At 37.1% G+C, this 121,896-nt stretch overlaps 2 protein-coding genes across 3 annotated transcripts; one reads left to right on the top strand and one right to left on the bottom strand.

Annotated features, from left to right (window-relative positions):
* Positions 1-8,127: 8,127 nt before the first annotated feature.
* ENY2 (ENY2 transcription and export complex 2 subunit) lies at positions 8,128-17,575 on the bottom strand. 2 transcript variants are annotated; one of them, XM_014840004.3, is made up of 5 exons: positions 17,349-17,575; positions 15,847-15,923; positions 12,341-12,411; positions 10,901-10,975; positions 8,128-8,395 (listed from the first exon to the last, which is right to left on the bottom strand). In XM_014840004.3, the coding sequence occupies exons 1-5, from the start codon at positions 17,352-17,354 to the stop codon at positions 8,319-8,321; spliced, it is 306 nt and encodes a 101-aa protein (XP_014695490.1). In that variant the 5' UTR covers positions 17,355-17,575; the 3' UTR covers positions 8,128-8,318. The 2 variants fall into 2 exon arrangements, with proteins under 2 accessions (XP_014695490.1, XP_014695491.1); XM_014840005.3 differs by having other exon boundaries at positions 17,421-17,501.
* A 47-nt stretch (positions 17,576-17,622) lies between these two features.
* Positions 17,623-94,582, top strand: NUDCD1 (NudC domain containing 1). Its single transcript, XM_014840003.3, has 10 exons — positions 17,623-17,931; positions 30,155-30,309; positions 41,091-41,276; positions 44,846-45,026; positions 48,508-48,690; positions 52,381-52,585; positions 57,469-57,613; positions 62,829-62,954; positions 85,864-86,023; positions 93,947-94,582. Exons 1-10 carry the CDS (start codon positions 17,814-17,816, stop codon positions 94,237-94,239), a joined length of 1,752 nt encoding a protein of 583 aa, XP_014695489.3. The 5' UTR covers positions 17,623-17,813; the 3' UTR covers positions 94,240-94,582.
* Positions 94,583-121,896: the final 27,314 nt, after the last annotated feature.

Here is a 121,896-nt window from a genome sequence, read left to right as displayed (position 1 = left end):
TTCTTCTAAGTGAAAATTTTCATTCCTTTCAATTATTAATATATTCAACAAGCCACAGTACTGTTATCAGTATTTGTGATTTGTCACCAATGAAAATCACAGATATTTTCATACGATGTTACAACTGTTGAAGATACCCTGAAACATCATTTATGCTCATCACTACTGAAAGGAATTATTAGATCCACAACAAGACCACACATGAGTATACTCTTCCTGTCTCAGATGCTAGTGCATTAATTAATGTATCGGGACACAAAGGCTACAGCGTTGTTTTTCAATAGACTATTTTTCAGAGCAATTTTAGCTTTGCAAAATAGAGCAGAAGGCATAGAGATTTCCCATATACCCCCTGCCTCCATTTATGCATAGCCTCCCCCATTATCAGCATCCCCCACCAGAGTGGTACATTTGTTACAGTTGATGAACCTACATTGATACATTGTCACCCAAAGTCCATAGTTTTGGGTTCATTCTTGGTGTTGTACATTCTATGATTTTGGACAAATTTATAATGTCATGTATACACATGAACGTTTCATACAGAGTATTTTCAATGCCCTAAAAATCCTTTCTACTCCTCCTATCATCCCTCCCTCTCCTCGACCCCCAGCAACCACTGGTCTGTTTACTGTCCCTGTATTTTGCCTTTTCCAGAATATCATATAGCTGGAATCATACAATATGCAGCCTTTTCAGATTGGTTTCTTTCACTTAGTAATATACATGTAAGTTTCCCATGTCTTATCATGGCTTGATAGATCATTTCTTTTGAGTGCTGAGTAATATTCTATTATGTGGATGTACCACAGTTCATTTATCTGTCCACCTACTGAAGGACACCTTGGTTGCTTCTAAGTTTTGACAATTATGAATAAAGTTGTTATAAACATCTGTGTGCAGGTTTTTATGTGGGTAGAAGTTTTCAGCTCCTTTGGGTAAATACCAAGAATTGTGATTGCTGGATTGTATGGTAAGAGTATGTTTAATTTTGCAAAAAACAAAGTGTCTACCAAAGTGACCATACCATTTTGCCATCCTACCAGGAATGAATGACAGTTGCCCCACATCTTCCCCAGCATTTGGTGTTTTTAGTGTTCTAGATTTTGCCCTTTTTAATAGATGTGTAATAGTATCTCACTATTGTTTTAATGTGCATTTCCCTGATGAGATATGATGTGGAGCATCTTTTCATATGCTTATTTGCCATACATATACCTTCTTTGGTGGGGTGTCTATTAAGGTCTTTGGCACATTTTTTAATTGGGTTGTTTGTTTTCTTATTACTGAATTTTAGGAGTTTTTGTATATTTTATATAATAGTCTTTAATATATATATCTTTTGCAAATATTTTCTCACAGTTTGTGACTTGTCTTTTCATTCTTTTGACAATGTCTTTTGCAGAGCAGAAACTTAAAACTTGAATGAAGACCAGTTTATCAATTAGTTCTTTCATTAATCATGCCACTACAGTGTTTGTACTTGTAAAAGTTCTTGCAAATAGCAAGGATTTTTCCTGCAAGAAAGTCTGAAGATGAAAAGCTAGGGTACTTTTAAACTTGGATTTTCCATTTAACAAATTTCTTTTCTCTAACAGCCTATAATGTGCGAGAGACTTTAGTTCAGCCACGTGCACCGAAACTGTTCAAGTTGGTTTTTTTGGACTGGAAGAGAGGAAAAATTATTGGAGTTGGTTATTGAAAAGACATGACTGTCAATTGACCCACTAGCTAGACCTGGGCAATCAGAGGCTCTTCACCCCCTTTGCTGTCCTTGGAATGTACGTCTGCCCACTGTTCCCACAGAGAGAATTGTGTTCAAGAATGCAGTCTTGAGAGAGTAAAATGTTTTTGAGAACATCTTGACTGACTGGGGACTTAACCCACTAAAGGCCTTTATATAAATTCTTAAGATTCTGGTGGGTGGGTGTGGAGATCTATTCATCTCACAGCCACCCAAGACAAGTCTTGTATATAAGTTCCCTTGCTTATTAAACCTGCCACCTACCAATCTGGAGTGGTCTGCCTCTTTCTTCCGTCTCCCCTTGCCCTCTGTCTACTGGGGGCCAGTTTCAGATTTCATCTAGGGAGCATCTAAGGTTGGTAACTAACAAAAATGTAGGAGGAGTTCTTATGTCAGATGTTTTGATACATTTTAAAATTCTAAAAATCACTGACAAAGAGAGAGGCACGGGGACCCAGAGCACAAGCGGAGGAAAGCCTGGACATACGGGTCCAGATTCAGGAAGGCTGGCAGGTTTGGTGACGGGATGATGCTGGGTCCTTGCCTGATTGCAGCTGTTCCTGGATAAAGCATGTGGCGGTGTTGTTAGTGCTGGAGAGGAGTGTAAGAAAATGTCTGCACTAGGAAAGTGTCGGACAGTTCTTGTGCAGTGGAAAGTGTTCATTCGAGGTTTGTGATCATTACTTCTTTTCAAAATTTTATTTTGGAAAATTTCAAGCCTATCTTCAATAAGTATCTATAGACTCTTCCCTTATAGTCACATTTTCTATCTTTCTCTCTCTCCATATTTAATATATATACATTTTTGTTGTTGAACCATTTGAGAGTAAGTTATAATGTGACACTTCACCCCTAAATTCTTCAACATAGAACAAGGTCATTCTTCTTGAATACAAATGGAACACTCAGGACACTTAACATTGATCTTACAGTCTATGTTCAAAATTTTCCAATTGTCCTAATAACGTTCTTAATATTATCAAGATGACACATTGTTTTAAATACTAATGTCTCTTTATTCTCTTTTAACAGTTCCCGACCTTTGTTTCCTTCCTTTTATCCCTTTCTTTTCTTTTTCTTTTATTCTTTCATAACATTAATGTTTTTGAAAAGTCCATATCAATTGCTTTTCAGAATGTCGTAGCTGTTATTTTAGAATGGGACTTATCAAAATGTTGTGTAATTTTCTTCAGCAAAGTTCGGGGGATCAGGTGCATGCAGAGAGTAAGCTCTCAGGGTAGTCAGGTTTAAGGAGGACTGAGTGTGATTGGAAAAAAAGAGCAGTTAAGGGTTATTGTAAGGGAGTTCTAATGGAAAACCATCAAATCTAGGCAGGTAGGGAGGGAAGTGAAAACATGAGGAGAGTGACAGGTAATAATGATAAAGGGGTTGTTAGTTGACTAGAGGTTTCTACAAAGTCTTTACAAAGTGAAACAGTTGTATCAGGAACATAGGAAATGCATCTGTGCTTTTTAACTAAATAGGTCTGCTGAAAGCCCAATGTTTTTGGATCGGGTAAAATATGGGAAATTGATCCCATACACCCAACTGTTTTATGAACATTGTTTCTAGGAGAAAAGTACAGCATATATGTAAGGACTTGTAAAGTTCTTTACCATAACTTTGACTTTATGTTGCACCTTCTAAGAGGAGCACCCATAATTCTCATACTTATACTCCCAGCATCTCTAGCAGAGAGAAGATGTGTCGTTGATAGGCAACTGTCCTGGAGAACTTTTAAATGATTAACAAAGGCATTAAGCACATCAATGGTAGACTGAAAAAAACCCCAGAGCACTCACATACCAAACTGAATGCTTCTCAAATCACATAATGTACATCACTACCTAAATCATCTGCATGCCAGACAGGCTGTGGTTTAACCGACATCTCTATTTTAATTACTCTACTTTGTGCCTCTTAATCTTGTCAAAGCCCAACTTTGATATAAGTAGCTGTCTAGGAAAAATAAGTTCTCAAAGGTGTGCCCTCAACAAATAATTTTAGAATGAGAAGGTATGCAGTAACTGAAAGATATTTATTATCACTTAATTCTGGTGATCCTAGGCACAAAGCCAAAGCATTTATGGATGTAGTACGTACTAGCACCAGCTCCTGTGCTCAAACCTGTTTTATGAGCAACATTGCATCATGAGTGCAGATTGCATTTGCCTTCATTCATTGACTTTCTTCATCACTGTCATCATAAGCCAACATTCATTGAATGTCCACAGGGTTTTGGCACTATTTAATGCTCTATTTATACTTTTTTTTTTTTTTTAACAAAGTGACATAGAATGAAAAAGGAAAACATGAATATTATTCTCTTTTAAAAGGGCTCTTGGGGCCAGCCCTGTGGCCAAGTCATTAAGTTTGCATGCTCTGCTTCGGCAGCCCAGGGTTCACGGGTTTGGATCCTGGGCGCAGACCTACACACCACTCGTCAAGTCATACTGTGGTGGCATCCCACATAGAAGAACTAGAATGACCTACAACTAGGATATACAACTATGTACTGGGGCTTTGGGGAGAGAAAAAAGGGCTCTCTATGACAGAGAAGCATAATGACAGGGAAATAGACACTAGAAATTATTTTCTTCCATTTTTTTAATTAAGAATTTACTGTGCTTCTTTTTTTGATTGAATAGCTGAAATAGAACTATTTCAGTAGTGGTGTATGCTGATTAAATCAACTTGCTGCCTGAATTACTGAATTGGCTTTGGAAAATGATCCCAGCACAATAATATCTACATCTCACTGTAGCTTCATCTTAATTTATACCAAAAGCACATTCTGAGTCGCTTACCTTAGGCTTTAATTCAATAACACTTTCATCTTGAAAAAGCTGTTTGGCTTGAATTTGATTTGGGCCTGTTGAACACATTTCAGTCAGAGCGTTCCAGAGAGGACCAAAATATGGGCTTCAAGTACCCCCTGGTGGCTAAAGACAGAATAACCAAATATAATCTGAAGTCTGGAATAAACAGGCACATGCTAAATTTCTTTCTCTGATTGATTTATTCATTCATTCATTTAAAAGAATTTATCAAAATTTACTGTTAGGCACTAAGAATCAAAAGGCAAGTGGGATACAGTCTGTGTCATAGAGGAGGTCATAGTATAATGAGGGAAAACAGGACTACAGATAATTTCAACACTGCCTAAGTGCTATTATAATGATGTTTATTCTACTCCACTCAAGTTATGTTGGTCATCTTTATTTTTGTAGGTATCCTCATGGTAATTAATTTTATCTAGAAACTACTGAAAAATAAAAGCAGCTATTTTCCACACAAGTGTAATTCATGTATCTATATAAATCTAGAAAGCACACAGTATATACATCTTTCTAGAGTTTTTCCAAGGAGTTACATAAATTTATGTTGTTTTTTCTGGTTATCCATTTTGCTTTTTCTGATTATCCTATTAATAATATTTACAGTTTTTTCATTATTTTAATTTCTGCCAGGTCAGCATTATTAGATCATTAAGCAAATGAAGAAATTGAGGCAGAACAGTCTTACCTGATAATTCAGTATCATAGATGACACTAGAACTCACATAGTCTGATTGAACCTGTTAGTTCTCTTGGTAGATTCATCCAATGACTTTTGTGTGATTTCTAACGGTAAATATGAGGGGTTTTATGCAGTCACTTAGTAACATGAGATAGCCATTTACCAGAAGGGTTAAAACACATATGCACACATTGAATTATTTCCAACATCAGCTACTGAGCAGCTGTTACAATTCTCTTGAGTTGGAATGGAGCCTTTTATCAAGTTATGAAAAGTCTCATATCCAATTACCAATTGCCAGCAACCCCCAGGCCCTGGCTTGGCACAGCTCAACCAAATGATACACTTGTAATGCCAAAGCAAAGTGATTACATAAATAATTTAGTTGTCTTCTTTAATCCTATACAAGAGAAGCTTATAGTAATTCTAATTAGTATTTTACTCACCCAGTGCAGTCATGTAACAGTAATCTCCTATTGTATTTCCAACGTCGAGCATGAAAGGGTGCAAGGTTTTTAAAGGTGTTCCTAGTTTACATAAATTAATGATGAGTCAAAATGTTCACAAAACTGGTTTATCCAAAAGATATCAATGGTTGTAGATGCAATACATTTCTAAGAAGTCAAAAAACTGTAGAGAGAGTGGGGAAGTTCTTGGCAATATCATTTTAAAACTATGCTCTTTAGTGTTTTGAATTGCTATGAATTATCAATTCAGCTATTTTCGTTCTATTTCAAAACATTTTCACAATTTTTCATTTTCTCATACTTTTTGAACTATTAAAATAGTATATCTATGGGCAATTTTTGGTTTGCTTGCATATACAGTACTATGAAACTTGACTTACCCGTTGTTTTTAATATTTTCTGTGTACTATTTAAGATTGTTTCCTTTTTGATGATGGGTAGCAGAATGATGAACGTAACTATCATTACTTTAGAAGAGATGACGTGAAACGAAAAACTCTTTTGGGTAGGTTTTGAAATTGTGTGTGTGTGTGTGTGTGAGGCTCAAAATTTACATAATTAAATCTAGTCGGTCCACAGACTACACTTAAAATACAAATTCAACATAAAAATAAAATTGTATGTCAGGAACATGGACCAAAAATTAACGCAAAGCCTTTCCTCAACTACACCCAATTGAATTGTTTACCTTCTTCTGTGCTCCTGTAACATTCATTCACTGTCCCATCTGTATGTTCGTATGTTCATTCCCTTGTCCATTTATTTAACCACAAATAAGTATGATAAAAGCCCAAAAAAAGTCATGTTTCCTCCCCTCCAGGAGGCACGTTCAAAAGTTTAAAAACCACTATGAAGAGAAATTAGGCACAGGTGCTCCTTATACAAAAACTGGTGGGGAATCTAAATCGAACAGAGGAATGTCAGAATGTTTTAAAAATGCAAGCTGAACTTTAGGACAAGAAAGAATGAGATTAAGCAGAAGGGCTTCCTACCTAGCTTGATGGATTTTCAAAGGTATTAAGAGATGAAAAAACTTGATACTTTTGGGGACTTTTTAACTAGAGAAATAATGTCAGATCAAGCAGGGCCTAGATGCTATGGCTGAGCTTGAATTTTACCCTGAAAACTATGAAGAGCCATTGAGAAATTCCGAGTAGGGGAATAAAGTGACCAGGCTTGAATTTTAGTAAGGTCACTTAGGCAATAGTGTGGAAGAGATATTGGAGGTGGCCTGGAACAAGAGAGCAAGTAAATATTAGGAGCCTACTGAACTAATCTGGCTTGAACTAAGGCAGTTAAGAGGGCAAGGAGTGGACAATTCACAGCCTCGCTACGCTTAATAGGGGTCCTCCATTAGCAGTGTGCGCATTGACTGGCAGCTTGTCAGAAATCTTGTGCCATATCCCTTACGCTCAGAATCAGTATTTTAACAAGCTCCCTGGGCAATCTGTATGGCTGGGAGGTACCACTCACAGAGATAAGGAACACAGTAGGGGTAGTTACTAGAAGAAAATCACTATTCTAGGTATGGTCAGTTTGAAGTGTTTATGTAACATCCAAGGAAGCTGATCCATAGCAGTTGGGCACATGGTCTGGAGGCTGGGTTGAAGTCTGGTTTGGAGGTGTAATTTACCATTTATAAACCTGTTAGTATTTGAAGTCATGGTCTGACCCAAGTTTCCTGGGATTTGCCCAGGAAAGTGTTATCATTTGTCAGACAGAGGGTCCAGAAGGGAGCCCTACAAACACCGTTATTTAAAGTCCCATACAGCAAAAGGTACTTCACAAGAAACAGAAGGAACTTCCAGTGGTAAGAAGACACAGTGTGAGGAATGGCAAGAAAGTTCCAAGTGGCAGGATGGTCAACAATCTCATTTTCCAGCGGAGGTCACATAAGAACAGACAAGAGTCCAATGGATTTGGCAATCTTGATGTCAGAGTAAAGCTATGGGTTGAGATTATTTCCCATTAAGTTCTTTCTTGACCTTAGTATGTGAGGATGCAATTTAGTTTCTGCTTTCAAAGTTCAGATGAGTAGAATATGTGAGAGGAGCTTGGTATGGAGCCAGTTTGCAAATGTTCTCTCTTCCAATAGGATGGTAAATTCTTTGAGGAATAAGGAAGGCACATAAAGATGAGTAAGACCCAGTCCTAACCCTCAGTTTATAACAAATAAGAAATAAGACAACTGTAGTACAAGGTGCGACATGTATTATAAAATATTATACTGATTCAAAAGAGGAAAACACCACATCCAGACAATCAGAAGAGGATGCTTACTTCTCCTCAGTTATAGCACAGACATTTGCACACGTAAAACTACATTAATTCTGACTTTCTCTCTCAACAAACGTGAATTATTTAAAAAGTCCCATTTATTCCAAAATCCAAGGAAACTTCAAACTCATTCATGAGATATTTATTAAAATAACACATTTAGGGAAAAAATCAATACAATGTATACATCATTACTGAAAACTGTATACCATCATACAAAAAAGGATTTTATTTTGGGAAGTTGATTCCTAATTTATGGCAAGTGTTACTTTCAGAAATAAAACCACAAAACAACACAATCTAATTCAATCTTAAAGGCTGGCATGCTGAGCAAGGAATGTTCTTATTCTTTGTAGGAGCTCCTTCTTTACACTGTCAGGGACCAGGGCTGAAATATAAAAACAAAAATATAAGAGTAAGAAGATTCCAATTAATATAAGTTAATGTGAGATTTGATATCTTATTCAGGATTACTAGTAACAAAATTTTATAAATAATCCTCATGCTTCAATAAAAAATAGGTAAAGATATCTGAAATAATAAAGTATATTTGTAGTTTATTATTTTAACGAACTAGCCAATACCTAAATACATTGCACATTGATGAGAAAACATGGGAAACTCTTTAAACTAGGAGTAGAAAAGGCCTTTTTAAAAACAGGCTGTAAGAGATTGATAAATTGGATTTAAAAACAACCACTTAAGCTTGGCCAAAATCACCATAAACAAAGTCAGAAGATAAAATTGGGGAGAAACAGGCTAATCTCTCTCCTACACAATTTTTTCAAATTGAAAAGAAAAAGATCAGCAGGCTAACAGAAAAATGTGCAAAGGAGGTGGAGAAAAGGAGAACCACATAGTTTTTTAACATAAGAGGGGCTTAACCCAGGAGAAACAAAAATTAAAACCACACTCAGCATGTTTTATCAATCAGACTGGCTAACAGCAGGTCAATAACACAATGTTGGCAAGACTGAGGGAGAACTGGCACTCTCCTATTAGCTGGTGGGAGCATAAACTGGCACATTTTTGAGAGGGTAATTTGGCAGTATTTTATTGAAATAAATGCACTCAATAAATAAACTCTCAGCAAAGATGCAAACACTGCAACAGTAGTTATGCTATATTTTTACTTTTTGAATTCTTAACCGTATGACTGCGTTATCTAGAGTATTAAACGAAAAACGAAAAAAAAAGGAAACCGACCTCCTGAAATTTTAATTAATATTAAATGCCAATAAACAAATCTACACTATTGTTTTTCCTCTCCTGGCTACTAATAAATAAGGATAATGGAGAATTCACTAAAACTTCTAATGTTATTTGCTTGTATCCAGAGGAAATGAAAAACTTCAGATACGTTCAATATTTCTATAAAGAATTCCACATATAAGCACACAAATCAAATAAAATAGATACTTCTATTTATAAATTGTTTCGTTTAAGCCTGCCTAGAAATAAAGACATTATTAATTCAAGTCAACTGGAAATGTGATCCATATGTGTAATAAACATACTTTCAATCAAAATTATGGTGATCAAGAACAGATCAGCTGCCTGGGTGTGAGGGATAGGGTGTGACTGTCAAGAGGCAGCGTGTGGGAGTTTTTTGGGGGTGGTGATTACATGAATCTATACCATGCACATAAAATTCACAGAACTACACACTAAAAAAGGTCAATTTTACTGTATGTTATTTGAAAAAAATAAAATACTTCCCTTGACAATAAAAAGAAGACTGAAAACATAAAAGAAAATATTTATTTTTACTTCTCTTTACTTGCTCATTCTCTAGCAGGGGGGCTATAAGGGAGTGAAATGTCTGAGGACAAGCAAAGACAACTTCCACCCAACATAACCAGTCCTGAATGTTAGCAGATTAAGTGCAAATTGCAGAAGAAAAATAGAAAAAGAAATTAGAGAAAATTATTTTAAAATATAAATTGATGGGGGAACAATCAATACTCTTGGTTTTTTTCTTTCCCTGAGACATGCTTGATGAAAAAGTCGTGTTTTTTAGCTGCAGCCAGGCCTAAAGAGATGTATGGAAAGAACCATGGGATTCTGCAGCTCCTGCCCAGCAGTAGTAGTCTGGGGAATTAGTATTCTCTAGTAATAATTTTCAAACTTACTTTTCATGTTTAATTCATTTTACTATTTCTCTGTGAGAAAACACCTAATAGGTCACCTAATTTACCTGCTTCCACTTTACCAAAAAAAACTTTCTCAAAACAAATGAAAATAACGTAGCTACATCTAACAATATGATGTAGTTCCTGATTTAATATTTATGACACATCACCAGTGTTAACATAATATTTCCTCTCTTTCCTTTGCCTTCTGTAAACAACGCATTAAAGGGAGAAATTAAGAAGGTGGTTGTAGTGTGGGTCTTAAATAGGGACTACCTTGAACATGAAGATATGGAGCTATCAAATTCTTAATTAGACATTCAAGAAGACAGAGCTGTGTTTATTTTTAATAAGAGAAGAGACAGCAGAGCAATGGCACAGGGGCTGGAGTACACTCTGAATTATTAAAAATTTAAGTGGAGTCATGTCGTACCTGATAAAGTTTATAAATCCTAGCTTCAGATGATATTTGCCTCCACAAAATACCGTATCTTAAAAATTATCTGTCTTAACCATATCAATGTACATTTGTCTACTGTTTTAGAGTGCAAAAACATTTTATACCTTTTAATCTCATTTGTTACTCAAGACCATTCTAGAAATGCAGGTAGGCAATTATCACTCTTTCCACATGAGGAAATGCAAATACTCAATTCTGGAAAAGTGCTCTTCCTTGTAAAAAGAAAGAAAAGCTGAACTAGCGAGAAAAAAAAATCATGTCTTTAGCACACGTTTCCTTTCACACAATTTGTATCCCTTACCTCTGCCTTTTGGTGTGATTTCAGCCACCAAGTCATCAACAGTAACGTGTTCTAGTCCTTTTTCTTTAATTACCTCTTATGCAAAAGCAAAAAACAAATCATATCATTTAAAATCATTATCTGTAAGAAAGATTTTCATAGAGGAAGGGTTAAGATCATGTTTTTAGAGTGCAGACTGGTCTTTAAAACAAAAAAAAGAGGACACTTCTTTTTTTCTTTTCTATGAAGATTTAGTTCATCCTTACACATTAAGTATTCACCAGATCAAAAACATAAAAGCCTGTTCATCTCTCAGCTAAATAACCTGTAACTTAACAAATAATTATAACACTAAGAATAAATTTGAACTGTAATTTCAAATCTAACATTTGTAAAAGCTTGAAACTTGTAACCACACAGATCTTATCTGACTATCATCATACCAGCTCTTAAATGTATGGAGGGGGGGAAAAAAGCTATTATTTGAGTCTAACTTGTAATCTCATAGCCCAAAATTAAAATATAGAACAACTCTTTTGCTCCTTTCTCTTCTCTAGGCCAGGCCAAAAGACAGAGAAGAGGGGAAAGCAGTTAACATGCACTGGAGCCCCATCATGTGCTCAACGATTGACATCATTTAATAGTCACAATAATCTAATGGGTGGGCATTTCTCCCACTTCACAGGTGAGGCAACTGAAGCTTAAAGATTAACTAATCCATCCAAACATGAGTTAAAATCTAGCTCTAGTCTTTTATCAGTGAAGGTCTGTATGACCTCAAAGTCTATGCTTTTACTAATTTGCTACTTTGCCTTCTTAGGGGTAATGTTATAAATAGTTTCTATTATCATTATTATTTATAGAAACCATTACAACACAATGGGAATTCATTAAAAATAATCACAATGCCATCATACTAAAAGGTGAGCCAGAAAGTGAGGAGGCTTGTCTTAGTGACATGTATAATCTATCTGTGGAATCAGTACCCAGCATTTAATAAGCTTCCATTCTACATTTTTAAAAATAACTGCAATTCTCTAAGAGCTTTTATAGATGAATTTTTCAAAATAACACTGTTAGGAGATACAATTCCTTTAAGTCTGCCAATCATAAAGTGCTCAATTTGTTTTAAATGAAAACATATTAGGAATAACTCATGTTTCACTTTGAGGAAGATCACTGGAAAAGGTGGGATTCCATACTTTGAAGGCAGAGAAAATCTCACCTCACTTGTTTTAAGAGAAACACAAAGAAAATTTCTAAAAATTTAGGAATTAGGTCTACATATTATTACCAAGAGGAGGAAATCGTTACTAAAAGATTCAATTTTCTATTTGTTTTTAAGTTACGCCTGAGCACTCAATATACCTTAAAATACTAACCATAATTTTTCTAATGAACCCCAAGCCAACACAGTCGGGAAAAATGGAATTAGCTTATCTTCCAAATGAAACTGATTACCTTTACAGTGGGCCTTCAATTGATCCTTCCAGCCACATTCAATTAATTTAGCTCGCAGCAACTCTTTGAGGCTGTTGAAAAAGAAGTGTTTTCAAATTAAACTACAACAACGTACAATATCTTACTTAGATAGAAATGTTTGAAGCAAAGGTTCAGCTGTTCAATTAAATATCCCCCACCTCCTAGTTACAAAGCTTTAATCTAACCGTGGCCTAATCTTGGGTCTATCACTAAATAGTTCTTTGATCTTATGCAAGTCATTTAAACTCTGGGCCTCATTTTCGTTATCAGGAAAATTAAATGAAGTGGATGGGGCACAATACTTCTCAAGAAAGTATTCCCTACTCTCTGGCCTTCTCACCCACGTTCTGCTTCCCTCCACCAACAGGAATATTCTGGGTCTTGTACAACCTCTCGAGGGTATTAGTTGAGCTTGGGTCAGCTGCACCTCTGAAATCTCCAAACTCCATTCTTTGACTACAAATTCTTATCCTTTAGTTCTCTTACTCCCCCACTCTAACTCTCTAACCTCATAGACTTCCTTCTCCCTTTTTCCTACTAACCTTCTAAATTATACATTAACTATGTTATTTCATTGAATCTGACACCATTTTTTCCCACACTTTAACAATTCAGTAATTGGCATGCCTATTATAAATTAATTGGCAGTATTTTCTTGTTTCTTACTGGTAAAAAATAAAAAGCTGTATATCGCAACTGATGACATCAGAGATGCAATCAAGTTTTTTTTTTTTTTGAGGAAGATCAGCCCTCAGCTGACATCTGCCACCAACCTTCCTCTTTTTGCTGGGGAAGACTGGCCCTGAGCTAACATCTGTGCCCATCGTCCTCTACTTTATATATGGGATACCTGCCACAACCATGGCTTGACAAGCCGTGCGTAGGTCGGCACCTGGGATCCGAACCGGCAAACCCAGGGCCACTGAAGCAGAATGTGCAAACTTAACCCTCTATGCCACTGGGCTGGCCCCTAGAGTATTTTCTTATCAGTACTTTCTTATCCTTTTGCCACACTCACTCTTTACAAATTTTCAATCTTCAACCTAAATCATTTAATTTCTCAGCATAAACAGTCATGTCCCAAAGCACACTGCTTCTCTTTCCATATTCCTATATATCCACTCTGTGACATTTCCATCTTGATATTTAATTAGGTCTTTTCATCTTACCAGGGCCAAAATCCAACTCTCGCTTCTCTTCCACCTCAACCTGTTCTCCTTGTCAGAACAGCGACTCCATTCTTTTGGTTCCTCAGGGGAGAAACCTTGGCAGCATCCTTCACTCAGCAACTTTGTTAACACCACACATCCAATCCATGAACAAATCCTATTGGTTCCAGTTTTAAAATATATGTCTACAATCCAAATGTTTTTCATCACCGCTGCCATTACTACCCTGGTTCAAGCCCCATCGTGTCTTGACTGGATTGTTAGGAAAGCCTCCTACCTCGTCCTCCTGCTTCTTTCGTATGCTTCACTCTCCCCCTACTGCTCAGAATCCTCCAGTGGCTTCCCAATTTACTCAGAATAAAATGCCAAGTCTTTACTACAGCCTGAATGACCCTTCAAGATCTGCCCCCTACCCTGCTCTGCCTCTGACTTCATCTCTTCTCTCCCTCTCTCAATTTACACAGTCTCATTAGCTTCCATGTGCTCCCAAAATGCCAGGCAAGCTCTTGTCTCAGGACCTTGGCTCTTGGAGTCTCCCCACTTCCCTCATATCCATCTATCACGGAAGCATTTTTTGTTTTTCTCTATACAAAATAACACACCCCACTATTCTCTGCTTTATTTTTCCTCTAGAACTCATCACCATCTGACATATTACAGATTTAGTGTCTGTCTCCTCCCATTAGAATGTAAGCTCCATGAAAGAACAGACTTTACTTTGTTTACTGTATCTTCAGCACCTTAACAGGACATGGCATGTGGTAGAAATTCAGGAACTTTAAGCTGTGTGAATGAAAACACAAACAACACATAATCCCCTATACTCATTACTGGCAATATTATCCTCTCAGTTTCCCAAGGCACCAATATAGATGCTGCCTTCTTCCTCATTCCTCATATTGAGGGCTGCTGCTTTCACTTTTAAAAAAAATTAAGTTCTCCTTTCCATTTTTGCTGTTTTTCATTTTTAACCCAATATAATCTTCTAACACATTCTCCTTCCCTTTATCTCTAGCCCTTCAAGTCGATCCTCCACACTGCCAGCATAACATTCCTAAAGTGCAAATGCCATCTATTTATTCCCTTTCTTAAAATCTTTTAATGCTCCCACCACCCAAGGATAAAATCAACAACAGATGTTTCTGCAAACCCACCACCCGTTTTCCTGCCCTTTTTCTAACAGAAAAAAAAACTCACTCCACCACTCTCAGTGTAAGAAATTTGGAAAGGGGTGGAGCAATGGAAATGGGACATAGGCAAGGCTGATCATAAATGGCCTATTACCTAAGGAAGAAGGTAATCAAGCTAGGCCCCGTGGTGAAACTACCAGGAGGAAGGTAGTCTGGGCTGGAGGGGTGTAAATTTGGAACTGCTAATCTCTGCTCTGCCGCCGTGTGAGAAAAACCTGCTCCACACTCCAGTCTGCTGTTGCAGCCACACAGCTTTCACAATTTCCCCCCTAGTTTTAATTTCAGCAGTTCCCGAGAACATTATCATGTTGTAACAAATCTCTGTGATTTTGCACATTCTGTTCCATCTGCCTAGACTGTCTTCTCTCTCCTTCCTTTATTGACTTGGAGAACTGCTAATCCTTCTCCCCTAGCTGAAGTACCTCTTTTACTAGAGGTACTGAGTAAATGGTTCTGGAAGCCTTTCTTGATTCCTTAGCTTCTCCTCTGTAAGTCCAAACCTGTTCATTCTTCAAGTATTTACTTGGCCAATTACATGCTAGCCAGGATGCTCAGTATACAAGGGTGTTTCCGCTGTCAGGGAACTTCAATTATATTGGAGGATATAAACTAGCAAAGCAGGTGGTTACAATGCAATGTGATTAAATGCTATGAGAGAACATGATACCTAGAAGAGATGATATTTACATTAACACCTGAAAAATGAGCTAGAATTAGCTAAAGATGAGAGGAAGGAAGAGGAATTTTCAGAGAGAGGGAACAGTACATGCTGCTCTGAGGTTAAGAGAGCTCGGTAACCGAAACTAGTTCTATCACATCGTCTCCCCGTTAAAACCTGGGTAACATGTCTTCAATTGTAGTTATTTGGGTGTTTTTCTTCTCTATTATATATCCTTTGAGAGAGTCATTTCCTGTTCATCCTTCTGCATTACCCACTGCCCTTCAAGTCTTACAATATTGAACAGACCTAACTATCTTTTATAGATATTAGGAATTGAAGCGTTTGATAACCTCAATCTTCTGTAATTCTTTCCCTTGACATCAGTTTTGTTCCTTGCTATTTAGATACTTATATATAATGTAACTATAACTTAAAGATGTTAAATTAACACAATCTATTACTTACCGTTCTCTTTCTCCAGTTTCTATCAACTTTTGGTTAATCGCTGCTCTCATCTGCGCATCTTTGTTCATCTTGCTAACCTGAACATCAACATGTATTTTCAGATATAGAACACTTACAAAGCATCTTCTTCTAAATCCTCTAGGCAAGCCTCTCAACACACTTAACATACATTCTATCAACTGAAGGGGTGATAAATTTCAACGCTGTGTTAACAATGTCACTACTCTTAATATTATTTACTGTACCCAAGAAGTTATACTGATGAACTCACTTTACAATTTCTTCCCCCATATACCCTTTACTAATGAGTCTTTGGGTAATAATAATAATTATTGTAACATTTCTTAAACACATATGTGCCTGGTACTGGGCTAACACATTGGTTTTTCACCTCATTTAATTCCCAGATCTTATTCTTTTATGTAAGTATTACTAACATACTTTGTATTTTACAGATGAGGAAACTGAGGCACCGAGATAAAAAGCAGTGAAGGCAGAATTTGAACTCAGGTACTTTGAACCCAGAAGCCCCAAAACACTTTAACAGCACATTATAACTGTCTGTTAATCATTTCTGCACCTTGAGGGCCTTCAAAATTTTGAGGGAGCCATATAACCTAAACATCAATAAAAGATTAAGCGCTGTTGGTGAAAAATGACATTTCCAGATAAGGCCTGAAGGCTTTACTTGACTACTTTTCACTGGCACGTAGCCAGAATTACAACTGCCAAACTAGCTGTAAGAGTGTGTGTGCAGGCTCTTTACCAAAGCTTGCTGGTGCGATAAGGGGAAAACAACTTAAAAACGAATTCCGAACTTAGAAAATTCTCAATTTTCAGTAAAAACAGATAGCCCAAACCCAAATAGTGTAGAAAGGAGAAGAAGGTTAGGTTGCAAAACTCGGAATAACCTAACGTTACTCCACCTAAGCTGTCACTAACTTGAGACTACTTTTGTCCTCTCCCATCTCCCCTACAGGAAAACTCAAGACTGACAATGAGTTTTCAGAGTTGAAAAACATTTTTTTTTCTTTTTGTAAGTGGAACAAGAAGAAGGAAGGGTTGAGATAACACTAGGAAATGTTTGGTTTTGTAGTTGGAGGCTAACATTTTCAAAATAATTCTAAGGTCTAGCCAGTACAATTCCTAGAACATTGAACTTGATCTCGCCTTGGCCCCTAAAATAGGGATAGTGACCTTGGACCAGTCAATTCTTAAAGGCCTCAGTTTTCTCACTGGTAAAACAAGGGCGCTAGGGGATCCCTCCCAGTTCAGACATTCTTTTGGCAAATAGAATAGGGCGGAGACAGCGGGAGAGGCGGGAGGGGAGGAGCCAGAAAACAAAGCGAGGACTGGCTTCAGGCCAACTCCGGTAGCACGCCCTGTCGGAGAGCCCTACAGGCCCGCGAGCGCGGGTCGGGGAAGCTAACGAAAGACAGCACATCGAAAGGAGCCTGGGCTGGGCCCGGGTCCCGGCCCTGAGGACCACGGGCATAGCTCACCACCATCACCGCGGGCGAGGGCCGTCCCTTCCCAGCGACGAAATGACCCTTGCGCTGACGACCGTTACCTACCACACTCTTCGGCTGCCCGGACCTAGACCCTCAGTAGCTCGGGCACCTAAGCACACAGAAAGCTAGAACACGCATTTCCGGGGCGGGGTCTTGCCACCCTGCCTATAATGTGAGAATTTAACCAGCGCGGGCCGCCTCCTGGCCGCTTAGCCCTCTGGGTAAGAGAGTCCAGACCCTGCTGTCGCTGGGGCGTTAACGTCCCCGGAAAACTACATAGCCCAGCGTGCAACAGAGTCAACTTTCTTATGGGCACTACATTTCCCAGACGGCATTCTGCACCGCAGTGTTTTCTGGGATGGGAACCACGCCGCCTCCTTGCTTCAATACTACGAGTGAAGCGCGGACCTTTCAACAAGAGCTTTATTAATTCTCACGCTAGGACCCTGGAAGACGATGGACGTGGCCGCTAATTGCTCCCTGCGAGTCAAGAGACCTCTGTTGGATCCTCGTTTCGAGGGTTACAAGCTCTCCCTCGAGCCTCTGCCCTGTTACCAGCTGGAGCTTGACGCAGGTGGGAAGCGGCGGCGCCCCCTCGCACTCGGTTCCTTTCCCCTTTCGGCTGCCCTCGGCCCGACCCTTCCCTCATTTTCTTCCGTTCTGACTCGGGCAAGCAAGGCGACCGGGGCCCTCCTCACAGCCCGTCGGGCTGGGGTGGACCCAGGGTGGCCGTCTCTGTGAAAGGATGTCCATTCCGGAACCCCGTGGGGGCCGCCTTCGCGCGGCTCTTCCCTGGCGGGACCCTGGGTGGCTTTCGGCCCGGCCGCCCGGCTCCGAGGTCCGTCCGGCACGCGGGTCCTGCTTGGGCTCCAGCCGCCTGTGCGTCCCCGGCCTGGCCCCTGCTGCGGAGAAAGCTCAGGACGTGCTTTCCTCCTGGCGCATCCTCTGTAAACTTGTGCGTTGAGAAGCCACGCCTCTTTGAAGGGCCCCTAGCTCCTGTTTCCTCTGGCCGAGACCCTTGTCTTAGAACCTCCGGTGTAGTTTAGAGCATTTTCGATTACCTGAGTGCTATCAGACTAAGGACTTTGTTGTGGATTACAGCTCTAGAAAATTTTGAAGAAAGGTCGACTTAGTACCCACACTTCTACTATTTGTTTTGTTTATCTGTAACTGCCCAGAATATTCATCCTTGCTTTTACAACGTAAAGAATGACATTTTCGTTAGTGATAAAGAGCCCAGAGATTTACATTTTTAATACACACTCCTGCTGATTCTGATGCATGTTGTCAGTGGATCACACTTTGAAAAATACTGATCTAGGGTTAATAGGTTTTATAGTATCAAACAAATATTTATTAATTCATTTATTAAATTCAGAAACGTCTATTGAGAGCTTATTTTATGTTACATGTTGATAATATCAAGATGAATATGACACAGTCGGTGGCATAAAAATGCCATTATCTATTTAGGAAGAAAAGTGTGAACAGATAGTTGTAAAACAATGTAGTAAAGCAGTGATAGGGATATGTACAAAACATAATGATAGTACTTCTATATCTTTTCCGAACCAGCTTGGGGGAACTGGGAAAGCTTCCTGGAGGAGTTGCTACCTAAGTTGAGCTTTAAAGGATAGGTAGGAGTTGACCAGGGTAAGAGAAAATGAACTTGATGTTTCTTTTCATTCCCTCTCTTACCCTCTCCCACCCTGTATGAGTAAATGGTACCACCGGGTTAGCTAATGCAGTAAAAAACCACCCCAGGGGCCGGCCTTGTGGCACAGCAGTTAAGCTCGCACCTTCAGCTTCTCAGTGGCCTGGGGTTCACGGGTTCAGATCCCGGCTGTGGACATGGCACTGCTTGGCAAAAGCCATGCTGTGGTAGGCGTCCCACATATAAAGTAGTGGAAGATGGGCGTGGATGTTAGCTCAGGGCCAGTCTTCCTCAGCAAAAAGAGGAGGATTGGCAGTAGTTAGCTCAGGGCTAATAGTCCTCAAAAAAAAAAAAAAACCAAAAACCACCCCAGAGCAAGCCCTGATGGCCTAGTGGTTAAACTTGGGTGCTCACTGCTTCTGTAGCCTGCGTTTGCTTCATGGTGGTGAAACCACACCTGTCTGTCACTTGCCATGCTGTGGCAGCAGCTCACATAGAAGAACTAGAACACCTTGCAACTAGGATATACAATCATATACTGGAGCTCTGGGGAGGGGACAGAAAAGAGGAAGATTGGCTACACATATTAGCTCAGGGGGAATTTTTCCCTGCAAAAAAAACTTGAATAAAAAATAAAAAGCCACCCCAAAACTCAGTGGCTCAAAGCAATAAGCAGTTATTATTGCTCACAAGTCTCCAGGTTGGCCAGATGATTCTAGTCATGACTAGACTTCTTTCTGTGTTTGGAGGTTCTCTGGCTATCGGCTGCTTTAAGGTTATTTCAGATGGTCTCCACTTGGCTTTCCTGCATTCGGTCTCTCATCCTTCAGCAGGCTAGCCCAAGCTTATTCCAAGAGACAAGAAGAAGTACACAAGTGCTTTTTCAATCTACTGCTTGCAATAAGTTTGCTGTTGTCCCATTGGCCAAACCATGTCCTAATTAAGCCTAGAGTCAGTATGGGAAGCTCAAACCAAAGGGCATAGATCCAGGGAGGCATAAAAAATTGGGCCTGTTAGTGCAAGTCAGTATAGTTACTCCTGCTGGAGTCATCTTTGTTATATTTCTTCTCTTTTAGCCCCTATTTAATTTGTCAGCAAAACCAGTCAACTCAAAGATTTTGACTTTTCCATGCCTCTGCCCTTGTCCAAACCATGGTTATCTCTTAACTGAATTATGGTAGGTTCCTGACTAGCATTCCTGTCTTCACTTTGGGGCTCCTGCATTCTGTTCTCCATTAGGCAGTACTTATCAGAGGTTTTAATTCTCTATTTATTTGATATCTGTTTCCTCCACTAGGCTGTGAGCTCCATTAAGACAGTGATGTTTCTCTCTTGCTGCTGCTCTATCTCTAATGCTTGGCATAGTGGGTACTCAATAAATTGAGTGAATGAAGAAGAGAAGGAATGGTTGAGGTCATTCCATTTATGGGAAAGCATGACCAAAGGGAAAAAATTAGGTTGTGTGTAGAACACTATTGCAGTCCTGTATTGCCAGAGCAAAGAATCTGGGAAAGTGAAAGAGGACTTAGGTGAGGGCACTGTTTGTCTTTTATCCTATAAGTCAGTGTTTCCCAGACTTTTTCGTGGGCCAGTCCAATAAAAAAATAAAGCTCAGCTGTTATAGATTTGCCAACTTTTTAATTTGTTAAGTGGAGATGTTTCTTAAAAACTATCGTGTACTCAGGCATTTGTTCGTAAACAAAAGGATATATTAACACCAAAAAACAGGAAGCAAAAATCTCACAATAAATTGTCCTCTAAATTGAATACATTAACTTTATGAAAAACTCACTAAGTTGTCCTTTTTCTCCCCTCATTCCAGCAGTGTTGATCTTAGAGTCTGTGTTTGGGATGCACAGCTGGAGGTGATGAGGTGCCATTTAAGGTTTTAAGTATAGAAGGGAAATGAGAGATTTGGGGACTCTTAGACTCTGTGGAGATTGAGTTTAGAAGATGAGAGGAATGGAGACGTGGAGACCAGTTTGGAGACTTTTGCAATAGTTCATGTGAGGGACTTTCATTAAACATTATTTGGAGAACCAGCCCTGATGGCCTAGTGGTTAAAGTTTGGCGCAGTCTGCTTTGGTGGCCTGGATTTGGTTCCTGGGCACGGAACCGCAGCACTCATCTGTCAGTAGCTATGCTGTGGCAGTGGCTCACATAGAAGAACTAGAAGGAGGAAAAAAAAAGAGAGAGAGGAAGATTGGCAACAGATGTTAGCTCAGGGTGAATCTTGCCCAGCAAAAAAGAAAGAAAATCGCTTGGGAATGACGATGAAGAAGAAGTTAGTTCTTTTAAAAACAGTGATTTCTAGAGATAATGAGGTATGATTGAGGAGCTCTTCCTGACAATTTGATTTCTTTTATACTAACCCAGGGATTCACATTAATTCAACAAACCGTTGTGGGCACCTCTGGCGTGTGAAGCTCTGCATTTGGGATGTGAGGATGAAGATGTGGTCTCTCATCTCAGTGAGCTTGGAGCACTGACTTTTATTCTCTTGTCTTAGATAATGTTATTAAATTGTTCTGAAATTCCATCTGCTACATAAACAGTAAATGTCACTTTGTCTTTTTCTAGTCCAAAGAACTAAGCAAAAAAGCCCTTTTTTAATAAAATTGTAATGGTCTTTTGACCCAGCAATTCCATTTCTGGGCGTTTATCTTATAGATATATTTTCCCTAGAATCTTCATTCAGTAAATGTCTTTGTGTATGTTTTCCCCCTATATTTCACCTAGCTAATTTATACTCCATTCTGTCATCTTGGTTTACATGTTAGTTACTCAGAGATTCCTTTCTGTACTACTTAGGATGTATATGATAGAATCTGTGCAAATTAGAATCTGCACTGTACTTTTCCATAGTACCATCACTTCATAGACTTTGTCACACCTTGTAGCATTTGGTGTCTGTTTTCTTTGCTAAGACAGTTTTGTCTTAAGACAGAAGTTCAGTGTTTGCTAAGACTAGTCTGTATTGATGGGTCCTGTGTCCATCTTTTTCAATGCTTTATTTCTAGGCCTAGAGCAGGCCTGGTGAATAATAGATGATTTTATATCACACACATTAAACAGCTTTATTGAAATATAATTGATAGTAAACTGCACATATTTAATTGTACAGTTTGAAAGGTTTTGATTTATGTATGCACTCATGAAGTCATCACCACAATCAAGATTTTAAACTTAGCTATCATCCCCCAAAATTCCCTGTGCCCTTCTGTAAGCAGTCCTCTGTTCCCTCCCCTTCCCGCTTCCTCCATCCCTAGGCAATTGCAGATCTGCTCTTTGTCACTATAGATTAGTTTGCATTTTCTGGAGTTATATATACATGGATTGTATAGTATGTACTCTTTTGGTCCGACTTCCTTTACTCAGCATTGTTACTTTGAGTTCCTCATTGTTGTGTGACAGAGGAATGTTGAAACCTCTGACTATACTTGTGGATTTTCTATTTCTCCTTTCAGTTCTATCAGTTTTTGCATTATATATTTTGAAGCTCTGATATATTGCATAAACATTTATTGATTATTATGTCCTTTTGATAAATTGACCCCTTTATCATTATGGAATAACCTTCTTTATTCTTGGTTATAGTCTTTGCTCTGAAACCTACTGATATTAAAATAGTCACTCTAGCTTTCTTTTGATTAATGTTATCATAGTATATATCTATTTTTTTATCCTTTTACTTTTAACCTGTTTGTGTCTTAGTATTTAACGTGTATTTTTTTTTTTTTCCTGAGGAAGATTTTCCCTGAGCTAACATCTGTTGCCAATCTTCCTCTTTTTGCTTGGGGAAGATTCACCCTGAGCTAACATCTGTGCCAGTCTTCCTCTATTTTATACATGGGTCGCAGCCATGGTGTAGGTCTGCATCCGGGAACCGAACCCAGGCTGCCAAAGAGGAGCATGCCAAACTTAACCACTAGGCTATGGGGCTGGCCCCTAACATGCATTTTTTATTGGCAGAAATAATTGGGTCTTGCTTTTCTATTCAGTCTGACAATCTCCATCTGTTAATTAGACTGTTTACATTTAATGTGGTTGTTGATTTTGCTAGTTTGGGTCTTTCTTCTCGCTATTGGTATTCCATTTGTCCCATCTAGTCTTTGGAAAAATGTCATTTTCTCGCTTTTCTGCCTTGTTTTGGATTATTTTTTATGAGTCCATTTTTATCACATTTGTTGGCTTATTAGCTATATAGCTCTTTGTTATTTTAGTGGTTGCTTTAGGGTTTATAGTATACAATTTTAACTTATTACATGATACAGTCAAATGATATTATACTCCTTCATCTGTAGTTTAAGAACCTTACAATGGTATACTTCCATTTCTCTACTCCTGGCCTTTATGCTATTGTTGTCATGCGTTTTACTTTTACATATTAGTATAGTCTCACAATACGTTGTTATTATTATTATTTTTAAAGATTTTATTTTTCCTTTTTCTCCTCAAAGCCCCCTGGTACATAGTTGTATATTTTTAGTTGTGGGTCCTTCTAGTTGTGGCATGTGGGACACAGCCTCGGCATGGCCTGATGAGCGGTGCCACTTCCACGCTCAGAATCTGAAATGGCAAAACCCTGGGCTGCTGAAGTGGAGTGCGCGAACTTAACCACTTGGCCATGGGGCTGGCCCCCCATTGTTATTATTTTTATTTTATTTTTATTTTATTATTTTATTTAAATAATTCTCTCCTGAAGAGATTTAAATGAGAAAAAAATCTTAAGTATTTACTTATATACAGTTGCCACTTCTGGTACTCTTCCTTCCTTTGTGCAGATCCATATTTTTATCTGTATGGTTTTCCTTCTACCTGAAGGACTTTTAGTATTTCTTGGAGTGTGGGTCTTCTGGTGATGAAATCTTTCATCTTTTGTGTACAGTCATGTGCCGCAGAACAACGTTTCAGTGAGTGACACATCACACATACAACACTGGTCCCATAAGATTAGCACCTAGGTAGGTTTATAGCCATCTAGGTTTGTGTAAGTACACTTCGTGATGTTCAACAAATGGCAAAATCGCCTGACACATTTCTCAGAATATGTTCCTGTCATTAAGCGGTGCATAACTGTATCTGAAAACATTTTTATTTTGCCTTGGTTTTCAAAAGATATTTTTGCCATGTATAGAATTCTAGGTTGACAGTTTTTTTCTTCCCGTACTTTAAAGGTGTTGCCCCACTGTCTTGCTTGTATCGCTTCTGATGACCAATCTGATGTTATCCTATTTTTGTTCTTTTATATATAACATGTCTTTTTTTCTCTGGCTGCTTTTAAAATTTTTCTCTTTTACATTGGTTTTGAGTAGTTTGATTATGTTGTGCCTTGGTGTGGTTTTTCTTGTGATTCTTGTACTTGGGGTTTGTTGAGCTTCCTAAATCTGTGAGTTTATAGTTTTCATCAAGTTCAGAAGGTTTTCAGTCATTATTTCTTCCAGTTATTTTTCCTCTCACTTATCTCCGTCGAGGACTCTAGTTACTGAATTTTAGATTGCTGGAAGTTGATCCCAGCTCATCAGTGCTCTTTTCATATATTTTTTTATTCTATTTTTTCCTGTTTTGTTTTGGCTGGTTTCTCTTTTCATGCCTTAAATTTCACTAATCTTTTCTTTTGCAACATCTGTCTTTCGATAATCCCATACAGTGTATTTTTCATTGTAGATATTGTAGTTTTCATCTCTAGAAGTTTGATTTACATCATTTTTACATCTTTCATGTCTCTATCGTTTCGAACATAATGTACTTTAATAACTTTTAATGTTCTGTTCTGCTAATTATAACTTCTGTGTCAGTTATTTATTGATATATTGTTCTCCTCATTTTGAGTTTTGTTTTCTTTCCTTTTTGGATGCCTGATAATCTATGATTGGATGCCAGAAATTGTGACTTTTACCTTGTTGGGTGCAGGATACTTCTGTATTCTTATAAATCTTCTTGAACTTTGTTCTGGGATGCAGTTGAGTTACTTGGGAACAGGTTAATTCCATTGAGTCTTGCTTTTATGTTTTGTTAGGCTGGTCTGGAGCAATGCTCAGTCAAGGGCTAATTATTCCCCACTACTGAGACAAGAATTTTCTGTATACTCTACCCATCATCCCATGAATTAGGAGTTTTCACCATGCTGCCTGGCAGGAACAGTTACAGCTCCCAGCCTTGTGTGAGCACCCGCCACTGCCCCACTAATCCTTTCAGATGTTTTTTTCCCTGGCCTGGGCTTGTTCCCTTAAACATATGCCATAAGTACTCTGCTGAATATTTGAGAGAGACCCTCTGAGTTCTCTCTCTGTGTGACTCTCTCTTTTCTGGTACTCTGGCTAATGACCTATAGCTCCCTTGGTCTCTCAAGACTTTCAACTCAGTTTCCTCAACTCACAGAGCCTGCCAGATTTGACCTCACTTTCCCCTCTTTGTGCCATGGTCTGGAAACTCACTCAAGGCAGTACGCTGGGGCAGTGGTAGGGCTCACCTCACTTATCTCTCATTTCTTAAGGGTTGCTTTTCTTTGTTGCCTGATCTCTAGCGTCTAGAGGACTACTGTTTCATGTAGTTTTGTCTGGCTTATTTTATTTTATCATATTGGTTATTTCTGAAGGAAAGATAAATCTGGTCACTATTCCATCTTGGCTATAAGCAGAGTTATTCAACATGTATTTTTAAATGAAAAAATACTTTCTATAAAATAGTAGAGCTAGAAACAAAACTGGGATGGCTTAATGAAGATAATGAGAAAATGGGAGTGTAGACTGCTTTTGAAAGAAGTTTGAGAAGTACAGGGTAGGAGAGAGCTCTGCTTTGAGTGCAGGGCAGAGAAGAAGAAACCTTTTTCACTTGTTTGTTTTGTGAGTGGGGAAATTTTCAGCATATTTTAAGTGGAGGAGAAGGGACCAGTAGAGAGGTGATAACCCCTGGAGGAAGGGCCTAGAAGAGGCAGGAGAGAATGGAATCATAAACACCTGGAAGGGAGAAGAGGAACAGGGAGATCAACACTTAAAATTCTTCTTATGTGCCTTACAGCAAATACTTTATATGTTTTTAATTTAAACTTGTCAGTACTTTTATAGGATGAGTAGTAGTAACCTTTATTAAGGATGAGGAGATGCAGTAGAAAGGTTAGGGAACTTAACCAAAGTACTTGTCAGTGGCAAAGCTGACCCTAAAGATATTCTTTTTCTACTGCTTTTTTTTTTTTTTTAAAGATTGGCACCTGAGCTAACAACTGTTACCAATCTTTTTTTTTTTGCTTTTTCTCCCCAAATCCCCCTAGTACATAGTTGTATATTTTAGTTGTGGGTCCTTCTAGTTGTGGCACGCCACCTCAACGTGGCCTCATGAATAGTGCCGTGTCTGCACCCAGGATCCAAACCAGCGAAACCCTGGGCTGCCAAAGCTGAGCGCGCGAACTTAACCACTCGGCCACAGAGCCGGCCCCTCTACTGCTTTATGTAGTCTCTCTGAGCTCTTTCTTCAGGACGGGGAGAACACAAGCTGGTGAAGATTTAGGCTGTAACTGGAATAAAGGAAGAAAAGAGCCATATTACCATTGTGTTTGCATAGAGTTTACTATGAAATTTACACCTCCTCTTACAGAGGAAAATAGGAGAAGAGAGGAGATGAATGTGTTAATGTGTGCAGAAGCATGGTATAAAATAGCTTAGTGGGAGCAATGCACCTGATTCTATCCCTGCCCTGTTCCATAAAGCTTGCTTCAGAACTTGTTATATAAACTGTACTCTTACTTTTTACATCTTTATATGTAGAGAGAAAACTCAATAACTAGGTGAAAAGAAGACAACTCATTGGGTATGATTAAAAGATAAGTGGTCTAAGAGGTGACCTTTGTAAGTTAATATTCTTTGCCTCTACTACTCTCTCCTTTATTTTAAACTATTGTACTTTGCTTATATAAATATTAGATAGAATCATATTTATTTGGTGCCAAAAGAGTTGAATATTGGCAGTTTCCTGTAGTTCAGCATAATAGTATATTTTGAAAGGAAAAGATGCAGTAATTGTCACTATTGCTAGCTCTGTTAGTGTAAGCATGATGTCTGTTTTATTGACCAGTGTATGCTCAAATGCGGAGCTCAGTTTCAGGCACATAGTAGACATTCAATAAACTGTTTGTGAATGAAACACTGTAGATTTTTGAGGTTCCATGCATATTTTGTAAGGAATTTAGGTCAAGATTAGAGGAGATTCTCTTCTTGTCAGGTCCTACATTCTTTTTAAAAGACTAACAAGGATTTTTCAACAAAGCTCTTTTATTTCCAGTGCAAGTAATATTAAATAATAAAATATTTATTACACTGGCTTCTTAGCCCTCTGTTAAGGAGATTCCTCTTCTTCAACCATTTTAAAGATCTAAGAGATTGGAGACTCCCTGCTCTCCACCCTCTCTATTAGGAGGCTCTACAAAGAGCTGTGTCAGTGGTTAAGCTCTGTCATCTTCTCTCAGGTGCTCTGCCTGCCTGTTTATTTTCAAGATGATTGACATGGTAAATGCAATGGTAAGTTTTCCTTTCTCATTTGAGGCCAGATAGGCAGTCTTTTCCATGCACTAACAACTTTTACAAATAGTAAGTACGTAATATATCCTTGGCTCATTTCTGTGTCCTAATAATTTACATAAATTATTTCGTCTGAGTGCAACAATTAGACTATATCATGGTCTTCTAATAGTGGTTTCCCAGATTCATATGTTCACAGATGAGGTGTTGTAAAGGCAAAGGGCTAAGAACCCTCTGGCTTGTTCAGGATTGCCCTGGGATCTTTGGCACAAATACGAAGAAAATGTATTTATTGTATCATTGCCTAGTGTTACTGCTTTGGGCCATTATGTTACCGTGCACATTTCCTGCAATATCTAGTTTCATCCACACAGTGGTGCTACAAAACCAAGAATTGATGTTTGTTTCCCTTTAATCAGTGGAATATGTATTTCTAACTGTTCCTTATAAAATAAATACTTCCTCGAGTTATAGAATAACAATTTCCTCAGCCTCTATCAAAGCCGTCATAAAGTTGTAATGATTTTACGTCTGAAAAGCCTTTCATGTACCAAATTCTGCCCAGTTCTCTAGCTTCCTTCATCTGTAGCCTTCCCTTCAACAGTTCTGCTTATTGCTCTGTATTTCAGCCAGTCTGGCCTTCTTTTGATTCTTTGAACACAAGTTTTTCCTCCTACTTTTGTCTACTTTTCTTTCTGCCTTTAATAAATAGGCAGAGGGTGTGTGTGTGTCTGTCTCTGTGTGTGTGTAGGTATATTTCTTCTTAAGTTAATTCTACCTTATCCTTTGTAGCTTGACTCAAATTTTTGAAAGCTTTCGTTAATTTCCCCAAGTAGATTGGGTCCTCATGTTATTTGTTCTCATGGTACCAGTAATTTTTCTTTGTAACATTTATTACATTTTAATTATATATTTATTTGTGTGATTATTTGACTAATATTTGTTTCTCTACTGGCTCATAAATGCTAAGAAGGTAGATTTTGTGCTCTTTGCTCATCTTTGTATAATTTGTGCCTATTAAAATATTTGCTGAATGGGGCTGGCCCCGTGGCCGAGTGGTTAGGTTCGCGCACTCCGCAGCAGGCGGCCCAGTGTTTCGTTAGTTCGAATCCTGGGCGCGGACGTGGCACTGCTCATCGGACCACGCTGAGGCGGCGTCCCACATGCCACAACTAGAAGAACCTACAACGAAGAATACACAACTATGTACCGGGGGGCTTTGGGGAGAAAAAGGAAAAAATAAAATCTTTAAAAAAAAAAAAAAATATTTGCTGAATAAATAAATGAATGAATATAAGTCAGCCAGAACTCAAGGCAGGTAGTAGAAATAGGACAGGTGATCATTCTGGAAAAAGAAGAAATTACTTGCAATCAGAATACAGTAGGGTGAGTTTCATATTAAGGTAAAGTAGCGGCCAGGCATAGTCCACTTATATATTTCCTGTTGGAGCAGAAATTAATTCTAGGTCACGGGCAGTCCTGAGCTGTCAGGGTTCCTGTCTGCATGGAAGGAGAGGAGGAATGGGAGGCAGAGGTCACATTTGGCAGATTTAAAGTTATGGAAGCAGCTAAGAGAGTAGATCTTAAAAGTTCTCATCACAGGGGCTGGCTCCGTGGCCGAGTGGTTAAGTTCGCGCGCTCCGCTGCAGGCGGCCCAGTGTTTCGTTGGTTCGAATCCTGGGCGCGGACATGACACTGCTCATCAAACCACGCTGAGGCGGCGTCCCACATGCCACAACTAGAAGGACCCACAACCAAGAATATACAACTATGTACCAGGGGGGCTTTGGGGAGAAAAAGGAAAAAATAAAATCTTAAAAAAAAAAAAGTTCTCATCACAAGGGAAAAAATTATAACTATGTGAGGTGATAAGTAAATTTGTTGTGGTAATCATTTCACAATATGTACGTATGTCAAATCATCATGTTGTACATCTTGAACTTATACAATGTCATATGCTGATTATATCTCAGTAAAGCTGGAAAAAAGTAAAATAAAATTATAGAAGCTGCAAATGCCCTGATAGGAGAAGCTCTATTCCTTAAGTAGGACACCTTGTTTCTGTTCCAGGTAGAATATTGTTTTGTTCTGTACCCTTGGGAACCATGTGGTATAACATTGGAGAAGTCACCATTTGTGCTTATGTTTATTTCCCTAATTATATAATGAGATAATAAAAACATTTTCTTTATTTCTTAATATGTGGTAAAAAGGAATGAGATAATAGAAATAAAGGATTTTAAAAAGTACAAAACCACCTGATAAAGTAGTCTTAATATTTGCCCAGAAGACAGGAAATCCTTCAATTTTGGAATTTCTCTGTCTTTTTATTAATAATTACAAGGAAGCAGTGCCTAAAAGAAAAGAGGATTGTGGCATGAAAAGCCCAATCTCCTATGGCTGGTATATTCTAAGTTCTCTCAGGGCAGGGAGCATGTTAGTTTTATTCACTGTGTATACTGTGCACACAGTGCCTGGTAGGTACCCAGAAATTGTTTTTGAATGAATAGTATAGTGAACTGTCCTTGTGATTAGCATTCTGTGATTTCTTTGCCTTGTAAGCAGTCTGCAGAAAGGAACACTGGAAGGCAGAACTCTTGATGTTTATGTTTATTTTTCTTATATTTCAGCTGTGGCAGAAGTAAAACTTCGAGATGATCAGTATACACTGGAACACATGCATGCCTTTGGAATGTATAATTACCTACACTGTGATTCATGGTATCAAGACAGTGTCTACTACATTGATAACCTTGGAAGGATTATGAATTTAACAGTGATGCTGGTAAGACATAAATCTATAGTACTAGGATTTTCCAATAAATTTGATCCTTAATTTTCATTTTTAATCTGATGTCCAGAGAATTGAGGTACACATACCTTTAATATGTGCTTCCAGAAGTGGTTTTTTTGTGTGTTTGTTTTTGAATTTTTTTGGCAAGTGTAAGCACAGAGTGATATATATTCTTAAAATACAAATTCATCTTGGCCTATGCAGTTTATAATGCCCTTCTCTCCAACCCTGCCTTTCGCCACTTTGTATACTACACCCGAGCTATACTAGACTCTTGCAGTTCCTGAGACATGCCCTGTATCCTGTTGTCTCCAGCCCTTTCCCATTTGATTAACTCTACCTAGAACATTCTCTCTTCATTGTCAGGCAGCTTCCCAATCTTCACTTAAGTCCCAGCTCACCATTTCATCTAGGAAACTTGCCCTGACATCCTCCCTTTACTCCCCCAGCAATATTCAAACCACTGGTTCTCAGATCTGCATGGACCGTGACCTCCCTCTAGGCCAGGAGTTGGCAAACTTTTTCTACACGGGGCCAGAGAATGACTATTTTAGGGTTTGAGGGCCAGACAGTCTTAATGTCAAAACTGCTCAATTTTGCTATAGTAGTGTGAAAACATTCTTATATGTCTATAATCCTAGCACCTAGCAGAAGGCTTGGCTTGGTCAATATGTTTGTTGAATGGATAACAGCTCTTTAAAACTTGTTCTTACTCTTTGGAGTTGGCTTTGCATTCTTGATGGGATCTTCCTTTTATTATTTCTTCTTCAGGTACAGGTTTGTTGAGATAAATTATTTTGCTGAATAAGAAATATTTATTTTTCTTCCACAAACATTAATTGAATGTTGCTGCATGCTTAGTAGCCACATACACAAATAAATTGGTAACGTGTAACTGTGGAAGGAGGGATAAGATGCAGAAGGAGTATGGAGGAGGAAATAGTTTAGTACTATGCTTGGCAGGGAGCGGGGTGCAGATAAGAGTCACAGTTGAGGGCCAAAAGCCTGGTTTTATCATTTTACTCATTAGTAATCACAATTTGAAATACTTATTCCAACTTAAATCACAAGATTGATTGGAAATCTGGAATGAAAACTTAATGGTTGTGTTTGAAATATTATAGATAAGCAATAGGGACTGGGTCAGTATATTTTTCTTCTCCTATGGGAAAGTTTCCATAGGCAATCAAATGCTATAATTTTATGGAGATAGCTTATTTGACATGGAATCAGAGCAGAGACTAATTTGGCTTTGATTTCTTTTTCTGACTTATTCTAGCTTCTATGGATACCATAGAATAACTTGTTACAGTTCTTTAGTTTAGTTTCTTTTGCCTATCTGTGGACTCATTAAAGACATATATACACATACACTCCATATGCACATATATTTAGATAGTGTGTACACACAAGCCAAATGGCCTATGCCATACATGTGCGCTGTACTGTCCATACACGATCATACATGTCCATGCTCTGCATATACAGAGTTTGCATTTTATTATGTGTTTTGAATTTAAGTGCTTTTATGTTTTTTAGATCCTGTTATGTTTTGTTTTTTTTAGGAAGACAAATCTAAATTCTGGTAAGTTCTCTAAGAATATTGACTTAGCCTAACTCGGTCACATAGTCTAATTTGTAGTATTCACCCAATATTTAAAACATTTATTGAGTAGCTACTATATGTTACGGATTGTTGTATGCACTAGGAATGCTGCAGCATACAAAATGAAGTCTTTCAGTGTATTAATTTACAGTAGAATATGAACCGCTTCTTTCCCTCTTTTCCCCAGTTTGAACTTGATGTTGAAATAACCTCTTTTGGTACATTTTTGTATATGTTCAAAACAATGTATGCCTTTCCATATATATATAGTGCGTTTAAATTTGTTTAGCTTCCTGATAAAATTAGAAGGGTTTTTTTTTTTTAAAAAAAATTTCATTGATAAGCAATATGGAAACCATAATTTAGAATGCATGACTTCTGGGAAAGTTTCTACAAGTTGCCTTCTTTCCTAGTTCTTAGTTATCATTTTCATCCCTAAACTCTTTTAGCACTTCATAAGTATTCTCTATTTAGCAATTAGATTATAAAGTCCTTGAATTATTTAGTTGAAAAGACATAATATGCACTCTAAAAACAGTTTATTAGATCCTCTGTGGAAAAGACCTACCATGTACCTTTTTTTGCTAAGTGGTAAGTGACACTGTTTGAGTGAGGATTGCTTGCCCCAAATGTTAGTTTTTGTAGGTCGTACCTCTTATGGGCTGGCAGGTATCCCCAGAGAGGAGTCCTCTGGTTTCTTGTCTGAGAGCTATAAGGCCTGATCCTGGCTGTCTGGGATCCAAGCAAAAGAAAAGAGTTTGTGGTCTCATCTTTTAATATGTGGACATTCACTGATTCCCCTATTTTTTTTTCAGTAGTGTCTTTTACCCCTGTGATTAGCTGGGCCTGATAGCCAGAGGCAGTCTAGTTTAAACTTTCAATGGAGAAATCTCTAGGTCTTGCGAGGGTGGGGGATTTATATTGATTTTGGGAGAATTGGCATTTTTATGATCTTTTTTCACCTCAGAACATGGTATGTCCTTCTATTTATTTAGATCTTCTTTTATGTTCTTTAGTAATTTTATAGTTTCCCCTTGATTTTATGCTAATTTTGTTAAATTTATTCTTAAGTATTTTATAGTTTCTGCCTCTGTTGTCAACAGAATATAATTTTTTCTATTTTCTTTTCTAGGTGTTTATTGATAAAGACTGTTGTATAAACAGCAGCCTTATTGATAATTCAGTGATTTTTACCTACTCTGACTTAGGTTTTCAAAGTATACAATCAGCAAAAGGAAATGATTTTCTTTCTCCTTTTCCAGTGCTTATGAAAATGGAAATAACATTCCTGTGTCATTTCATTTTTATCTTATTGCTCTTCCTAGATAGAACCTCCTGAGACAATGTTGGATAATAATGGGAATTGCAGGTATCCCAGTTTAGCTCTTGATTTTATTTGTAATGGCTTTTAAATTTACTTAAGAAAATACTTACTCTTGGGGAGATTTTTGCCTGAGGAAGATTAGTCCTGAGCTAGCATCTGTTGTCAATCTTCCTCTTTTTTTGCTTGAGGAAGATTAGCCCTGAGCTAACATTGTGCCAGTCTTCCTCTATTTTATATGTGGGATGCCTCCACAGCATGGCTGATGAGTGGTGTAGGGCCATGCCCTGGATCCAAACCTGTGAACCCAGGCCACTGAAGTGGAGTGCACTGAACTTAACCACCAGGCCTCGGGGCTGGCTGCTTACTCTTGCTTTTTGATAAATAGCTTTTATTATTTTAAAGGTGCTTCCTTCAGTTGCTGTTTCTATTTAATGTTTTTTGTTACGCCTACTGAATTTTATTACATGCCTTTTTAGCATCCACCTGTTGTTAATGATTGTGTGCTTTTCATTAATTTATCAATGTAGTAAGTTAAATTAATATAGTTATTAAATTCTTAATTTCCTAATTCTCTAAGTTCCTAGAATAAACCCTTTTTGGTAAGAGTATATTATTCTTATTGATACATTGTTGGATTCTTTTTGCTGACATTTTATTTAGAATATTTGTATTTTCTTCACAAGTTATAGTGGTTTTATTTTGTTTTTGGTGATTATCAGATTTTGATTAAATTTTGCTGGCTTCCTTAAATGAATCAGAGAGTTTTCTTGAACTAGAATTGTTTAAGATTGGAATGATCTATTCTTTATATGTTAAATAAAGATCGTCTTTGGACCTATTGCATATCCTGTTGTCCTTTTCAGTGGTAGTTCTCTAGTCACCTCTCCAGTTTATTTTATGGTAATTGGTTTATCCAAACTCTTCTTCTTGGGTAACTTTGTAGTATTATACTTTTTTATATTATTATACTAGGGGAAAAAATCATCCATTTCCTCGTAATTTTTCAAGTTTGTTGCTGTAAAGTGGCATGTTTTATGCTAAGATTGTTGTCGTTTCTCTTTTTCTCTTCTCTATTTTTCCCTGTTTTCCTTAATCAAACTTTAGAAAGGTATTATTATTATTTTATTTTTAAAGAACCATGTTTGGGGTGATTTTAGCTTGTTTCTGCTTAATTAATTCAACTTTTGTCTTTGGTTTTCAAATTGTATTGCACAACAGAATCACTTGGAGTAATTGATCAAAACAAAGCTAATTTCAGATTTCGGTTCACAAAGATTCTATATTCATTATGTCAGGATTAGTCGTGGGCTGGGAATCTGCATTTTATGCAGCCCCTCAGATGACATTTTGCTTGTGGTGCAGTGACCAAGTTTTGAGAAACTCTGCATCTGTGGTACAGAAGAAAACTACGCTTACCTATTGTTATTTTTCTGATCAGCCATAAAGGAAATCGACTTGCTCTTTGAACTTTTGTGTTGGAAGCAAGTGGAGAATGTTGGCCACTGGCTACACATTGGCTTTTTTTTTTTTTTTTGCAGTAAATAGTTGCTTTAATATGATTTTATTGTCTGAATCTTTTTTTTTGTTTTTGAGTCAAAGCACACATACACAAATCCAAGAGAGATTCTTTTCCTGTGGCTGGTTCACAAATGACCACCCTTGTTAAATCTGGGCTAAATACTATTGTGGTCAAAGTGGGCGTAAGAAAGGAAATCCACACGTTGCTTGACATTTTGATTTTGTCAGGAGCCAGCAGGTGGCAGTAGTTCAACACACAGGTTTATAGAGGCCTGCTACTTCCATGTCAGTTTAACTTGTGGGTTTATGATCCTTAATTTTAGAGAACTGTCAATCAGGAGGAAGTATACTTAGGAAGTAGAACATGCCTTAGGAAAGTAAAAGAAAAAAGTGTCTAAAATTTGTTTTTTATTATATTGTCATTTTATTCGATATTAGGGCTTATTTTAAAGTAATATGTTCTGTTTCTTAATATTTAGGGAATTCTGTCTGTAAAATAAAAAATAATTTATTTTTCCATTTACCTGAAAACCTAGCTTGTTTCTGTTACTAAAGAAGAGTTTCATTTCGTGATGCCTCTTTAAATTGCACTTAAAGATCTGGAGGAGAGTTACTAGGTTCCAACTGAAGCAAGTATTTGTGAGGCTGTGTCTTGGAGTGACGGCTCAGGTGTATGCCAGTATGTTCGTCTCTAGACCTGAATCTCAGCTTATTTTCTACACTTGAGTTTATTAGGAGGGAACCAGTTATTTACCTGGTTAAAGAAATAAATAATAGGAAGGATTAAGTTCTTTGAACTGTGTGTGCTTAATGCATTGTCGAATGCTTTGTGTTACATAGAGACATTACTCAGTCAAATTGCAATTAATTTAAAACACCTTTTCTTAAAGCTTTAGAAAAAAGAATTTTTTTCTTTCAAATAAAGTTAACAGTTAGTAGTGATGAAAGGTTTTCTCCAGAAAAAGACTGCTTCCTTTTAAAAGGGCAAAATTTTAAATGTCAGTGTCTAATAATGCTGGTAAATGGCATCCTTATTTAATTTTACTTGGCCATTTTTTTTTAAATTTGACTAGTGCTTTCTCTAAATGTATATGTGTTAGAACAATGCTTTGTTAGTTCAAAACTTGTCTCCTTGTAACTATAACTGAGGCCCCCAAACTCTTATTTAGAGATGCTTTTCATTAATATACACAGTATATATTAATATTTATTATTTATTTACAGTACCGTTATATACAATATGTGGACATTATAATTTTTGTATTACATTTTATTGACTCAGGAATTTAATGAAAAATACTATATAATGTATTAGCCTGAAGAAAAGCTGAACATGGTAGTTGCATTCATAGTGGGTTTTTTTTTTTTGTAGGGAGGGAGGGTATTCTAGAAATTGCAACGAGATATAAGGTATCAGTTGTTTAGAAGGAAATGGTTTCTTCTTCGGGAAGTGTGGAATACAAGAAAGACCATCAACTTTTGGAGTGGGGTCAACCAGGATTTGAATCCTAGCCCTGCCATTTTCTAGCAGTGGAGTTCCAGGCAAATTATTCAGTGTTTTCTAACAGGGCCCTTTATCTTCTCAAAGTGGGAATAATAATTTTAACTTGATTGGGTTTGGTAATAATTAAATGATATGGCAAAAATCCAAGCACTTATTTAATACGATGCTTGTACATTGTAGTCATTCAGTAACTGTTCCATTCGTCAATGAAATTTTAATTCTTCTGCAATTTAGCTGTTGAAATGTTACCTCAGAATAATTTTTTTTATTAAAGATTTTTATTTTTTTTCCTTTTTCTCCCCAAAGCCCCCCAGTACATAGTTGTATATTCTTCGTTGTGGGTCCTTCTGGTTGTGGCATGTGGGACGCTGCCTCAGCATGGTTTGATGAGCAGTGCCATGTCCGCGCCCAGGATTCTAACCAACGAAACACTGGGCTGCCGGCAGCGGAGCACGTGAACTTAACCACTCGGCCACAGGGCCAGCCCTTCTCAGAATAATTTTCAACAGCTTTGAATATACAGTGGTTTCTTGATATCCTTGGGGGCTTGGTTCCAGGACGCCCCTTGAATACCAAAATCTGTGGATGCTCAAATCCTTTATATAAAATGGTGTTGTGTTTGCTATAATCTATTTGTATCCTCCTGTATACTTTAGATCATCTCTAGATTACTTATAATATTTAAGACAATGTAAATGCTATATAAGTACTTGTTATACTGTATTGTTTAGGGAATAATGGCAAGGAAAAAAAGTTTGTACGTACATGTTCAGTACAGATGCAACCATTGTAGGCCTTTTAGTCTGCAGTGAGTTGAATCCTAGGATAGGGAGGGCCAACTGTAGTTATGTTAACCGTGTTTTGTCTGGAAGAAGAAAATGATTGGGTAGGACAAGGACATTATAGATGCCAATATCATAAAGCATTATTAAGCTATCATTTAACTGGTTTCTTTTATATTTTATTTAATTAATTTTGGCTTTACATTTATATACTTGAATATCTTAATCATTCTATTGGATATTGTACTCATCTGATTAGACTTCTAGCAATCTCAGTCATGTGTAACCTTGTATTTAAAAGAAAATGGCTTAAAACAACCTTAATCATTATGTATGAAGTGGAGGATAGTGGTTTAACAAGTTTAGCCCTGCATTCTTCCTAATAATGGTTTACTAGATGAGATTCAGCAAAGGGCTTGTAGTGGATGAGACCCCTGGAAACCTTTGCTATGAAACAACAGTTTTGAGGAACAGGTTCTATTTTATTTTATCCTATTAATATTTTTTAAGTTATGTATATCACACATAAATTGCTCAATGTAAAAAAAAAAAGTCAAGCAACGTATTTGAAGCAGAAATGGAAAGTTTCCCCTTACCCTCGATCTCCCCTACCACCTGTCGCACTCCAGTCTTATTTGCCTTTCTGTCGGTAAACACCATGAACAGACCAGCATGTGTCTGTCTACAGCTTACGCTGTGCTTTCATATCACAGCGTTTGGTTGTTTCAATATATATGGATTCATATTGTACATATTCTGCATCTTTCTTTTTTTCAGTTATTTTTCTTGGAGATCTTTTTATGTCAGTATTATAAATCCACTTCAGTATTTTTAACAGTTATTAGGTTATTCCAAAGGATGGAAATTCCACAGTTAACCATTCTCTCCGGTGGTGCCAGGTACACATCTATAATTGAACAAGTTGGATTTATTACATTTTGCAGCAGAGGAGAATGCACACCATGGGGAACCACAGAGTGTTTCAGTAAGAGGATGTTAGAAAGGACTTATAGGATTGAGCTTGTATAAGGTGATTTGGGGGAGTATTTAAGAAAGTGGGGCTTTGCTCTGGATTGGAAACTGGATAATTCTCTGATGGGTGTCTTAATAAGTCTTATCCACAAGGAGGGAAGATTAGACCGCGGCTCAAGCTGTAATTAGTAAAGAAGCTACAGTCACTCATATTGGCCTGAGTTAAGGTCCTGCTTGTGGCTTTGAGAGTGTTCATGTTTCATCTGTGTTCAGATATCATTATGGAATGATGCTCTTTTTGTCATGTTTCATCATGGTCATACAGGTCACACAGTGGCCTTATTGATATTTATATTCTGTGAAATTGTTCATCAGGAGAACATAGCTGTTAGTGCCAGCCCTGCTCCTAGCAAAACCAAGGCCTCACTAATGCTACCAGGCCAGCTCCAGGATGTCAGGGGCTGCTTTTTTCTTACTATTGATAAACAACTAGATTGTTGCCTAGTTTTTTATTGGCACAATTTTTCATTTTCATTATTAAAATGAGCATTTGTATTTCATGGATCTTTATATGTGCAAGTATTCTTTTAAATTCCTAGAGCTGGAGTTGTATCAAAGGGTATATAAAACATCATAAAATTTGATTTATAATCCTTTCCAAATAGCCTATACTTATTTTTACTCCCACCAACAAGGCACTTTTGTCAAGAATAGGCGTTTCTAAACTAAGATTTTTTTTTCTGGCTTATTTTATTTTTTGCTGAGAAAGATTTGCTCTGAGCTAACATCTGTTTTCAGTCTTCCTCCTTTTTTGCTTGAGGAAGATTAGCCCTGGGCCAACATCTGTGCTAGTCTTCCTCTATTTTTCATGTGGGACGCCACTGCAGCATGGCTGATGAGTGGTGTAGGTCCATGCCTAGGATCCGAACTCATGAACCCAGACTAGCAAAGTGGAGTACTTAACCACTACACCAAGGGGCCACCCCTCTGGCTTATTTTTTTTAAACACAGTTTTCTTGTTCATATTCTTTTCCATTTAAATATTTTGGATAATCATGTATTTCTTGTTGAGTTTTTAAGGGCTCTTTATGTGTTATAGATAGTAGTTCTGTGTTACATTTTTGGCAAGTATTTTTCTCCCTGTCTCATACATGTTTTTATTTTGCATAGGAAGGCTTTCTCCACTCTGAAATTGTTAAAACATTATTAATCTTTTAACAGTCATTTTGCTTTTTCTTTAACACATTTAGATTATTAATCTATCTAGAATATGGAATATTTTTGTTTGTAGTGTGAGGAAAATCCAAAAGATCTCTAGTGTCCCAGTGCTATTTATTAACTACTTCATTTGTTTCTCACTGATTGGAAATACCACATCATGTTCTAAATGCCTACATAGATGTCAGCTTGCAGTAAAATTTCTCTTAATTGACCTCCATTTAACTGACTGACGGGATTAACTGACGTTCTCTTTTCCCTCTGATAACATGCTGACTGAAGATGCAGTAAGCTTAATGTTTATTGCCAGTAGGCTGCATGATACTATGCTGATACAATTCTGTTTCTGCTAATTGAGTTTTGCATCACTAAAACTCAGATTTGGTCATTCTAAAAACTTTATGCCAGCTGTGCTTGTCATTGTATTTTCATTATTTAATTCAATATTATGTAAATCAGTAAAATATGAGTACAAAAAGAAGAAAAAGTGCCCTTTCAAAGAAAAGTAAATTGGATGCTTTAGAAAGAGACATTGAGTCACTAAAATCTGTGGCTATTAAGGACATTATATATAGTTTACTTAAATTTTATCAATGTATGCATAGATCTAAACAATTCTAGGAATGGAGAATGAAATACCTGAATGAAGGATTATTTTTGGCCTGTCGGAAAATCTTTTAACTTTAACAACAACAACAACAACAACAACAAATTACTGGATTGAATACATTTTGGTGTATGAGAAGTTTATTCCCTGAATTGTAGGCCTTTCAGTATATTTTCTTGTAAAGCATTTTAATGATGCAGTCCATCTTACGGCTTTTATAAGGATATAGATACAATAAAAATATGCTCACAAAAACCTAAGTTTTTAATAGTCTAAATGTAGTTTTTTCATACCACAGGGTGATGTCTGTGTAAGTGTTTAGAACATGATGTGGTATTTCCAATTAGTTAGAAACACTGATCATTAAGTCTGAGCTTAAGAGACGAATGAAGACTAAATTACTTCATTGGATTAGTTATCTATTGCTGTCTAGCAGTTTACTTCAAAACTTTGTGTCTTGAGGGACCAGGCCAGTGTATAGTGATTAAGTTCACAGGCTCCACTTCAGTGGCCCATGGTTCACCACTTCAGATCCTGGGCACAGACCTAGCACTGCTCATCAAGCCACGCTGAGATAGAAGATTGATGTCCCACATAGAAGAACTAGAAGGACATACAACTAGGATATACAACTGTGTACTGGGGCTTTGGGGAGAAAAAACAAAAAGAAAAAAAGAGAAAGATTGGCAATGAATGTTAGCTCAGGGCCAATCTTCCTTACCAAAAAGCATACTGAAAAAAACCCTAACAATTTAGTGTCTTGAAACAATAAACATTTGTTATCTCACACAGTTTCTGTGGATTAGAAATCAGAGCGGCTTAGCTGGGAGTTCTGTCTCAGGATTTCTTGTAAGGTTGTAGTCAAGATGTCACCAGGACTACCGTGATCTGAAGGCTTGGCTAGGGCCAAAGGATACACTCCCGAAATGATTCACTCGCAGGGTGCTGGTTATTGTCAGGAGACCTCAGTTCCTCCCTCAATGGGGCTGCCATGTTCAGTCTGAGGGAGAGCAAGATGGAAGATGTAAACTCTTTTATGATCTAGTTTGAGAAGTCACATATCGTCACTTCTGCCTATATTATTAGTTAGAAGTGAGTCAGTGGTACAGCTCTTACTCAAAGGGAAGGAATTTAGGTACTTTGTTTTGAAGAAGAGAGTAACCACTACGCTGCAGATACTTATACATGTGTGTATGGATCAGTGAGAGGGAGGGTTTCATTTATGTTTGGCTTCTTTTTAGGACACTGCCTTAGGAAAACCACGAGAGGTGTTTCGACTTCCTACAGATTTGACAGCATACGACAATCGCCTTTGTGCATCTATCCATTTCACATCTTCTACCTGGGTTACCTTGTCAGATGGAACTGGAAGATTATACCTCATTGGTACAGGTGAACGTGGAAATAGTGCTTCTGAAAAATGGGAGGTGAGCTTTTTTTTTAGACTTATGCAAAGTCTGGAAAATATATATAAATTAGACCTGAATGATTTTGAAATAGCACTTTTTAGGTATAGTTTACTTGTGACCTCTTGGTTTTTAGAATATATAATGTTTTGGATATCTTTTTAATTAAACTATAAAATCTATACGTTTTACAAAACAGGTATGTTAACCATTCCTGTTTTGATTTAAGGTCAGGGTAGTTGTCAAGAATTGAATTCATTTTTCAGCAAATGTTTATTGAGTGCTTTATATGTGAAAAAGCAGTACACCAAGCATTGACATTGCCTTCTTCTTGAAGAAGAGTTGGCCGGAAAATCACATTGGGATGTCTTTTCTCCTCTACTCATGTTGTATTTGTTGGTATGTTTATGGGCCTAGCACACTTCTCCTGCACTGCTCTGCTAGCTGTCTGCTGTGTTTAGCTTGGTCAAATAGCGAGTTTATCAGAGTATTCCCTACTTAGAAAAATAGCCTCGAACATAAATATAGTAATGTGCCAATCTCTTAAGATGCCATTTTTACTTCAGTTTTCTTAAAACCATGTAATCCCTTAAATCTGAGGGGCAGGTTAGGATTTTAAGTAGTAATAAATAGGAAATTAATTTCTCTAGAGTTACAGTTTTTGAAAGTGGAAAAAGATGACACTGAGTTACACTAATAAGTATATTGTGATATTGCTACTGTCTAAATCTCAGCAAGTAGGTGGCCTTTAATTCTGGATAGATAAAGAGTTATGAACTTAATATATTTATATCTTATAAAATATTTTTATTGGACTAATAGATACCTACACAGACCAGGCTTTAGTTATTTGAGAAAAATCAAGAAGGCCTTAGAACCAAATGGTTTTACCTTTCTTACTGACTTATATTAAATGGAATACTACCAAATTGTAGTGTGTTCAAAGAACTAAAAAAAAACCTCAACAAATGACCAGTAGCCTGTCTACAGGGGGCCTTTGCAGTCACAGTTTCAAATACTCATTGGACATTGTGACATTTTCTGCTGTGGCCTCCAGTAATAACTTTTTATTCTTTTTTTTTACTGAGGCAAGGTGGTGTATAGCACAGCTACCTGAACCAGCTGGAAGGAGTTTAGAGAATGATGGGCAGGAGAGAGACGAATGAGAATTTATCTATTATCAAGCTGTGGGAATTCTGTTGGTTTTAAGCAGGAAGAGACACACTGATCCAGCTCACTTCAGCTTAAAAATATTACCACATATTCTGCGAGGAGGAAATTCATATGGATTTATAATTTATTTTGTTTCTGCTGTGTATATCCCCTTAGCACATATTAGGACTTCAATAAGATTTTTTAAATCAGAAATGTAGATCTATTTCATGTCCTCTTCAGTGTACACTGCCGTACTGAAATAAGCACCCCCTGAGATGTTTTCAGTTAATAATAGTTTTGACTGGGGATTGGGGAGGTGGGGAGTGGGAAAGAGATGGGACTTGAGCATTAACTGAGCCGGGAGGGATACTGTGGAATACTGGTCACTTTAAGAGAAACAACTTAGGAGAATTTTAGGACTTTAGAGGAATTGATATAATAGAGAGGAATCTAAAGGTGGGAGTAGTGGTGGCGTGCTAGGGCATAAGGGGGCCAAGCAAGAATGGTGATGAGTGACATGTAGAAGAGAAATAAAAGGAGACAGGAAAACTGACTACTTTCCAGATGTTTTGCTTCTAATTTGATGGGGATGCTATATATCAATAATATCACAGTTGAGTTGTTGGGCTTGTTCAGAAGATGGAAAATTCAGGCTAACCATTTATAAAAGTCCAGACATCCACTCCTCTGGTCTCATTCCAGTCCCTTTGAGTCACATGAGAGAGAGAGAAGAGGAGGAAACAATAAACTAGCTACTTGCAACCTGGCAAAACTTACCATTTTTCCTTCCTCCCTTTTGTCTCCCCCATCCCCCAGACAAAAGCAAAACTCAACCAACCAACTAAAAATCTGACTTTTTATCATCCCTGTTTTGAATATTTGAAAGTTTTTTTAATCTGCTTATGGAAAACTTCACACGGGTTTCCAAGGGTCTGCTGTTTGAATAATTTTGGTGGAGGTGCTCAAACACGTAGGGACATTGATGATGTTAAAGCACACTGTTCTTTCCAGCAGGAGCAGATTGTGATGGGATTCCAGATACAGGTTTAAAAAAACAAAGGACCTTACTTTTATTTTTCAGTTGGGGGTTTTTCAACCATTTATTTTTCCTTTTGTTCAAAACTCTTGTTGAGAAATCAGTCTTAAAATGTCGCTACGGTATTTACTGTTATATAATAGTATTTTAGATTATGTGTTTGTGGTATAAAAAAGAATTTGATAAGATTTTGTGTCTTTGGATGCTGCTTAGATTTGCTTTTAAAAAGCAGCTTCAGTGTTATGTGTGTGTGTGTGTGTATGTTTTGTGTGTGTGTGTGAGAGGAAGATTGGCCCTGAGCTAACGTCTGTTGCCTATCTTCCTCTTTTTGCTTGAGGAAGATTGTCACTGAGCTAGCATCTGTGCCAGTCTTCCTCTATTTTGTCTGTGAGATGCTGCCACAGTGTGGCTTGATGAGCAGTGCCAGGTCCATGCCCAAGATCTGAACCCACGAACCGCAGGCCGCCAAAACGGAGTACGCGAACTTAACCAATACACCAACAGGCCAGCCCCAACTTCAGTGTTATATTTCAAATAGAGTTTGTTGAGTTATATCTTTTGAATGTAAATGGCCTCTTGTGTTTTTGAGAAATAAGAAAGTTTTAGTGATGTGTTCTCCAATTCCTTTGACTCTCACCTTTGTAAACTCCCAGAAAAACCAAACAAAAACAATAGGAAAAACATACACACATACGCACACATGCACACACCCAAGGTATCCAGCAACTGAGAGGAAGAAAGCAGAAATCAATCATATATGAGACAGAGGAAGAGATGAAGGAATGAACATTGGCCTGCTCATGTCCTCTGTGTAGAGCACTGTTTTCACTTGATTCTTTTCTAGGAGATTAATTTTAGTTCTCTTTCTCCTTTAGATACTATTTGGATACCTTTTTGTTTTCTTTGTTTTTAAGCCGAATATTGACCACTTTTCTCTGTTAAATAGATACTTTTTAAAAAGTTCTCTCTGGGTCCCGCCTGGTGGCTCAGCGGTTAAGTTCACGTGTTCCGCTTCAGCAGCCTGGGGTTCGCCGGTTCAGATCCCAGGTGTGGACCTACACACCACTTGTCATGCCATGCTGAGGCAGGCGTCCTACATATAAAGTAGAGGAAGATGGGCACAGATGTTAGCTCAGGGCCAGTCTTCCTCAGCAAAAAGAGGGAGAGTGGTGGAGGATGTTAGCTCAGGACTAATCTTCCTCAAAAAAAACCCAGTTCTTTCTTCAAGGAATGTTATTTGAACTTGCAACCTTTATTTAAAGGCTTTTTTCATTTTTGTATACCTTGTAATAAATAGTATCCAAATTAATTGTTGAATTATCAGAATTCTGTGTATTCCCTTTGTGCTGTGTTCATGTAATATATACATTTTTGTGTATGTGTAATTTTTTTTTTGTAGATTATGTTTAATGAAGAAGTTGGGAATCCTTTTATCATAATTCACAGTATCTCATTGCTGAAAGCTGAAGAACATTCAATAGCTACCCTGCTTCTTCGAATAGAGAAAGAGGAATTGGATATGAAAGGAAGTGGTTTCTATGTTTCTGTGGAGTGGGTCACTCTCAGTAAGAAAAATAAAGGTAAAATATAACAAAATTATGAATCTGTGGTGATTGCCATCGTTTAGTAGATTTTGAATTGCAAAGCTGTTCCCGTAAATGCTGTTTGCTTTGTCTTGGGATTGTGTTATGATTCTACTGCCTGCCACCCAGTGAAATGAATATCTATAGATAGTTTCTCTTCAGGTATGGGTTACAGAAAAAATAATAATATGTTTCCATAATCAATTATGGGTTTTTGTATAAAGGGAGACGTTATTGCATAATTTTTGAAGAATTTGTATGTTTTCAATATATACAAGAATATATCCATATATTCGTGTGTGTGTGTGTGTGTATATACACACACATATGAGAACTTATATATATAATACTAAATGTAAATTAATTATAAATTACAGTGTAATTGAAGTATAGATACCTAGATGGAAGTGAATACCCTTATTTCCTTGAGTTATAACTGTGATTTCTTTTAAATCTACTTGAACTTTATCATTTGTTTCTACTCTCAGGAAAACTTAGTTTTTCTCACCCAGAGTGCTTCCATGTGTAGGAAAGTCCTGACACTTGGTTTGTTTGAAACTGTCTGTCAGACTTCTAACTTGGACATTAAAAATTACTTTTTCATTTATTAATTAGGATTCCTTAATGGTGTGGACTTGCGCTTTCCCAGTGCTTAATTCTTACTGACTCAGCAAGTGGTTTTTTTCTGTAGTTGAGAACTAAGGGAACTTGTTCCCATGATGCCTCTGTTCTTTTTCTCATTTTTTATTGAAGTACTCATTTAACTTATCAGTCTGAAATTACACTGCTACAAAAAGATTTCTTTACCACAGCTGCTAGTTTACAATCTGATAAGACCTATTAGCATTTGTTTCCTAAGAGGGCTTCCCCTTTATTTTAAAATGAACATATATATATGTATATGTGTGTGTTTATGTACCTGTATATATATGCATGTGTGTATATATATTGTGTGTATGTGTGTGTGTATATATATGTATATATATCAAGGTAGTTTATAAATAAGGTGAATATGTTTCCTAGAGTTGTTCTTTGACGTATTTAATGTAATTTGTTTGTTCTTCTTCCCAGTGTTGTGGTTTCATTTCTGGAGGAATACAGCAACTTAAAACTTTAGATTAAGTGTTGGAAAACATTTTCTGTAAAGGTCTAGATGGTAATCATATGATCTATGTCACAGCTGCCCATCTATACCATTGTGTTGCAAAACAGCCATAGACAATACATAAATTAATAAGTATAGCTTTATTCCAGTAATTAGTTATGGACATTGACATTTGAATTTTATTTGATATTTACATGTATTTAAATATTATTATGTTGATTTTTTTAACCATTTAAAAATATAAAATTTGTTCTTAGCTTACAGGCCATGCAAAAATATTCATAAATACAGCCTCGCCTCACAGGCTGTAGTTTGTCAATCCCTGCTTTAAATACTAGAAACTTCAATTTTTTTATTAAGGTACATAATGCAACAACTTACAGGAGAAATCATCATGCACGTTTCTTCTTCTCTTCTCCAAGACACTTGGTTCTGTGACAGATTTAGCTCGGTCCACAATAACTCTCATCAGATTGCCTCAGAACACAGGGACGCTCTGCTCTAGCTCCATCACCTCCATTCCCTTCATCTTTGTTTCCTTACCTCTGCTGGACAGATATATTTAGGCTCGCCTTTCCTTTTCTCTCCCAAAGTTGTAATGATAGGAACATTAATTCCCTCTATGGTTCATTGTATCTTTCATTTTTTCTTCTTAACGTCTCATTTCTTTTTTTCTATTACTAATATAATTGTTACCTTTTTTCTCTCTCTCTTTTTTTTTGTGAGGAAGATTGGCTGTGAGCTAACATCTGTTGCCAATCTCCCTTTTTTTGCTTGAGGAAGATTGTCGCTGAGCTAATATCTGTGCCAGTCTTCCTCTATTTTTCATGTGGGATGCCACCATAGCATGGCTTGACGAACAGTGCTAGGTCTGCGCCTGGTATCCGAACCAGTGAACCCTGGGCCACCAAAGCAGAGTGCACAAACTTAACCACTGTGCCACTGGGCCAACCCCTTTTCCTTCTCTTTTTTAATGAACATAGCAAAGCACTGTTTTTCTAAACTATGTTGAGTGGAACATTTGATAAATTATGTTTTGTGGTCAAGTAAGTTTGAAAAGGTGGGCATATATCATCTCCATTACATATTAAGCATGTTAAAACTTCTGAAATTTTTGAGTAAAAAAGAAAATTTAATCCAGCATTTCCTAATTTATTTACCCATGAAATTCACTTAAAACCCACCTGTTATGTTCTGTCACATATATGCTGGGAAAAGCCACCCTATAAAATGTATAGTGTCTAAGTTTTGGTCTCTAGAGGCAGGTCAGACTCTTTGCCTTGCATGTACCTGTGGAGGAAGTATGGGAGTTTTTAGTTCATTCATGAAATTATAAGTCTATTCTTAAATATGTATGAATTGTGTCAATGTAGGTGAAGATTTAGAGAAAAAACAATGACATGTTTTAAAAGAAACTGTATTATCTATAACTTATATGACACTGAGTTATGATTTTGACTACTCAGTGTGAAGCTTACAAGTACAATCCACTTTAATAGAGTAACAGCATGAGTAAAGGTATGTACTCAACTGAAATGTTTGAGTACTATTTAAAGCAAAAAATAACCTATTTTCGTGGAATAAATTCAGTTAATTTACCAGAAACTTTCAGGATACGGTTGTTTCTTGACAGCAATTTTATATCTTAAATATAAGTATCATTATTTGTTTGCTTACAGTAAGTTTGTAGATCGATCTCTGAATGTGTAAAAATCATTTCTACCATAAACATATTTAATTTTAAGAAAACCCCCTTATGAGTAGCTAGAATGGGCAGAAAAATAGTCCATACCACACTTTTCCCTTGTCCTTGATTTGTGGCTCTTTTCAGAAGATGCCTGTCATATATCTGCTGGGAAAATAGACAGGCTATAGTCAAGGAAAAGGTAGATCCCTCAGAAGTTGGTATTTCAGGTAACTCAGTCACTTTCAAAGTCTGGAACACTGCTGTCCAGTGGAAATTTCTGCAAGGTGGACATGTTTTATATGTGTGCTATTCAAATAGTACAATAGCAGCTAGCCATCGTGGCTATTCAGCATTTGAAATGTGGCTAGTTGGACTGAGGAATTGAATTTGAAATTTTATTTACTTTTAATTGAATAGCCACTGTGACCTGTAGCTACCACAGCGGAAAGCACCATCTAGAGCAAATTTCATGAGACCTAGTGTTTTAAAATACTAGGGATTTATTTGCAGAAAATTAGATTGTAAATTTTTTTATCCTTACAAAAACTCTTGATATTGTGCCTTTTAATAGTACATTTAAAATATTTAACTTTAATTAAAATCAATATACAAGTATTTTCAGAGTATTTTTATAATATAGTGGTGTTTTGATGATATTTGTTCTAAAATACTCTATTTTCTTACAGATAGTAAAAAATATGAAATTATTAAGCGTGATATTCTCCGTGGAAAGTCAGCTCCACATTATGCCGCTATTGAGCCCGATGGGAATGGTCTAATGATTGTCTCCTACAAGTCCTTTGCATTTGTTCAGGCTGGGCAAGATCTTGAAGAAAATAAGGATGAAAACATGTCGGAGAAAATCAAAGGTAATTTTATTTTTAATCCTCATATAGCTCGTGTGTGTTTATGTACATACATTTTTATGTCTGGTTTCTCTTCCCGGTTAGGTTATGGGTTCTACCAGAGCAAGATAGGGGCTTAATTTTTCTTTATTCTCCTTTATATTTCCTAGAATAGTCTTTTGTAAAATGTGTTACCTAAATAGTGTGAACTTGTTTAATTAAATAATTTTGTAATTATCAGAAATGTTTTTAAAAAATCTGTATATTAGCTTACCTGATTAGATGTTTAATAAATACTTATTGAATGAATAAGTAATATCTATTTGTTGTTGGCATTTGAGAAGCTAGCATATTACTATTAAGATATTAATCTTTTAAAATAAACTAAATTCTGTTCATTATAGGTATATACTAATGTACATGTTCTTATCTTTCATACTAAACTAAAAGAAAGTTCCTTGAAGGCAGAATCACTGACTAGTTTTCCCAGTGTCGAATGAGTGAAGGAAGATAATGTTTTAGAATGAAAAGAGTAACGAGGTCTTGCAGAAGAAATTTATATTTATATACAAAGAATACATACTCTTTTAAAGTTGTTCAAGAGAACATCCCTCTGTAATCATTACTGTTCATATTTCTGATGTTTATAGCCAAAGAATAGTGTATTTTACTTAAGAGAGATTTTCACAATATTTAACAATTATACATACTACTGTTTGAATATATCTTTTCGTTACTTAAATGACATAATTATATAAAATAAAAATGTTTCACTACTTTTATGTATTAATAGCTTCCTAAACAATGAATTATTTGAAAAGTATTTGAAAATACTGATGTAATAAATACTTGAAAAATATTTTCCCAGGTTTATCAATATATATCTCTCTCTATGTATATATGTATATATAAGAGTTGTGCTTGGCGACCTTTTGTTTAGCCTTTTAACAACTTGGTTCCCTCATACGTGATGTATTTTTTGTTAGATTATCTCTAAGATTCTTTTCCAAATAAATTCTACTATTCTGTCTTAATTATAATGTCAAACTATCCTAGAGCTTAGCCAGAACAGCTATTCATATCTCTAGACCACCTGTCTTTTAGAACTCTTTTGGTGAGCAGTTGTGAAGGAATGAAAGAACGCCTTAATCTTTGGAACTGTTCCTCCTAGTAGCTAGAATCATGTAGTTCCAAGACAGATTGCAGCCTAGGTGGGACACAGCATGCATTTAAATCACTAACTACCAAGACCAGGTATTGTTTTTCTTGTTGACATCATAAGATTTTGAATTCCTCCTGAATTCATTATTATGTCTGTTCTTCCCTTTTAATGTAAACCTTAAATCCTCTTCATTTTTCTGTGTTCCTTCTAATAAACAGCCCTTCCTTAATTTCTTGTACCCACTTTCTATTGGGAAATTTATTCTATATTTATTTTGTCATAGGATTTTCATAATGATAAAGGAAAAATGTAATTTTTAAAAATTATGGATAGTTAATTATAGCTTGCTTTCTTTTAAACATTCTTCTGAGTATATATACTGGTTTCTTTTTTGGTAAACCTCAAGAAGACTGATATTTTCTGTTGCACATTTGGTATTATCATAATTATATAAATAGAAGTACTTTCTTTGAAAGACCTAAAACATGATCTCTAAAGACATAGAAAGGCACTCAGAGAAACTGACAATTGAAAAAATTATTTAGGTGTTTGTTAGCTTTTAGTGGAGAGAGGATTAAAAAATTCTGGCTTTCCCTTTAGTCTACTCCCATTGCCTTTAATTTATATGAAAAGCACGTGTGATTTTTGCACACTCCTCCCATTCCCATATCTGGCAGAAGTTATCCATTGAGTGATTATTATGTATAAACCTCCTTGATCACTTTTGTGGTAGACAGAAAGATGAATAAAATAAATTACTTGCCTTAAGGAGCTTATAGTTGTCCATCTTTTAAGCTGTAATTCAAACTTTTTCAGTGAGTTTGTATTAAAAGTACTTCTAAAGGCAAAAAAGAGGATCTGAGAGGCTACTTAGAGGAATATGATACAAGTTAGAAATTACCCCAAAGTAACAATTCTATCCTGAAAATTCATCCATATTTTATATTTATTTCTATAATATCATGTTTGTTAAAGTAAATTTTTTTAACATCAAGTAAAAGTGAGCCCTTCAAGAAGATGCACTATATTTATGCTGTATCTTTGGGCATATCTAGTACCCTTCCCCCAGCCCTGGTAGTCTAGTGGTTAAGATTCCATGCTCTCATCACCGTGGCCCAGGTTTGTTTCCCAGTCAGAGAACCACACCACCTGTCTATCTGTTGTCATACCGTGGCAGCTGTGATGCTGAAATCTATGTCACCAGCATTTCAAATACCAGCAGGGTCACCCATGGTGAGGAGGTTTCAGCAGAGCTTCCAGGCTAAGACAGACTGGGAAGTAGGACCTAGACACCTACTTCTGAAAAAAAAGTTGGCCATGAAAACCCTATGAATAGCAGTGGAGCATTGTCTGATATAGTGCTAGAAGGTGAGAGGATGGTGCAAAAAGACCAGACAGGGTTCCGCTCCGCTGTACACAGGGTGACTAGGAGTCGAAATTGACTCGATGGCACTAAAAACAAAGTATCCCCAAAGTTCTTACAGAAAACGGCACAAAAATAAAAGAAAATAACCCACATTTAGTGAGAGTTTATAATATATTTAAGAGCAGGATTGATAATAAATGCTTTATATGTATTAACTTATTTAAATGTCAACAGTCCTGTGAGGTATGTAATACTGTGTTATCTTATTTTATAGATTGGGAAAATGAGGTTCGGAGATAAAGTTACATACTAAAATTAGTAAATGGTTGAGCCAGGATTCAGACCCCAGGACTAGTTAACTCTGGCACACTAGTTCCTAACCACTGTTACATTCCTTAGTGAGTGGATAGATTAAGGGTTATGGATGTCGTTAAGCAAATATTTATTCTTTTTGCATTATAAACCCTATTTTCTTATTTTCACGATTATAGTATGATGGGTCTAAAGGTATTTCTTTAATAGCTGGCTTTTTAGGAGACAGGCCGAGGAGATACAGGAAGAGGTGAAGGGAGGATTCTTTTATTAGTAATTTAGATAAAATATGCTGATCTCTTGAATTTCCTGTGATATTACTTTCATGCAATAAAGATGTGGGTAGAATAATCAATACCTTGTAAGGAAAATATCTCTTTTATTTTTGTGTGGATGTATATCCCACCAAATGATAGTGGTCTCCTGTATCATGAGAGTTATGTTGTTAGGGCAAGTCAAGGCAATGGTGAAAGCTTCAGACAGTGGTTTGGTATTCTTTTGAACTAGGAATCCACTGTGTGTGTGTGTGTGTGTGTAAGGGGAACAAGGAGGAGGAGGAAGAGAGGGGACCTGGAGGCAAGGAGAAAAGGAATGGGGATAAAGGATTGCTATCATTAGTATTTTATGAGTGCTTTTCTCCTGGAGTATTAGGTAAGCCTGGAAGAGGAAAAGGTCGAGTGCGATTGCTGTAGCTCTTTGAGTGAAAATCCCCAAAGAGATCTCTCTGTGTTTGTTTATAATTACTTTTTTGTGAGATCACTAGAAAATATGCTAAGATTCTTTTAGATATGTGTCCTTTTGTATGTTCTAGTCTCTAATTTTGTGTGTTCTCTTCTCTAACTTTTTATTATATGTTGCATTCTTTTCCTAATAGAACCTCTCTATTACTGGCAGCAGACTGAAGAGGATTTGACAGTAACAATACAGCTTCCAGAAGACAGTACTAAGGAGGACATTCAAGTACAGTTTTTGCCTCATCACATCAGCATTGTGCTGAAGGGTCAGAGGTTTCTGGAAGGAAATCTTTATTCATCTGTTGATCAAGAAAGCAGTACATGGATAATTAAAGAGAATAATAGGTATTTTTATAGTTTTATTTATATTTAAAATTCTATTTTTTATTATTTTACTTTTTTCTTTTCTTTTTATCCTTTCCATAGGGGTTACATCAAAGGTGAATACTATAATAGGTCTGTCTGTATTGCTGATTATTTTTCTTAAGATAGATTAAAAATGGAATTACTGTGTCAAAGAGCATAATTGTAGTTAAGATTAAAGATACTAGTATAGTTATTGCTTGCATTATATGGTAGTGTTTTCATTACCAACTCCAGATACATTAATAATAACAATACCGATAATAATAATTAATAGGTGAAATAGTTATTTAATTTGTACTTTTTAAGTTTTTTAATAGAAATAATTTACTTTCTATTAACTTTAACTTGTCGACTAGGTAATTCATTCCCATTATTTAAATGTTGAGATATATAAAAGGGTATACAGTGAGAAGTCCCCCTCCAACCCAGACCCTCCAGTCACCCATCCCTTCACTCCCCACAACCTGTTACTGGTTTCCTTTCAGAGGTATTTTGTGCATATTCAAGCAGCGTATTTTTTTTTAACAAAAAAGTTTTCAACACATACTATACACACTTATACAGCTTGCTTTTGTTGACTTTCAACAATAAATCTTAGAGAGTTTACCATAAAGAATACATCATGTTTTTTTTATCCTTCTTTATGACTTCACAGTATTTTACTCTATCAACTACACAATCCCTTAAAAAATTGGTCCTCTATTGTTGGATGTTTAGATTGTTTCCAATCTTTTGCTATAGTGATAACTTTGTGTGTGTGTGTATATATATATATGTATGTATATTATTTCACATGTGCAAGAATATATATGGAGGATAAATACCTACAAGTGGAATCATTACTATTTCTTTGAAAATTGTAGAGAATAAATATTTTTCTTATATAAATTATTTACATTTCCTTTGTGAATTGTGTGTTCAGGACACAAAAAAACATAAAAGAAATACTTGATAAATTTGACTTCATCAAAACAAAATTCTGTACATCAAAATTGAAAATTTGTCCTCTTTTAAAGACATCATTAAGAAAACAAAGAGGCAAGCCACAGACTGGCAAAAAATATTCCCAGTACTTATATCAAACAAAGGACTTGCGTTCTCAATGTATAAGGAAACCCTACTACAAATTCATAATTAAAAGGCAACCTAATTTTAAAAGTCGTCAAATGGTTTGAGTAGACACGTTACAATAGAAGATCTATGAATGGCTGGTAAGCATATGAAAAAATAATCATCGTTAGTCATTAGGGAAATGTAAATTAAAGACAGTTGCGACACCCATACATGGCTAAAACTAGAAAGATTGACAGTATCAAATGTTGGTGGGGATGTGGAGCACCAGCAACTTGTTCATTGCTGGTAGGAGTGAAAAATGATACGGTCACTTTGGCAAACTGTTCAGCAGTTTATCACGTTAAACATATACCTACTTTGTAACCCAGAAATTCTGTTCTAGATATTTACCCAAGAGAAATGAAAACACGTGTTAATAAATAAAACAAAGCCCCCTCCCCAAATTTGTAAAAGTGTATTCATAGCAACTTTATTCATAAAAGCTAAAAACTAGAAACAATTCAAATGTTCATGGAAAGGTGAATGGATAAACACGTGTGTGTTCATAGAATGGGTTACTGCTCTACAATAAAAAACAATGAACTACTGATAAGCACAACAATATGAACACAAATGTTCATGGAAAGGTGAATGGATAAACACGTGTGTGTTCATAGAATGGGTTACTGCTCTACAATAAAAAACAATGAACTACTGATAAGCACAACAATATGAATGAGTATAGGGGGATTGACTGGAAAAGGGCAAAGGGAACTTTCTGGATTGTTCATGTCTTCATTGGGTTGCATAGCTGTATGCATTTGTCAAACTCTGAATTCTTCACTTAAAATCTGTGAATTTTGTGTGTAAATTACGCCTCAGTAAAAGGAATATGTAAAAAAAAAAAAGGTAAACAAAGGTTGAGTGTCTTTTAAAACTATAATCCTCTGCCCCCACTGCCATGCCTCCTGCAAATCTCTTATCCCAGATACTTCACTCCCCAATCCTTTGGGTTAATAAAACTACTCTTTCCTTATAGATCAAGTCTCAGTAATTGTTGAATTCCATGGTGGGTTAATGAATGAAATTAGGCACTTAATTTTAAAAATGGCCAAATGGGGTCAGAATTGGGTTGAGATTAGATATTTTTGCTCTAAATATGATTCTCAACTGGTAGTGTATGACCCAGGTGAGTCTTTGATATGAGTCTAAATCCTGGACGTCTAAGAAATAGATATCTAGTTCAAAAAATTTTTTAAGCTTTCAAAGCAGATATCGTGAATTCATTTTATTAATGGAGAAATTTGGTGACTTGGTTACATTTTTTAATGTATTATTTTAAAAACTTAATTATTTAAAAAGTTCTTTAAAAAATATGTTCTGTCTCCACACGCTCTGTTTAAACATATCTTATATGTGTGTGAGGGATTTGATGGCATTTATAAATTGGCAAACCAACTGAAATATATTGTTAATATAAGTCATCAAGCAGTAACCCAGCAAAGATCTAGGACGATATCTGGACCTCATGCAAGTAGTTTCAGTATTTAATACATGAGCATAGGCCAGCATTGTTTTTCCATTAAATTTGAGGTGCTTGATTACTATTTTATATTACAAAAGATAATTACAGTGATGTGTAGGTGGTGTCATTGGTTTAAAAGCACATAATTTTCTGTACTTGATTAAATTATTCTTATCTCTCATTTTCAAATAGTTAATGTTCCATCTCACTTTGGAAGGATTTATTAACTAGTCTGTGGTTCATTTTGTATGGGGTTATATGTTCCTTTTTGCTTAGATGGTAGGATATGATACTAGTTTTAAAATGTAGAAATGCAGTTGTGTTAAAAGGGTCGCATTGACTAGGTGTGCAAATTTAATGATGGTTCAGAAGTTGTTTATTACTGCAGTTATATGAACTCTTTTTTTTTTCTTTTGAGGATATTAGCCCTGGGCTAACATCCATTGCCAGTCCTCCTCTTTTTGCTGAGGAATATTGGCTCTGAGCTAACATCCGTGCCCATCTTCCTGTACTTTATATATGGGACACTGGCCACAGCATGGCTTGATAAGTGGTGCATAGGTCTGCACCCGGGAGATGAGCTGGTGAACCCCAGGCAGCCAGTGTGGAGCATGCAAACTTAACTGCTAGGCCACTGAGCCGGCCCTATATGAACTCTTTTTAACTTCTTTAGGAGCAGCTAAGAACAGTATATCTATGTTCTGGTCACTTGGTGAAAGTTCTTTAAGAGTTATTTATATATATTTTTTCAGAGAGGCAGAATAGTGTAGTAGTGAAGAACATGGACTTGGAGCCACACTGTTTTACTAGCTTGTGACGTTGGCAAGTTACTTAACCTATTAGTGCTTTATTTTTCCTTACTTATAAAATGGAAATGAAAATAATACTTAGTTTATTTGGTTGCGGTGAACAAAAAAATGAGTGAAAACATGTAAAGTGCTTAAGTAGCACCTGGCATATGGTAAGCATTAGTAAGTGTAAGTTGCTGTCATGATTATTATCATTATCTTCATCATCATCATCCTTCTCAAGATTAGCTTTCTCCTTAGAAAATGTAACTAAATCTGGACATTATTGATTGTGGTGGTAGTTTTTAATGCTAATGATAGGAACTCATTACAGAGAAAAGATATTATTTTCATAGTCTCTTAAATAAGTAGTTTCTGAAAATTTTTAAGTGCTATAGTTAATTCATGAGGTGGTGATAATAATGGCCTTGAAAAAGAAGAGCTGATAAGTTTGTTTGATTTGATAATTATGATAATAGTTATTATTGTGTTCTTGTCATTGTTCGCTTGCAGTTGTGTTCCTGGGCATGGGTTTGTATGGCACACGTGTACCAAAATGGCACATGGAAAAGGTTGCTTTGCTGTGGAACAGCTACCACCACCCCACTTTTCTCTGTATTATGGCAATGGCTGCTCCCAAAGCAGCTTACTTAAATTTCTCTTCCTGTTCAAAAGGCATATGGACAACTCTCTGTCCTCCTTTGTCCACAGTCTGCCCTCACTCAGCTCTCTCTCCCTTTCCTGCTGCATCAGACCTGAATCTCAAGACTCCTTGATAAGCCCTTTTTGCTGTATTTAGGATTTGAGTTTAATGGGTTAAATGTACAGAATTACTAGATTTTAAGTTGATAGAGACCTCATTAACAGCTTTTTTCCTGTATTACCAAAGTTAATTTTTTTCTAATTCCTACTTTCCTTTTCACTTCTTTAAAATCTGTATTTTAAATTTTGACATTTGTATTGATTTAACCTGCCTAATCTTTTGATTAATAATCATATGTTATGGCTACTAGTTTGTGAAAATAAAGTTAATTGTTGGCTCCACACACAGAGAGGCTCTTTCCAGTTAACTTTATTTGCCCACCCCCATGCCAACCACTACCCTCACCACCACCACTCTCCCCCAGTGGAATATCTCAGAGGTCCATGCTGGTTGTATTTCCATGAAACTAAAGTTGGGTAAGACACACACACCTGGACTACAACAGTACTTTCTGGGTGGTCTTACTCTTTCCAGTCACCCCTCTCATCAAGCTATTTGATATACCATTTCTAGTGGTGCTTTCTTGTTTTTTATGAAATCTAAATTATTTACCCTTGGATTATAGATTTTCCATCATATGCAAAACTAAAATGAACATAATTTTTGGTAAAACATCTTCTGAACACCAGAGGGGTAATTTCTATGGAAGACTCCTCTTTGGTATTTGTTACATAATTTGGTATTTGTTCATTGTTATATATAACAACATTACTTTTCTCATTTAAACTTCTAGCTTGGAGATTTCCTTGATTAAGAAGAATGAAGGACTGACATGGCCAGAACTAGTAGTCGGTGATAAACAAGGGGAATTTCTAAGAGACTCAGCGCAATGTGCTGCAATAGCTGAACGTTTAATGCATTTGACCTCTGAAGAGCTGGTAAGCAATCGCTATAGTAGGGAAACTTCCCAAGGGTCTGGAATTATGTTATGTGAGGATTATGCCGTGTTTTTCAAACATTATTTTGCTTTTCCTAATGTAAAAGACACAGATTAAGTACCACTTACTGGTGTTTGAATACGGCTTAAACTTCTAATATTCATTCCTTACACTATGTGAATACATATATATGTGTGGGCATGTTGTATAGGGTTTTGGGTGTGTGTGTATCTCTCTCTCTCTCTCTCTGTATATGTATATATTCTTCTTTAGAAGAATCCAGTGACCAATGCTGGCAGAGACATTAATTATGATTTTACTGTTTACTTTGCTAATAATCTTATCATCATTAAAATTTTTTTAGGTGATCCTTAGAATATCACAAGGGGTATATATATCTCTCTCTCTCTCTCACATAGTACGGTTATTTTAGATTGACAAAATAATTCATTGTAATGATTACAATAATAATATACTACTCACTCAACTATGAGATTTTTTTGAATATATTCCCACTCTGATAACTTTCAAGATAATATTAAGAATTTGAACAAATATAGCAGTATACCAGAATTTCAATTATATGTTCAGTGACCAAGAATTATACCAGCACATGTGAAATGTCTGACTTATTGCCATCTGGAAATATAGGGATAAGGAAGACTGTAAGAAAAAGTATGTAAACTATAGGGTTAGTTGCATCTGGAGTAGAAAGGAAAGATTAGAATGTCGAAAGTAAATGTCTCTATCAAAAGAAAACATGACTAAAATGGAGAAACCAAGTTTCATGTTTGTCAGCAATAATTGAAAATTTCAGGAATCACTGGAATTCATATGAAGAGTACCAAACTTTCATTTCTTAGTCCTTTTGTTACAATAAACCATGCAGACTGCGTTGCCCTATGTTCATTCATTCAGCAAGTATTTATTGTGATAGGGCTCTGGGAATATAATAGTGATGGTAGTGGGGGCTTGCTTTGAGATTGTAGATAATTGCTGCCAATTGCCTCTTAATCTTGATGATTTCAAGTGAATATTGGTATATATGAGTGAGTTAGTTATGCCTTAACACCAGTATCTTTGTTACATTTTGAAAAAAAAAACTTACAATCTTGTTATCTGCAACTGAGGCATTTTGTGTTTCTCAAATCTTTATACTTTTTCTTGCCTTGCTTCATTGGTTAGAACCTCCAATCTACTGTAAAATAGAAATGGTGAATAGTGAAAGCAGACATCCTTGCCTTATTCATCATCTTTGGAAAAATAATTGAATATTTCACTGTTAAGTATCATAGATTCTTTTTATCTCATTGAGGCAATTTCCTTCTGTTCTCCTGGGATACTGAGAGTTTTTGTCATGAAAGGCTGCAGAATTTTGTCAAATGCATTTTCTTCTTTTGTGGGATAAACCCCACTTGGTCATGATATATTATCCTTTTTACATATTACTGGTTTTGGTTTACTAATGTTGAGGAGTTTTGCATCTGTGTTGGTGAGGAATATTCGTCTGTAGTTTGTTTTGTATTGTTTTGTCTTTTTATTGTCTTTATCCTGCTTTGGTACCTGGATAATGCTGACTTCATAAAATGAGTAGGGACGTATTTCCTTCTTGTTCTATTTCTGGAAGAGATTGTATAGAATTGGCGTTGCTGCTGCTTTCAATTGATAGCATTTGCCAGTGAAATTATCTGGACTGGAGTTTCCTTTTTTGGAAGGTTTTTAACCATGAATGTAATTTCTTAATAGATATAGGATTATTTGGGGCATCTATTTCCATTGATCTTCCTCTCTTTTTTTTTTTTTTTGTCTTGGTTTCCAGTTTCTTTCATTTCTCTTGCTACATTTATTATTTTCTCCCTTTTGCTTACTTTGGATTTATTTTGCTGTTTTTTGAAGGCAAAAGCTCAGATGATTAATTTAATCTTGTACACTACCTTCTAAACACAACTTTAGCTACATCCCCCAAATTTTCAGCCTATCTTAATCCAGTTAGGGATTGATTTGATTTGACGCTGGATTTCAGTTTTTTACATGGCTAATATTTATTCCTTTTTTGTTCTTACTCTTAGGGCAGAACTTTTCATGAATCCAAGCTGAAAGTCTGGGATGTTTACCAGGGCTTCTCCTCCTGTGTGGGCCCTGATCTCTAATGTTTGTCTCCCGGTGCTTTCATAATATGAAAACTCAGCTTTTTAGCCCCTTATCTGCTGCTTTCCACTTAGCTTTTTCAACTCTGCTTGGAAATCAGTAAATGGCTTTAGGAAAGCAGCATAGAGTCTTGGGTTCTCTTCCTCTGCTATTCCCTTTTCTCTGTAATCTTGTCCTGTTGAGTACTGGCTGCTTTGCTAGTCCTCACCTTTTAGTTTTTGCCCTCCTATCTCTAACATACGGGTAATTGAAAGGGGAAGGGAGGTAGGAATGAGGAAGGTGCCTCCGGTTCTACTGGACATATACGATCATGTGCCACATAATGACATATTGATCAGTGAAGATCCACATGTTATAACAGTGGTCCTGAAAGATTAGTACTGTCTAGCCTAGGTGTGTAGTAGGCTATACCATCTAGGTTTGTGTAAGTACACTCTGTGATGTTGACACAACAACGGAATCACGTAACGATGCGTTTCTTAGTACATATCCCTATCATTAAGCGATATATGACTGTATCTTCTTGAGTCACTAACAAAATGGCCCCAGCTGATTGCTGGAATTGCCTTCTTAGCCAGCCAAAGCAACCAGAATTGTTTCCATTGATATTTAGACTGGAGCAGACAACCACAGCTAGGTGGCTCCATATTCTAGCTAGGACATGAACAGATTTGTCGATACAGATCCTCTACAACTGCTAGCCGTTTACTTTCACAAACCGTCTCAGGTCATTTCATTAAGTTCTCAATAACGTGACTGCGTTTTGGCAAACTAGGTGGATGGACATTTTGTCACTTGTTGTGGAATTGTATTTCTGTTGTTTATGTTTGTATGTATATTTTATTGCTAAAGTATTGTGATCCCTTTACTCTATGAGGGATATAAGACCAGACAGTGATTCTTGCATTTAAGTGATGGAACATATTAAAATTATTTTAATGATCCCATTTATCTCCACTTTTAGCTTATTATTAGCTATACCTCTCTGTTATTGTTTGAGTGGGTATTTGCATTTGTGTGTGCTTAGTGGTTGTTTTAGAGTTTACAGTATACATCTTTAACTTATCACCATTTATCTTCAAACAATACTCTATCACTTCACTTATAATGTAAGAATTTTACAATATATTTTTATTCCTCCATCCTGTATATTACTCTTTTCATATATTTATTTCTATGTGTTATAAACTTAATAATACATTATTTTAGCTTAAGTCAGTCAGTTGTCTTTTAAAGGGATTAAAAATATGAGAAAAAAGGAGCCGGCTTGGTGGTGCAGAGGTTAAGTTCTCATGTTTTGCTTTGGCGGCCTGGGCTTCACCGGTTCGGATCCCTGGTGCGGACATGGCACCACTTGGCAAGCCATGTGGTGGTAGGCGTCCCACATAGAAAGTGGAGGAAGATGGGCACAGATGTTAGCTCAGGGCCAGTCTTCCTCGGAAAAAAGAGGAGGATTGGTAGCAGATGTTAGCTCAGGGCTAATCTTCCTCAAAAAAGAAAAAAAAATCTTACATTGACCCACATATTTGTCATTTCCTCTGTTCGACATTTGTTAGTGTCACTTCAGATTTCCATCTGGTGTCATTTTTCTACTGGCTGAAGAACTTCCTTTAGCATTTCTTGTAGTGTAGCTCTGCTGGATAAATTCTCTCAGCTTTTTTTTTTTTTTGAGGAAGACTAGCCCTGAGCTAACTACTGCCAGTCCTCGTCTTTTTGCCAAGGAAGCCTGGCCCTGAGCTAACATCCGTGCCCATCTTCCTCTAATTTATATGTGGGATGCCTATTACAGCATGGTGTGCCAAGCAGTGCCATGTCCGCACCTGGGATCCGAACCGGCAAACCCCGGGCCGCCGAGAAGCGGAACATGCGAACTTAACCGCTGCGCCACCGGGCCGGCCCCTCTCTCAGCTTTTGTTTGCCCGCAAAAATATCTTGTCTTCCTTTTTGGGAACTCTTTTTGTTAATTATATAAGTCAGTGTTGATAGAGTTCTCTTTTTTTTTCCCTCCTTCAGAACTTCAGATATACTCCAGTGTTTTCTGGCTTGCACAGTAGTTTTTGATGAGAAGTTGGCTGTCACTTGTATCTTTGTTCGTCTGTTTATAATGTGTTTTTTCCCTCCTCTGACTGCTTTTTTATTACTGTTTTTCAGCTATTTCATTATTATGTGGCTTGCTGTGATTTTTTTTTAATGTATTTGTTGATGCTTGGGATTCTTGACCTTCTTGGATCTATAGGATTATAGTTTTCATTAAATTTGAAAAACTTTGGCCATTATTTCTTCAAAATTTTCTTCCATTCTTCCTGCTGCCTTCCAATTACTCATATAATAGACCATTTGTTCCACAGGTCACTGCAGTTCTGTTTTTATTTTTTGTCTTCTCTGTGTTTCATTTTAAATAGACTCTATTATTATGTTTCAAGCTCACTGGTCTTTTCTTCTGCAATGTGTAATCAGCTGTCTATCCTATTTTTTTTTTTTTTTTTTTTTTGAGGGAGGGCAGTCCTGAGCTAACATCTGCTGCCAATCCTCCTCTTTTTGCCAAGGAAGACTTGCCTTGAGCTAACATCCACGCCCATCTTCCTCTACTTTATATGTGGAACGCCTGTCACAGCATGGCTTGATGAGCAATGCATAGGTCCGCACCCAGGATCCGAACTGGCGAGCCCCAGGCTGCCGAAGCAGAACGTGCGAACTTAACTGCTGTGCCACTGGGCTTACCCCCTCTCCTTTCTGTTTTGTTTTCCATTTCAGATATTGTATTTTCATATCTAGCAGTGCAGTTTGGTTCTTTTTTTTTTTAATCTTCCGTACCTCTCTCAACATGTTCTTGTTTTGCTTTACATCTCTGAGTATATAGACACGTTTATAAGTGCTGTTTTAATATCTTTCTCTGCTGATTCCATCATTCAGTGATTTCCATGTCTGTTTTTTGTTGATTAGGTTTTTATTGTTCATGGGTCTGAAATTTAGTTTTTAATTATTGTTGTAGTCTTAACCTTTTTGAATATGAAGAAATCTATTCTTTTATTATTGTTTATTTATTTATTTTATTTTCTGGTCTAAGAATCCAAATCCAGATAAAGAAAAACCTCCTTGTAATGCTCAAGAGTTAGAAGAATGTGATATTTTCTTTGAAGAGAGCTCCAGTTTATGCAGATTTGATGGCAACACGTTGAAAACTACTCATGTGGTAAGTTCTTGATAATGATATTTCTAAAAGTTTGTGAATAAATAGAAGTTACTTAGATGAGATGATAATTGATTCACCAGATATATATTTTGCAAAGATGGCTTGATTGGCAGTTACTGGCTGTGATATAAATCTCATCACTCTATAAAGTAGTATTTTTCATACCACCCCCCCCCCAATAAAACATTGTTTTGTTTTGGTGCTATTGCATATTTGATATCTTTCAGTTGGCTTTCTTCTGTGCAGGTTCTTATATACAGTTGTGCCTGTAACATATAACAATATCGTTTTTCATTAAAAATTATGACATAAGTGTTTTCTTATGTTCTCACGTTGTTTCAATCTCTGGTTTGATGATTGGATTATACTGTAATGTTATTGCTGGTGTTCGTGTATGTGTGTGTAGTGGTTGTCCTACAGATTATAATAACGCATCTTTAATAAGTTTTTTTAATTGTATTCTTCATGATGATGCTATTTTTTTAAATGTCTCTTTTACATGAGGCCTTTTCTATATTCAGAGGTATTTATCTAATAAAAATTTACAGAAGTCAAATTAATGACTAAGGCTCTGACAAATTGATTTCCACTTTATATTCTCATTAGTAATGTTTGCAGTTTTTGCCTGTTTCACTGCATCTTTACCTGCCCCTTCACTTTTTTGTTTCATCCTAACTAGTTGGTGTACAAAATGAAGGATCTTGAGTTAATCTGTGCTTTGTGCTTTTTTTCTTTTACTGTTGACTATTTCGTGTATTACTTATGGCTGTTTCTTCTTTTGTAGTTTTTTCATTTGTTTTACTGTTTCTTTTTGATTTGTGTGACCTGTTATAAACTTGAAAAACCCTTCTATATCAATTGTTTCCACTTTTTTCCCCCATTTTGGAATATTTTTATTCGACTCCTTAATTCGTCTGGAATTTTTTTTTCCTCTCTCTCTGGTCTCCCATAAATACGTAAATTAGTTAATTTTTTCTTTCAAAATTGCTTTCTGTTCAAAAGCTTTGAGATGTATGCATCAGGATACTGAAGAATATTTTGCTTAGGCTGCCTTGGTATAGTCACTGTATTCCAGGGTGTGGTCCTCAGCTTTGTAGATATAGATTGTTTTTAAATTTATAACTTTATTAGATATTCTTGCTTAGGGGCATCATTAATCATTACTTAATACTATATAACCAAGTGAGTGTTTCCTAGAGGTGTTGATTTGAAAAGGGTCTCCATAGCAAATCAATGGCTAGTTTGGAGCTGTGCATGTAGAAATTAATTTAGTCTTATTACTAAAACCAGAAGTGTTTAGAAGTCTCAGTCCAAGCAAAAGCAACAGACAAGAGAGAACAATTTGGTCTATCATTAGCCCTCTCAGTCTTTGATTTTGGGTTTAAAGGCTCTCTTTTCAAGAAAATTCTTGCAAGTTTCTACCAAGTTTGGCCTAGTGTGTTTCTTTGTCTTACAGAGGTTGAGGGCAAAGTATATTCTGGCAAAGTTCATTGAAACAAAGTCAGAAGTGTCATGGGAACTTGATTTACCAAATCTAAGTCCCAGCCCAACATCTTACTGGTTACGAGGAAATGCCTAACTGTTCTTCTCACTCACTATCCTTTCTTAGTCTGTTTTGGATATTTAACTTTCTTTAACTAATGGCTGGATATTACAGGCTTAAAGGAGTTATGAAAATGAGCATTTTTAGATTCTATACCTATGTAGACTGTAGTCAAATGAGGTGCAATGGCAGAAGACCAGTGGCTAGGCAAAAGTGCCATGAAGCTGTACCAAAATTAAATACTTACTCTTATAATTAATTTCTTACCTGCACTGCTCTCCTCCCCAACACCAATAACTTCTAAAAAGCACAGAAGTGACATTTTCCTCACCACTATGTACCTAACACCTACCAAAGGTTCTGATTCATTATAGATGCTTAATAAATATTTTTCGACTGATCTCTTGGTGATAGTCATAAAAATAAAAATTGTTCTAGGTCCATCTTGAATCTCAAGAAATTTGCCTACACCTTTGTCTCCCTTTCCTACTCAATTACTCTTCTAATTGAAGAGTAAACAGTGTTCTTGGTCAGGTTGTTTTATGCAGTCTGGGCACTGATCTAAAGCTCAGGTAATCAAAGTTGTAGTTAGAGTTTCTAGGAGTTTTGGTTCCCACATCTTTAGTTCTGGTGTAATCCCATTGGTGACTCCCCTCATTGTGAGTAAATAAGGGCCATTACACGTCTACTCTTACTGCCCTGGGTAGAGGATCACTCTTTAGTGTGACTGATGGAAGACTCTTGAATCTTAGTAACTGTAGATTATTATTTGTTCTTGTAATGAAGACTCTGGCCTCTCTTCCTAAAGTTATAGTCTTAGGTGCTGTGACTCCTGAAGTTTCTGTACTGTTCCTGCCTAACTTACATAGAGAAGACACTTGATCTTAGATGTCATAAAATACTGTTTAAACTTAGCTTCTCTGAGAATTCCATTTCGTCTTAGTACTGCTACATAGTGCTGATCAGTAGTTTAATGTTCACTGAGAGGCCTCTTGTTAATGATACCTCTTCTTCATTTCCGATGTTTGAGCATTTTAAGAATTAACACCAAGGAGTGACGGAAGGGGAGCAGAATAAGACCTTTCTTACTGGCAAATTACAGTATGAAAGCCTCATCTGCTCACTAAACTTAGAATTTAACAATAGTCTCAGGCAGTGTTAAACCAGATCTGGCTGCCTCTGGAGGGGCAGTGGAAACCTCTTATCCTCTGAGACCTCTAGCTCCCTAAGGCAAAACATTGATAGAACTGAGCAGAACATTGAAACAAAGTCAGAAGTGTCATGGGAACTTGATTTACCAAATCTAAGTCCCAGCCCAACATCTTACTGGTTACGAGGAAATGCCTAACTGTTCTTCTCACTCACTATCCTTTCTTAGTCTGGATTTTTCTTCTTATATATACACCAACCAAATGCCATTTCCCTTCAGAGGGATTTATAGAAACGGGAGTGACATAGCCATGGAACTTCTCAGTGTTGTAGATAGAAACATCAGGAATGGAGAAGTATGATATGTAATAAACAGGGACAATCCTTCCAACCTTGAAGAAACTTTAGATCTGTAGAACTAACCATTTTGGTGGAATCTTTAGGGTTTGTTTTCTATATATAATATGTCATCTGCAAATAATGACAGTTTTACTTCTTCCTTTCTGATTTGGATGCCTTTTATTTCTTTTTCTGCCTAATTGGTCTGGGTGGGACTTCCAACCCTATGTTGAATAAAAGTGGCTAGAATGGGCATCCTTGTCTTGTTCCTGATCTTAGAGGAAAACCTTTCAGTTTTTCATCATTGACTATGATGTTAGGTGTGGACTTGTCATATATAGCCTTTATTATGTTAAGGTATGTTCCCTCCTTACCCACTTGGTTGAGAGTTTTTATCATAAATAGTTGTTGAATTTTGTTAAATGCTTTTTCTGCACCTATTGAGATCATCATATGATTTTATCCTTAATTTTGTTAATGTGGTGTATCACATTGATTGATTTGCAGATATTGAACCATCTTTGCATCCCTGGAGTAAACCCCACTTGATCATGTTGTATGATCCTTTTAATGTATTGAATTTGGTTTGCTAATATTCTGTTGAGGATTTTTGCATCTGTGTTCATCAGGGATATTGGCCTGTAATATTATTTTCTTGTGGCAACATTATCTGGTTCTAGTACCAGGGTATTACTGGCCTTATAAAATGAGTTTGGAAGTGTTCCCTCCTCTTCTTTTTTTTGGAAGAGTTTGAGACGGAGTGATATTAATTCTTCTTCAAATCTTTGGTAGAATTCACCAGTGAAGCCATTTGGTCCTGGACTTTTGTTCATAGGGAGGTATTTGATTACTATTTCAATTCCTCATTAGTAATCTGTCTGTTCAGATTTTCTTTTTCTTCATGATTCAGTCTTGTTATGTTGTTATTCTAGGAATTTAATCATTTCTTCTAAGTTGTCCAATTTGTTGGCATATAATTGTTCATAGTATCCTTTTTATGATCCTTTGTGTTTCTGTGGTATCATTTGTAATGTCTTCTCTTTTATTTCTGCTTTTATTTATTTGAGCCTTCTCTCTTTTATATTTGTAAGTCTAGCTAAAGGGTTGTCAATTTTGTTTATCTTTGTAAAAAACCAGCTTTCAGTTTCAGTGATCTTTTCTATTGTCTTTTTGGTCTCTGTTTCATTTATTTCAGCTCTAATCTTTGTTATTTCCTTCCTTCTACTAACTCTGGGCTTTGTTTGTTCTTTTTCTAGTTCCTTGAGGTATAAAGTTAGGTTGTTTGAGATTTTGCTTGTTTCTTGATATAGGTGTTTTTGCCATGAACTTCCCTTTTGGAACTGCTTTTGCTGCATCCCATAAGTTTCAGTATGTTGTAGTTTCATTTTCGTTTGTCTCAAAGTGTTTTTTTATTTCTCTTTTTATTTCTTCTTAGACACGTTGGTTGTTCAGTAGCATGTTGTTTAAGCTCCACATATTTGTGAATTTTCCAGTTTTCTTCTTGTAATTGATAGCCAGTTTCATATCATTGTGCTCAGAAAAGATACTTGATATGATTTCAGTCTTCCTAAATTTATTTAGACTTGTTTTCTGGCCTAACATATGATCTGTCCCAGAGAATGTTTCATGTGTACTTAAAAAGAATGTATATTCTGTTGCTTTTGGATAGAATGTTCTGTATATGCCTGTTAAGTCCATCTGGTCTAACATATTGTTTAAGGTCAGTGTTTCCTTATTGATTTTCTGTCTGGACAATCTCTTCATGAGAGTGGGGTTTTAAAGTCCCCTACTGTTACTGTATTTCTGTCTATTTCTCCCTTTAGGTCTGTTAGTATTTGCTTTATATATTTAGGTGCTCCTATGTTGGGTGTATTTACAAATGTTATGTCTTCTTGTTGATTGACATCTTTATTATTAAATAATGACCTTGTCTCTTATTACAGTCTTTGACTCAAAGTCTATTTTGTCCGATGTAAGTATAGCTACCCCAGCTTTCGTTTGGTTTCCATTTGTGTGGAATATTTTTTTCCATTATTTCACTTTCAATCTGTGTGTGTCCTTACATTTGAAGTGAGTCTCTTGCAGGCAGCCAATAGATAGGTCTTTTTTTTTTTAAATCCATTCAGCTACTCTTGTGTCTTTTGATTGGAGAATTTAATCCGTTTACATTTAAAGAACTTATTTATAGGTATGTACTTATTGCTATTTTGTTAATTGTTTTCTGGCTGTTTTTGTAGTTCTTCTGTTCCTTTCTTCTCTTTTTCTCCTTCTTTGTGCTGTGATGATTTTCTATAGTGGTATGCTTAGACTCTTTTCTCTTTATCTTTTGTGTATCTACTATAGGTTTTTGCTTTGTGGTCACTATGAGGTGTGCATATAATAACTTATATTTATAACAGTCTACTTTAAGTTGATGACAACCTAAGTTTGAATGCATTCTAAAGCTCTACATTTTTATCCCCTGCCCCCATTTTATGTTTGTTGTTGTTGTTGTTGTGAAAGATTCGCCCTGAGCTAACATCTGTTTCCAATCTTTCTCTTTTTTTTCCCCTCCCCAAAGCTCCAGTACTTAGTTGTATATTCTAGTTGTAAGTCCTTCTAGTTCTATCTGAGCCACTGCCACAGCATGGCTATTGACAGACAAGTGGTGTGGTTCTGTGACTGGGAACTGAACCTGGGCTGCCAAAGCTGAAAGTGCCAAACTTTAACTGCTAGGCCATGAGGGCTGGCTCACATTTTGTGTTTTTGTTGTTACAATTTACATCTTTTTATCTTGTGTATCCCTTAAGTTATTGTTATAGTTATTTTTACTACTTTTGTCTTTTAACCTTCATACTAATTTTATAAGTGATTGATCCACCACCTTTGCAGCATTAGGTTATTCTGAAAGTTACTACATGTTTACCTTTACCAGTGAGATTTACGTACATTTTCATATGTTTTTCTGTTGCTAATTAGTGCCCTTTCATTTCAGCTTAAAGAACTACCTATAACATTTCCTGTGAGACCAGTCTGGTGTTGATGAACTCCTTCAGCTTTTGCTTGTCTGGGAAATTCTTTATTTCTTCTTCTATTCCAAATGACAGCTTTTCAGGGTAGAGTATTCTCAGTTGGAAATTTTTTTCTTTCATTGCTTTGAATATATCATGCCACTCCCTTCTGGGCTGCAAAGTTTCTGCTAAAAACTCTGCTGATAGTTTTGTGGGGATTCCCTTGTACATAACAAGTTGTTTTTCTCTTGCTGCTTTTAAGATTCTCTCCTTGTCTTTAACTTTTAACCCTTTAAATATAGTGTGTCTTGGTGTGGGTCTCTTTGGGTTCATCTTTTTTGGAACTCTCTGGGCTTCCTGGATATGGATGTCTTTTATTCCCCAGGTTAGGGCAGTTTTTTGCTCCTTTCTCTCTCTCTTCTGGGAACCCTATAATGAGACTGTTGTTCTGCTTGATGTTGTTTGTTAAGTCCCTTAAGCTCTCTTGACTTGTTTTCATTGTTTTTCTTTTTGCTGCTCTGATTGGGTGAGTTCCACTGCCTTGTGTTCGAGTTCACTGATCTTTTCTTCTGTGTCATCTCATCTGCTGTTGAACCCCACTAGTGTATTTTTTAGTTCAGTTATTGTATTCTTCAGTTCTGTGACTTTTCTTTAGTACTTTCTTATATTTTCTATTTCTTTGTTGAAGTTCTCACTTTGTTTATCCGCTCTTCTCCTGTGCTTGATGAGCATCAGCTATGACCGTTATTTTGAACTCTTTATCAGGTAAATCATTTATCTCCATTTCATTAAGGTCTCTTTCTGAGGTTTTATCTTATTCTTTCCTTTGGAACATATTTTCCTCTGTTTCTTCATTTTCCTTGATGCTCTGTGTCGGTTTCTATGCATTAGGTAAAACAGCTATCTTTCCCAATCTTAAAAGAGTCACCTTGTGTAGGAGATGAGCCTTATCGTTCAACCCTGCTCTAACTCTTGGTTGCCTGTCAAACCTTTATGGTTGTACAAGCAGGCTATTTTATTTTTAGTGGCTCCGAGTAGTTGACAGTGTACCAAGACTTGTTACTGTCCCAAAGGGGAAGATATCAGTCAGCACCTAGATTCAGGGTGATTGGAAGCCAGACTCTCCAGCAGCAGCTTTTAAAGCATGAAAAATATGTGGTCCTGTGGGACCACAAGAACCAAGTGATCTAGAGGTGTCTCCTGGGCAGCAGCCAGAAACATTGGGGCACTGAAAAAGTACAAGCTCCTTTCCAGGAGATACTGGTAACTTAGAGCTAGGCAGATGACAAAGATAGTGCCCACTGGTCTCCATCCCTGGAGAGTACCTCAGTAAGTCCCTAAATGTGTGCCGACCCAGAAACCTGCTGCTCTGACCAAAGCTCCAGGATAAGCAAATAGGCCTTTTTCACAGAAAGACTGGGGGTGAATTTGTGTTCTGTTTGTGCCGTGCCCTGATGGTAGTAGCTGGCCAACAACTCTCTCTCCAGTTGTTACCATCCCATGGGACCCAGGAACACAAGCCCTGCTGCTGGCCATGAAAGCCAGGTGATCAGGGGGCATCCCCTGGGTGGCAGCCACAAAATCCAGGGTGCCAGATGCTTGTACAAACTCGCCTCTGGAGATACTGGCACTCTAGAGCACAATAGAGGGAAAGTGTGAAGATAGCACCCACCCTCTGAGGTCTCTGGAGAGGGTTACAGCTGGCTCTTAGTTGTGTGTTTAATTAGAAGCCTGTGTCTCAGGTCGCAGCTAGGAAGATAAGCTAATTAATAGTCTTTCACAGGAGAGTGGTTGCCTCAGTCTCTTGCCTCTCTGCTTTGCCCTGGCGGTTGAAGATGGTTAAGATTTCTTTCTTCGTTGGTTATAGTCTTGTGGGGCCCTCGAGCATAAGCCTCTCTGGCCACCAGAGCCAGGTGATCTAGAGGTGTCCCCTGGGTGGCAGCCACAAAAATTAGGGCACCAAACAAGGGTACAAGCTCTCTTCTGGGAGATGGTGGTGTCCTGGAGTGAGGCAGAGGGAAAGTGCAAAGTTGGCGCCCTCCAGTCTCTTTCCTGGGAGAATATTTCAGTAGTCCCATAGATGTATGTTAAGTCAGATGCCTGCTTCTCAGATCAGTGCTTTAAGATGAGCAAATAAAAGCCTCTTTCATAGGAAGTCTAGACACTTTGCAGTCAGCTCTCCAGTCAGCGGCCTCTGTGCTAGGCTCTGGGGTGAGTGAGTCCACGCATGAGAGCCCTGTAAGAACCGTTTCTTGGTTCACTATAGCCTTGTGGGTCTTGTGGATGCAAGGCCCCTTGGCTTTCAAAACTAGATGTTTTGAGGCGTCATCTCTCAGGTGCGGGTTTTAAAAGTTGGAGTGCCTGATGTGGGGTTCAAACCCATCGCTCCTTGGTGTAGCTCTGAGTTTTGAGTTCCCTCCCAATTGTGGGTTGCTGCACCAGGGGTAGGATTTATGGTGAGATTGTTTCTCTGCCTCTCCTGCTTGCTTTGATGTGAGTTTTTTCTCATTCATCTGATACGTAGGAGTCGCTCAGCTAGTTTTTGGGTTTTTTTCAGAGGAAATTGTTGTATATGTAGTGTAGATTCAGTGTGTCAATGGAGGAGGTGAGTTCAGGGTCTTCCTATGTTGCCATCTTGAACTACAACCTTCTAAAGATTCTTATCTTTGTCTCAGTTGGGTTAAATTTGGGACCAGAATTTCTTTTTACAATTATAAGCATATTTACAATTATAAGTGTATTATAAGCATATTTACAATTATAATATTTAAATTATAATTTTTCCTATTAATCATTTTTTATAAGTAAAGGCAAAGATTCAGTGAAGTAAAAATGCATAAACATTGCAATTTGGGTATAAGTGGTAATGGATATAAATGGAAGAGCTCCAACAAATAATTAATAAGTCCGTTTTCTTTCTAAAGGCAGATTTTGTTTATCAGTGTATGGTATGAAAGTCAGGGTTTACCTGGTCAAATGTAGATTCTTGGTATAAACAGGAGGGCACCAGTGGTCTTTGGAGGAAAGGACTAAAGGAGGCTGTAATACTTCAGACGTTCAGTGCTACGTCCATTTTAGGAATCAGATAGTACTTTATTGACGATTTGCACTTCTTTCTGCAATGTTTACTTAAAGTCTCTCTTCTTGATTTCATTTGTCATGACTTTGGACAATTTGAAATTATCTGTACATGGAAAGGTGAGTGTATGTCCTTATAGTTTTAGGAAAAAATACTGTAGTAAAAAGGGCAAAACTATATATTGCAAATGACAAATTTTTCAAAATATAAAATTCCCTGAAAGAAATGTAAATTAGAATCTGGCATATGGAAAGTAAAATGGTAAATGAATATATGTGGTAGTACAATAAAAGAGAAATACTAAATATCAGAACTGAAGAAGAAAAGTAATAAGATGTGGTCACTAGGGTGTAAAGCTCAAATCGGAAGTCAAATACAATTGAAGATGAATTATTTTTGCTTCTGTCTAGAGATGTGCTATACAGAATATTAGCCACTGACCACATAGTAGCTGTTGAGCACCTGAAATGTAGCTTCTCTGAATTGAGCTGTACTTTAAGTGTAAAACACAACCAGATTTTGAAGACTCGGTATGCAGTATATTATTAATAATTTTTATATGAATTTTTATGTTGAGATGATAATAGTTTGGATATGTTTGGTTAAGTAAAATATATTATTAAAATTAATTTATTGTGTTTCTAAAACGTTTTAATGTGGCTACTAGAAAATTTAAAATTACTTATGTGGCTCTCATTTTATTTCTGTTAGACAACACTGATTTATAGTGATCAAATTAAATATAGACTTGAGCAATCAAAAGGTGATAGGATATTTTTAAAAGTTAAATTACAGCGAGCTTCTCAGATCAGATGATATTCATCATATAGTGCTTAAAACATGAGATTGAGACAGCTGAAAAGAATACAGTAGTCCCTCCTGATCCGTGGAGGGCCTCCAGTGGATGCCTGAAACCACAGAGAGCACGGAATCCTACGTATACTATTTTTTCCTATACTAACCACTTACCAGCACTGTGGTTGTAACTTTTGCAGTTTGAGGTGCAACAGCACAACTAGCACAAATTTTTTTTCTTTTTCATAATTTCACTGATAGAAGGTTTGTTCTTACTGTAGATCTTAGAAACCTCACCATATTTTTTTTTCTTTCCTTATTAAGTCCAGAACTTTCATCTTTTCACTTAAAGTAAGCACTTTACAGCTTCTCTTTGGTGTATCCGAATTGCCAGCATCAGTACTCTTGCGCTAAGTAAGATAAGGGTTACTTGGACACAAACACTGTGATATCACAACAGTCGATCTGATAAATGAAGCGGCTGCCAGGGCACTGGTGTACACGGTGTGGATATGCTGGACAGAGGGGTGATTTGCGGCCCCACTTGGAGGGTGATAGATTTCATCATGCTACTCAGAAAGGCATGCAATTTAAAACTTATGAATTGTTTATTTCTTGAATTTTCCTTTTACGTTTTCTTACCTCAAGTAACTAAAACGACAGAAAGCGAAACTGCAAATAACGGGGGACTATTGTATTTGCAACTTATAAATAAACCCATCTAGACGGAAGCGAAGGAGTTAGAAACAGGAAACAATTTTTTTAGTTAATGTTATTATGAAAGCTATTAGAAAAGGCATGTACTTATTATACTAATTCTTTCAAGAAGATATTAAAGGTAGGATCAGAAGTTATAGAGGAAGGAAATACGTTTAGAAAGTATCTAAACCAGTGATTCTCAAGCTTTTTGGTCTCAGGACCCCTTTACATTCTTAAGTTCCTTGGGGTGCTTAATTATTTTGTTTATTTAGATTGTATCTATCAAATTTTACCATATTTGAAATTAAACTATATAATAATTCCCTGCTAGGGCTGCCATAACAAAGTACTGCAGACTGGGTTGCTAAACAACAGAAGTTTGTTTTCTCACTGTTTTGGAGGCTAGAAGTCTCAAATCAAGGCGTTAGCATGGTTAGTTTTTTCTGAAGCCTCTCTCCTTGGCGTGTAGATGGATGTCCTCTTTGTCTTCAAATGGTCTTCCGTGTGTGTGTGTCTGTGCATTAATCTCCTCTTCTTAATAAGGATGCTAGTCATCCTGAATTAGGACCCTTCCCAATGACCTCATTTTAACTTAAATACCGTTTTTAAAAGTTCTGTCTCCAAATACAGTTGCATTCCAAGGTACTGGGGGTTAGGACTTCAACATATGAATTTGGTGGGGGGCAGGTATACCTCTCAGCCTGTAACAATATCCTTCACTTAGATTTTAGCAGTTGTTTACATTTCGCCACTTTTATTTTTTTGTTTCTCTACCTTGTCTTTTTGCTGAAGCCTTTAGGATTGAGTTGCACATGCTATGTCCCTTTATCCCCAATGTCTCACATATACACTAAAATTGAAGACGTTTTCTTGTATAACCATAATACAATTCAGGAAATTCAACATTGATACAGTCCTTTATCTAATATAGAGTCCATATTCATACTTTACCAATTGCTTAAATAATATACTTTATAGCAATTTATTTCCCTCTGATTTGGAATCCCATCCCATGCCACATATTGCATTCAGTTGTGATATCGCTTTAGTCTCCTTTAATTTGGAACATCAGTTACCCAGTCTTGATGACATTGGCTTTATTTTGTACCCTTTATAGACTGTCTCCAGTGTTTCCTCAAGATCAGATTCAGTTGTTGCATTTTTGCTAGGAATACTGCATAAATGATATTTCCTTTCCAGTGTTACCACGTTAGGAAGAAGTTGGTGGCAGTTTTTCCTACTGTTGTGATGTTCAATTTAATTATGTGGTGTCTCCCAGGTTTATTTGCTCTGAAGTTATCATTTTCCCCTTTGAATTAATAAGTACTTTGTGTGAAGGTCAAAGTAATCCTTTTAAAGGGTTTAATAGATTTTGTCATTACCCTATTCCTTTCCTCCCTGTAGTGGCTTCCTATCTGTCACATTTAGAATAATATCTAGGATCCTTACCATGGTCTGTCAGCCCTCTTCGAACTTCCTTTGACTCACTGTATGTAATGTATTTTAAATTGAGACTGAAGACACACACACACAAACATAGCTGAAACAAAAACTTCACAAAACATTACTATCCTTAGTGTATAAAACACTCTGGTACTTTATTCTATACTATCTGTAATGAAAGAAAATAGAAGATTCTCTTCTTGTTCTCCTAAATTGATTTTTCTACCAATGTTGAGACTCACAGTTTAAAAAACACTGCCCTCCAGTACTGATTGTTTCTCATTTTCTATCATTTTTTCCCTAGTTCACTTTTCTTTAGCCACACTGGCTGGTATTCATGCTGCTCCTCATAGTAAATGTGTTTCCTCTTCAGGACCTTTGCGTTTGTTACTCTCTCTCTCCCTAAAGTGTTCTGCTTCTTCTCATTTGTTCCTGTACTTTATTCAGACCTCTGTTCACATGTTATCTTCCATCCCTTGCTAACCTCAGTCAAATACAACCACATTATCTACTCACCTGCTTTCTCTCTTTTTTTTTATGGCACTTTCTATTTTCTAATATATTTATATATTTCTATTGTCTGATACATTTTTATATATCTTCCATTAGAATAGTCATTGAAATTTGATATTAATTGTGAGACACACAGCTAAAGGTCCAATTTGATAATTTTCAAAAATGAAAAGTTGGCAAGTTTTTCTTGTATTTCTAAATAATAATTATTTTCTTTCTTACAGCTTTTAGTAAAATAAAAATGTAAGTGCATTTCCCCCGATTGCATTTTATACCACTTGGCTAAGATCTGGCATCTTCCTCTGCTCCAATCTCTAGTCAATGTTAAGATGTCTTTAATTATGTAGTTATCTTTATTAATGTGTATTCAAATAGAAATGCAGCTCAGGATTTTATAAGACATCCATTGTTTTCAAACATCAGTTTTAGACATGACACGTTTGGACAACTTATCAACATCATTTAACTGACCAAGCAGAATATACACATATTTTACAGCATGTAGGTTACCATATCTGAAATAGTGCCTAGTCAGGGGCACGCGCCAGTGGTTTCTTAATAAATACTATAAAGTGGGCTTTGAGAGAGCATGTAGTGGTGGTGATTAAGAACATGGGTTTGGAAGCACATTTGAACTTAACTTCCAGTTACTACTTATTAGCTGTTTAACTTAAATCTCTTAAACCTCCTGCATTTGAGTTTCCTCTTCTATAAAATGAAATCATGTTCCTAATTCTCACATAATGAAGATTAAATAAGGTAGTTGTGAAATAATAGAAAATATGTATATATTGGTCTCTACCCCTGGTTCTTGACACAGAGCTCCTAAACCCTTGTTATTTCCTGTGACAGCACTAGAAGCATCTTTTGTTCTAATATTTGGTCTTTGATCCCAGTTCCTGACACAGAGATCCTAAATCCCTTGTAATTTGATTTTCGGTGATAGGAGTGTCTTTTGTTCTAATGAAATGACTCTTGGTGGGCTCCTAGATAGCTTCAAGAGAAGGGTTGGTCAACAGAAAGACCAAGCCATAATTAGAAGTTTGGGACTTTCAGCCCCACCTCCCATCCCTCAGGAAGGAGAGAGGGACTGGAGACCGAGTTAATGACCGATCATGCCTATGTGATGAAACCTTCATAAAAATCCCAAAAGTATGGGGTTTGTAGAGCTTCTGGATTGCCAGACACCTGGAGTTACTAGGAAGGTGGCATGCCTGGTGAGGAAATGGAAGCCCCATACACCATCTTCTATTATAGTTCACTCTCTGCATCTCTTCCATCTGGATGTTCATCTTTATCCTTTTATAATAAACTGGTAAATGTTAAGTGTTTCCCTGAGTTCTGTGAACCATTTTAGCAAATTACTGGACCCAGGGAGGGGGTTGTTGGAACCCTGACTTATAGTCCATCAGTCAGAAGTACAGGTGACAACCTAGGACTTGCGATTGGCATCTGAAGTAGGTGTTGGGGTGAGGGAGTCTTGTGGGACTGAGTCTTTAACCTGTGGAATCTGAAGCTGTCTCTAAGTAGATTGTGTCAGAACTGAATTGAATTATAGGACACCAGCTGGTGTCAGAGAATTGCTTGATTTATGGAAAGCCATACATCTGGTGTGGTAGTATTGTGAGAGCAAAGGAGAAACACAGGGAGTGTTTTTCCTTATACAGTTGTAGATACAGATCAACTCAATACTTCATGCATAGTAAGAACAGAGTAAACTATACAATTTATTCTATGTACGGAATATGAATTTGGAATTAAAGTTTCGTGTCATTAACTTTTCAATCTGTCCTCCTAACAAATACTTTGTTTCTGAATAGATGAAATCTTTTTATTAATACTGCTTTTTAATTTAATTTGGTAATAGCAGTGATTAAAGGTTGTTTAAATGTCTTCACTTTGACATTTAATCTTCCAAAGTCTTTAATTGCTAAGTGTTCTACAAAGAGAAGAGAAAGATAATCAATTGACTACTTGAAATTCATGTTTCAAATTTTTCTCTAGAGAATGTTTGCTCTAATTGTAGTCTTCACTGGTACTTCAAAGGTAAGTATAACCTTTTCTGTAATAAACATGAGACTAGAAGAAATGTGGAATTATGTTTTATTGGCCAAGAGGTTTATGGATTTAAGAGTTTTTTTTTTTAAGGCAGTAAATTTGGCATTAAAAAAGAATGTTTTCCAAATAAAGTCTAGTATAAATTAATTCTTCTCATTTAAGTGCTAAAACTCTATTTAAATCCTTTTCTTTTTCCATGGAATCTTAGTAAAATTTATTATTTGCCCAACATCTTGTATAGAACATTCTGACAAGAAAGTGACATTTTATGATGGTTGAATGTCATCAATGTGAGCATTAATTACAATGCTGTGTATTTCTATAGTAATACCCTTAGAGACATTTGAAGTTAAGTGGGACTCTTTACCCCAACACTAAGTAACCTCAGCCTTTTCCATTTTAAAAATTTGTTTTCTGGTTATTCATGGTTTGTTTTTGTTCTTTCCATTGCTAATAAGCTGTTAGGTGCTACTTCTTACCTTTAACAGTATCTATTCAAAGCAGTCATCCTTTTCCTTCTCTCTTATTTGCTGGACCTTTTTGCTCCTGGCTACCAAGTTGTGAACTCACTGGGATTTGTGGCTCCTGTTCTTAACTATTCAAGGGCCTTGTGAACTTCCTGTTCTTGATTCTTAATTGTCCATGCCAAGTAATGGATATGTCTCACTTCCCCTGTTTTGTCTCCTTCAAATTATGATGCGATCTCTTTTTTGTTCTTTAAACATTTTCTTTGTTTTTCTTATTTTGGCATTTTTTGTTTCTATAGGATCATACAAAAGTGTACTTAATTTTAATTGTATTTTTTAATTATCACAATTCATTTTCATTCAATTAATTCACTTAGCAAAACTAGTTACTTTAGTTTGTAAACTTTATTCTGACTTGCTTTTCTTTTGGACAAAATCTTGTTATCTGGACTCTCAGAGGTTGCAGTAAACAGAGAAAACCTTTCGTTATTTTAAGTGATGGATGTTTAGTGTGAACGTATATGGAGACTTTAAAGAACAGTGGAAACAATCTCTTCAGATCTCATAGAGAACTAGAAGGTCATTCTATAAACAAATGCATTGGCAAGTCAGGCCTAAAGGAGAAGAGCAACGTTGTTTGGAAAATAGGCATAGTCTTGATGACCAGGTATTCTCCTTTCTTGAGAATCACTTGTCCCTTGTTCTTTACATCACTGCTGTGCCATTATCACATCACCATCTTCTTTATTTACTTCTGCTACTCATACCTCTACCTATAGATTGCCTACTCACTGTCTCCCTCGTGTCATGGTTTCTGTTTACTACATTCTCTCTGGGTATATCTTTTGCCCCTCTTCCCTGCTGGCTGTATGTGTGTTCATTGTTTATTTTGGCATTTAGACTTCCCAAAGAAGGTGATTTTATTGTATTGGCATTTTATTCTATTGGCCAACCACATCCAGTATGGGAAGCACTTGTTCAAGAAAAACACTTCAATCTCAGATAAAAGATGGGTTGCCTTTGGGTTAGATACCCACCCTTGATTCTCTTAGCAGAAGACAGGGGAGTGGGGTCCCACAGTATACAATTTGCCTACTTGTGTATATGGAACCTCTTGTGGATATTGAGCTATCACCAGTCTGCTGATTATAAGTTGAAGTCCTAGGCTTTTTAGGCAAGTTTGTAAATAGTGAGCAAGGGAGTTCCAGATTCTGCCTAGATGTAGAAAGCTAGAAAGAGTTTTGTTCTCAGTATAACAAGGAAAAGCTGGGTAATCTGTAGAATTGTTAGTGAAAAATATCTTCGGAGAGCTGAGGACACAGGACAACCAAGTAGCTTGAAGTGTAAGGAAAAACAGATGCCACCTAGGAGAGATAGGATAGGAGAACTGGTTCATCTGAGCATAGAAAGAAGAAAGAACTGCCATATAAGTGGGTAAGGAGGATTCACCTAACAAATTGCTAAATGCCCAGTGTGGGCTAGCAAAGGATAGAACCTTTGGGATTCACAGATCCTCTTTATGGACCTTGACCAAGGCCTAACAAGAAAGACTGGGAGTAGAGGAGGAGATGAGAGAAAAGCTACTTTGATGATATGGGGTTGGAGGAGAAATGTGTCTTCTGCTGTGGAAAAAATGTGAGGTCCTGCCTGGATTATTTTTCTTAAGTAACAGAAGCCTTAAGCTGCTGAGAGAAGAGCATCAAATGCTAGCATCCCAAGGGCTCAGAGGAAGACCTGTTGCAGCTGAGGGGAAATAAAAATAAAAATTTTTAAAACACCATCTCTCTTCTTGGGGGAGGGCCAAGAAACCATCCTAGGCCCAGACTATTAGAAATTTCCTGCTACTGGAGGAGGGGTGTGTCACTGAAAAGGCCCAAACCCTGAAACCCAAGGATGCAAAGCCCACGACTGAGGTTGAACCAAGATAGTAGAGAACCCTCTGCCTATATCTCCTCAACCCCCACTATCAGGCTGAGAAGCCCCAGGTAACAGGCAACAGCAGTCTACTGCTAAGAGCATAGAGAGACTCTCTGAGATGGAGATGCATAGTGAAGCCCTAAAGCTGGAGGCGCATCAGTACAGTTGAGGAAATCCTCCAGCAACTCAGTCTCCACCAGAGCATGAAGTAACACCAGAGGAATTTGAAGCTAGTGATGCACTGAAGATAACCATAGCAACAGCACAAAACTCAAGCTTAGATCAGCCCTTTCTCAGCCTCCCTCTGTCATAACCACCCACACTAATGGCCTAGCAGAAGAAGTATGTCCATTCCCAGGCATATATAGCACTTACCTTAGTCTCTACTGTTTTACACATGCAGCATTCAATCAACAATTACAAGACACACAAAAAGAAGAAAATAAAAACATTCTACTGTAAGAAGCAAGGCAAACAATGTAACTAGATTCAGATAGTTTCATACTTTGGAACTATCAGGCGAGGAATTTAAAATAACTGTGGTTAATACGTTAACGACTTTATTTGAAAAGATGGATAACATATATAAATAAATGAATAATTTTACCAAAGAGAAACTGTAAAAGAGTCAAGTGAAAATGCTAGAAATAAAAAAAACCAGCAACAAGAGAAGAAGGCCTTCAACAAACTCATCAGTATACTCAATATATCTGCAGAAAAGAAACCAGTAACCTTGAAGATAGAATTGAAACTAGAGTAGGGTGGGGAGAGATTAAAAACAAAAGCAAGAATACAGAGCATCCAAGAGCTGTGGGGCAATATCAAATGGTCTAACATATCTAATTGGAATCCCAGAAAGGACATGGAACATTCACCAAAATGGACCATTTTCTGGGCCATAAAATAAACTTCAACAAATTAAAAGAATAAGCATCATAAACAGAATGTTTTCTGACTATAGCAGAATTAAATCAGAAATTAATAGAAAAATCTGGAAAATACACAAATATTTTGAAATTAAACAGCACATTTCTGAATAATCCGTGTGTCATAATGCATCTCACAAGGGGAGTTAGGAAATATTTTATGTTGAATGAGAATGAAACACAGCACATGTAGGATGCAGCTAAACCAATGCTTGGAGGGAAATTTATAGCATTATATGTTATGTTAGGGGAAAAATTGTCTCAGTTTAGTAGTCTAAGCTTCCACCTCATCCTAGGAAAAAAAGAGCAAACCAAATCTAAAGCAAGCAGAAGGAAGGAAACTTATAAAGATGAGAGCAAAAATCAGTGAAATTGAGAACCAAAAATAATAAAACCAATGAAACCAAAAGCTCTTGTTTTGAAAAGATCAAGATTGATAAATCTCTAGCCAGAATACCCAAGGGAAAAAAAACACACAAATTACTAATATCAGGAATAAAAATGGGCATATCAGTATGTGTCCAAAAGACACTAAGGTGTGGTAATGGAATATTATGAACTCTATTTTCATATATATTACAATTTAAGTGAAACACATTTCTAAAGACAAGCATTACCATGGTTCACTCAAGAAGAGATAGATAACCTTAATAGTTCTATATCTGTTAAAGAGATTGAATTTATTGTCAAAAACCTTCTGACAAAGAAATCTCCATACCTAGATTGCTTCACTGGTGTGTTCTACCAAATGAAGAAATAATAACCAATTCTATACAAACTGTTTCAGAAAATATAAGAGAAAGGAACACTTCCCAACTTATTTTATGAGTCCAGTGTTACCCTGATAGCAAAGACATGAGAAGAAAAAGAAGAAACCAGTATCCCTCATGAATATAGACACAGAAATCCTCAGTAACATATTAGTAAATCAAATGCAGCAGTAAGTAAAAAGGATAATACATCACGACCAAGGAGAGTTTATGCTGGGAATTCAAGGCTGATTCAGCATTCAAATATCAATCAATGTAATTCAGCATATCAGCAGGCTAAAGAAGAAAAATATTTGACCATCGTATGGTCAAAGGCAGAAATAGAATTCGACAAAATTTAGCATCAATTTATGATAAAAAGGCTCAGAAAACTAGGAATTGAAGGTGACTGCCTCCTTGAAAAACCTGGAGTTAACATTGTACTTCGTGGTAAAAGATCGAATGCTTCCGCCTAAGATCGGTAACAGGCAAGTGTGTTTGCCCTCATTACTCCTAGTTAGCATCGTGCTAGAAATCCTAGCTAGTGCAGGGAGGCAAGAAAAGGTAGTAAAAGGCATAAATAATTATCGAGATTCCAGTACTACCATGAGAAAAGTGAACCCAAACCCTTTTTAGGTGTTATCTTAAAAGCAATGTTTTTATGCAGTTCCTTTATCCACCCTTAGCTTGTAACCTTTGAATAGAATTATAAGCTTACTTTCCTATGTTGGCTGCTGACCAACCTAGGAAGTATCAAACATCTTGTGGTGGCATGATCTTTTTTACTTAGCTGTATGGAATACTTGATTTTAAAATAAAGACTAGTATATAAGTGCTGTGAGAGGTATGTGAAGATCACTCCAGAGTTGCTCTCTTTCCCCATGAATGTTGCTCATCTCATTTGTTTAATTTGGAATGCCAGTATTATTCAAGGCAGAATGTATAGAAGATGCCTAGAATGGTAATAATGGATATTTGCATTTATTAAGGTCTTTCTAAGAACCAAGCACTGTGTAAATGCTTAAAATACGTTGTTGACTCATCATAACAATGGTGAAATAAGTAGTAGTATTATCATTGTATTTACAGGAGAATAAAATAGTGGCTAAGTGTCCTACCCAAAGTCATAGTCCTCAAGTTCGAAGAGCGTATAAAGGAAATGAGGAGATAAGTTCTGTAAGAGAGGTATAAATAAATTATTATAATACATTATTTCTTTTTATTAACATTGGAAAAAGCTGCTTGGAGGAGAAGGTACCATTTGAGTATGTCGTAAAGTGTTAATGGGCAGGATATGCAGCAAGCAGAAAAAGCATGGCAGACTGAAGAGTGGAAAGTTAGGGAGGCAGTTTTGTAAGTGATCTAGTTTTGCTAAATGTTAGGTTTTGAGGATAGTAATAGGATCCAATATTGGAAGGGTATGCTGGAGTCAGGTGTTGAGAAACTTTGAAAAATGCCATTCAAGTCAGTTTGGACATTTTTTTAAAAAACAATTGGAAAACCATGGGGAAATATTACTGAGAAAGTAAAGTTTTCTGAGGTGAGAACTAAAAGGGCACAGGCTACTGTGTACTTGGTTAAGTGGGGAAGCTGCTGACCCTAATCACCTTCTAGTGGGTATTTTTTTAAGAATTTAATCAGAAGGTTTTTTTGCTTTACAAAATCCTCAGCCAATTATTCTAACTGTAAATTAGAATAAAATATTCCCAACTCCAGGGATAGGTTAGCTTTTTTTCGAAATATTTTTAAAAGAATGATTTCCTACATAAAATATTCATTCAAAAAATACTTACCTAGAATATGGAGACAAGAAGACAAACTTCTGGTTCTCAAGATAGTCTTGTAAGATAGGTGATATGTTTCCTATTGCTGCTGTTACAAATTACCACAGATTTAGTGGCTTAAACAACACAAATTTATTCTCTTAAATTCTGGAGGTCAGAAGTTCTAAAATGGTCTTTGGGGTGGCATTCCTTCTGGAGGCTCTAAGGGGAGAATCCATTTTCTTGCCTTTTCCAACTTCTGGAGATTGCCTGCATTCCTTGGCTGTTGGCCTCAGCCTCCAGTTCAAAAGCCAAGAGCATCTTCCAGTCTGTCTCTTCTATCCCTCTGCTTTTGTTGTCATACCACCTTCTGTGTCTGTGACCCTTCTGCTTCCCTCTTAGAGGAACCTTTGTTACTAGATTGGGCCTACCGATATAATCCAAGGTTATCTGTCCAGCTCAAGATCCTTAACTTAATCACACCTTCAAAGTTCCCTTTGCCATGAAAGGTAACATAATCACAGGTTCCAGAGGATTGAGATGTGGACATCCTGGGGGGACATTATTTAGCCTGTCACAGATGGTGTACGTGCATATTAGTAATCTAACATAGTATGACTAATAGTTTGTTAGGAATGATATACATGATCCTGGGGGTTCTCAGACTTCCAGTAGCTCATATAACCATGAGAACAGGAGAAGTTTCTGGACCAACTGATAGTTGAACTCAATCTTGGAGGATAAGTAGGAATCCATCAGGCAAGAAAGGACAAGAAGAGTCCAGGCAGAATGCTGTGTCAAAGGTATGGTGAAAGCAAATCATGTGAGACTGCCGTTTTTGTAATTAGTAGTACTTTGTCTCCACTGTGATAGAGATATGTGTAAGGTAAGTGGGAGCAGAAGAAGAGGAACGTCCAAGTCAGAATAAGGGGCCCTTGACAAGAGACCTGCATCCCCATCCTCTTGTTTTCATGGCTGATCTCTCTCAGTGGTCAGCTTTTCACTTGATGGTTCACTGCCCTCTGTTCTTCTCTCACTGTTGTCCATTCAAGTATGAGAGGATCAGAGATCAGTCATTTCATTGTAATATTCAATACATTCTTAAGGCACTTCACTCATGAAAGTAAATGCATTTTTATGAAAATATTGTTTGAACCTGTATTTGTATTTCAGTAAGTTTTTTCTTCTGTGAAAGCCCTTGGTAAACAAGTGAGACTGTCAGAGGGGGGTGCAGTTAATTGGTGGGGATTTTGAAAATAAATCTTCAGTGATTATCAGGAGCAAGGGGAGAGAAGAAATAGTCTGAGAACACTGTGTGCCAGCCTGTTCCCTTTCTGTAGAGAACAAGCCCTATCCCCAGGCGTTGTGGGGCAACAGAAGTTGGGTTGCTCTGTCACTAGATTCTCCTGTGACCAGTGGCCTGTTCTGGCACAGCTATACCAATAAATCCTCTTGTTGGAGAGCCACTTCACAGCTTTCCCTATTGAATACAGGTCAGGTCTCCACTTCTAATTTTAACTCAGCATTTTAGTCTTCAGTCTGCTCTGAAACTCATGGAAGCAATTCAGTATTTCTCTAATACTATGTGTATTTTATGTTTTCTACATTTGATGTGATTTTATTGGTATTTAGGCATTGTTAACTCTGATAATAACAGTTCTAATAAAGAAGAATATCATTGCAACCTGTTTCATTAAAAGAAGTATTCCTGTAGATGGAGTCCAACTATGAGTCTCTGCTTCATGATTTTGTATTAAAATGAATTTCTTTAGCCATCAATATTACAATAAAAATTATTAACATAATATTCTTGACATTGATACTGTGATTAAACAGTACAGCAAAGTAAATAATTTGTAAACAAGTCTGAGTTTGAATCCCAGCCTTGTGATTTTTCTTTGTAGCCTAGAACAAATTACTCAAGCTCTGTTCTTTCATCTCTTAAATGAGGATAATAACAGCCTTGTGGTTTGTCAAGATTAATATTTATAACATTCTTGGCATATAGAATGTGCTCATAAATCCTAGAGGTATCATTGTGTTCTTGGTAATAATCATTATAAGTTAGCATTTGTAAACTTGATATTTGTATTCTTTGGTTTAAAAAATATTCTGCTTATACAAATTGGCACTTTATATCATGTTTTAAACTAGTTACTAACAGTTGAAAGGTAGTACACCACAGTGGTTAAGAACATAGACTCTTAAGTTCAAAGCTCAGCTCCACGACTTATTATCAGGCTGACCTTGGGCAGGTTACTTAAATGCCCTGTACATCACTTTCTTCATCTTTAAAGTGGACATTTTAAATGTCCATTTAAACAGTTGCACATTTCTTCTAGGGGATTATGATGAGTTTTAGGTATGTAAAAAGTGTAGAACAGTTGTTGACATACAGTGCTGCATGTCAGTTGTTGTCATCATCATCATCATTAATAATTGGTTGTTGAGTAACTTATGTTTTGTCACTTTATTTTAGGTGAATCTTGGAAGCAACCAGTACCTTTTCTCTGTCATAGTGGATCCTAAGGAAATGCCCTGCTTCTGTTTACGCCATGATGTTGACGCCCTACTCTGGCAGCCGCATGCCAGCACGCAAGACGATATGTGGGAGCACATTGCCACTTTCAATGCTTTAGGTATTAAGCAAGCTCTTTGACAGCATTTTCCATTATATCAGAAATTATGGTCATCATTTTTTAAATTCCTTTCTTTTTTCTTTTTTTAAATTAAATTTGAGGCATTCTTATTCCCTTGATTTGTGCTATAATTTGGTTGCTTGTACTAGAGTTGATAAATGTTAGTACTTTTGGAACAGTAGGACCACTCTGTTTTTATGCTTGTAGAAGATCAACACGGAATAGAAATCAAAGTGGTTATCTGACACTTGAATCATTCTAATCAGTCATTTGCTTATTCCAGTTAAGCTATATGGGATTAGAATATGAACAAGGGGCTTGACACAGAACTTGCATTCAGGTTTCTTCAGAGTAATCTTCAAAAACATCATGGAATTGAGAGTGGGCGGAGCAAAATGGCGGGGTGAGCTGACCCGGGATTCTCTCCCCTCCAAAATACAACAAAAGATTGGAAGAACTGAATTTCAGAGAATAAACATAATGCCAGCTCATTAGAGACCTACAATACCAACAAGGCGGAGATCATAAACCTTGCTTTACACCTTCGGAGGCGCTGGAACAGTAGGAGAGAACATCGCTCCCTCTCCTAGAGTCTGTGATCCCTGCAGCGTGGGTCGGGAAGGAGCGGGGGAGGGGCCACGCGACCCGGGGATCATCCAGGACTCCTGCCGCTAATTCAGTGGAGACCCGCTGACGGGGGGGAAAGCTTCCGTCCACGGGGACCCTATAAATCAAGGGCCTTGGGAGACCAGAGAACAGAACTGATCTGAACCCAGACTGGCGCGTGTGAGTAACAGCCCCTCCCCCCCAGCAAAGCCAGTGGGCACAGCCATCTTGCCCCAAGGCGGAAAGCTAACACGCCGCTCTCGACCCCCATCTAGTGCCGACAGGCTGTAACTGCAACTGAATTCTACCACCATGAGAAAAAACTGCTCCCCTACCATCCAGCAATTTATAAAAGCCCCAGACCAGAAGGAAAACAATAAAAACACAGAATTAAGTCCTGAGGACTTGGAATTAGGTAAACTAAGTGATAATGAATTCAGAGCAGCTATAATCAAAAAACTCAATGAGGTAGAAAGAAAGATAGAGAAACAAGCCGAGTTCTGGAGTTACTTCACAAAAGAGATTGAAATCATAAAGAAGAATCAAACAGAATTACTTGAGATGAAAAACACAGTGGACCAGATAAAACAGAATACGGATTCCCTGAATGCCCGTGTAGACAACATAGAGGACAGCATAATCGAGGACAGACAGGCTGAATGGTGCCAGACAGAGGAAGAAAGAGAACTAAGAATTAAAAAAAATGAGGAAAATCTCCGAGAGATAATGGATTCAATGAGGAGTAAGAACATAAGGATCATAGGAATTCCCAAGAATATGGAAAAGGAAAATGGAGCAGAAAGTGTGCTTAACGAAATTATTGAAGAGAACTTCCCAAATCTAGGGATCAACGGAGAAATGTGTGTAGAGGAGAGTTTTAGATCTCCTAGATTTGTCAATGTAAAAAGACCCACCGCAAGGCACATAATAGTAAAGTTGGCAAATAGGAATGATAAGGAAAGAATACTCAGGGAAGTAAGAAAAAAAAAGAGAATAACCTATAAAGGAGCCCCTATCAGACTGTCAGCGGATTTCTCTACAGAAACCCTACAAGCTAGGAGAGAATGGAGTGATATATTCAAAGCTTTAAAGGATAAAAACCTTCAGCCAAGAATACTCTATCCAGCAAGAATTTCCTTCAGATATGATGGAGAAATTAAATCTTTTCCAGACAAACAAAAGTTAAGGGAATTTGTAACTAAAAGCCCTCCATTACAAGAAATCCTCAAGAAGGCTCTCATACTTGAAAAAAGGGAGAAAGGGGACACAATCCGCAGACTCGGGAGACCGATGGATAGAACCAGAACAGGATAGCAAATATTCAACTATAGCATTAGGGTAAAAATAAGGAAAGTACCAAAACAAGGACGATCTTAGCACTCTAACTACAAATTAATAAGACGAGTTGGGATAAAAAATGAAAATAATTATTTAGGAGGGGAAGAGCAAAGGGTCTAAATCAGTATTGGTTGAGTAAGTAAGAGACCACCAGAGAATAGACTATATTACACACGAGATTCTAAATACAAACTTCAAGGTAGACACTAAAATAAAGTACAGAACAGAGTCACAAATCATAGATAAGGAAAAATCTAAGAAACCCAACATAAGAAATTGCAGTATTAAATGGGTAGTCTAAAGCACACAGGAAAAGAAACACAGGAAAACAAGATAATGAGTGACAGATTGACAGCATTAAGTCCACATGCATCAATAATCACTCTCAATGTGAACGGATTGAACTCTCCAATAAAAAGACACAGAGTGGCAAAATGGATTAAAGAACAAGATCCAACAATTTGTTGCCTCCAGGAAACACACCTCAGCCCCAAGGACAAACACAGACTCAGGGTGAAGGGGTGGAGGACAATACTTCAAGCAAATAGCAAGGAAAAAAAGGCAGGTGTTGCAATTCTCATATCAGACCAAGTGGATTTCAAAATAAGACAGGTAAAGAGAGACACAGAGGGACAATATATAATGATCAAAGGGACACTTCATCAAGAAGAAATAACACTTATAAATATCTATGCACCCAACACAGGAGCACCAAGATTCATAAAGCAACTATTAACAGACCTAAAGGAAGATGTTAAAAACAACACAATAATAGTAGGGGACCTCAACACCCCACTCACATCAATGGACAGATCATCCAGACAGAAAATCAACAAGGAAATAGTGGAGCTGAATGAAAAACTAAAACAATTGGACTTAATAGACATATATAGATCACTCCACCCTGAAGGAGCTGAATACACATTCTTCTCAAGTACACATGGAACATTCTCTAGGATAGACCATATGTTGGGAAACAAGGCAAGCCTCTACAAATTTTAAAAAATTGAAATAATAACAAGCATCTTCTCAGATCATAGTGCTATAAGGCTAGAAATTAATTACAAGAAAAAAGCTGAGAAAGGCACAAAGATGTGGAGACTAAACAACACACTACTGAACAAGCAATGGATCATTGAAGAAATTAAAGAAGAAATAAAAAAATACCTGGAAACAAATGAAAATGATAACATGCCATACCAACTCATATGGGATACAGCAAAAGCTGTATTAAGAGGAAAATTCATCGCAATGCAGGCACATCTTAACAAACAAGAAAAATCCCAAATAAGCAACCTTAAAGCACACCTAACTGAACTAGAGAAAAAAGAAGAAATGAAGCCCAAAGTCAGCAGAAGGAGAGAAATAATAAAAATCAGAGCAGAAATAAATACTATTGAAACAAAAAAGGCAGTAGAAAAGATCAATGAGACAAAGAGCTGGTTTTTTGAGAAGATAAATAAAATTGACAAACCACTAGCCAGACTTACAAAGAAAAAAAAGGGAGAAAGCTCAAATAAACAAAATCAGAAAGGAGCGAGGAGAAATAACAACAGACTGCAGAAATACAACAGATTATAAGAGAATACTACAAAAAACTATATGCCAACAGAATGGATAACCTAGAGGAAATGGATAAATTCCTGGACTCCTACAATCTCCCAAAGCTCACTCAAGAAGAGGCAGACAATTTGAACAGACCAATCACAAGGAAAGAGATTGAAACAGCAGTCAAAAACATCCCAAAGAATAAAACCCCAGGACCAGATGGCTTTCCTGGGGAATTCTACCAAACTTTCAGAGAGGATTTAACACCTATCCTTTTCAAGCTATTCCAAAAAATTAGGGAAGATGGAACACTTCCTAACACATTCTATGAGGCCAGCATCACGCTGATACCAAAACCTGACAAGGACACCACGAAAAAAGAGAACTACAGGCCAATATCACTGATGAACATAGATGCAAAAATTCTAAACAAAATTTTGGCAACCAGAATTCAGCAATTCATCAAAAGAATCATACATCAGGATCAGGTGGGATTCATACCAGGGACACAGGGATGGTTCAACATCCGCAAATCAATCAATGTGATACACCACATCAACAAACTGAGGAATAAAAACCACATGATCATCTCAATAGATGCAGAGAAGGCATTTGACAAGATCCAACAGCCATTTATGATAAAAACTCTGAACAAAATGGGCATAGAAGGAAACTACCTCAACATAATAAAGGCCATATATGACAAACCTATAGCCAACATCATACTCAATGGGCAAAAACTGAACCCCATCCCCCTGAAAACAGGAACGAGACAAGGATGCCCTCTATCACCACTCTTATTTAACATAGTACTGGAGGTCCTGGCCAGAGCAGTCAGGCAAGAAAAAGGAATAAAAGGAATCCAAATAGGGAGGGAAGAAGTGAAACTCTCGCTGTTTGCAGACGACGTGATCTTATATATAGAAAACCCCAAAGAATCCATTGGAAAACTGTTAGAAGTAATCAACAACTACAGCAAAGTTGCAGAGTATAAAATCAATTTGCATAAATCAGTAGCATTTCTATACTCCAGTAATGAACCAACAGAAAAAGAACTCAAGAATACAATACCATTCACAATCGCAACAAAAAGAATAAAATACCTTGGGGTAAATTTAACTAAGGAAGTGAAGGACCTATATAATGAAAATTACAAGGCCTTTCTCAGAGAATTGGATGACGACATAAGGAGATGGAAAGACATTCCATGTACATGGATTGGAAGAATAAACGTAGTTAAAATGTCCATTCTACCTAAAGCAATCTACAGATTCAACGCCATCCCAATCAGAATCCCAATGACATTCTTTACAGAATTAGAACAAAGAATCCTAAAATTCATATGGGGCAACAAAAGACCCCGAATTGCTAAAGCAATCCTGAGAAAAAAGAACAAAACGGGAGGCATCACAATCCCTGACTTCAAAACATACTACAAAGCTACAGTAATCAAAACAGCATGGTACTGGTACAAAAACAGGTGCACAGATCAATGGAACAGAATTGAAAGCCCAGAAATAAAACCACACATCTATGGACAGCTTATCTTCGACAAAGGAGCTGAGGGCATACAATGGAGAAAAGAAAGTCTTTTCAACAAATGGTGCTGGGAAAACTGGAAAGCCACATGTAAAACAATGAAAATTGACCATTCTTTTTCACCATTCACCAAAATAAACTCAAAATGGATTAAAGACCTAAAGGTGAGACCTGAAACCATAAGGCTTCTGGAAGAAAACGTAGGCAGTACACTCTTTGACATCAGTATTAAAAGGATCTTTTCGGACACCATGCCTTCTCAGAGAAGGGAAACAATAGAAAGAATAAACAAATGGGACTTCATCAGATTAAAGAGCTTCTTCAAGGCAAATGAAAACAGGATTGAAACAAAAAAACAACCCATAACTGGGAAATAATATTTGCAAGTCATATATCTGACAAAGGCTTAATATCCTTAATATATAAAGAACTCTTGCAACTCAACCATGAAACATCAAACAACCCAATCAAAAAATGGGCTGGAGACATGAACAGACATTTCTCCAAAGAAGATATACTGATGGCCAATAGGCACATGAAAAGATGCTCATCATCGCTGATCATCAGGGAAATGCAAATCAAAACTACACTAAGATATCACCTTACACCCGTTAGAATGACAAAAATATCTAAAACTAATAGCAACAAATGTTGGAGAGGTTGTGGAGAAAAAGGAACCCTCATACACTGCTGGTGGGAATGCAAACTGGTGCAGCCACTATGGAAAACAGTATGGAGATTCCTCAAAAAACTAAAAATAGAACTACCATACGATCCAGCCATCCCACTACTGGGTATTTATCCAAAGAGCCTGAAGTCAGCAATCCCAAAAGTCCTGTGCACCCCAATGTTTATTGCAGCACTGTTTACAATAGCCAAGACGTGGAAGCAACCTAAATGCCCATCAACAGACGAATGGATAAAGAAGATGTGGTACATATATACAATGGAATACTACTCAGCTGCAAAACAGAACAAAATCATTCCATTTGCAATAACATGCATGGACCTTGAGAGAATTATGTTAAGTGAAATAAGCCAGCGAGAGAAAGATAATCTGTGTATGACTCTACTCATATGAGGAATTTAAAACTATGGACCAAGAACAGTTTAGTGGATACCAGGGAAAAGGTGGGGTGGGGGGTGGGCACAAAGGGTGATGTGGTGCACCTACAACATGACTGACAAACATTAATGTACAATTGAAATTTCATAAGATTGTAACCTATCAATAACTCAATAAAAAAAAAAACATCATGGAATTGCTCTAAGGTGATGCACATTAGGAGACTATTTCATGAAACTTACGTGTCAACAAGAGCCATTATGATGAAAACAGAGAAAATGGTGATAAGCAGAAATGAAATTTATTCTATAGGATAAAACTACATAATTGTAGACTCATGCTACAATTGATTTTATGGCAAAATACTTTAGTATTGTGTGGGAGAAAGTTTTTAGATGGATGAATTAACCACAGTTATTGCATTATTGAAAGGTTATTTAAAACTGGCAGTAGGAAGTAAAATTATGCATTTTGATTGCTATACATGCACAACGCCTAATTCTAGAGGAGATTTATCAATTATCTCTTATAGTTAATAATATAGGCTGCTAATCTGGTTAATTCAGATTCCAAATGGATTTTTATGACCTGAAATAAAGTTTGATTGAATAATTTAATCACATAATTTCTAGTCTCTTTACCACAATTTCTCTTTTTTTTATTCCTTATCCTCTTTTTTTAAGAGGAAAGCTTTATCATAATTTTCATATGCTCAGATCCTCCATTTGTATCCTCAAATCCCTTGGTATAGAATTCTTTTATGCTTGAGTTGAAGTTAAATCAGCATTAGATAAGTAGTCTTGAGATATTATACACATCATCAGTTTTGTCAAGGTTAGCCTACAGAGCTAATTCTAAGCTACTCAGATAGGTATCTACATCCTCTTTACTTTTTCCTCCTTAAACCCTGCTTAATATTAAAAAACCTGTATTGATCTGCCTGTCCTCAGTGGTTTCTTTGCTCATTCACTGTTTGATGAAGTCTCAATTTACATCAGTATTATATTTTTTATCTCCTGTGTTATAACATTCAGTAACCATGTCCCAATCTGAAAATCCTAATTTATATTTCAGAACATAAATGCCCTTTTAATGTGCGAAGATAATTTTTAAAAAGATAAGATTTTTTCCCCCCAAATTTAATTAGTTTTCAAAGGATGTCCTAATGAAGTTTTAAAAATTAGATACTTGAGTTTTCTTTCAAGCTTGTAGTGGTCTCAAGATTTGGGACCTTTTGGAACTAAAGTACAGCGAAATCCTGTACAGTGTTGGTATTGGTGTATAAAAATACCATTAACATCATAGAAATAATGAGAATGTGTTATGCTTATTAGTACCTTCAGGGATGAGGCCTGCATTATGTGAACACACTCCTGAAATAACTTTACAATGTATCCTGTAAACATTTTCCCATTTATTTGATAAGAAAAAAGATTTTGTAATGTCACATCTGTGATTGATGAACCTAATTATTAAATTGGCATTTAAAGGTATTTTGGCATGTTTTTCGTGTTTTAGATTTTTAGTATTTTAATTATTCATGGAAATTATATGGAACTATGTTGTGCTTTTCTTGAAGAGATGAAATCCCATCTATTTTCTTCCTTAGGAATTAAAGCTGTATTTTGCACCACTTGGGAAAGATTGATTGTGGCTAATCGTTAATGGCTCAGAATTCAACCATTGTTGAATATTTATGGTATATATTTTATTTAGGCATTTTAACTTATAATTAGAAGTTATGAAATATTAAATGTTAAATCACAGTTTCTTCTCTTCTGTGTAATATATAGTTTTCCTTTTGTTTGTTTCATATTTCTTGACAGGCTACGTCCAAGCATCAAAGAGAGACAAGAAATTTTTTACCTGTGCTCCAAATTACTCCTATGCAGCGCTTTGCGAGTGCCTTCGTCGAGTATTCATCTATCGTCAGCCCACTCCCATGTCCACTGTCCTTTACAACAGAAAGGAAGGCAGGCATGTAGGGCAGGTTGCTAAGCAGCAAGTAGCAAGCCTAGAAACCAATGATCCTATTTTAGGCTTTCAAGCAACAAATGAGAGATTATTTGTACTCACTTCTAAAAACCTCTTTTTAATAAAGGTAAATACAGAGAATTAATTACTCCAACCATGTTGGTTTCTATGTACTGGAAAGGTATTCAGTGGTGGCTGGGAGGCTGGGCAGTTATACTGTAACCTGTTAAGTTTTAATGTGTTAAATAAAATGATCTTCTATGAATTTTTTATTTTTTAAAGGTTATTGGAATATATTCAAGAGATTATGATTCTATAAAAGCTATGGAATGAAGCTGCAAATTTAGAGAAAATTGGCTTCTGTAAAAAATGTAAAGATAGTATTAGCGAGCATAATTATTTTTAAAAACAGAGGCTAGAATCTCATCTTTTATATGAAAGATGTACAATTCAGTGTTTAAAAATAAAAATATTTATCATGTACTCTTTGTTCATTGGTACAGTTTCTTCATTCTATAATTATAGAATGTATAGGATGACAATTAAAATGTCAGTTCTTGTAAACGCCTATAAATGGACTGAGTAGCTGAGGGGGGAAGACAACAGGAGTACAGCAGGTCCAGTATTGCTAAAGTTTGCTGAGAGACCCTAAGTGTTTTTTCAAATTAAGTGTAACTTTATTTAATTTTTATTCATTTGCTGTTCCACAGACAAAGACAAAGAGAGATGATAAGGTTCCACACAGTGTAGCTCTTATCCATAACTGCACAATAAACTACACCAAAACTCAGTGATTAAAACAAGGATATTGTATAACTTTTCATGATTCAGTTACTTGACTGTCTGTGTTCGACCTGACCGTTCATCCTCCAGTAGGCTAGACTGGGCTTATTCCCATGATAGAGAAAACATTCCAAGAGGGCAAGCCCTAATATACAAGAGCTTATCAAGCCTGTACTCTGTCGTACTTGCTCTTCTTCCATTGAACAAGGCAAGTCACATGGCCAAGTCCAGAGTCAGTGTGAGAGAAGACTGTACAAGGATGCAGATAGCAAGAGATATTGTGACGTTTGGGGCCATTAATGTCACAGTCTACCACATAAATTGTAATTTGTCCTCATAGTTCTCCTTATATTTCTACAGGTAAAAGAACGTAATCCTGTTTATACATTAAATATCTTTTGCCATGAATTTTAGTTTTTCATGGTATTTCATTGGATTTTTTTTGGTTTGCGTTTACCTGGAAAATTATTTATTTTTTATACCATTTTTAGGTATGCTTCTTATATAAACCCCAAGGTGGTTTTTATATTTTAATAGTGGAGTTGAGACCGTAACAGAAGAGGCTTAAGAGAAGAAAAGAGATATAAGATAGAAAATATTTTTTCCTAACATATCTCTTGCCTATGTAGGCAAGTGTTTGATTGAAAGAAGAAGAAACAACAAGTTTGAGAGACAGAAAAGGAAGAAAAAGATGGGGGTTTTATGCATGTTCTAAACACTATGTCAGAACGCAGTTTCCTAGAGAGACGTATTGGGATGCTAGATGAGAAGCTGGGGAAAGTTCTGAGAACTCGTAGTGACAGTTAGAGTCTAATAGTACTCTGTTAGTATTAGGAAAGAGATAGACTAGATATCAAGTATTGTGAGATTATGAACATAGAAAAACATGTCACCAAATAGTGATATTTCCAGAACTTTTTAGTGTCATTGTAAAACTTAATTAAACCAAAGACTATTTAGACAGTAAACTATTAAAAGCCTTATGTGACAGGTTTAAATTTTCTTTAAAATTTTCCCCAAGGATCATAAATACCCTCTTAGGGAATATAAGAAAAATACAGATTAGTGTGGTGCTCAATTAACCATATGGCTATGTATATATGCAAATTTCCAGAGAGTAATCAATTTTCTTTCCTTTGTACGTGTGATTTTTCATATGATTAATGTTGAATTGAAAACTATCAGGATAATTAGTCCTAAATGTTGTTGCATATTGACCTATGTTAAGAGAGCAATAGGTGTAGAGCAGTGATTCCAAGCTGTGTTTTCTTGAAATGTTTCAAGGACTCCACAAACACGTAACTCAGCTTAAACAGTGTTTTAAATTTTTAAGAATACCAAGCACAGTCAGATAAAGATGCAGACATATGGACATATATGGTCAATTGATTTTGGACAAAAATGTGAAGGCAATTCAGTGGAGAGAGGATAGTTTTTTCAACAAATGATGCTGGAACAATTGTATCCATTTTTACCTTTGTAGTAGACTGAATAATAGTTACCCAAAGATATCAGGTCCTAATCCCCATAACCTGTAAATGTTACCTTATAAAGAAAAAGGGTCTTTGCAGAAGCATTTATGTTAAGGATCTTTATATACATGGAGAGGTTATCCTGGATTATCTAGGTGAACCCTAAAACCAGTTACAGTGACTCTGTAACAGAGAGGCAGAGGGGGATCATAAACACACAGAAGAGGCTAGGTGAAGATGGAAGCAGAGATTGGAGTGATATATCTACAAGCCAAGGATGCTGGCAGCCACCAGAAGCTAGAACAGACAAGGAACAAATTCTCCCCCAGAACATGTGGAGACAGCATGGCCCTGCTGACACCTTGCTTTTGGACTTCTGGCCTCAGAACTATGAGAGAATATATTTCTGTTGTTTTACACCACCCAATTTGTTATAGTTTGTTGTAGCAACTGTAGGAAACTAACAGCCTTTACCAGAACTAACACAAAATGGACCATAAATCTAAATGTAAAACCTGAAACTATGAAACTTCTAGAAGATAACATAAAAGAAAGTCTTTGTAACCATGGGCTAGGAAAAGATTTCTTGCATATGACACCAAAAAGTGAGATCCATTAAAGAGAAAATTGTTAAATTGAACTTCATCAAATTTAAGAAATTATGTTCTTGGAGAGATAATCTTAGGAGAATCAAAGACAAGCTACAGATTGGGAGAAACTTTTGCAAATCAGACAATAATTAAATGAATAAAATTTTTTAAATGTGCTGAAGTATTGAACAGATATCACATCAGAGATATATGAATGAAGATATATGAATGGTAAGTAAGCACATGAAAAGATCCTCAACATTATTAGTCTTTAGGAAATCCACAATGAGATAATCACTACATAGCTATTGAAATGTCTCAAATTTAAGACTGACCATATCAAGTGTTGAGAAGGATGTGGGCAACTGGAACCCTCATCCCTGTTGATGGGAATGTAAAATGGTAGAACCACTTTGGAAAACAATTCAGCAGTTTTCTAAAATGTTAAACATACATCTACCATATGACCCAGCCATTCTACTTGCCCATTCTCTTACCCAAGAGAAATGAAAGTATATGTCCATGCAAACACTTGTACATAGCAGCATTATTGGTACTAGCCAAACCTGAAAATAAGTCAAATGTCCATCAACAGGTGAATGGATAAATTTATTCTGATATATCTATGCAATGACTGTTACTTGGCAGTAAAAAGTAGTAAGCTATTGATACAATCAACATGAATGAACTAGAAAATAATTATGCAGAGTAAAAGAAGGCAAAGTATGCACTGTATGATTAATAGAAAATTCTAGGAAGTGACAAATTTATACTGATAGGAAACAGATCAGTGCTTGCCTAAGTGGGAGGTGTTGAAGGAAGATTATAAAGGGGCACAAGGAATCATTTTGGGGTAACGGATATATTCATTATCTTAATTGTGATGGTTTTATGAATGTATACGTAAGTGAGACTTTATTAAACAGTATACTTTAAACATGAAGTTTATTTTATGTCAATGATTCCTCAATAATGCTATTAAAATTTTTATTTAAGAATTAGGTATTGAATTTTATCAAATTTTTCTCCTATTGGTGTAAGCATATGTTTTTTACTATATTTCTGCTTTTATAAATAACTTTTCTTGTATCGAAGTAGCATTTTAGTAAACATTTCCTGTATTTTGGGCATCAGGATCCATTCCCCCTTTATTTACTACTTAGACTGTCTTTTCTTTCTGAGACCATATATTTGTGTGTTCCTGGCTCCATTCTTGGCACCATCACTTAAGGCTGAGCCAATCAGTAGCTCGCATTTCCCTGGTCATGGTGATTGGTTCATAATTGGGCACTTGACCCATTAGGAACCAATGGTTCAGCATGAGCATTCGCTATGATTTCTGGGACAAAGACTTTCCACTGAATGTGAGAATGAAGGGATATAAACAAACCAAATCTGTCACTATAGTAAGGTGAGAACCTCTCAAATTATGGAGCCAATAGAGGGATGGAGCTAAGAGGCTATGAGAGAGAAAACGAACCTTGATTATATCATCTAGCCCTATGTAGCAGTACTTAATGCTAGGTCTATTCTTGGGCCTTTGGGTAATGTGAGTCATTAAGTTCTCTTTATGCCTAAGTCAATTGGTCAAAAGAGGCCTGATTCCTGATGAAAAATTCTTTTAATGTGTAACTATACTCTTCACATTGAAACTTGATTCTAGATTTTTACATCTGAGTTTATAGATGATATTAGTTAAATTGTGTTTTTATCAATAATAGCAATAAATCAGGATTTAATAAATAAATTACAAATGCTTTTTAAAAGGGTAAATGTTTTTCTACTCCAAAATAGTTTTGCTACTCTCTTCAAAAACGTATATTTATGAAGATAAATTTAGAAATCAACTACTTTGGTGCCTGAGAGGGGGGAAAAGAGATTTACGGAACTTTCAATCCTGAAAGTATATTTTCTGACTTTGGCATTTTTCATATGCCCGTACTACAAATCTTCTACCCTAAATGGAAAAAAATCTGCAACATATATTTTTAAGCCATTTTAATTTTTCTACTTCTAAAACTGATTTTTTAAAAATATTTGAAATTCTTTTTTAATGCTTGCTAAAATATCCAATACGGTTCTCTTACTCCTGGAAAAATGGTACCAGGTGAATGTTGAAGAAGACTGAGCATATTCTTGACATTAAAACAAATATTGCCCCTCATCTGCTATCTGTACTTTTCCCAGGAAAAATGTAGTTCAGCATACAACATTAATTCAGTCACTGAAACGATGAAACTAAGAACTTTCAAAGAAACTATGTTCTTATCAGGTCCTTTACTAAATACCAAATATGTATTCAGTGTTTTTCTCTGTCTGCAAATATACACCTCACTAAAGGAACAAAGAAGGGATGAGGATATCTTTGTGGAGTACTGGGTAATAAAAGTATGAAGTGCATTCTTCTATAATGGTATAATATGTTCTGCTGGGAGGTTCATTACTGCTGCTTCAGGAACCCAGTTGGAATCAGGTATGAGAAAAACAACTGTGAAATCAAGAATTGCAAACAACATGGAAAGCTGCTCCGTAAAACACCTGGCAGTTCCTCAAAAGGTTAAACATAGAGTTACCACCTGACCCAGCAATCCTATGCCTAGGTATATACCCAAGAGCGATAAAAACGTGTACATGAATGTTCATAGTAGCATTATTCATAATAGCCAAAAAGTATAAACAACCCAAATGGATAGATGGATTAAATAATATGTGATATATCCATACATATTTTTTGGTAAAAAGGAATGAACTACTGCTACACGCTACAAGACACGAAGCTTGAAAACATTATGCTAAGTGAAAGAAGCCAGTAGCAATAGGCCATATATTATATGATTCTATTTCCATGGATAGGCAGATCTATAGAGACGGAAAGTAGATTAGTGGTTGCCGAGGGCTGGAGGGAAACAGGGAGTGACTGCTGATGGGTATATGGCTTTTTTCTGGGGGCGGGGAGGATGATGAAAATGTTCTAAAATGGATTGATGGCTGCACAACTCTAATTACACTAAAAATCATTGACACATACACTTTAAATAAGTGGGTTATGTAGTATGTGGATTATATCTCAATAAGCCATTATAGAAACAACAACAATGTGAGAGAAAGGAACTAACAGAAAGTCTCTGAAGTCATCTTCCGTGCTAGATATATATGGATTTAAAAAATTATATTGGTATTTTGACCTTTAGCTTGTTGAAGTATCTTGATTTTAAAGAAATTTGAATTTCTTTTGGTAGGGAAATTATTAAAATCAAGTATATGACTTTATTGGGAGAAACTGGTTAGATAAAGTGGTGATACCCTCTCTCACCAAAACCTCTCAGAGGGAATACTTTTCCTCTGTTATTATGAGGAGTTATTTGGATGAATGTACCCTCTTTATTTTTGTGTTTTTGTTACATTCTACCGATATTTATATTTTATAAAAAACTGTGAATCTGCAAGAAATGACTTATAACTACCAGTATTTTTGTTCTGGATCACATACACATTCTATGAAAACCACAAAGAACCCTACGTTTCTAGTTTAGGGGCAGAATCTCCAAAATTACAAGTTTTCAACCCTTGTCCTAGAAACAAAATGTATCTACTGACTTCAAGATCCCCAAATACATGTCCTATCTAAGGGGTTTTATCCTGAGAGAAAACTTTGATATGTAAAGTTTTCCTGAACATGTTATTGTTTAAAAATTACATCTCCATTCGTTTTTAGGTTTTCATTTATACATTTTCAGTAATGAATGATTTAGACCGATAATGAAAACAATCATTGCTTACATGTCCAGAGTCTGGTTGAAAGCCATTGCACGGGGCCTAAAAGAAGTATCACAAATTATAAATAAAGTTATCAGGCCCGTTAAGGTCCTTTGGGCAAGGGAAAAACATTAGTGAGAATGCCCATGTACTAGAGTTTCTCATGAGCTAGAAGTTTAAATTTTCTTTCTCTTCCTCTCTCCTTCTCTCTGCCTGCCTTCCTCCTTCCTCTGTCTCTCTCTGTCTCTCTGCCTCTCTCTCTCTTTCTGCCTCTGTCTCTCCCTCTATTTCTCTGTCTCTGTCTATGTCAGCCACTGCCTCAGCAGTTTCCTCCCTTAACTCAGGCATTCATCTGCTATATACCTGCCAGGAAAGGGCTAATATCTAATAGAAAAACCTATCAGCAAGAATAGAAAAATTAAGAGAATGCGTTTGACTGCTAGTATATTAAGATCATCTCCTTAATACATAAAGGGGTGGGGCTGGCCCCATGGCCGAATGGTTAAGTTCACACGCTCTGCTTCGGCAGCCCAGGGTTTCGCCTGTTCGAATCCTTGGTGCAGACATGGCACCGCTCATCAAGCCATGCTGAGGTGGCATCCCACATGCCACAACTAGGAGGACCCACAACTAAAAATACACAACTATGTACCAGGGGGCTTTGGGGAGAAAAAGGAAAAATAAAATCTTAAAAAAAAATTACATAAAGGGCAAGACTTACTGGTTTATGCCTCTGTTAACAAAGACAATTCCATTTTATCACAGCCAAAACCACTGTAAAAAACTACTACTTCTATAACTGAAGGTAAAGATGTTAGATAATGAGAGATGCTTGACTTCTGAGCAAGGTATGGAGAAAAACTCTTTGAAAGGGAGGTTGGGGATCAAAAAGGCTCATAATTACCTAGTTAGCTTCATTTACCATTACTCCACTATGTGTGGGAAGAAACTGCCTTCAGATGATTTTTATTGTGCATATTTATGAAGATATTTATCTCTATATATGTGATAATGCTGGAACTGAGCCGTGTTTATCATTTTAGCTATTACATGTGGGAAAATAAATATTCTCCAAAGAGAGTGCTATTTCCTATGTTTGAGCAAGCTTTGGGTACATTAATTCATTAATCAAGTTTTCTTAGGTAGCAACTATATGCTTCTGTGTGACTTTGCTATGTGCTGAGGATGACCAAAATGGAAACACAGGTCTTCAAGGAGTTTTGTTTAGTAGAATGAACATGATTTAGGGAGTCAGATTTTCCCCAATACCTAATCTGTAAAATGGGGACAATAATACATTCCCCATAAAGTTGTTGTGAGGGTTTTTATTATGTAGACTGCCTAATTTAAATACATGGTAATTTCCTCAAAAGACTTTATAACGTCTTAATGAATACACAACTGATAGATAAGAAATGATTGTAACAGCTTGATATTGGGTGTTAAGTGAGATTTTTCCCCTGTAATTGACTTCTAAAGCTCAGAGAAAGAGAACAAAGGTTGCTAAGCACCCTGCCGCTAGGCTTGCGGAACCAACTGCTGGGAGGCAGCTGGGTTTGCAGAGAGGCCGGTGGTCAGCAGCACCTGTGTGAGCATCATTGCCCCCTCCTGCTACCTTCAGGCAATTTATAGGGCGGAGATGGAGAGAGAGATTCTTTTGGCAAAGGGAGGGAGAGGGAATGCCAACTACTTTTCCTCCCCAGAGAGATGCTGGGAGATTCTTATGAAGTTTCAGGGTGTCAAAAAGGGGCAACTGCATTTCTTTCCAAGTTGGATGTGTGCTTAGCCAGCAGGCTTTTCCACCTGTCCAGTGCTACTGGAGCAGGGTAAGGGCAGTGTAGACAGATGGTTTGGTGGTGGGCACCAGCACAGAAAGGGGGCAATGACCCTGTCCTGAGTTCTTGATGACTGAGAGGTACAGAGATAGGTTCTCGCCATGCCTGCAGGCACCAATGTTAGGAATAAAGAGAGCAGAGGAGATTGGAAGCCAGAGATTCTCCGAGGACAACCACAGGATGTGACCATAAAGCCCTACATCTAAGGGCAGATGCAGGGTGGGTGCTGCCGTATGGGAGCAAGGTAGACTATTTAGCTGGGTCTCCCAGGGGCAAGTGTCAAAGGCAGAAAGCTTAATTCTGAAAATGTCGTGGATAAGGGGAGGCAGGATGAAGTGGCTAGATAGTTGCTGGTTATTGACAGCAGCAGTACAGTATGACACAGTGGTTGACCTGGCTGCTGCAACCAGGCTGTTTAGATTCGAATCCCAGCTCTGCCATTTGCTAACCAGAAGATTGGGTGAGGTTTTAGCCTCTCTTTGCCTGTTTTCCCATCTGTCAAATGGGGAGTAATAGTTGTACTTACCGTATAGGATTATTACGATAATTAAATGAATTCATATATGAAACAAAGTTTGGCACATAATAAGCACTCACTAAATGATAGTTACTATTATCGTTATTCTATATAAATCTTGAAAAATAGGTACTATTTGGGTGTCATACACAAGGAAGTGTTTTAGGTACTATGAAATCCTGAGCTTCATTAGGGCAGGGACTATCTTGTTCATCTTAGTATCTACAGGGACTGCCATATAGTAGATGTTCAATAAATGTTCGATGAATAAATGATAAGGTAATGTTGAAGAATAGATCAATTTCACACAAAAGGAGCACCACTGGAAAAAAGAAGCATAGAAGCAGGAAATTCAAGCAAATGTCAGAAACAGCTATTACCCTAGTTTAGCTAAAGCAGAGTTTCTCAGCCTCAGCACTATTGGTATTTTGGGCTGGGTAATTCTTTGTTGTGAGGGGTTGTTTTGTGCCTTGTAGGATCTTTAGCAGCATCCCTGACCTCTACCCACTAGGTACCAGTAGAATGCTCCCGAAATTGTGACAGCAAAATGTCTTCAGACATTGCCAGATGTCCCCTGGGGAACAAAATCGTCCACAGTTGGGAAACACTGGGATAGAGTGTTTACTTTATGAGAGAGGAGCAGGGAGAAATAAGGTTGGAATGTAAGGTTGAGGCCAGATTGGGTAAGGCCCTCAATGTTAAGTTAAAGATCTTAGAGTTTATTTTGAAAATGATGCAGAACTCTAGGAAGTTTTGGGCTGGGGATTAGTGAGATTAAAGTGGTGCTTAAAAGGGTTCATCTGTAAAAGTACATAGACATCGGAGAAACTGGAGGCATGAGACCAAAAAGAAAATTCATTATAACAGCCCTTGCAAGAGCTCATGTGAAACCAAACTGGAGTAATGAGAGTGCCACCACTCAAGAAGAGAGAACAGGTAGACAATATTAGAGGACAAGGATAAAAGAGGAAGAAACAGTACAAATTTCTCTTTTATTATACATTCAGGATTAGAGTAAATTGTAGAAGGAATACACTGTCTTAAATTTGGGACATTCTGTGTTAAAGGTCCAACCTTTTAAATCTCTTTAAAAATTTTCTGCTCGTTAAGGACAGAGAGAACTTTCCTTTCAAAAACAAAATACAAATGAAAACACTTGGGATCTTGAAATAGAAGATAGACTATGATAACAACACTATCTTAAATTTACACGTTCATCTAAATGACAGTTTGAAATCTTTTCCTTAAAGTGCATAGGAACCACAGACATTTCAGAATTCTGTTTTTTAAAGGCCATAACAATTACAACTAATAAATAAATAGCACCTACTATGTACCAGACACTGTTCTGGTACTTTACATATTAATACTTTTCATATAACAATTCTATTATTATTTTACAGAAAAGGAAACTGAGACACAGAAGTTGAGTAACCTGCCTTAGCTATACACTAGTTATACAGCCAGTTAGTGGCAGGATTTGAATCAAGGCGGTATGGACTCTAGTGAGCTTTTAGCCACTTTTAAAATCTGCTTTGCACACACAGGTAGTGACTTGTCCACATACTTTTTCATGATTTTGGCAGTGGTGATGTTTTAATTCATATACGTCCCAGGTGTCTAGGATTTCAAGCAGATTGGGGGCAAAACTGTATTTCTCAAATCATTGCTTTTCCTTTGCTGCTTGGTTAACTTTTCTTGTGGTTGCCAGTATTCAGTCTCTTCAGAAACAGAAGCTTTGGGGAAGTAGGTAATTAAAAATATTCAAATCCATGGGAAAATTTGGCTTATGGTTTTAGAAACTCATGATTCCCCCCCATGCTTGGTAGAGTAGGTCTAGATACTTTCCACTGTGACTTCCATAGCTCCTCTTCCTTCCAAATGCATACTTTTTAATAGTTTCCCCAGTGATCTGATGAGTGACTGACCTCAGCTATATGATAATTCCTAATTAGGCCTAAAATGGTTATTATAGTTTGGTACAATGAGAAAAAAACTACTACCCAACTGTTTCTGAACAACCTTCCTTCAGGCAATGCATCTTTCATAGTTCTTTTTTGACTCTCTTTTCTCCGAGTTTTGGCCCTTTTTTTTTTTTCAAACCTGCCTTGATGTGTTTTACTTCTCAAGGTATCTTTTCCACTTGTGTTGAATCCTGGGCTAAAAGTACTTGTTTACTTACCCAAAGATCTTGTTTCATAAATACAGCAGCCAGCTAAGCTCCCTCCCCTACCTGAAGTGGGTGAGTCATTAACAAAGCAGCAAAGCCTATTGACCTATTTGCCAAGTCTGCCCATTGTGGAGCCAGTTGCAGTAACAGATTTTTGAGATGAGTATCCTTGTCTGGTAGGGATTTAACTCGTGGTTTCCACTGCGTTCCTAGGTGGGCTCTGGAATGATGATTCATAGGAATTGACTCATTGCAGAGAGTTAAAGAAAGGAGCAGTGCAACCCATCAGTCCCTTAGCAAATGTTCTCACTTTGGTGTTAACAAGTATTGATCCTAAGTCCGACAGCACTCTGAAGGCAAGTAATGCCAACCTTTCAAACCGATGTGAAATGAGAAACTACAGTCAGTTCATGAACGTCAAACATCAAATATAATGGGTTGAGCTGGAGATGTTGCTTTTAATAAATCAGAGAATTCAACATTGGTATAGGCATTTTACGTTGTGAGAAGCATTTGGCAATTGTGCTCCCTAATTTCTTCAAGAATTGTATTTAAAACCACACTGAAAAAAAATAAAAACTGTTATATATTGATATTATTATTCTGCTTTCACCCAGATGGAAGTAACGTGCTAAATGATAGCACTCTCTAAATAGTGCTGCCAGGTTGGGTTTGCCCATTCTGGACTCCGGAATCTTAACTGCAGCAGGAATCCTAGAGAGAGTCTTTTAACTTTGTTTATTATTGTTGTATTAGTATGCTAATACAATAAATTACTAAAGTAACTATCACATGTTTGGTGGCTTAAAACAACACAAACTTATCTGCCCAGATGGGTCTCACTGAGCTAAAAGCAAAGAGTAGGGCAAAACGTTTCCTTGACTGTCCCAGCTTCCGGAGGCTGCCTGCTTTCCTTGGCTCGTGGCCCTTTTCCAGCTTCAAAGCTAGCAGTGTTGGTCCAGTTTTTCTCATGCTGCGTTACTCTGACGCTGACTCTCCTTCTGCCTCCCTCTTCCAGTTTTAGGGACTCTTTTGATTGCATTGGGTCCACCCAGATAATCCAGGATAATCTCCCTATCTTACAGCCAGCTGATTAGTGACCTTATTTCCATCTGCAACCATAATGTTCCTTCATCTCATAATGTAACATATCCACAGGTTCTGAGGATGAAGACGTGGGGGATCGTGGGGGTGCTATTTTACATACTGCAGTTGTCTGCAGCCTGCCATCTAGAGTATATGGATTCTTATATCAATATTGTAGATTGAAGGTTTAAAATTATTTTTATTTTATTATTTATTTTTGTTATCCAAATATATATACATATCTTGGAAGCAATCTCTGTCCTAAATCCTGTTTGAAATAAGACAATGTATAAACAAACAAAAAAAATGTAGCACTGATAAAAATATTTGCTACAATTATGATAAAAAGTCATATGAAATGCTTATAAAATGGATAATGAAAACCTAAAGATCACTCTCAAATAAATAGGAAGATAGCAGCTTAAGCACATTTCAAAACAATTTCTGAAAGACAGAAATTGAAAGTGGTTGGTGATGAAACAGTCAAAGAAAACAATAACTATAAGACACACTGAGGGGCTACTGAAGGTAGAGGAGCCAGTTTACCCCATGGAGGCTCTGGGCTCAGATTCGGGCAGGTGGGAAGGTGAACGAGGCTGAAATCAGAGGGATTAATTAAATGTCTCTACATGGGCCAGCTATACCTGTGTCTTATTCTCTTCCACCCTGCTCGTGGAGCAAAAGCAGATAGCATTTTCCAAGGCAAAACATTGTTGCCTTTTTTTAGGGGCAGTGAAGATTTTGGAGCCTCTAAGAAAAGTATTTCTCATTCTAGAATTTGGGCGGATTTGTAGCCTCACCACTGGCTCTCTGTGGGCTTCCAAAGAAGTAGATTATACTAACCGACGTATCCTGAATTTCCTCCTAGAGTTCCCGGTAAAACTTTTTTATGCTAGAGAGACCTGGTCATAAAAGAGACCAAGATATTTCATATAGAATATCTACAGTGGCAATCTGTCCGTTTGTTTTAAGCAAATAATGGATAACTTGTGGTGGCAAAAGTTGTGGTGGGGATTCACTGAACAATTATAGAAGAGAATTTCCCAGAACTGAAGAAGAAAAGGCTTCGGGCTAAAAGGATCCACCTAGTGTCCAGGAAAAAAAGTGTAGAAGGACCCTCACCTAGACAGCGTCATGAACTTTCACAGTGCCAAGATTAATGATGACCCCCAAAACTTTAAAGATAAAAAACCAAATCACTTACAAGGAACTGAGTCATACTGACATCGTATTTTTTTATTCCAGCTGTACTGGAAAGTAGAAAATAATGGCACAATAAATTCAAAATCCTGTAATAAAGTATTTTTAATCTAGAAATTTGTATCCAAATTATCAGTTTAGTGTGAGGGCAGAACATACATATTTTCTTGCATGTAAGTTTTCAGAAAGTTGAATATTTTCTTAGTAAGGATATAGTCCAGCAAAATGAGAGCAGAAACCAAGAGAGGGAAGCATATGAAATACTGAAAACAGAGGGCCCCAACAAATAAAGTGATAAAAAGGGTCTCATGAGAGCAGTTGTGTAGTGAGTTAAAGAGCAAGCAGCCCAGTTAGGACAGACAGTTCTGAGAGGGAGAGCTCCCTAGAATAAAATCAATGTTTGAGCTTAGAAAAAACCCAGAGGGTGCAAAATGCAAATAGTGCAAGAGAGAAAATTGCAAATAAAATTCTTGAGCAAAATAAAAAACTGGAGAAGAAAGTCATGGCTCAAATGTGATGCTAAATGATACGTGGCATGAAGTTAAGCATGCTAACTTTAATTTTCTCTTCCAGTGCCCTTAGGTCAAACTAATGTACTCACCGAAGAGGAAATGCAATCCAAATAAATTAAGTTTTTAACAAGCAATGCTTATATAATCATAAATCTGGAAATGTTTATTGGGTCTCAATTTTTAGAGTCAACCTAAAGACAAAAGAAGGCTTGACTATGGTCGCCAGAAATAATGTGAATTTTAACAACCTTTATAAGGTGTAGCTGAAAGAGGGCGAGATACAGAAGGGGAGAGGAAAAGCTGAGAAAGAGCACGGGTGCTAATCTAATCTCACAAAGTGGGGAGTCAGTACAAAATAATCTCAAAAGTATCTGGAGGGACCGGTCTGGTGGCACAGTGGTTAAGTTCGAACGTTCTGCTTCTCAGAGGCCCGAGGTTTGCCGGTTCAGATCCCGCTTGGCACGCCATGCTGTGGTAGGTGTCCCACGTATAAAGTAGAGGAAGATGGGTATGGATGTTAGCTCAGGGCCAAACTTCCTCAGAAAAAAAAGAGGAGGATTGGCGGTAGTTAGCTCAGGGCTAATCTTCCTAAAAAACAAAACAAAACAAAACAAAAAACAAAAAGTCTCTGGAGTATGCTATGTTAAATTACCAAGGTAATCAACAGAACAATTAAAAAAAAAAAAGAAACATGAATATCACACTCTGGGAGGAAGAGTGTCACAGATGTTGATGGTGCCTGCTCACATCCCCACAGCCTACCCCAGAGGCCACCATAGCCAGTTCCTGCACACACTGACCTGATGGCCTCCTGTGTCTCTCTCTCTGCTGGAGTGGGCTTGGCCTGCAAGTTGGGCAGGCCAGGAATGCTGGAAATATGGCTCAGGAAGAATCCTCAACTCAGGAGGACGAGAGTTTGCTCTCAGTGAGACAACTGTGAGTGGCCCCTTTTCAGAGGGTCCTTAGAGATACAGAGCCCAGTTGCCCACAGAGGTAGCTTGCTCATAAATCCAGCATTCATTGGCTTTTCTCCCTTCTCTGTTACACTTCCTCACTCTTTCACTGTGTTTCCCAGAATCGCCTTCCCAAATAAACTACTTGTACACAAATCTTTGTCTTAGGGTCTGTTTTTAGTGGGAACCAAACTAAGCTACAAACTGTGAGTCAAATCCTTTGTTCATATCCAGCAGCTGATGCATATTGTCTAAATTTGATAAAACAAGAAACGACATTTTAAGCATGTTACCCAGTTATGGTTAAAACCACCAGAACAAATTCAAACAGAAATATTAAAAGAGTTTGTCTCTGATGGGTGGAGAAGCAGAATGGGAGACTTTGTTTTTTTATTGTATAAGTGGCAAAGAACAATGAGCAGACCATTTACAAAAGAAGAAAAGGCTAAAAGTTGTATAAAAATTTCTCAGCCTCTCCAGTAATTAAAGAAATATAATGATGAATCTTTTCTCACTTATCAGTTAGAAAATCTTTATACTTAGTAACCAAATTTACGTAGGTAACAAGGGTGAAGTGAAACAAGTACTTCTTCATAAAATGCCAGAGAGATTTTTGACTTACACAATCTTTCTGAACAAGCAATTTAGTGATTTGGTTAAGAGTCTTAATATTTTTCATACCCTCTAACTCTGTAACTTCATTTCTTGGAAACAGTTCCAGAAGATGAATCAAAAGTACAAATATTTATTTGCAAAAATGTTCATTGCATTGTTATTTACAATAGTGAAAACAATCTATAAATGCTCAAAATTTGGGAAATTATAGGTAAATTATCATATATTCATATGATAAAGTACTATGAAGACCTTAAATATCATGGTTTTGAAATGTTTTTATTCACATGGGAAAATGCTTATGATCTAAAGTGAGATGAAGAAGGCAGAATATAAAATTAAATATAATTTTACTATCTCAAATATGTAAAAATACATCTACTTTTATTATTTTATTTTTATTTTTTTGAGGAAGATTAGCCCTGAGCTAACTGCTGCCAATCCTCCTCTTTTTGCTGAGGAAGATTGGCCCTGAGCTAACATCCGTGCCCATCTTGCCCTATTTTATATGTGGGATGCCTACCACAGCATGGCTTGCCAAGCCCTGCCATGTCTGTACCCAGGATCCGAACCAGGGAACCCTGGTCCAATGAAGCGGAATGTGCATACTTAACCGCTGTGCCACCGGGCCGGCCCCACACATTTACTTTTAAAAAGACAAAAGATATAAGCAAAGAAAGTTACATAATATAGTAAAATTTTAGCTGGCATCAGACTTTGAAAGAGAACTTTATTATGAAATTATTTTAATAAAACATTGGGAGTAGAGTTGAAATATTGAGATGTAAAGGTAACATAATAATTGGTAAATTTCTATGTATGGGAAAAATGGATTTAAATTTTTTTGTGTGTTGTTACTGAGAAGAGGCAAAGAGAGAGACAAAGGGGTAGGAAATGGGAAAGAATGAGATCTTAAAAGGCCATGAGGTATATGACATGGCTGTGTCTCAGGACACAGCTTCCACCAAACCTTTAGTACCATCTCCTAAGCTCACACATGCTTGGGTGAGTGATTTTTGTGAACGCTGTTCACAGAAGAGGCCGTTACTTTGCGTGTTTTGTTCACAGTGTGATACAGATAATATGCAAGGATTCTAGGTCCCAATCACCAGAGTAGTGGGAATAATGTAAACATCCCAGGAATTAGCTAATGTCTTTGGAGGAGTGGTATGCTGCTTTGATTTTCACAGGTGATGGATTTGAAAGAGCAGAGTTTAAGTAAATTTCGCCTATATTTGAATCACCAGCATTATACCTACATTACAAACTATATTAAGCAGGGACTTTGGTTGTAAGTGACAGAAGCGCTTGTTGGGAAGGTTTGAGCTGTGTGAACCAGGGACTGTGTAGGACCTGGGAGTCTGAACCAGAATTTAAACACATTGACACACACACTCTCTTGGTCCCCTCTTATTCTTAGTGTAGCATCTTCATTCTCTCCTACTGCTCAATGGATTTCTCCTTCTGCTGTAGTGCGACTGGCAACAGTTTACAGTATTACATCCTAACAGCTTCATGATTAGCTTAAATTGCAAAATCCCAGCAATGGCCTCAGATGGGCTTGACTTGGTTCGTGTGCCCACTTCTTTGCAATCTTTGTGGCCAAAGAACTTTCCCCAGCGGTTCAGCTATGGAGTGGGGATTAGGCCTGATACTAGATAAGTGGGGGGGGGGGGGGGGGGGGGGGATTGGAGGGGGCAAAGAAAGCCCATGGGAGAATTTTGAGTCCACCTTGTCTTCACAACACAAACAAGCAAACAATAAAGTCCAAAGTTAACATGAGCACAAAGAGTACAAAAAATTATTAATCATGAATTTTAAAAACTGTCACTTGGCTCCTCGGAAAACGGTTGAAACCGTAGAATTATCTGAGGCCTTACAACTCAATGGGCTATGGAGATCAGAATATGTGGACACATGTTCTAGAAGCATCCAGGAAGAGGAATTTTCCACATTAGTTAGCCTTATAAACCCATACAAGGTAGGTTTCTACTATGGACTGACAACCAGATCATGCAACATACATTTAATATGCACATAGGAAATCTGCTAAATAAGCACATAATAACAACAATCACAATAAACTTCCCTAGCAATTCCATTATTCTCGAGGTAGCCTTTGTCTCTCTGCAAGACAGCTCGTCTTCCTTCCTCCTTCCTTACCTCTTGTCATCCTCCATAAAACCCACTTCTCCTGTGCCCTCCTGCTTGTCTTCAAGTCCTGCTCTTTGCTGGCAGCAGCTTATCAGATAAACTCATCTGTACTAATGTGTTACATCACCCAGGTAACAGAGCTTATTGTTAACTACCAGATAAATCTCCCTGCATCTAAACTCTGTCCCCCCGGGCTGAATTAGTTTCCTCTAAAATGCCAGTGTATTTTTCATTAAAATGCTTGCAAATCCTTCAGGTTATTAGGTTTATGGCAGCCCCATTAAGCAGAACAATAATGATTTATGTAAGAAGTTAGGCCAGAATCTTTGTTTTGTTCAATAAAAAGCTTCAAAGTCTGCAGCTGGGTCCCTTAGGTTCTGTAGTCTTGCATTACAGGAGTGTCTCTCTGTGACTTAGACCGTCTTCCTATTTTGTTTCCCAGGAGGCTATCAGTCCCTTCTTGGAACTGTTCTTCAAAATTTACAGTATGGAAAGCCCAGCGGTGATGTTCAAGCCTCTACTGAGAAAACAGCAAGGGCTTTGGATCAGGACAGACCTGGTAAAACTTCCAGATCTGCCCCTTATGGGCATGTGACTTTGGGCAAGTCACTTAATGAGCTTAAGTTTCCTTATATGTAAAAGTAAGTAGTAATACCTTACTGAGTGTTACACAAATTAAAGAAAGACTGAATGAACCACTCTGCCAGGCTTTAGTGTCTCCAGCCTCAGATCAATCCCTTGTCCTTCTCCCACTCTGCTCTGTGTCACAAATGAGTTGACCCTGGCAGACTGCATTTCCCAGATTCCCAGCTTCCAGCTGGAGTCAGCCGATGGGTGACACTGGTTGGGGATTGGAGGCATGGGTGTGGAAGAAGCCAAGGTATTTCCCACCTACTGTCTTTTCTGACTGAGGTGATGTATCTGGCAGCAGTCTGTCTCCTTCGTGGCCCCAGTTCCTGCTGGTTAGGTACGCCATGGTGTCAGCTTCTGCCATGTGACCCTGGCCCCTGGGATTTGGGAATTCTACCTCCTCTCTGTCCCTCTAGCCTAGGAGTAGTAATCCTAGCAAAGGGTAGGAAGACATTTCCTCTACCTGCTCTGGGTCCTTCTGGCTGGACAATGAATTAAATTCACATGAGACAGAATAGCAGGAGAAAATTAAACCAAGCTTTATAACATGTATATGTGCGAGAGACTCAAGCAAACTGAGCGACTCACCAAAATGGCTGAAGCCACCACCTTAAACATCATCTTCAGCTAAAGACAAAGGAGGATGTTGCAGGTGGGGGCAGTCAGTTACGGGAGATTACTAGAAAAGCACAGCAAATAAGGGTAAGGTTATTATGCAGATTTAAGTCCTTGCCTTCCACATTGATAAGACTTTCTAGAGATAAGGTCATCCCCCCTTCTTCCTGGTAGAGAGAGGGAGACACATTTACAGATGGAGATTTTCTTTAAAAATGTAAATATCTCTTAACAAAGGGTAAATAAATTTTACTTTTCAGAGTTTCTTTCCTGTCTGCAGTTTTTAAAAGTAACCAGCCCAAAATAATCCTCATGCCAAAGAGACATATCTTGGGGTGGCCAATTCCAGTCCCCCACACTAGGTTTCTGCTCTAGCCATCTCTGCCTTGACTCAGTGTGCCCTGTTTGGCTTCTTGGCTCTTCCATCACCTATGTTACCAATTCCCTGCACTAAATTAAATCTGTTTTAAATGTTCAGGTGACTCTGCTTCCTGGCTAGTCCCTGACACTTGGCATAGTAATGGTACCTGGTAGGTATTTATTTGGATTTGTTGAGATTGCTTAAACTTATACTTTAGGATGATATTATTAAAGAAAACCAGAGCTGCACAGTAGTTAAAGCAGTAAAAACAGATTTTATTCAGGAAATATTGCAGTAGGGAGAAACAGATCTCAGTATAGAACTGGGCTCAGTTCCAATACAGCATGGACAAATGGGGACATACAGACAAGGAGCAGGGTGGGGTCAGTGGGTGGAAAATTACTAAGAGAAAACATCAGAGATAGAGAGGGATTTTTCTTAAACAGATGGAAAAGGATTCTTGCTGAAGGCAGACCAGGATGATGACATACTGAGGGTAGGGAATGAGGAATTTTATCAGATATTATGGATGATTAGATACCAAGAACGGGTGTTCTCTCTAGATTGACTTAGATTCTTGCTACAACTGTGTGATGCAGATCTGACAAGACAGATGTCAAAGTCAAAGCCTGGAGGGCTTAGAGGAGCCTGACCAAAGTTTAGTTGAGGAGAGGGTCTTTGTCAATATCTAAATATATTTCACCAATCAATAGGAAGAAGTAATGTGTATGAATATTATAAAGGATATGGTAGCACCTTAATAAAACAGTTTCCAATTCCTGCTTGGTGTACCTTTATCCAAGGTGTCTGGGGACCAGGGAATAATAACCAGATGAGCGGAAACAGCATAAACGCTATTAATTTTAATATATGTTTGTAGTATTAAATGTCATTTCCCTGAATGGAACGTTTCAGAGTATTTCATTTAGCCATATAATCACCAATATTTTGTGGGCTTCTTTCACTACTATTATGCTGATATAGAGGCTGAAAAACTAAGGGAGTTTCAGTCTTGCTATCTCACTGTAGCAAGAGATGATATGTAATCAAATAGCATCCAATTTCCCCTTTGGCTGATTATCCATCTTCACTTTGCTAGCCGGAGCATGGCAGCAATTGGACAGGAACCTAAGAGAATGCCTCATTATCATCTCCACAAAACCCTGCTTCACTTGTTCTCAGTTAATGGCTTCAACGATCATCCAAGCTCCTGAGACAGCTACCTCAGAGCCACTGTGGACCCTTCTCATTATCTTACGCCCACATACAACCCACTTTTGAAGCATCTCTACAAAAGCCTTATAGTCCCCACAGCCATGATCTCAAACCAGAGTTTCTCAACCTCACTGCGACTGACACTTTGAACTGGATAATCCTTTGTTGTGGGGGCTGTCCTAATCCTTTTGGATGTATAGCAGCATCCCTGGCCTCTACCCACTGGATAGCACTCCCAAAGAGTGTAATAAAAAAACGTCCCCAGATATTGCCAAATGTCCTCTTGGGAGATAAAATTGCCCCCGGTTAAGAATCAGTCTTAAACTAGAATCTGGAGATTATTGTGATAGCCTTTTACCTGAGGCCTCTTTCATCTTCCTGTTGTTTGCATGACTGAGTTTAATCTCTGTAATAGTGCATGTGAGGGTTTTGACTGCATATAAAGGCTTTGGAAAACTACCTCCAACCTCTCTGCAGCTTAATCTCCTGCTCTGTGTACCAGGAATCGTATGGTCCAGTCATATTGAAAACTGAACTCTGCCAGTACCCTTTAGGCCTCGGCTGTTTTGCAGAGGTGGTCCCTTCAGCCAGGTATGCATGGTGTGCCCTTCTTTTGGCAAACGTCTGCTCATCCTTAAATGCTCAGGTGAAATGTACCTCAGTTACCATTTCCTGATGTCCCTATGCATAAGTACTGTCTCTGTTAATTGAACTCTAGAATTATTCTTAAATTACCGTATCTCTAGGTGACATTTGAAGGGTCACAAACTGAGTTACAACCTGAGGTTTTTCCCTCATAGTTTTGGACTTTGGAACAGAACACATCATACCTGTTTCTCTCTGGTGGTTGAAACCGGATACAATAAAACTTGGAAGTTTTTGCAAGAAAGCTGATTGACAAAAATAGAAAAAAATCACATAGATGTGCAGAAAGGAGAGAAAATATTGGATCCTAAGGAAATTCAAGACCCTGGTTTCAATATTCCTGAAACCTAGCATGTTGGTGGGATCTCCCAATATCCCTGTAATACATTCTCCTTTTTGCTTTTGTTAGCTCGAGTTGGGCTGCTGGCACTTGCTAGCAAGTGTCCTACATCAGGCACTGGCAGGGTCACTCCATCACAGAAGAAAAGAAAGAAGTGGCCATTTGTTATTGGTCTCAAAACAAACAAAATCAGAATTTAAGATAATGACTAAATAATGTCCTTTCCTTGTCTCACTAGGCTTATTTAAGCAGAGGAGAAAATTTGGAATTTTACTCCAAATACTCATTCTTATAAAACCAGGAGACTTAAAAAAAGCGAGTTTTCAAATTTTCCATTACTCAACCTATGAAGTCTCAAATTAATCTTGAAGGACTTTGTGAAATTTTAAACATTTATTATGACTGATTCCTAGCTTCTGTCCTTCACTCTTCATCCATTTCTCTAAATAAATCTGGTTTATTTCTCCAATTTGTAACAAAGATTTAGAACAAAGTACACGTATTTTCTAACCTCTTCCCATTTTTGCTGATGGTTTGACAACTATAAAATATTTGAATAACGTGAAGTTTTGGTAAGGATAAAAGTGTGTGTCAGGATGAGTATATTTTCAATTTAAAAGCAAAACTAAAGAAATAGGACATGTGCCCCAAATGATTAAAACTGGTAAAGATAGAGATAATATATTACACTCTTGAGACTGATCTGTGGGTTGCCAATTGAAGTACCAGATTAAAAGACGATTTTGAAGATACTTGATCCATCTACAATTGTCTATTGATAGGCCTTTTCTTTATTGTCCAGATAGCAGGGACTGCATATTGCTTACCTGTTATTCTCAAAGCCCAGCACAGTGCCTGTCTATTCATCGATACTCAACAAATACCTGTTGAATGAAGAAAAACATCCCAGGGAAATCTTTGAGGCTTGATCACTGGGAATCTGATTGTGATGGAGAAGGGGGAAGGGACTTGAAACAACCAGCACTTGGATCTTGGCAGACCAAGTTCCTACCAGAAGTACCCAAGTAGTAGTCCCAACCAGCAGCGGTGTTCATCTGAAGAGCCAAGATGGTGGTGCAGTATGACCAGGGAACTCGGTGGGGTGCAGGTCTGCCTGATTTGGGTCCTCAAATGAAGAGCCTCTATGGCCCCGGAGACTGATCTACTCCTGCCCAGGCAGGGGAGCTGAGTCATAGTCCTAGTCCCACTGCTGAGAGTAGCTGCATAGCAAACTGCATACTCATAGTCTGGCCCATTGCTGAGTGTAGCTCCCAGCCCTGCCTAACCAGAAAGCCCAGTTAGAACTTCTAGAAGCTGTGTAGCCCAGCAGTGGTTGAGTAGATGGTAAGGCAGGCAGAGCTGATCATCCCCACAGCAAAGCCAGTAGCACTGTTTGGCCAGGGAACTTAAGGAGTGGGTTGGCTTGAGTCAAGACCATAAACAAAGAGCCTTTCCAAGCTTGGTGTCAGTTTCCACACTCTACCCAGGCAAGGGAGTTAATTTATAGCTCCATCCACTGCTGAGGGCATCTCCTGGCCCCTCCTGACCAGGAAGCCTGATTAGGAACATCTGAGAAGTTGCTTGGGACTGAGCCTCAGGTTCCACACAGGCAGAGGAGTTGATTCATAGCTCTGTCCACTCTTGAGTACAGCTCCTGGCCCTGCCTGACCAGAAAGCCTGGCCAGACCACCTGGAAGCAGACATCAAAATGTATCTTGAGACAAACGAAAATGAAAACACAACATCAAAACTTATGAGATGGAGCAAAAGCAGTTCTAAGACAGAAGTTCATAATGATAAACACTTACAGTAAGAAATAAGAAAAACCTCAAACAACATAACTCTATGCTGCAAAAAACTAGGAAAAGAAGAACAAACTGAGTCCAAAGTTAGGAGAAGGAAGGAAATAATAAAGATTAGAGCAGAATTAGATGAAATAGAGAACAGAAAAACAATAGAAAAGATTAACAAAACCAAGACTTGTTTCTTTGAATAGATCAAAAAAATGGACAAATATTTAGCTAGACTAGCCAAGGAAAAAAGAGAGGATGCAAAGCAACGAAAATATAAACAAAAAAGAAGATATTACAACTGATACCACAGAGATACAAAGGCTCATAAGAGACTACTATGAATGACTATACTCCACCAAACCGGACAACCTAGAAGATATCAAAAAATTCTTAAAAAACATACAACCTACCAAAACTGAGTCAGGAAGATATAGAAAATCTGACCTAACCAAATACTAGTAAGGAGATCAAATCAGTAATCAAAAATCTCCCAAAGAAGTAAAGCCCGGACAAGATGGTTTTGCTAGTGAATTTTACCAAACATTTAAAGAATAATTAACTCCAATCTTTCTGAAACCCTTCCAAAAAATCCAAGAGGAGGGAATACTCCCCAACTCATTTTACAAACCAGCATTACCCTGATACCAAAGCCAGAAAAGGATACTATAAGAAAAGAGAACTACAGGCCAATATCCTTGATGAATATGGATGCAAGCATTCTCAATAACATCCTAGCAAACTTAATTCAGCAGCACATTAAAAGGATCATTCACCATAATCAAGTGGGATTTATCCCTGGAATACAAGGATTGTTCAACATATTAAAATCAATAAATGTGATAAATCACATTCACAGAATGAGAAAAAAATCATACCATCAGCTCAGTAGATGCAGGAAAAGCATTTGAAAAAATTCAACATTTGTTTGTGATTAAAAACTTTTAACAAATTAGGAATAGAGAGAACGTACCTCAACATAATAAAGGCCACATATGAAAAGCTCACAGTTAACACCATTCTAAATAGTGAAAGATTAAAAGCTTTTCCTCTGGATTAGGAACAAGACAAGGGTGACAACTCTTACCACTCTTATTTAACACAGTACCAGAAGTCCTAGCTGGAGCAACCAGGCAAGAAAAAGAAATAAAGTCTTCAGAATTGGAAAGAAAGAAGTTAAATTCACTCTTTTTGCAGTTGACATGATTCTGTGTATAGAAAATAGTAAAGACTCCACCAGAAAACTGTTAGATCTAATCAATAAACTCAGTAAAGTTGCAGGATACAAAATTAACATACAAAATTCAGTAGGGTTTCTATCCACTAACTATGAATTATCTGAAAAGGAAATAAAGAAAACAATCTCATTTACAATAGCATCAAAAACAATAAGATACTTAAGAATAAATTTAACAAGTAGGTGAAAGATCTATACACTGAAAACTGTAAGACATTAATAAATCAAAGAAGACAGAAACAAATGGGAAGATATCTCGTGTTCATATTGGAAGAATTAATATTATTAAAATGTCCATACTACCAAAACTCATCTAAAGATTCAATGCAATCCCTGTCAAGATTCCAATGACATTTTTTACCAAAGTGGGAAAAAAAACCTCCTAAAATTTATATGGAACCACAAAAGACCTCAAGTATCCAAAGCAATCCTGGGAAAGAGGAACAAAGCGAGAGGCATCACACTTCTGATTTCAAACTCTGTTATAAAGATATAGTAATCAAAACACTATGGTACTGGCATAAAAACTGACACATAAACCAATAGAACAGAATTGAGAGCCAGAAATAAATCCATGTGTAGTGGTCAACTAATATTTGACAAGACAGACAAAAATACTCAATAGAGAACGGCAATCTCTTCAATTTGATGGTGCTGGGAAAATTGGATATTGACATGTAAAAGAATGAAAACCAGACCCCGATCTTATACCACTCACAAAGTTAACTCAGGATCAATTAAAGACATAAATATAAGGCTGGAAACCATAAGACTCCTAGAAGGAAACATAGGAAAAAGGCTCCTTGACTATGGGTCCTGGCAATGATTTTTTGGATTTGAAACCTAGAGCCGAAGCAACAACATTCAAAATAAACAAGATGGACTACATCAAACTAAAAAGCCTCTGCACAGGAAAAATAATGATTAACAAAATGAAATGACAACACACGAAATGGAAAAAAAACACTTGCAAACCATATATCTGATAAGGGGTTAATATCCAAAATATGTAAAGAACACATACTCAATAGCAAAAAAAGAAATAATCTAATTAAATAATGGGCTAAGGACCTAAATAGACATTTTTCAAAGAAGACATACGAATTGCCAACAGGTACATGAAAAGGTGCTCAATAACACTAATTATCAGGGACATATAAATCAAATCACAATGAGATATCACCTCACATCTGTTAGGTTGACTGTCATCAAAAAGACAAGAGAGAACAAATCCTGGTGAGGATGTGGAGAAAAGGGAATACTTGAGCACTGTTGGTAGAAATGCAAATTGGTACAGCCACTATGGAAAACAGCATGGAGGTTCATCAAAAAAATTAAAAATAGTCCTACCATAAGATCCAGCAATTCTATTTCTGAGAATATAGCCAAGGGAAATGAAAGCACTGCGTTGAAGAGATATCTGCACCCCTATGTTTATAGCAGCATTATTTACAATAGCCAAGACATGGAAACAACATAAGTGTCCATTGAGGGGGATCAATGGATAAAGAAGTTGTGAGATATGTATATATATGAATATTATAGCCATGAAAAAGAATGAAATCCTGCCATTTGCAACAACATGGATGGACTTTGAGGGCGTTATGCTAAGTGAAATAAGTCAGACAGAGAAAGACAAATACTGTATGATCTGTCTTATATGTGGAATCTAAACAAACAAATACACATCACGCAGCAGTAACCAAAAAAAAAAAACCTCATAGAAAAAGAGATCAGATTTGTGGTTACCTGAGGTGGGGGTGAGGGGAGGAGGAATTGGATGAAGGTGGTCAAAAGGTACACAGTTTCAGTTAGATGATAAATAAGTACTAGGGGTGTAATGTACAACATGATGACTGTGGTTAACTGCTGTATAGTGTATTTGAAAATTGTTAAGACAGTAGATCCTAAGAATTCTCACCACAAGAAAAAAACAATCTTTTTTCTTTTTCTTTTGTTTATATCTGTATGAGTTGATGGACGTTAACTAAACTTATTGTGGTAACCATTTCATAATATATGTAAGTCTAATCACTATGCTCTACACGTTAAACTTATACAGTGCTGTATGTCAATTACGTCTCAATAAAACTGGGGGGTAAAAAAGAAAATTATCCAGCCCAAAATGTCAGTATTGCTGAGGTTGGGCAACTTTGCTTTAGCATAACCTAAACAAAGGCAGATGACAAGGCAGTTTTGTAGTGAGGTTCGCAGGGTCCTTGCTCCAGGATAGCTGAATGGAGCATAAAAGAGTAGATTTGCATCTCAGAGACAATAAATAAATGACTAGCACAATCATCCGTCTGGGAAGATCTCATTCCTGGATACAGAGAGGGTGTGAATGTCCATGGGCCAAATGAAGTGTGTGAGGAAAGAGAAGAACTATGACTAATTTTCAAAAGCAAATATAAATAGTTGGAGATTTTTCCAGTATGAGGTTACATGGCAAAGAGGTTAAAATATGAAGGATATGTCTGCCATGATCTGACTAGAAATATAGCTCAGGTGGTGTACATGGAATTCACTTTGAATGCTTGTCGGGGCACAAGTGAAAAGCAGACATCCTCTGTAAAGCTGCATCTGAGGTACAAGGAGAAGCCATTGTCATTGCTGATCCAGACAGATGATCAGGTATCACTCGGTTAGCACTCCAAAGATACTAGATCCTATAGCTAAAGAGTTCTGTGAATTTGTTATTCTTGTTTTATCTCATTACTATTGCTGTGTAATAAACTTCCTCAAAATGTTATGGCTTAAAACGATGACCATTTTATGATCCTTATGGATTCTATGGGTCAGATCTTTAGTGAGATGCAATGGGGAGAGTTGCCGCCCGTCCATAGTGTCTGCGAAGACTTGATGGCTGAAGGCTGACATTATGGGGAGGCTCCTTTACTCACATCTGTGGTTCCTGGGCTGGTTTAATAGAAGACTAGGGCACCTGATCAGAGCCTCCACATATGGCCTCTCCATGTAACCTTGCCTCCCCAGAGCATGGTGGTCTCAGAGTAGTCAGACTTAAATGATGGCACAAGGATTCAAGCTCAAGTGTTTCTGTGAACCCAGAAGAAGCTGTATCACTGTTATGACTCAACCCTGTAGTCACATAGCATATTCTATTGGTTAAAGCAGTCACGAGCCTGCCCTGATTCTACATGAGAGTGACTCCACCTCTAGACGGAGGTATCAAGGTCACATTACAAAGGGTGCATCCAGTGGTGGATATGGTTCTTGCCCTCTTAGGAGAAAAGTATACTCAAAATAAGTACTTTGAGAGAGGAGGGATGGGGTTTTCTTCATAGGAAGGGAAAACTGGTATAGTGGGA

This window comes from Equus asinus, chromosome 12 (assembly GCF_041296235.1).
Source record: "Equus asinus isolate D_3611 breed Donkey chromosome 12, EquAss-T2T_v2, whole genome shotgun sequence".
Taxonomy (NCBI): domain Eukaryota; kingdom Metazoa; phylum Chordata; class Mammalia; order Perissodactyla; family Equidae; genus Equus; species Equus asinus.
The sequence above is the reverse complement of the archived record's forward strand: the minus strand, read 5'-3'. Positions and strand labels throughout refer to the sequence as shown.

Excerpts from the sequence above, each read along its gene's own strand:
- ENY2 (XM_014840004.3), bottom strand. Across the intron at positions 12,412-15,846 it reads GAAACTGGAGAAAGAGAACG|CCTCAAAGAGTTGCTGCGAG; the intron begins GTAAGTAATAGA and ends CTTTTTCAACAG. Across the intron at positions 8,396-10,900 it reads AATCACACCAAAAGGCAGAG|CCCTGGTCCCTGACAGTGTA; the intron begins GTAAGGGATACA and ends TTTATATTTCAG.
- NUDCD1 (XM_014840003.3), top strand. The coding sequence starts at position 17,814 with ATGGACGTGGCCGCTAATTGCTCCCTGCGAGTCAAGAGACCTCTGTTG. Across the intron at positions 17,932-30,154 it reads CCAGCTGGAGCTTGACGCAG|CTGTGGCAGAAGTAAAACTT; the intron begins GTGGGAAGCGGC and ends CTTATATTTCAG. Across the intron at positions 48,691-52,380 it reads CATGTCGGAGAAAATCAAAG|AACCTCTCTATTACTGGCAG; the intron begins GTAATTTTATTT and ends TTTTCCTAATAG.